We start from the raw sequence: 144,179 nt of genomic DNA, 5'->3' as shown, positions 1-144,179 counted from the left end.
GAATGGTTGCAGCCCAACAAGATAATTGTCATCCTTAAGTGCTTGCTTTGCATTCCTTATAGGAGAGGTTTTCTTCACTGTAAATTCACGGTCATAAAATACCCTGAAGTGCATTATGTTGTTAGATTCTGTCCAAAATTTTTTGTTTGTGTTACTTTTGGTTATTTTCTGTTGAGCTTGGCAAAGTATCCCATTCCAAAAATGCACTGATAAACGTATACTATATGTCCAGTGGTAATAAATGACCAAATATATATCCTTTTTTTCATAATTTTCCACACGTATTAAATATTTGAATACAGTCAAAGCCCAAGTGCATCTGAAATATTGGACCACTAAGCAGCTAATGAAAAGAAAGTATTATAGTTTAAAATAGTGGAGTAAAGTGACATTTGTGAACGAACCGAATCTATTGAACAACTCACTTTTTTTTCTTTTTTTTTTTAACGTTGGTGGCATAGCATTGAGGAAAGCTGTAGCCCAAGCAGCTGACCCATGTTCGGTTAGCGCAAGGGTTGGTTTTTACAAAATTTCACAAATAAGTCAAGTATCGACTCAATATTTCAGAATAATTCAAAGTCAAGTAGCCCACCAACAGAATATAGTCTGAATGATTCTGATCCAAATTTTACCCCGTCATTCCTCCCAGTGATTAATTCCTAGATGAAATGAGTTACCCCCCAGGTCAGCATCTTGAAAATAAATAAATATCAAAATGAGCCATTCTTTTGAACAGCTCTTTAAAATTAGTGGATAAATAAGATCTGGCTCCCTTCAAAGAGCCGTAAAAACCATCGCTACTGTATAGACCTATCACGCCACGAGTAATGGTTGAGATATTCATGTATAAACAGGCATTTCTTATGAATGCTATTACTTCTTGCTATTCCTCATACAAAGAAATACTGTTTTAGCTGACATTATTTGTCTGTACTATGTGTAGGTTTTTATGACTAGGCTTATAAAGCGTAAATAATGACCTTCCAGTGTGGTGGTGTGTTTTTGTGTTTAAATCCAGCACAGATGTACCATGAATGCATCTAACCTGCTCCACCTCCAAAGAAATAATCCCCAAAATAAACGCCCACCAATCAAACAGTCAAACAAACACATGGCCCTTAACAATAGATGCTTTATATGTGAAATTAAAAAGAGGAAGTGGATTAAGGCATTCACGTAAAAAAACAAAAACCCGAACAAACAGCCCATCAAATGCTGTGTCCGTTCAGATTACCTGCTGCTCCATAAGCACATCTGGTCTCCTATCGATTTGATTTCTAATTAAATTTGAAGGTGGGGATCTGCACCACTATGTGCGGATAAGTCTCTCAACACCTGGCCAATATCAAGTGGCACAGAACCTGAGACAAAGCCAAGCAAGCCGAGGAAACACTATATCCCTTTCTTTTAATCATCGGCGGAGATGTGACACACCTCTGCCTCAATTTTACGGGCCTGCTTTGAAAACGCTACCTAATCATCCATAATACATGGCGGTAATGCTTCCTTTTGAGAACGAATGGGAAAACTAGGCCACAGAAGCCTCAACCCATGCTACTGTCTCTCAGAATTTAAAGCTAGTCAAATCTTACATTTAAAAAACAGAACACACCTCTGTCTCTGCCACAGAATAAATTTTATAGTAAAACTAAGTGACTTCCGATTCCCCTCTAAGTCACTATTTGCCTTTCATTCGCACTTCCCTGCTATTTCCCCAAGGCCGTAGTGCTCTCTTTCACACCCATAAAATATTGATCTTTAAATATTTATCCTGCAAACATACACAAGACCTGACCTGTATTCCCCGCGTATGTGAAATATTCACCTTTTTCTAAATAATTGATGGCAGCATCTGCGTCTCGGTACCTTTGTGAACCTTTCATCTGGGGCCTCAGCCAGGCTGTTCGAGCCATGTTTTTATTGGAAGGATCGCGCCTCGGAGCGCCGGCGATTTCTCAGCGGCGACAAAGCAGTGAAAATGTTTTAATTGGGCCCTTGACTGAGAGGCTCGTGGGAGGGTTGGGGTGGTGGTGAAAGTCGGAGTTGAACTATCAGAGACAGAGCATGCTGACCCTCCGTGATGTTGATGGGTTCATTTTTTTTGGCAGGTTAGGCATCATGATAATGGGATGCGACTGATTCCGTAGATGGCGGTGTTGGTGGGAGGTCTGTGCCGGCTTGTGACCCCTGCCCCCATTAGAAGTCATATTGATCCGCTGGCAGCTCTTGTGGCTAGTTAAGACATGGTAACACACACACGCACACACACACACACACATTCCCCTCCAGCTCAACAATCACAACAAAGGTCACAGGAGCAGCAAATCCTAGTAAAGCTGGAAGCCGGAGGACCCGCATGACACCTGCGTCTGTTCTCTTCCTCATGAAGCGGTGCAGTAACAGCGGAATGCAATGGTATTTTGTGTATTATTAATGTGTGCCTTTGCACTGGAAAAGTGTGCTTGAGAAGACAGTTCACATTGTTATGTTGCTAAAACACTGACTGCTGCAATGTTGTTGGTTCAAAAGCATTCTTTAAAAGTCTAAAAATTTCAAAAAGGAAAATACCCAAAACTGAGCATGACACATTAATATGAGCATATATTAAAATCCAGAGCCAGGTTCGTTTCTAATGCCATTACTTCAAGTTTCTTTCCACACAGTCAACCCCTCTGACTGATACTATTGATGTGATGTTCGCGAATGAAGCGACTCTAAGCGCCGATTCTTTGTAGCGAACAAGAAGAGCCGACTCCTGTGGCAGAGCCACTGCAGGGGGCAATTTCACTGTTGGTAACGTGAAAGGGATGGGATAGAGCAAATACTCAACGGGAGTGGGCGGGAGCGGGACGGAGCCGGAGATTAAATTAAAAAATGACCCTGCAATGCGGTGAGTGCGCCCAACTTTAGACAACCACATAGGGAGCGGGACGGGATTTGGGAGTCTTTCTCTCTGGATTTTGAGGGACAGGATTTGTTTGGGGGGGGGGGGGCAGTCACGTGATCGGGATATGATGGGAGTATTTTTGTGGGCTCGGGATGGGATGGGAGCGACAACTGACTCCCGTGTCACCCTCTAGATGGAATGAATGAATCAATAATGGACACTGCTAGCGATGAGATGGACAAGTTTTTGACGGGCTCCCACGCAAAGCAAACCTGTTACACTGAACATAATTACACAGTAAAGTTTACTTTTATTTGTTCAAAAAAGGTTGAGGTTTGTATTAATTACAATGTGTGAAATAAACTACAATGGAGTCTGAAAACAAAATATTTTTTTGGGGGGGAAGATTTTCTTATGTACCAAAGGGGGGCCAAGCAGAGAAGGTTTGGGAACCACTGATCTAAAGTGTCATAATGATAAGATTTCATTCGATTTGTTTGCTGTGGTTTTTGCAATTCTCCGTTCAGTTGTTCATTTAAAGGTTTGATGAAACAATAGTAACTGTGTTAAAATAGAACGTTCGGAGAGAAACTAAATGAAGAGTCGTTTAGCTCCTCTAAGGGAGCCGAGCCAAAAGAAACGGATCTCTGAAAAGAGCCACACATCTCATCACTCACTGATACATACCTGTATTGTTCATCACTGTCACTATGATGCTTATTCTTTTTGTTTGATGCAAAACGTGCCATTATAGTTGAGTATTACTGAAAATTGCTTTACCATGCCATATGGATGAAGCCATTTTATTAAATAAAGCATTTATTAATCATAACCTTTTTGAAGTCCCATGGGCTGTTTCCTGCCTTTTATTGTGAAAAACTGGTAGGGAGTGTTATGTTTCATTTATAGACTAATACAACTAAAACACTATACACATACAACAATAAATAACAAACAATCAAATATCTTCTAATTAATTTTGACCTGGCTGTTTTGACTTTGAGCAGCTTCTTTTAAGGTCAAGTGAAGTCTCCCACTCTGACTTGGGTTACATGCGTATTACAGTTTATTTATAGCCCCTCTTAGACGCACTCAAGTGTAGACGAGGAATATATTCCATTATAAGTCCTGGTGCTCAGCTGCATACTGCTTCCCTATTATGTGCCCTCATGTGTGCCTGTACACCTCACTTTATTAACGTAGGAGACAGTTAATGGATATACAAGTTGATAGCAGGACAACTGCGGACGCCATCAGCTCCCTGAAATTCAGATCCAAACCGGCCCATGCATTGCCAAGAGACCCGATTCCCTCTGATGAGGAGCCACAGCTTATTCCAGCCTGCAGTGTGTTCAGACCTGGCACTAAACACATGTCTCCTGATCCGATTTCAGTTTCGCACTCACTGTGTGTAAACAAACCCCACCCGCATCTGGAGTGCAGTAGAACATTACAACAGTTTCTGTCTCTAATGGATCTCTACCACTGCTCCAGACCCGAGAACAGTGCTGCGTGGATGACAGATTAATCCAAAACCTTACATACAAATAAAACAAGTAAGAAATAAAACCAAGACAAAACTAAAGAACTCGAAGAAACACTGGGGTTACAAGCTGAGGAGGACAGAGGAAACACACAGGTAGGATAACAGCTTGTAGGACTGAAGTTACTCACAAGAACACGGAAGGACTACAGTGAACAGGAGTTATGTATGAAAACACGGGAAGGATAACAGATGTTGCGACAGGGAACAAAGGGAAAGGCAGGGCTATATATAAACACAAGTGGGCCGGAGGGGTGACGAGACATAGGGGAAACTAATGAAAATCAAAAGGGGCAAACATAGGAAGGAACACAAGACGACACCAAGGAATCACTTTACAAAATAAAACAGGAAACAGGGTCACATGAAAAATACATCTCAGAAGCTGTAAGCTAAAGAGGAATTACCATTTTTTACAACCTGGACCTTATTTCTGGCATAAAATACGATCGTTTACTCACCCATATAACTTTGGTGTCATTTTGAGTCTTTTGGATGACAATATTTACATCCGTGTATATCCATATAGTGGGAGTGAATGGGGCACCGAAACACTGTCTCTAAATAACGCATCATCTGCCGCAAAACTCATAGATTTCACCAATATTTTGCTGTGACATGCTAACGCTATTCCCCGTTGGGTCCGGAGTTACCTGTTATCTATTCGCGGACGTGCTGCGGTTTGTTGTTCTTTGGCCAGCTGTTCCTTTCTCTGCCTCCGCATCTTCTTTTCAGCGAGCTCCTCATCCGTATACTCTGGCTCAAAACGGTAAGGACGTCCATCATAAACAAAGTCGTCGTCCACAACCTCAGAATTGGAAAAATATTCAGCCATGTTGCAAAAAACTAGCAGTGGCAAATTACAGGTAGACAAGCTGTGCGGGGTGCGAGTTTTGCAGCAGATAATGTGTTATATAGAGCGTTTCGGTGCCCCAGTCACTCCCACTATATGGATATACACGGATGTAAATATTGTCCGAACCACTCCAAATGAGGCCAAAGTTATATGGGTGAGTAAACAATCGTATTTAATGCCAGAAATAAGGTCCAGGTTGTAAAAAATGGTAGTTCACTTTAAGTCTATGGTCAGTTTTCCATACATTCCTGACATGTTTACATTGGAACGAATGATGAAGCTACAGCTCTATAACATGTCAAAACTACTGAACACATACTTTGTTAAGGGCTAAATACTTGCAATCATGCATTAATAATCCCACACCTCTCTAGTGCCTGCTCACTTCCTGCTTGTTCCACCCACACCCGACGTGTGAAAAACATTTTAACGGTGATGATCTTTAAGGCTGCATTTTTAATTAAGTCTGTCAACCAATTTTTTTATTAATTTTTTTTTTAACACAAAAAGTCATTTCGCACCTTTTTTTTTTAATGCTCAGGAGAATATTCTCATCATTTTACAGCTGTTCATTTTGATATGATCGTACATAGGGAACAGTGCCCTTGCAGTGCACTTACATTGGGCTTAGAGAGCAAGGCGGTTCTGATGCAGTTTATATCAAAATTTACAATCATAACACAAAGCTCACAATGTGTAGAGCACAATATTCATATAAGCTAAAAATGGGATCAAAACAATTTGATATTTGTTCTCAGAACTCTACATTTAGCTTACAGGCCACCTGAAGCCACATATTTAATGCAATGTATCGGAAATCACTGACTCACACTCCCTCAATCTGCCAGAAGCCAAAGAACATTCGTGACATTTATCAAGATAGATGTCTTAAATTAGCAAAACTCACCTCTTTTCCACATGTGCATAGCTGAAAAGCCTGAGAATCTCTCTTTTTGTCGATCCTGGCGACCTCCCATTTCCCCCATTTTCATGACACATTTAGCCTTTGCAAGGTTGCAAGGTGTTGAGATCTCGGCAGGCACATTGTATACAGGTCACCAGTCTGTCACAAGGGCGACAGACCACCATTCACACTCACATTCACACTTTCTGGTAATTCGAATGCTCCAGATCACTTAACCTGCAATTTATTTTTGCACTCAGAGCTGGTCGAGTGATGTGCCAAGGCAAAATCCACAGCATGGTTTGTACTTCATGTTGTTTTAGTGTTCTCTTATTGGCGCATGAAAATCTAATTTTATTTGAAACCAGTTTGTTGCTATTTTTGACTGTGCTGAATCTGACACATTCAGCCAACTGCCCTTGATCATTGTCAAGAAGCATGAGTTTATATGAGGACAATATTAGAAATATCACCAATGTTGATGTCCAACTTCATGTGTATTACCTTCCTAATGTTGTGTAGGTCTCCCTTGTGCCTCCAAAACGGTTCTGACTCATCAGAGAATGGACATTCTGAGGGTGTCCTATGGTGACTGGCAACAGAATGTTGTTAGTGGGGGCCACCCATATAACCTTGGTGTCATTTGGAGTTGTTCGGACGATATTTTGATCAGCGCATATCCATATAGTGGGAGTGACTGGGGCACCGAAACGCAGCCTTTAAATAACGCATTATCTGCCATGAAACTCACCAATATTTTGTTATGATATGCTAGTGCTATTCCCCGTTGAGTCCGGAGTTACCTGTTACCATCATCCGGGGTGTGTAGATTAACCTACTAACCTCTGACCTGGATGATGTCATCAGGCTCTTACCGCTTTGAGCCAGAGTATACAGATGAGGAGCTCGTTGAAAGGAGGATGCGGAGGCAGAGAGAGGAACAGCTGGCCAAAGAACAGGTAACTCCGGACTGAACGGGGAGTAGCAGTAGCGTATCATAACAAAATGTTGGTGAAATAAAAGAGTTTTGCGGAAGATAATGCGTTATTTAGAGGCTTCGTTTCGGTGCCCCAGTCACTCCCACTATATGGATATACGCAGATCTAAATATCGTCCGGACGACTCCAAATAACACCAAGGTTATATGGGTGAGTAAACAATCATATTATATGCCAGAAATAAGGTCCAGGTTGTACAAAAAGGTAATTCCCCTTTAATGTGGGTTATTAAAACTCCATTAGCAATAAGAGTAAATAAATGCATGCCACTTGTGAACTGACACTGGACATCAATTTATCACACAACCCTTTACAAAACTAGTCTGTTTTATGAAGTAGGCTTCCCCTCCAGAATCCCTTTGGTCTCATCGGTGTTAATCATCACAACTGGCTATGGGGAAGAGCTGAACAACACATCAGCTGTCACCGTCAGAGTTGGTGAAGTCAAGGACAGACACCAAGAGTCATTTAAATTAATGAGCGGCTGACACAAAGAGAGGTGCCCGGCTCTGACAGTTACCACATCTGACACCTCCGCGCGTGCACTAGGGTGTGGGGGCTCGACGGTGAGGTCGAACCGGACTTGGCAGAGTTCTCGGGTAACGAGGCAAAGGCTCGGCCTCCCTCGGCGGTTTAGAGGGAGGCCGTCCGAAAGAAAGGTCACGAGGAGATGATGGGAAAAAGATGAAATGGAGAAGGGCTCTTTAGCGGGAAGTGACAAGAAATAAGAAATGTGGACGAGGAGGAGGAGGTCACACTCCCCACCACCTCCACCCTTTTATCCATTCTTCCATCTCTCACACACAAACACACACACCTTCACTCCACTCGCCTTCGACAATTGCCAATTATCAGATATGCTGACTTGGTTCGGTTCGCTTAAAGCTGTCAGTCTCTGCAGATGGATAGTTAACTGGTCCATTTCTCCAACACTGTCAGCCCTGTAGGTAGAAGAGAACACTCTTTCAGCTGTCTTTTTATCCCTTTTACATTTCTATTGCATTCAGATTGCACCACTCTTTACCCTAAACCCTGTTACGTATGCATCAAATCTCTTTGAAACAGAATCCTGAATGAGCTTAACTGATCACACAAACTGACTTAAATACCAAAGTACTGAGCAAACAGCATGCCTCCATTCTTGCACATTTATTCCTAGAGCATTATCAGAATCCATAAAAAGTACGTACTGGATACGCATTATTCTGTTAGTTAGAGGCAACTGGTCATTTCTGGTGTGTGATTGATAACTCTAATCTTATCCATAAAAAAGACCTCCAAGGTAGAAAAAGTTAAAGATTGTCTGCTGTTAACAAGAAAGAACTGTATTATCTTCTACACTCCAATAAAAAGCTGAAACACTCGAGTGCAAATCACTTGCTCCAGAATAGTGTTATGAAGCAGCAAACTGGTAGCGATAATTAGAGAGCGGGGGGAAAAAAAACAGCTAGCACGTCTGAGATGGAACACTCTTGATTCCTCTGTGTGTCCTTTGAAGAGATTAATACCAGGTCATGGCTTAGCCGAACATGAAAGCATCAGGCAGCACCTGCAACGCTGCAATATCAGCTTCTAAACATTGCTAATCCAAACTGATAGCAGACACAGATTCTAAAACTGTAGCATCCGTATAATAACAGCGAACAGCGATGAGGAGGAGGTGTGCTCCTTGTGTTTGATTATCACCTGTATTAAATGTGTGGAAAATGTGAAATGGCACAGTAGCTGTGATTTGATCTGGTTGTGCATATGCCAGGATTAGTAGTGGTGACTCCGTAACCTTCCTACCTAGAAAATGCCACACTGAGACACTGAAAAGGGACAAAATTGTTGGTACCCTTCCGTTAAAGAAAGAAAAACCCAAGATGGTCACTAAAATAATTTAAAACCGACAAAAGTACAGGTGCTGGTCATATAATTAGAATATCATCAAAAAGTTGATTTATGTCAGTAATTCCATTCAAAAAGTGAAACTTGTATATTATATTTATTCATTACACACATACTGATATATTTCAAATGTTGATGTCTTTTAATTTTGATGATTATAACTGACAACTAATCAAAATCCCAAATTCAGTATCTCAGAAACTTAGAATATTACTTAAGACCAATACAAAAAAAGGATTTTTAGAAATGTTGGCCAACTGAAAAGTATGAGCATGCACAGCACTCAATACTTAGTTGGGGCTCCTTTTGCCTGAATTACTGCAGCAATGCGGCGTGGCATGGAGTCGATCAGTCTGTGGCACTGCCCAGGTGTTATGAGAGCCCAGGTTGCCCTGATAGTGGCCTTCAGCTCTTCTGCATTGTTGGGTCTGGCGTATCGCATCTTCCTCTTCACAATACCCCATAGATTTTCTATAGGGTCAAGGTCAGGCGAGTTTGCTGGCCAATTAAGAACAGGGATACCATGGTCCTTAAACCAGGTACTGGTAGCTTTGGCACTGTGTGCAGGTGCCAAGTCCTGTTGGAAAATGAAATCTGCATCTCCATAAAGTTGGTCGGCAGCAGGAAGCATGAAGTGCTCTAAAACGTCCTGGTAGACGGCTGCGTTGACCTTGGACCTCAGAAAACAAAGTGGACCAACACCAGCAGATGACATGGCACCCCAAACCATCATTGACTGTGGATACTTTACACTGGACTTCAAGCAACGTGAATTCTGTGCCTCTCCTCTCTTCCTCCCGACTCTGGGACCTTGGTTTCCAAAGGAAATGCAAAATTTACGTTCATCAGAGAACATAACTTTTGGACTACTCAGGCTGAACAGCCAGCCTCTTTAGCAATGACCTTTTGTGTCTTGCCCTCCTTGTGCAAGGTGTCAGTGGTCGTCTTTTGGACAACGGTCAAGTCAGCAGTCTTCCCCATGATTGCGTAGCCTACAGAACTAGACTGAGAGACCATTTAAAGGCCTTTGCAGGTGTTTTGAGTTAATTAGCTGATTAGAGTGTGGCACCAGGTGTCTTCAATATTGAACCTTTTCACAATATTCAAATTTTCTGAGATACTGAATTTGGGGTTTTCATTAGTTGTCAGTTATAATCAGCAAAATTAAAAGAAATAAACACTTGGAATATATCAGTCTGTGTGAAATGAATGTATATATTATACAAGTTTCACTTTTTGAATGGGATTACTGAAATAAATCAAGTTTTTCATGATATTCTAATTATATGACCAGCACCTGTATTAATAAATAATTTTTTTTTAAAAATGAACTAATGAAAATCAGACATTGGCTTTGAATTATGGTTCAACAGAACCACTGCATGTTTCAGCTCTATTTATAGATGTTCAATAGGATTGAGATCAGGGCACTTGGAAGGCCACTTCAGAATAGTACAGTGTTTTGTTCTCAGTCATTCATGGGTGTTTTTAGCCGTATGTTTTGGGTCATTATCTGGTTGGAGGACCCATGACATACGACTGAGGCCAAGGTTTCTGACACTGGGTAGCGCATTTCACCAGACGCAGCAAAGCAGCCCCAAAACCGAGCCTCCTCCATGTTTAACAGTAGGTACAATGTTCTTTTCTTTGTATGCTTCATTTTCTGAGAACATGATGCTGATGTGACTTGCCAAAAAGCTCCAGTTTTGCCTCATCTGTCCAAAGGACATTTTCCCAGAAACTTTGTGGCTTGTCAATGTGTATTTTGGCAAATTTAACACGCTTGTCTATCATTTTGTTCTCAATCTCCCGAGGCAACTCTCTCCTTAGCTTTCTGTGGCCCATGTACAGTGCAGTACCAAACAGCACAGTGACTACTCTTCACCCTTTAAATAGGCAGACTGACTGATTACAAGTTTGAAGACACTTGTGATGCTAATTACAGGACACACCTAGTTAAGACTGGGATTCACAGTCAAAAAAAAACCAAAAAAAACAGATAAACAGATCACAAGCAGTAAGAAGACTGTAGGAACGTTAGACACCGAGGTACAAAACAAACTGGCGCAGAGAGGAGGAATAACACACACTAAATACACAAGAGAGGGGACTGATAACGAGGCACAGGTGCAACCAATGAGGGCGGGGCAGACAATCAAAACTGGCGGGAAAACACAGGCAGGAAGTGAAGCGGTGTGAAACGAGAGGAGAGGTAGGTTTTCACAATAAAACAGGAAACATGGCACATGAAAGAAAAATTAGACATGACCTTATGAGGAATGACGAGATGTCTCACACCTTAGTTTAGCATGTCCATGGCGTATGGTCAAACTATTTTCAATCTTTTCTAGAGGTACCTTCATTTTTGTCCAGGCCAGTTTCATTACCCTCCAAGTTCACTCCTTACATAAAGCAGCTAACATGTGTTTATTTTTGATAATAATGATAATAATAAGATATTGCAAGAGCCATGTCAAAACAGTAAAACAAAATCTGAATCCTGTGCAAAATATTCAGTAAATAATTCAGTGTTATGTACTATATGTAACTGTCTCCCGAAGCATAGACTGTATGTAAATATGGACTACGCGTCCTCACTTCCTTGCATTAGCCAAGCTGTTTCCTCTGGGGATACATATGCCGCCATCTTGGGAGTTTGGAGCCAGAGTCTGCGCAATGCTGCCCGAGAGCGGAGCGATTCAGAGCTGCCTTATCGATGAACTCTGCAGAGACTACAGCCCAGAAACACAGTTTGTGCCTAATTTTTCCACACAGTTTAATATGCACACAGAAAAAGCTGCGTTGCTAAGCAACAGAGCTGAAAAGCTACAACAGACGGTAAGTTTGTTGTCCTCACCTGTCTGAATGTCCGTCTCGAAGCGGTCTTCTCTGGTCTCTTGTCAGTATACTTAAAGAACTTTAACTTTCTTAAAGTAATCGCTATAAAAATAACTGTCCAGCTTATGGAAACAATGTTCATGTAGCAGGTTAGGTTCCTTGGAGTGACATTTGAGGATTAACATGTCATACAGAAAGCAGGTAGGTAACTTATGGTTTGTTGCGGTGGACTACTGTGAATTTTAATTGCAAATGAACAGCCGACATAAAAAAAGAGACAGAAGTCAAACTGGACATGCACTTTTGAGGCTTACTTGATTCAGACTGAGAATGATGAGTCACTCTTAAAATATTAAAGAACTTGCTTCTGTTGAGGATTCAACAATGTTTGCCGAATAAATAGAGCTAGAAGTCCGGGTGATTAAAGATTTTTTAATACCTCTGGGTTTATTGAATGCCAAACAGACAACGTGTAATTTGTGAACCACCAAAAGCTGATTCTATTAAAAGGTTAGGTGTCTCAGAATGTCTGAGAATGCTTGCACCCTGGCGCTTTTGACTATACTGTACCGTCCCCCGGAACCTTGTTTGATTGCAATCAGGTCAGCTTGTGGGGCAGTAATGGGGGTAGGTCAGGTTCAAAATTGAGGTATTTGTGCAAAATAGGTCAGCAAGGGGTTTGCCAGACAGGGTCAGTGCAGGACACCTTTAGTCTCTGAGGGAACTGTGCTATAGCAGGTTAATGAAGTTACTTAAAGTGCTGGAATTGCGTAGAAGAATAAAAATAAACTTTATGGTGTGATAAGTGCAATACATTATTTGCTGTAAAACCATTAACTTTTACAGAATCACCGGCCCTGTCCCTTTTTGGCTCTCAGCAGGTTTCCAGAAAGTTTCCAGGCGCTCCCTGAACCACTCTTTCACAATCTCAGCCCCATGAATCCTGGCATTGTCATCTTGGAATATGCCCGTGAACATCAGGGAAGAACAAATCCATTGATGGAATAACCTGGTCATTCAGTATATTCAGGTAGTCAGCTGACCTCATTCTTTGGGCACATAATGTTGCTGAACCTAGACATGAGCAACTGCAGCAACCCCAGATCATAGCACTGCCCCCACAGGATTGTACAGTAGGAACTAGGCATGATGGGTGCATCACTTCATCTGCCTCTCTTCTTACTCTGATGCCCCCATCACTCGAGAACAGGGTAAATCTGGACTCATCAGACCACATGACCTCCTTCCATTGCTCCAGAGTCCAATCCTAATGCTCCCTAGCAATTTTTTTCTCCAGTTAGCCTCACTGATTAGTGGTTTTCTTAAGGCTACACAGCTGTTCAGTCCCAATCCCTTGAGTTCCCTTCACATTGTACGTGTGGAAATGCTCTTACTTTCACTATTGAACATAGCCCTGAGTTCTACTGTTGTTTTTCTTTGATTTGATTTCACAAAATGTTTAAGTGATCGCCAATCACAATCAGGATTTCTTTCCGACCACATTTCTTCCTCAAAGACGATGGTTCCCCACTATCCTTCCAGTTTCTAATAATGCGTTGGACAGTTCTTAACCCAATTTTAGTAGTTTCTGCGATCTCCTTAGATGTTTTCTCTGCTTGATGATGCCAATGATTTGACCCTTCTCAAAACATCTCCAACATCTTTTCCACGACCACGGGATGTGTCTTTAGACATGGCTGTTTAAGAAATGAGAAACTGCTCATTGCATCAGTTGGAGTTAAATAACTTGTTGCCAGCTGAAACATAATCACCCATGCAGTAATTATCCAATAGGAGGCCTATCGTACCTCTTTGCTTAGATAAATCCAGGTGGCGACTTTTTTTTTTTGGCCAGGCAGTATATATTGATACACCCTATCATGGAAATTTGTCACATGGACCATCTATTAAGTAATTCTAATGCCAAGATAAATTAAGCTATCTCTAACTATTTTGAATGGTGTTTGAACTGGAGGATTTAGTCTTTCAGAATGCTTGAGGACAAGAATAGCTGATTTAGATTCAATAATTTTGTAACCGGAAAGCTTACTAAAAGAGGTAATGGTATTAAACAAGTGATGTAGTGACTGTTCTAAGTGGGATATAAATTACAATATCATCCACGAACAAGCCTATTTTGTTGTCAGTCTCATTTATTTTAATGCCGGTAATATTCTGATTACTCCAAAGGGCAATAGCCAAGGGCTCAATTGCCATCTCAAACAGAAGAGGTTAAAGGGGACAGCCTTGGCGCGTGTCTCTTGAGAGCTTAAAGGGTTTGGATATAATATCATTAGTTAATACTGATGCAACCGAGTTATCATACGAAACGTTAATCCAGTTAGAAAAATAATTACCAAAGCCAAAATGTGCAAGTGCTTCGTGGACATAAAGATGCTCAACTCGATCAAACGCTTTCTCTGCGTCCAACGAGAGCACTGCTGTATCTGGATGTTCTGTCTTGGCATTAAATAATATTGAGAACCCTGCGGACACAGTGGAAAGCTTGACGTCCCCTAACAAATCCATTTTGGTCTGGATCAGAAAGAGAAGGCAAGTATCTTTCAAGCCTTCCTGCCAATATTTTAGCAATTATTTTAGCGTCAGAATTAATCAATGAAATCGGTCGATAGGAATCACATTTTGTTGTTGATTTTTCAGGCTTCAGTAGCAGAATTCTAAGTGCGTTACGCAAGGATGATTGAAGTTTGCCGTAATTAAAGCTGTCTACAAACGTATCTAACAGTGGTGAAAATAGCTTGTTCTTAAAAATTGTATAGACGTCAATAGGTAGCCCATCCGGGCCAGGGGACCTTTCATTTTGTCTTTCGATTGCTTCAGAGATTTCAGCTCATCTGATAGGGGAATCTAAATCAAAACAACTGATCAAAAAAATGTTGAAGAGCTTCATTAGTAACTAACCACTCTGATGAGTATAGCTGTGTGTAATATGATTCAAAAAGTGTATTAATTATTTGAGGGTCTGATGTTTTATCTCTATTATCAGTCACAATCTCTGTGATAATTTGATCATTTTGTTGTGTTTTTAAGCGCCATGCAAGTAATTTCCCTGCCTTCTCTCCTCGATCATAATAGGTCTGCTTCAGTCTAATTACGCCCGCCAGGGCTTTATTGGTAGATAACCTATTATACTTTGCTTTTAGAATTGCTCATTTCCGTTGTTTTTCTCTACTGTTATCACCAGTTATTTCCAATTCAAGTTCCTTTATATCCCTTTCCAGCTCCAATGTCTCTGAATATTGTTTAGTTGATTTATTTCTTGTTTATCCCATCATTTGACCCCTGATTAAAGCTTTGAAAGCCTGCCATCTTATTGAGGCAGATGTTTCTGTTGCGTTCAACTGAAAATAGTCATCAAAGTTTTGCCCGACGTAGTCAAGGAATCTGGGATTTTGTAACCACTGTGGCTTTAGTCGCCAAAGGGTATTTATTTGACAGCAGTTGTAGCTGAGTAATGAATCAGAAGTAAAGCATGGTCAGAAATGAGAATACTCTTGTACAGTATATACAACCACTAACATGAATGACAAGAGTATTTTCTACTCTCCAAATATCAATTAGGTTAAGGTCCTGCATAAACTGGTGGATTATTTTTCCAAGTCTTGGTTTATTAACGAGGTTTGTATAATAATGAATCTGCCTGCTATATCCAAAACTGTCTTTTGTATACAAAGAGGAACAAACTTATGAACAAGCACTGCAATTCCCCTGGCATGTGATGAAAAAGAGCATGTGATTGCTTGACCTGGCCATCTTTTCTTTGAACGGCCTGTTTCACTAGAAAGCTGGTGTGTTTCTTGTAAGAAAACTAATTTTGGATGATATCGCTTGAGCCTATTCATGACTTGCTTTACTTTAATTTCCCTCTAACACTCCAGGAGACTATCTGAAGGTCTAAATTCTTATCTATTTATTAATACTGTGATTATGGCATGGCCCTGTTGATAACATTTTGCCTTTCCTGTGAAGAAAATGCACCTTTCAGTTCAACAAAAAGAACATTAAAACATTTTCTTTATACTTTCTTTTCTTTATATATATCTCTATTTTACCAAATTGTAGAAGGCATTTTTGTCCGCATATTGTTAAGATAATGTAAGATTGTATTTTGCACATTTTAATTACAGTTACTCTTTTGTATTTAAAATGGTTCTGCTTTTACTGTTTTGTACTTTATTCTCAGTCAGCTCCCACACATTGCACATTTTAAGATAATGTAAGGTTGTATTTTTTTTTTTATTTTTTTTTTACATATTTTGTTGATAGTATAACTTCAAAGCAATTTGCACTTTTTCACATTTTTCTGCCATTTGTTGTGTATACCTTTAATACGGTTAGTGAACCTCTTCCTTATTTGCACAGATTGTTCCATTTGTTGCACATTTATGTTCTATGTATGGGTAATTTTTGTGTTGATTTATTTGCCACATTCAATAAAAATTCAATAATGGTCCAACTCTTAGTAGGCTACTTTCAATACCTGGTTATTAACATTCTGCCGAATGGGCCTACTTGCTGACACGTGAAATATAACTAAAGACATGGCAGGGGAAAATAGTATCTGCTTTATTATGTCTCGAGTGAATGTACTGGAAACACTTTCTTTCGCAATCGGGCCATTTTGGGTCAAGTGACTCGCACAACCTGACTCATATCAGTGAGTGACTCAGAATGATCCGAATCCCTTGAAAGATCCATGTTTTACACTACTAGTTTTGGCGGGACAAGGGTCTTTATAGAAACATGGGGATCCCCGAAAAAGGAACACAGGGAACACAGACTAATTGAGGTTCCGCCTGAGGAGGAGTAGCTTGCAATCATCAGGTATGTAAACAAACAAAAAAAAACATTTTGTGTAATTATATAATCGTATGCATAACCTTTGTTACACTAGCATCGTCGTCGTCATCACCACCCGTTGCTGTTTTAATCTGGTTGGCTGTTTTCTTCCTTGGCATTTTTCTTCACAGCATGAACAAGAAGCGATTGTTGAACTAAATTAGTCGGTTGAGGGTCGATTTGGCAAAATGGAAGTGCAAAATAGAGCACACAGTATCGGAGCTCAAAAACCTGCCGCCTCTCAGGTGGACGCCATAACGAGAGATATTTAAGGTATATTTATTCATTTTGAGTTACCTAACTGCATTTATCAAAATTATTCTGATACATCTGAAAGTTAAGAAAAACATCTCTTATAGCTAAGAGTGGGTTGAGATGCATTTTATAATTAAGTGTCCAACTTCCCACAGCCTGTTGTGTCTGAAGTACATATCATTGTGAAAGTTGTTTATGTAAATTCAAACCCAAAATCCACACACTGCTGAAGTCTCAGAAAACCAGCTTCTTTGTTACTCTGTAAGAAACACTTTACTAACTCGCAGCAGGTCTCGGGTCAAGTAGTGTGCAGATTGCAAATAGCTGAGAAGCAGCAATATAGTTTGTGCTGAGTCTTATGTAGACATTTAAACTTTTCTACACTTTTTATCAATTCTCCGCAAGGTATCTGACGAATGGTCCGTGACATTACTTCTACTCTGGCCAGAGAACAGTAAATGGAAATGACCTAAACAGCAGAGTAAACTTTTTCTTTTCACCCTGTTTAAACATCCACTCTCAGGATGCTCTCACACTTTTAAACACCATGAATCTGTTATGCTGAATACGTCATATTATCATCTGTCGAGAACTTTCTTAATTTAAAGAAACATTCCCTGATTTTATCATAGAGCCCAAAATATACTCCTTCAGCTTATTGCAGCTACCAAATACATTGTGGATTAAATGTCGTGTACGCTTCTATTTATCTATTGTCTATTGTCCTTTACAGTTAAAATGACATATTTACCCACTCTTTCACACAAAGTCATCCACCACTGGTGCTCTGGCAGCAAATCTGGGTCCTCAAGGAACTGCTAACCCTTGGGTTAACGACTAACTAGTCTACTAAGCCACAACCAAGTATGAACAGAACCTATAGCTTACTATGTTACAAACATTACATCCAATTTTTTTTTTCAAAAACTGAAGTGTGGAAGTACACGTTGAGGTGTTACAGAGAGTGTGCACTGTAAGCAGTGACTTATGGCCTGTTCATACCTTGCATTAAGATGCGATCTCGGCGATCCGATCACTAGTGACCGGGTACATTTAGGTTTAGGTACGTGTGTTCAGACCTTGCACTAAAACACACATCTCCAAAAGTGTCTCCAGATCTGATCTCAGTTTCATGCTCTGTATGCAAATAACCCCAGATATCATCTGGAGTGCAGTAGAGTATTATAACAGCGGTTGTCTCTAATAGATCTCCACCGCTGCTGCAGAACCGAGAACAGCGGTGTTTTATGTGTGTGCATTATGACTTTGGCTCACACGTTAAGTTATTATTTACTGATCTCTACCCTGACGTTAGTTAGACCTGTTCGAAACTCGGGTAATAACTCCAACTCTGGAAGTTTCCATATGCATTCCTTTTCAGATAATTTGTAGTAGTTGTTGTGTGGTTTTTCTGAACAGGCCCTTTGTAGCTAGCTGTTCCAACCTACACAGCTAGCTTACCCTAAGAACCTGTTAAGGTAAGCTAGCTGTTCCAACCTACCTACACAGCAAGCTGTTCCAACCTACACAGCAAGCTGTTCCAACCTACACAGCTAGCTTACCCTAAGAACCTGTTAGGGTAAGCTAGCTGTTCCAACCTACACAGCTAGCTGTTCCAACCTACACAGCAAGCTTACCCTAAGAACCTGTTAGGGTAAGCTAGCTGTTCCAACCTACACAGCTAGCTGTTCCAACCTACACAGCTAGCTTACCCTAAGAACCTGTTAGGGTAAGCTAGCTGTTCCAACCTACACAGCTAGCTGTTCCAACCTACACAGCAAGCTGTTCCAACCTACACAGCAAGCAGTTCCAACCTACACAGCTAGCTTACCCTAAGAACCTGTTAGGGTAAGCTAGCTGTTCCAACCTACACAGCTCGCTGTTCCAACCTACACAGCAAGCTGTTCCAACCTACACAGCAAGCTTACCCTAACAACCTGTTAGCTGATTGCTAGCTCTAGATTGACAATAGCATCTTTCATCAAACTCTTGAAAAAAGTTGCTTTTAAGATTAAACCAATCTCTCAGCAGCAAGCTAGCAAGACATTTGGAGATTTGTTGGCATAATGGTGTGCTAAAATGAGTCCTAACATCATGCATTTGCTAAAAGACTGGTAATGTGTTTACTGCTGAACATAGTGGCTGAGCAGTTACTCCAGCACCAACACCAGGCTGTTTAGCTGTCAAGTTCTTTAATGGAATTAGTTTGGATATAAAAGGCATTAGCTTGAGTCATCGGCAGACTTTGGCACCTGCTGGAGATTTAACAGTGTTTGAATCCTTGCAGGTCCTGCAGCGATGCCCGTGTGTGTGTATAAATGACTGTATAGGAGAAATAACACCACGGTTCATCTGCCACTTCTTTTAATCAAGCACCTCAGTTGTTGTCAGGGCAACCGGCAGAATCTGCATGCAAACCACTGCACTACAATGCACTACTTGCACATGGAAACTGAAACAAAACACAAAGAGGCAGAGATGGACTACTGACATGGCAACACTCTCCTCAAATGTTGTTTGCCGTCGAGTAGATTATATTAGCCATCTGTTGCTGCCTGGCATTTTGACAGTGCCTCTCGACGAAGAGGCTTCTCGTATAAACCTGACACGGTCATGTCACCTGGACCAATGGAGAGAAATGAGAATTAAAGAGATTATTTTGAGAGATCAATCACGCGACGTGTCGCTGTTTTCACTCAGCTCCCTCTTTAAAAGGCTGCTCCGCGTCACTCGGAGATCCCTCATTCTGTTTGCGCATGATGGATGCGAAGGAACTGATCAAACAACAGATGCCGCTGAATGTTAATTGTGTTTGGTGCACTGATTGTGACACCACACTGTTCTAATCGCTGTTCACGGCAACAGAAACGGAAAAACATTGACAATACCACCCAGATCACACTTATTTATGTCTCCTAATCCCAGACCCTGTAATTACCTACCCACATATTAAATATTAATATTCTGCATATGTGGCAAAGGCTATTTGAGGTCATCGAGGGAGGATGACAGGTGGGGTAATTGTGGCGACTGTGCTTCTGACAGCTCTTCCTGAACGGCCGCGTTATGACTCCCACTGTAGGCTTATTATTCCTGCCGGGTGAATACACATCCCTCTCCGCCGGCGTCCCAGCGAGACTAATTTACCACTGCATCATTTACAAGCCCGTCTCCCCCAAGACGCCGCAGCAGCCGGCTCTAACCAGCTTATGGCGTAGGCGTCTGCGTCCTCCGTCGCCGAGCGCCTGCCGGATTGGTGATTGATTGGCGGATCAATTGGTTATGATTCATGCGTTTGCCTGCTGTGTTTCAGGCCCAGTGTCTGCGACGGCTGGCAGCTCATTTGTTAGCATTACAGCCTGTATCAGGTAAATTCACTTTGCATTTTAAATGGCCAACAGTTGGCAACTTGTACAAGTGTGTTCGGTGGTCACATGTTATACCATCAAATATAGCGTTGGCGTGCTGCTGCTGTCAAATGGAATTGGACATTAAAATAACCCAACCCTTTGGAAATGATGTAAATTGTGATCTTTTCTAACATAATTAGTGGCACTTGGGATGCATTTGAACAGCTTCGCATACAATAACTTTGAAACACGTCCAGCTTTAGTGTATTGCAATATGCCAAGTGTATTCATTGGATCTGTGCCTTGTGAATAGCAAGCAACATACGGCAGACGAAACATGTGCTTTTCTCAGGAAACACTTTCCCATTGTAGCATAAGGAGTAATGACTGCCCCAGTATCCTTAAGATGTCTACGGATTTAGTCATGGCTGCCCTGTCCTTTTCTGCATGTCATACCCATGTCTTTCCTCCTCATTTACTCTCCTCAGCTAAAGGCGTAATAGTACAACACAAAAAGTAATGACTGATCCGGGTCACGTTGGAGCGATCTTTACCGAACCCCCAAAAAAGTTCACGAGGGTTTCAGAATTTGAGAAGCAGTCATCCGTCTCGAGTTGGAGCAAATGGCGAGTTGGTGAGAAAACCCTCCTAAGGGAGAGCTGCTCGGTGGCAAGAGCAGAAACGGAGTTATCAACAAGCCAACAATCACAGAAAAACTAAAGAGCGGTCTGCCGCGCGCTGCCAGGAAGGTGATCTGGCTACGAGTGGAAGAAAGACCAGGGTTCTTAAGCCGTGAGGTGATGAGCTGATGAAACACAGGTGTCCCTGCCGGCAGTTTCTGGAAAGGGCGGGTTTTACCTAAATTGATCGCTGACGCAATCACACAGTGAAGGAGAGAGCAAAGAAAACAAGGCCGGAGCGCAACTCAAAAAGGTTTTAGTCTCGTTTTAGTCGACGAAAACTCAAAAAGGTTGTAGTCAAGTTTTAGTCAATTTTAGTTAAAAGAAAAAAAAAGAAAGTATTTTCACCAATAATTACAATAATAAAGGAATGGTTTTAGACGGACAAGTTTTCCACCCAACAGCAAATACTTTCTGATCTGCTATAAGGATTATGCATTACGCACAGATAAAGTGGTAACGGTGGAATCGATGTTCATTACTCCAAAAAAGACAAGAACAAAAACATTCTTACTTTGGCAACTGTGGCTTTATTTCTTGGAATTTGCTGAAGTGCAAAGACATGCCCAAAAATGGATGATGAACACATACGCTCAACTTGACCTCGCCTGCCAGTGCAATTAAGATGCAGATTTGTAAAAACGAACGTCATACAACCCCAGTCCATCTTTAACTTGTGCAAAGTACATTCATTCTTTATTTCTAAAATGAAATAAATAAAAATTCCTGAGGTGCAGTGAGGTAAGTTGTACACACACATAAGCTAATGAATTGATGTTAGCGCAACTAAACTAACTTTAGCCTGGGTTAGCAGCACAACCAAGCTAGTTTTAGCCTGAATATGCATTCTGTTTTTCTTTCTCCTGGATTATATTGAAAGTATGTCCATACATCATCTCGTCGTTTCCGACCACCAAGGCCCTTGCCGCTGCCACCAAGGTCCATCATTTAGTGTGACTGTGACGGCAGAAAAGTCATGCATTTTGAACGTCCGACAGACCACCCACTAACATTTTCGTCAAGTCTCGTCTCGTCAACGACATCTCACACACGTCTAGTCATGTTTTAGTCGTCAAAGAGCCATGTTTAGCTCGTCACTGTCTCGTTATTGTCATGAAAAAAAGGGGCGTCAACGAAATAATTACGTCATCGTCAACGAAAACAACACTGGAGCTGTCATTGCATATTATTCACCTACTGTCTCAGATCATTTCCATGTGGTTGTACCTTTAAGAGAATCATCTTTTTGGCTACTATAGACTCGTATCTGAAGACTGATTAATGCTGTCAAATAGGGCCTGTTCAGACCTTGCATTAAGATCTAATCTGGGCTATTGACCAGTTTATGACAATAAACCCCATTTTCTGAATGAATGAGGCAACCCCTGTTGAGTATAGGGGGTCTTTAATGCGAACCAGAACGTATTGCGTTCATACTACCTAAAGAACGCAGACACATGCAGACACATGTGACCCAGACCACCACCAAATGTAGTCAGAGATGAGATCTCTCAAATCCAGGTCGGATCTTAATCCAAAGTCTGAAGAGGCCCATAGTCTGCACTATGCTTTACTATTAGTGGGGGCGCAACTCTGCTCTGCTCTCAACGTGGAAACACAGATAAGAGCGCAGACAAAGATAATGAAATAAAGCGGGTCGAGAGGTGTGAGCGGCTGGACTTACAGTACATTAGCTGCTGTGGATGGGATTGTTGCAGACAGTGAAAATGCCAGGGCCGCTCGCGCGTCTCTCTGTGGGCCATTGACTCTGACAGCCTCAGTGCCCTGATATCTGACCTTTCGAGTCCTCTGCATCACCTTCTTTTTAATTGTCGGAGTGAACTTTGAGCGGATTCATTATTCCTCCCCCTCAGCCATTTGGAGCAGCACAGCCTCTCGTATAACATCACATGTTAGCCTGTTTATTTTTATTTTTTCAGTTATCCCCCATAAAATATTCCTCTGCAGGCTATTTTCCGTTCATGTCTGAGTTCTGGGACATGAGTCAGCACTACTATTGTTTATTATCTTAAACACCCCCAAATGCTGACCAAAACTACCTAAAATGAGACAAACCAACTGCTTCTCCATCCACTAACATGGAGGGGGCGGAGCTTATGACCTATACTGCAGCCAGCCACCAGGGGGAGCTCTACTTGCTTTGGCTTCACTTTTGAGTAGCTGTTCTGTCGTCCATCTTTAAACAGTCTATGCTAGAGACCTACAAAGTGTGAGACCATTGAATTTTTTTTTCCTCGTGGGCACAAGCACCACCCTTGCCATGTAAGACTGAACTGCAATTTTTGTTTTTTTTTAAGATTTATTTTTATTAACAGAAGCTTTCACAGGATGTTTGGCTAACATATACAGTTCCTTACACTGAGATAAGGCACATTTTACAGAAGAAACATACATAAATGTATAAACTTAAAGACACACCACACAAGGATGAATGGTGTTTGAATATCAAATATTACATTAACTTTTCCCACCCCATCCCACACTCTCCGCCCACGTATGGCTCTCAATTTCCTTTCATTTACATACCTAGAGTCTATGTACATAATTTATACGTACACCCATCTGTACACATTTGTATGTATATAAATCAACACTCTACTCGCAAGAAATACACTAATGAGGGAGTTATACAAGAAGAACTTACAGAGGGCTAATTTGAAGCCGGTCTAGGAAAGCACCACGGTCAACTAAGTCTAGAGAAGGCAGAATGTCTATGAAGGGGCTCCAGATTTTCCCAAAGGATGCATGCTTCCCTCTAACATTACATAATATCTTTTCAGGTGTGCAGTAGGACACAAGTTTTTTAACGTATAGGGTGAAAGGTATTTATTTTGGCACCGACCCCTGTGGAATTATATGACTAATTTGTGTACATGGAGGAATTTCTGTTGAAGACCCAGTGGGTCCACCCTAGCAGTGCAAGTTTAGGCAAGTCAATTTTCTTGTGGAAATGAAAGATTATCACAGGCGCTGCTTCTGAGCTATTGATTTCTCTAAATTCTAACTGGAAATCTTCAAATAAATCATTCCTGCGTTTGAATTGTAACCTTTTTTTGCATTTGCCTCACATCCTTAAGTCAGCAGTTTAGAAAATGCCATTTGTATTTAAGCTGGTTGCTGTTCTTTTTCACCATATACATCCCCCTTCAGTCGTTTCTATTTGTTCGGGCCCCTTTATGCTTATATCGCCCCAGTGGGCATTTTGGAGTGCGGCACTGAGCAGGTTTGCTTTGCCCTGTAAATGGAGCATCAAGGTCATTGTTAGCTGGGGGAAATGTGTGCTAATATACCGTTTGTAGCTGGAGCGGTGGTTGTGATGCAGACAGTTGTTCTACAATGATCTCACCTTGTAAAGCCAAGCAGCTGAGGGAATTTGCTGTTGTCTTTCGTTGCAAATAATTTCCACGTTTCACACAGAAAGGAAAAATTCACACTTTGCGCCTTCCCTTCTTCTTGAAATAACATTTTTTAAAATCAATAAATAGCATCAGTTTGACACCGACACACTCACATGCGGCCATTTTTCAGAGTTGTTAAGGGTGCACTGACACTCATGTTTCAGTTCACTTACTTTCAGATCAAGGGGAAAAAAATATAGTGTTGCAGCTTTCCATTTTGTGTCAACACATTTTTGCAAAAAAGCCAAAAGGCATAAACATGAAGTGACTAGACTGTGGAGTAACTCACTGATTGGAAAGATTTTGTGATACTAAATCATACCTTATCATCAGGAAAGCAGCATATTCCTTGGACCCGCAGTAGGTCACGCAGCATTTTAATACCTACATGTTTATTGACGTTCTATGTTGTTACAAAGAGCTTGTGGAGAAAACATTGGTGATAATTGAAATATTTGGAGACTGCAAATTCACTAAAACCATGAATTCATTGATTCGGGTTTATTGGTAAACAGGTTGAGAGAGAAATGGGTGGAGGGATGAGAACAGTTGAAGGGGAAGGGTATGGGATGAAAGAGGGGTCGAGGGGGTGGGATGAAAAGGAGTCAGCGGATGGGATGAAGAGGGTTGAAAAGGGGGCGAGTGGATGGGATGAAAAGGGGTAGAGGGGATGGGATGAAGGGGGCAGAATGTGAAGACTGATGACAGTAGAGGAGCCCAGAGATTGAGTTCTCTAGGGTTTGGATACTTTTATAGGTAAGCGCGGGAAATAGAAAGATATGGGGCTTGGTCTAGTTCCTGAACTTAAGTTATAGTAACTTAATTTAAACATGTTATGAATGAAAGCCCAGGTCTAAAGCAGAACAACCAAATGATTGTTAAGGGTCACCTGAGTCATCCCTAAATATAAGTTTCAACAAAAGGAAGGTCTTATGTCTAATCTTAAAAGTTGTCTGCCTAACTGAAGGTTCACATTCTACTTTTAGAAAATCAAGGAATGCCAAGTAAGCCTGCACTTTTAGGGTGAAGCGTTCAGTTAAGCTAATAGGGTACTATAAGGTCTTTAAGATATGGTGGAACTTCCGTCATTCAGGGCTTTGTACACTGAGAGAAGGATTTTAAATAATAGTCTTCTGTATTTAAATCGGCGCAAATATGGGAGAAGTATCATAATCTCTTTGCAGGGTCCTGTCAGTACTCTTGCTGCAGATTTTTGGATCAACTGGAGGCTTGTCAGACAGTTTTTGGGGCAATCCTGATAATACGGAATTACAAAAGACCAGCTGTGACAAATTCATGGGCTAGTGTGTCAATGAAACAATACAATATGGGACAAAATCGCAAAATTGAATGAAGGGAGTTATAAAGACTTGTTTTCTAATAGTTAAAGGACATATCCTGGTCAGCCCAATGGCACACACAGTAAATAAAGGGCTGTAACAGCTCCCAGGAGATTCTATAAGGTCCCCATTCACAACACGTGACCGTGTTCTGCACTGTCCACTGCACGTGGCACCACAAAGCTTTCCAATCCCATCTCACTAGGAGACCACATTACCAAATGCCAAGTCTAAATAGTTCACAATTAATTCAATAATATTACTTAACCTATTTTATAAAACTGTCCCTATTAGTTCTTTTCATTTTCATTTAGAGAAGCATGCACTGAATGATAATTTAAAATCTTTATGAAGATATGGAACACGCAAATCCAGTTCAGCTCAGCCATACAAACTGCTGTGGAATCATTGAGGCATGTAAATAATACACCAGAATAAACTAGTTTCTTGTTGAAGTTCTCTTAATTATTTAAGATCCCAAAATAGTTTGGTCTCTGAGCTTCAGTCTCATTTTCTGATTTGCTTCTGTTGTGTGGCTCCTCGTTGAATAGGAAAAAAGTATTCTAGCAGATAATCTTTAATGAATGCGGCTCTGTTTTTCAGCTTCTACGGACAGTTTAATGATGACAGCGATATGACTTACACTGGGCAAAGTGACACTGGCCCCCACATCAAAATTTGATAGCTATTGCCCTCATCCTTCACCTGAAATATTGTTGGAATATGATCAGCCAGCTTTACAGGCTGATAATAAGACAGTGCCAATGAGTACACAATTTGCATAATAATGCACAAGTAAAATAAAGAAATAAATAAATAAAACCTATAAAATATGTAGAAGTACAATCAAATCTTGATACGAATAATAATAAAAATAAAATCAAGCTAAATAAACTCAACTCAGTCAACACAATTACATGAAAAAAAAAATCCAATACACTATAAAAAAGCATCACTTCCCTACCAGACTATGTAATCACTTGACCAAATTAGAGATGTGACGTTCGCAAACAAACCGAGTCTATTGATCGGCTCTTTAACACAAATCGATGGAAACCGAGTGGCTGGCAACTCAAAAAGATAAAATGAGCCAAAGAAAACACAGCAGAAGCTAGATGCACATTTATGATGTCAAAAAAAAACGGTAAGGCGAAGTGCAACTTTTGCCAGAATCAATATTTCAGAAGAATTAAAACTCAGATATCCCACCAATAGAATATATATTTATGGGAGAATATATCAAATAATTCAAAATATCCTATTGTTCCTCCCAGTGATTATTTCCTGGATAAAACAAGTTATAAACAGACTAGCTTCTTTAAAATAAAAAAAATAAATAAATAAAAAACATCTTTTGAACGGCTCTTTAAAAGGAACGGATCCACAAGATCCATCTCCCTTCAAAGAGCCGTAAATTCCATCTCTAGCTCAAATGGGCTGACTCGCGCTCATTTAGTAAGGAAAAAACAATGGGCCCGGGATTCCAGGCACTTGCCCATGGCTCGTATAGAGTCCCCTGCCATGCTAAAAAAAACTGCAATGATAGTACTTGGCTCTAAAAAGATGAGAAAAAACAAGACTCTCCCAGGAGACCCAATATCCTTCCCATGAGTTTGGGCTGCTTGCTGGAGCTAAGATCTTTAAGACAGAAGATCTGGCCAGCAAGGTCAGTTAAATTTTCAACAGGTTAGCCTTAATTGTCTTGTTTTTGGTTTGCTAAGAGCTTTGAGGTGGTGTACCATTCAGATCTGACACCACATAACAATATTTGTGTCATCTGTCATAATGTCTCTTAATGCCAACTGGGCCTTTGCCTGGCCAAATCAAGCTGAGGCCGAGCACTTGGAAGAAACTGAATTTTAGAAGAGTCTCTGTTGCCGTGCTCCAAAAATTCTTTTGAGAAACTCAACAGCAATGCCTCTAACCAGAAATGACCCCAGTGAATATATTTTACGTTTACCTTACTACACCTGCAAGCTGTATTGCTGCACAGAAGAAAGCATTCAAGCTAATGGCTAAACAGCTTCTTAGCATTTACATAACACTCTAACAGTGTCTCACACCAGGGTTAGACTCTGCAATGAAATCTCCTTCAGCCACAGAGTCTCGGATAAGTCAGGGGAAATTAACATTTTCCTTGAGAGACCCAGATGTCATACTCGTCCCTATCCTTGCCTCCGGTTGGTGATAACAATGGGCGCAAGTCTTGGAGGACACATTTAGAGCAGCAGCCAAAGGTTGGAGTCATATTCATTGTTTGTTCTGAGGAAGACAAGAATTGTCGTCCCTAGGGGAGGTTTGTCTTACTATTCTGAGCTAAAAGAACCAAGACTGGTGTTAAAGATAGAATTCCCAAGGATTCTATCTGGGAAGTAATCCTGTTTTTGGATGTTTAACCTAGTTGTTGCTTAGCTTTAAACGTGGTGGTTCTAGGGATGCGTCTTTACCTGGGGTCACTTTCTATTTTTAGAAAACCATGTCTAAAGATAGGTGCTTATGCCCACGGGGAAAATAAATTCAATGGTCTCACATTTTGTAGGTCTCTAGCATAGGCTGTCTAAAGATGGATGACAGAACACCTACTCAAAAGTAAAGCCAAAGCAATTAGAGCTCCCCCTGGTGGATGGCTGAAGTACAGGTCATAAGCTCCACCCCCTCCATGTTAGAAGATCGGACTTGGGCCAAACTAAAATACTAGCACACATAAAAATATATATATATTTTTTTTCAAAGATGGTTTGTCATTTTAGGTAGTTAATATGCTATATAATCAGGATTGATTTTAAGGTTCTCAGGATTGATTTTAAGGTTCTCTTACTTGTTTTTAAGTGTCTTAACAGTCTTGGGCCTTCTTATTTATCTGACTTACTTTTACCATATCAACCCTCGCGGACCCTGAGGTCCTCCGGCACTGGCCTTTTAATCATACCTAAAGTTAGATCCAAAACACACGGGGAGGCGGCTTTTAGTTATTATGGTCCCCGATTGTGGAACAGCCTGCCGGAGAACCTCAGGGCCTCAGAGACTGTTGACGTTTTTAAAAAGAGGCTCAAGACCCACCTTTTCAATCAGGCTTTTAATTGACTTTCTAAATTATTATCTTCCTCCTTTTAATCAGACTTTTACATTTTAACTATATGCTTTAGCTACATGTTTTTATCTATATTGTACGTTTTTATCCCATTTTACAGTTTTAGTTTTAGTCCCTCAGTTTTTAGCAATTTTTAGCTTTTAGTAGTTTTTATCAGACTTTTTTGTCATTTTCTTTTCCATTTTAATTTTTAATTATATGTTACAAATACATGTTTTAATTTTATGAGCTGAAAAGCATTTTTATCTACATTGGTCATTTTGTCCTATTTTACAGTTTTAGTCCTTGGCTTTTAACCCCAGTGTTTCCTCATGGGGGCCGACCACACTGGGAGTTGCTGCTGGTCTACTCACGGGGGTGCTGTCCTATGGGCGGCTCTGGCCCTGGTGGCTGGAGGGCTTTGCACCTTGGTGTGGGGCCTCCTGTCGACCCGGGTCGGGGCTGTCTCTCTATGGCAGTGCTCCCTGTAGAAGTGGGCTGGAGGCCCTCTTGGTGTGGTTGGGCCCCAAAGGTGGCTCTTTCCTTGCTCCAGGTCTCGGTGTCTAGCCATGTCTCTCTTGTGCGGGGTGTGTGTGGGGTGTGTGTGTGGGTGTGTGTGTGTATGTGTGTTGGGGGTGGGGTGTGTGTGTGTGGGGGGGGGGGGTATGTGTGTGTCTCATGTCTCTGTGTTCTTATGGGGTGGGAGGGTTGGATTTTTTGTTCTGTTTTTGCTGTTTTTAGCCTCTGTGAGGCACTTTGTATTGCTTTTAATAGGTATGAAAAGTGCCATATAAATAAACTTGATTTGATTTGATTTGATTTAGAAACAGGGTGTGACTTCATGATGACGACAAGTTGCCATGTCAACCGCGCCGTAAAACGCTTATTACTGTGAGAATAGGGAAAAACTAATGAATAAATACAGTGCATAATCCAACATTACTTTGTAACTGGTGGAGGCAGGCGGAAGTGTGGGTGAGTCATCGATAACATGGCGCAAGATTAGAGTAACTAATGTCAGTGTGACCAATTTAAGGAAGTGGGGTTTGCATCGTCCATATTTATATACAGTCTAGGGTCTCTAGAAACACTGTGGCTTGTGGCTGTTGTTTACTTTTGTGTGTCACTCTTCTGATTGCTCAGTGTCCAGGAGTTGACAAATCCATAAGCATGTTTGTGTTTTTACCCGCAATGCACGAGCTTTCTGAGTCGCACCGATGGGTGAGCTGCAGATAGGACAAATAAAAAAAAGGCTGTGTATGGGAATCGAGACATTCGGCGAACTCTCAGTATGCTGATCATGCTGGTGCGGTTACATGCACAGATGTTTTTTTAATGACCTCAATTCTTTTGTGCTGTCAGAATGGGGGGGGGAAAAAAAACGGCATTATTAGTCTAGAAAAGACAGTCGTGGTTTTCCTCGCAATGGCATTTTAATCTAACGTTGTCTTGTATGTTTTAATTTATGTCTTCTACAGCTGTCACCATCTTTGCGTTTCCATGGTTATGGGTAAAGGCAGTTCTTGTTGTCAAGCACAGGGCCCGTACGATTGTGCTACCGCACACATTAAACAGGCTGTCTTAGATACATTCAGATATCATTTCTCCGGCTATTTGAACGTAGCTGTCGTCTTTCCTGCTTTCAGCTACTTATTCTGTCTAGTGGTTATTCGTTCTGCCATTGTGCAAAAACATTTTAAAGCAGGAAGCTCCCTCTCTCTCTAGCCGAAACAGCGAGAGACAAAGCACAAAGGTGAAACAATAAAGCGTACATCTGTCGGCAGTAAATGCGTGTCGAAGTTGGTGCGTTCGTCTTATGGATGCTTGCCCGCAGCTATATTGTTAAGGCAACGGTACGAGGGTATGTTTGGATTCATGCCTGCTTCTTCTTCGAAGGGTCTGCGTTGGTGTAGAGCACACTATGGTTACATGAGCAGATGAATGGAGGCTGAATGGATTAAAAGGTGCAAAATGCACAATGTAGTTCTATTGCTGATTCTCTGATCCATGCAATATAATAGTGATACAATAACATCCATGATATTGTTAGGTATAAATATATACATATGCTCTTGTATCATTCCATCTCTAAATATAATACACGCTGCTTTGTGTTCATTACCTGTCCTATGCGTCGTAATCTGGAAATCCGTGTGATCTCTTCCATATCTTACCACAGAGCTGTTTTTCTTCCTCCCTGACACGTGAGCAACACTTTGTCCTGCTTTTACGTGGCACTGATTAGATCCAGAGGCTTCCTGGGGACTCGGCAACTGCGTGGTGATTTGATCAAATCCACATCTGCTCGCAAACAAATGCATGGAAAAAATTGTCCTCTTTAAAAGTATATTTGCTGCCTTAGAAACGTCACCAAGCAGCTTCTATTCCGGTTTCTCAGTATGATCTCAAAGATGTCCGCCTAGAAAAAAATGTTAAAATGTGGCCGAAAATAACCACCTGACTAATATGCTGTTGTTTGTTTACCTGCTGCCAAAAGGAATCACCTCTGACACACAATCAGTGTATTTAATTTAAATTGAAAGCTGCAGTTTCAGCTCATCCCCGAACACCCTGTGACAAAATAATGGTTTGAGCCTCCACAAATCACTGACAAGGGCCCGTATCACAGCCCTTGCAGTTCTGGACATACTCCAACCTCGTCATCTGACCATTACAGTTTGACCCATGACCATATTGCTTCGATTTTTACACCTGGTTCTGAAAAAAAAAACCCTACTGTTCTTTATCTATGGTCTCGTTCAGACTAGATATGGGATTTATGACTCTTTGAAGGGAGCAGGATCTTGTAGGTCTAGTCCTTTCAAAGAGGCGTACAAAAGACTGGCTTATTTTACTACTTTTACATACTGCTGTTGTTTAGGCCAGGTTCCTGATGTCTTCATGGTGCTTGGTAGCTTTGGTTAGCTGCTGAGCGGGCCATACAAGCCAGCAGCGTTAGGTTAGCTTATATTTCACAAGGTTCGAATTATCCTCTGCTGCTCTGTGGGCCTACAAGCCACCAGCATTTACTTAGTTTATTTAGATTGTAGGTTAAGCTAGCCAGCAGCATTTGGTTAGCTTATATCTCACAAGGTTTGAGTTAGCGTCTGCTGCTGAGCGGGACATACAAGCCAGCAGCATTTACTTAGTTCATTTGGATTGTAGGTTAAGCGTCATATCATACAACTATAGGTTTGTTAGGGGTTCTCAGTTGGACAGGGCCTCTAAATGTGTTTTGCCTGGGATTTTGGCACAAGGGATTGTAACATCTAATCCTGTGTATTAATGAATGAAGGTAATATTTGATTATTCAGGGGATAAATTATTTAATCCTGTGATTGTTTAAGATGAGTCTATCTATATCTAAAATACAGATTCTAGATAGACAGATGAGAAATTCAGTAAACACCTTCACGCTGACAAGGAATCGAACCCAGGTCCATTGCTATGCTCGCCACTATACCATCCCTGTCACCGACACCATCTCGAAAGCAAAGTAGGAGCTTCTGCGTGAATCAGTGTAAATACAACAAAGAAAGAAAAAGAAAAAGAAAGAACAGCTCGCAACTGCAATTTGGTTCCCATGGTTCCCTTTAAAGAGCCTGTCAATAGATTCGGTTCGTTCACGAACATCACATCTCTAGTTCAGACCTTGCATTAACAGACCTTATCAGACGTGGGCAATCTGATCACAGGCGGTCAGCTTTAAGTACCTGTGTTCACACCAGGCAATAAAACTCCGGATTTGTCCCTAGTCACCACTTGAGATCCAATCGCAGTTTTGTGCTCAGTATGCAAATAAACACCGACATCATTTGGCCCGGTCAAATTATAACAGCTGCTGTGTGCGTCATGGCTTGGGGCGATGGCAAACGGAATAACCGTAACAGTAAGATCATTCCACTTGTTTGTTGTAACGGCCTAGACAAGTCCATTATATCCACACAAAAATGCCAGATTCCGATAACACCTTAACAGAATAGCAGTTTCTGGAGAACTTGCCATATATTTTTGTGATTTTTAGTTCAAAAGACCAAGGCAATTAGCAATTTAAAAGGAGAAATCTTTCAAAACAAAACAAGTAGTGCAGAAAACCTGACAAAATATTTATTAGAACTCTATAAAATGTCCAGTCCTGTGATTCAGGACATAATATGAGACTAAGATTCCTCATGAGACGACCCTTTTTTTGTACATTGTACATTTTGTACAGAGTCCAGTATGTTTGTGCAGCAGCCATATTTACAGGACTACATCTGTGTCTGCAGTAAAAGGACAGGAAGAGATGAGAGACATCTGCAATCCAGCGATATTAAAACGACCTGCAAAGGGAGGAAGGCCATGATTAAATTTGTTAGTCTGAGACAGACTCTTTACATTTCGCGAGTAACCCAATTTCGGCTGTGTCTGCCGGGGCCGGGGAAAATACTGCTCCCCGCACTGCTGCCATCCAGACCAGCCGCCATAAATCATCCGTGCTGCTTCATCCGGCGACGGTGCAGCAGGGCAAAATATCATCCGGCACTGACCTCCACGTCCTACATACTACGGTTTCCATCAGAGGGAGAACCCAGTCCCTCCTATGTTCACTGCACAGTCCAACACCATGAAATATGAAGACCTGGAGCTGTATAACAGTATATGTAATAATCTTTACCGTTTCCCAGCTGGCATTTGATGAACAGCAATGTAGAGGCAGTAAAGATGAACAGGGATTTTAAAGGGGAGCATCATGTTTACAACATAATGTTCAAATGTGTGCGATTTTCATTCAAATTAGAGTGATCCATCAGCAAATCCCCTTTAGTTGAGTATATTATCTGCTTGAGGACCTTGGTGTCACGGTGGGACATTAACTACATGTCACCATGCCCTTATCCCAACAGAGACAGCTCTTAGAGGGTGAACCCTATATGAAATACAACAACGGCCCCAAGTTGTAACCCTTTCCTGAGCTATGGACTCTAAAAAGCTTTTTCTCTGGCTACACTAGTGTGAGTGGAAAAAATATGGACTTAATGGGAGTTCAGAGGACACAGGTGTTATATAATGCAGAGTGGCTGGGGATGGTGGTGGATGCAGGACATAGGATGCAAAAGAACTAATTTTAGACTGAGTATATGTGAAGGGATAGACGTAGTAGCTCTACAAGGGCTACTGAAGTGCTTTTACCAACATTTTTTTTATTAGTTTATATTGGTAATTGGCTAATTGTTCTATTGTTGCGTAAACAGCATTTGTATTGTCTTTTACTGAATGCCTTAATATGTGTCTACATTGTGACAGAGACACAATAAAAAGGATATATTCCTTTAAACCTTCACGGTCATCTGGGACAAAGCATAATGTGCTTTAAGAATAAATCTGCCACGCAGCCTGGATAGCCATGGTTTAAAAAAAAACAACAACAAAAAAAGCTGTAATTTCTAGCATAAAGAAGACGTAATTGTGATAACCCGAGACATTAAAGAAAGTGCACTCCAGCTGTCACTTTGCGTTAAGACCGCGCAGATTTCTCTTTGTGCAACGCTCAAGTATAACTGCCACCTCGCTGTTCCGTGAGCAACTATGTTTACGTCATGGCCATTTAACCTTTTGTGTTGAAGGAAAAATGCTCTCATATAGCACAATGGAGTTAATTGTTCCATTTCCCTTGTTGCTTTTAGTTCCTCGCTTGGGCGAGCGTGAAATGGAGTGGCCACAGCGATCAAACAAACTGGACTTTGGCCGATCAAACTTGCTCTGTCATGACACGGCCTCAGACTGTCTGCTTCTCAACATTTAGTTTTGTACTACAGTCTACAAAAGGTTAGCTAGCTTAATGTGATTTACACCAACCAGGCGTAACATTATGACCACTGACAGGAGAAGTAAATAACATTGATCATCTTGGGACAATGCAATGTTCTTCTGGAAAACTTCTGGACCTGGCACCTTAGACATGTAGCACCTACCTAGACCAGACCAGACCAGACACCCCCGCCCTATATCTGTGACACTCCTTGATGGCAGCAGGATGTAGCCTGACACGGGCACATACACAAAAACAGTTTAGGAACAACTCAAAAAAACAGGTCTGGCCTCCAAATTCCAGAGATCCCGAACTGATCAAGTACCTCAGGACACTCTCAGAAGGCCCATGTCCATTATCTGATGAGTCAGAACTGTTTTGGACATACAAGTTCGACACAATATTAGGCGTAGAACTGCACATATAGAGTTATGGGACATATTTTTGAGAGTCTGAGATAACTTGACTTTTATTCTGTGAATGATCTCAGTTCCAAATGCCCCTGTCTTTCCCATAGCACCACTTGTTGGATCCTCCCTGTCCTCGAATTGAGATAACCTTGGTGACACCCTTAGGACATCATCGGAGACCACACCATTAACCGAGAGATCAGGGAAGCCTAAAGTGAATCGTTTTCATAGATTTGAAATGCAAATTAACAAAAGGAAAAGAAGTATTTCTGAAATTAGATTTACAAACTTATCATGTATACACTATGTGTATTGTGTCCCTGTCTCCTGAAGCTCTGTGTGAAGTATGTCTTTCTTGCTTCTCCCGTTGTATTAATAACATCTCTTGTGAGTTCCTCCTTCCTTCTACTTCTGCCTAAATTGCACCTTATTTCTATGTGTAGCTTAACCTCTTCCTAGTGGTTCATTACATAGAACTCAGCGGGGGCATTGAGCTGTTTTTGGGTTGGAGACTTGCAACTACCTCCAAAATAATGTGGTCTGCAACAGTCCATAACCTGTGCTTTCTGTGGTGCAGCGTAATTATACAGTGTAACATTTCACCAAGATGGCATTTACTGTGTTAACCTAATGGATGTTGGCTTCCATGGAGGAAAGAGTTTGTTCACTTGAAATCATTCATTTCTCCCCGGGACACACTGTGAATGATGTGTTGTTGCCGTGATTGAAAATCTACAAGAGGGATAAATGTAAATGTACTGTATTTGGATAGTGGTTTGTGGGCCAACCTGTGACCGAGGAAGGTTTGAATAGACTGAACACAATGACGTGCATGGGAGAAATTGTTTATGTTCAGATTCCCATGAAACAATTTAACTTAGATATACTGTCAACTATGTTGAAGTAGTGTCTCCTTCATTTTCTTCTAGTAGCACATTTAACATGAATTCCCCTTGATTCCCTTACTCAAAAACCAGGTGAAAACACCAAAGGCACCAAAAAAATCGACCAAACACATAATTTCTAACATTGATATCGCCACAACTGCTTTGGTTAGACAATTACATGCTCAACAATAATGGCAGACAGATTCTGAACCAATTCAAACGTGTCTACCCTCTGGAAAATGGGTCGTGAAGTTGGACGAGATCCACCGTACAACGGCTTAGCAAATGGCAGTACATCTGCTCGGCAGTCACACGGCCATATTAAGCGGCATATTTACACAACATCCCTCCCCGAACCGATCTCGTTCATGCCTTCCTTCTTTACCAGTTCGAATTATTGACTGTAGCCATTTTCAGTGGATTGGCGCCAGTTTGTTGTTGTGGCGAGACTATGGCAGGGGTGAAAAGAACTGCTTCCACCAGATGCTCCCATCTGACAACATAGGTCCACCTAGGATGACTAAGGTCCTGCGGGCTGCTGCATTAAACATGAAGCCCATAATGGAACCGAAGTGCAATTTTAGAGCATCAAATTGCAAACAACATTTCTCTTTCCCTTTTAAGAACAACTGAGTGGAAAGAAAATGGGTAGGTCAGGCTGTATGTACCTTTAGAAAAAAAATATCCTTTTTACACCGGCCCCACTAATCTCCCAGTACTTTCCTGGTAACCATGACACTGTCATATTACTTAAATACAATTCCTGCAGGATCATTTGTAAATTAGCCATTTCTGATGCTCTGGCTCAATATCGCTTTCCCTGGACTCGACACATACTGATTCAGTGTCCATGGCTCTTATGCTGTTTTTTTTTTTGACTTAAGGAACACTTTTCTGTCTACCTTTGGCCATAGTATCGATGTCCTATCAGTATCATCTTCGACTTTATAAAGTTATATCATTAATAAAGGGTGTTTTAAACCAGGAGTTCAGGATCTAGGCCACTACCGTCATGGCCCCTCACCTATACGTCACCTATACGTCCAACCTTGTATCCTAAAACACTAAATGCTAAATGTGTACACTATTAAGTTGCTTCTGAAAGACACTCAATGGGTCCCTTGATGCGGGCCATGTTCAGCCTTAGCCTCAGCCTAAAAATAATTCAGGTCTGACTTAGACACAAGGTCTAACTTAGACACAACAAACAGCTGGCCCTTTGTTTGGCAAGAAACATTTCCCAACCCTGATCCCAATTAATGATCCATGATGAAGTATGTATTTTACCCAAATTACAATATTTCTCCAGTCATTTCTACCTGACCCTATTCAAGTTGTTTATTTTATTTCCAAACGAAACATTAACTATGTCTGTCTTGCTCTTAGAGCAGAAAATAACTTGCTGTAACCAAAAAGACGGATGGCAGTTAAGTGGCGAGGAACCAAGGTCAACCCTTGGTGACTGGCTGCAGTATAGGTCAGAAGCTCCACCTCCTCCATGTTAGTGGATGGGATTTGGGCCAAACGACACTGAACAAAAATATAAACGCAACACTTTTGTTTTTGCTCCCGTTTTTCACGAGGTGAACTCAAAGCTCTAAAACATTTTCTATATACACAAAATAACCATTTCTCTCAAATGCTGTTCACAAATCTGTGTAAATCTGTGATAGTGAGCACTTCTCCTTTGCCAAGATAATCCATCCCACCTCACAGGTGTGGCATATCAAGATGCTGATTAGACAGCATGACAACAATGGCCACAATAAAAGGGCACTCTGAAACGTGCTGTTTTGTTTTATTGGGGGCATCTGGGAGGGTCAGAAAACCAGTCAGTATCTCGTGTGACCACCATTTGCCTCCTTCGCATAGAGTTGATCAGGTTGTTGATTGTGGCCTGTGGAATGTTGGTCCACTCCTCTTCAAAGACTGTGCGAAGTTGCTGGATATTGGCAGGAACTGGAACGTCGTATACGCCGATCCAGAGCATCCGAAACATGCTCAATGGGTGACATGTCCGGTGAGTATGCTGGCCATGCAAGAACTGGGATGTTTTCAGCTTCCAGGAATCGTGTACAGATCCTTGCAACACGGGGCCGTGCATTATCACGCTGCAACATGAGGCGATGGTCGTGGATGAATGGCACAACAATGGGCCTCAGGATCTCGTCATGGTATCTCTGTGCATTCACAATGCCATCAATAAAATGCACGCTCCCTCAACACTTGCGACATCTGTGGCATTGTGCTGTGTGATAAAACTGAACATTTCAGAGTGGCCTTTTATTGTGGCCAGCCTAAGGCACACCTGTGCAATAATCATGCTGTCTAATCAGCATCTTGATATGCCACACCTGTGAGGTGGGATGGATTATCTCGGCAAAGGAGAAGTGCTCACTATCACAGATTTACACAGATAATTTTTTTTTTCTAGGACAGTTTCTTTCATTTTAGGTAGTTAATATAATGCCGATGCATGTCCTAGTGTCAAATTTTCTGATAAGTTTTGTTTTAGTTAGTTATTTTATGCTATAGAAACATGATGTGATCTCATGATGACCGGTCAATAAAGCACTCCCATGGGAACGTGAGAAATGTAAAAATAAAAAAAATTAAATAAAATTTAAAAAATAAGTACAGTGTATAATCCAACATTTCCTTGTAACTGGTGAAGGTAGAGTCTGGCGGAAGTGTGGTCGGGTCATTGATATCGCGGCTCCAAACTCCCGTATCCCCGGGAAAATAGCGTCAGTTTGGCCAATGCAAGGAAGCAGAGACACGTTGTCCATATTTGTACAGTCTACAGCTGTAACCAACCGACTCTCACTTCACAGACGTCTATTACAAACATGGCACTTTTCATGTTATTTGGACAACCACTGGTATGGAGCAAGCTTAATTCAGTCGGGCTCTCTTAGGATTATTTGGCTTTTGTGGGCCATCTTGCAAAGCCGGTAATGAGCTGGCTCTGGTAACTCTTTGTGTTTATCGTTGCTATAAGCATGTTCATATGAAATATTCATGATGTGATTGTTAATTAAATCCAATGCTGCATAATTCATGAATGAAGCTCTTACTGTAACATGAGATGCCAATAGCTGTGGGTATGTATTGTATATGTTGTGTTCCTCTAAGCTCCATTTGGACTGAATTGACATATGAGAACAACAAAATCTGGTTTATAGAAATTTTTTTTTAATATTTGTGATTGTTAATTAAATCCAATGCTGCATAATTCATGAATGAAGCTCTTACTATAACATGAGATGCCAATAACTGTGGGTATGTATTGTATATGTTGTGTTCCTCTAAGCTCCATTTGGACTGAACTGACATATGAGAACAACAAAATTTGGTTTATAGAATTTTTTATTTTTTTTTTAATATTTGTGATTGTTAATTAAATCCAATGCTGCATAATTCATGAATGAAGCTCTTACTACAACATGAGATGCCAATAACTGTGGGTATGTATTGTATATGTTGTGTTCCTCTAAGCTACATTTGGACTGAATTAACATATGAGAACAACAAAATTTGATTTATAGAATTTGTTTTTGAATATTTGTGATTGTTAATTCAATCCAATGCTGCATAATTCATGAATGAAGCTCTTACTATAACATGAGATGCCAATAACTGTGGGTATGTATTGTATATGTTGTGTTCCTCTGAGCTCCATTTGGACTGAATTAACATATGAAAACAACAAAATTTGATTTATCGAAAATTTTGTAAAAATTTTTTGGACTTATCGTTAATCAAATGATTGACTGTAAAGATTTTTTAATTGATTGGTGGCCGTTTGATATTTGTGTGGTGATGTTCGTGCAGGCCAGCTGCCTCCCCCAGATGCCCCCCATCAGACAACACAGTTCCACCTAGGATTACTAAGGTCCCGCCGGCTACCACGTTACACACAGATGAAGCCCTTAATGGAACGGAAGTCCAATTTTAGAGCAGCAGACTGCAAACAACATTTCTCTTTCCCTTTTAAGTACAGCTGAGTGGAAAGTAGGTAGGTCAGGCTTCATGTACCTTTAGAAAAAAAAATAAATCCTATTTACACCTGTCTTCAAAATGAACACATTAAGTAATCTTCCCAGAACTGTAACATTATCTTAGTGCTAACATAAATTATGTTTTACAGTCATCTGGCTGGCCAGTAGTGTTACCATGGAGATGGTAGAGGTGGTAGAGGTGTTTTTTTGAGATAAACTATGAGTAATCTGCCTATGCTTTGTGGCTGATGGGTGCTATCTACGTGACGTATACTGTAAATAACCGTATAAACAATACAGTGAGTGTAGGAGGAAATGTGGGATCAACGGGGGCTCGGAGCTCATTTTTAGTCCCGGACCCCCTACTACGTTAATCCGGCCCTGTATAAATGATTACATATTTACAAATCTCTGGATACGGCAAATAACCTGCTATCGTGAGGCTTTATGGAAGAAGAAATCGTAATATCCCAGAGACTTACGGTATTAAAAAGGAGCCACGCGAACAAACGCTTGATTCATTAATACCGCACAGCCAATTTTAGAAATTGTGTGGAGGCGCATGCCGTGGCAGGGGATTTTGAATCCCACGATCCTTTGAAGCCACCACCTCCAAGTCACTCATTTACATGGACGACAAGAAGCCCTGTAGAAAATTCCGCAGGTGCCGCACTCTGGAACTGATGAGAAAACTATTAGGAAGGCCGACTGTGAGTCGAGGACAATATTTTCCAAAGCAAAAGATGCTGCGAGGGATTTCTCCAGGCCATTGCTGATACCTTGGTTCCTCGCCACTTAACTGCATATATATTGACTCTGAAGATTTCATATTCATCTATTAAGGCGCCAGCTACCCAGGGAGGGAAATGCAATCAACTGGCTTTGCTGCCGAGGTATTTACCTGCATTTTAATTCATGTTCGGGGAGGGGGGGGGGGACACAGTAGAGGTTTTCACTGCGGCTGGTCACGGTGGGGTTTTGTGCAGCGTTCGCAGCAACCACAAACGCCTCACCTTTCTTTTCCCGTCCCCCCCGAACCAAACGCACACACATAATCTTCATCTCTGCCCAGTCCTATTTGGTGCACTACCTCGTCACCGTGGCGATCGATACGCCTCGGTAATGGCTGCCTGGAGAGCAGCTTGCTTGAATGACAGTTCTGGGACCGCGGTTGAGTGATGGAGCGCTGTTGCTAGCTTAATTAACTTCCAGTCGAGTCTCCAGTATTCGCATTCGACACCGCGGCTACCCTCTACCGCGCTTCACCCGGCATCACTCCTCCTCTCCACCGGCACCTCCAACCCATTAGCCTAAGCATAAACAATGTGCCAATTAAAAGGCTGCCTGCACGTCGACGCTGCTTTGTTTGCACACAAAATAAATATTCACGTGGTCCATAAGGCTTGTTTGCTTTATCATATGTCACGGATCAAACAATTTCGCTAATGAAAGAAAGTTCTCTTATGTAAATCATTTTCACACATCAGCCTTTACTCATTGGGAACTTTACAAGTGTCAGCGGCGACCGAATGGAGACATCCATTCCACATCAGCGAATGCAGATTACTATTAAAGATTTCAATTTTCCCCCTGTCACTTCGGTTTTAAGTCAAGGGCTAATTTGCTTGCCTCGTTGCAAAGAGGATCGATAGATTGAACGGCCTAGAACGAAGGTGAGGCAGTGGCAGGGGATGGGAAGGGTGATTTCGAGACAGTTTTACCGAGTACAGGATGCCGGAGATGAGGGGATTGCGGGTGTCAGGGGAGGACTTGTAGCAGTGGCAGGAGCACTCTTTGCTATTCAGCTCAGAAGTGCATCTTGTTTTCCCTTACAGGGCGCAACAGCAATTCACAAAAGGCCCGAAACAGTCGGAGAATACAGCTTAGCTGGCAGAGCCCGGACTGTTTGCAGATGCAGTTCAGTGTTTCAAAAGTTTCCAGCGGCTAGATTGCCACTATTGATCGAGTCTAACTCAATAAGCACAATACGGCTGCATCACACCGCGGAGTGAATATACAGGGCCTATTCTGAAAATGAGGGTTCTCATTGGATCATTGTGTTCTAGGGAAGAAACATAAAATTGGACAATAAATCAAAAATGGCTACGGGTAAATTACATCTAATTTACACTAAGACTGTTTCACCCTGAGTGAGATCCCACACATGGCATTATACTGTGTACCATAAATCTTATCAAACAATATAGCTGGTTTGATCATACACAGACCGTTTCAGTTCTAGCACACTATATATTGCTAACGTCTAATTTCAATACAAATACAATACAATTTGTCTCAAGGTGCTTTACAATATCCAGTCTGAAACTTGGCCTGAAACCCCCAGAGCAAGTCTGAAGGCGACGGTGGCAAGGAAAAACTCCCTTTTAACAGGAAGAAACCTTGAGCAGAACCCAGCTCACATGGAGGCACCCATCTGCCTAAGGCCAGCCGGGTAGAGACAAAAAAAGAGGGCAGAGAACAACAGGAAAATGAGATAAGAGACACATGAAAGTTAACATGCTATACAGTAATAGCAAAGAATTGTAGTAGACTTTTCTACAGTAGACATGACTAGTAGTAGATAAGAAGTTAGAGGACAAGAGCTCGGCGCCAGAGAAAAGAAAGTGGAGGACAGGAGCTTGGTGCGAGGGTAGAGAGTAGAGGACGTGTGCTCAATGCAGCGTCCCCCAACAGCCTAGGCCTATAGCAGCATAACTAAGGGATGGTTTAGTCCAGCCCGAACTATAAGCTTGATCAAACAGGAAAGTCTTAAGCCTGACCTTAAAAGTAGAGAGGGTGTCTGCCTCCCGAACCCAAACTGGGAGCTGGTTCCACAGGAGAGGAGCCTGATAGCTGAAGGCTCTACCTCCAATTCTACTTTTTGAAATTCTAGGAACCACAAGTAGGCCTGCACTTTCAGATTGAAGTGATCTGTTGGGATGTTATGGTACAATGAGTTCTTTAAGATATGATGGAGCTAGGTCTTTAAGGACCTTGTATGTAAGGACGAGGATTTTAAATTCTGTTCTAGATTTTAAAGGGAGCCAGTGAAGAGAAGCTAAAACTGGAGTAATATGATCTCTCTTCTAAGTCCCGTCAATGCTCTTGCCGTGACATTTTTAAAGATTTGGAGGTGAAAAATGTGACAATATCAATTCATAGTGGCCAACAAAAATAAGTGAACACCAGTCAAACGAGCATTGACAATAAACTCAACAACAAATTCAAATTCAGCAGCACCAGTGTTTCCTCAACCATATAGGGACATTACCTGTCCTATGGAACAGGTGTGTAGCCTACATTGTTATTTTATTAAACAAACTAAATACCCTTAAGTTATTTACCTTATTTACACGAGGGCATGTCATTTCTTTCTCTACACGACCACGCGGTTACAATTCTCCTCCTCGTGACGCTCGTGGCGGAGTTCCCCCCCCCCCCCATGCGCGGACACACAGGCACGTTGAGACGTTGACATGCGCGCGCAAACACAGGTGAGCGCACTCCCACCAATAGTCTGATAAAATATGTACGTAGGCACGTCAACCCTCTGAAAATGAACGTAGAATGAAGTGAGAAAAAACATGTCCCGATGTTTAGTTCAGCGTGCAGTTCAAATAATTGTTCAGTTGTTATATTGAGTGTAGTTGTGAAAAAACACACACGAAAACCTTAAGCGTTTGTGCCGGCCCATCGGCATCATTAACCCCGCCCCCTACCCAAACCCCACCCCCTCTCCCAAGCCCCGCCTCTTCAAAGACGCATACCTGGGGCACTAATTACATCAACTACACGATCATATCACACTTGCCACAATGCAGCTCTCACTTTCTCTCCATTTTCAGTAGAGATACTGTTTTAAATCAACAATTAATAGCCGTTACTTCTACTGTGACACTTTTGTTAAGGTAGTGTAAGAGAAGCCTGAATTATTGGAGGCCATTCAGCAGCCATTAAATTGTAAGCAGACTAACATCTAGAGGAGATGGCGGCTTATATTGCTTTTCTTCGAATCAAAAACCAAGTGGATACATAACGTGGTGCCGTTTCTTTTTATGGGCTGGTTGAACCTGGTAGTTTCTTATTTAACCGCTGGTCCATTCATATATAATTACTCAATTATGGGTTATCCCGGAATTATAGTCCTTAGCAGTAATGTGAGATAATTATGGGTTTAGGATGGCGTAATCTAAGAGGTCACGTGTTAAAAAGGAATCCCAGCGTGTTCCTATCTTACAACTTTTATTAGCTACAGTGTGATTATCACCACACTTCCATGTGCTCCTTATGCGCACACAGATTAAATGCATTGCAATTCAGAGTAGATGGTAATAAAGAGGAGTGTTTGGATCAATAATAAAAATAACGTTAAGCTTATGCTGAGGGAAAATATATGTGAAACAGTATTTGTACATACATTTTGAACAGGGGCGTAGCACCAAATTCTGGGCCCTGTGCACTCTTAATGTCAGTGGGCCCCTATCCATGCCAGTGCACGAAGCACGTGAGCAAAAAAAAAATAAATAAAAATGGGGCATTTATTTATAAATAAACAAGCATAAATATGGTTTTAAGCTAAAATCAGATCAGATTATATTGACTGACGTGCTTCCCCTCATTCTGCCTTATCTCTTTTTCTTTCTGCTCTTTCTTTTTCTGGTACCCCGATTTGTGTTTTTTGGACGGCATGATGACAGCTAGCCTCCAAGTCATTCAATCTGGGCTCACTGACGTGCTTGTCGTCGGCCGCTGTCTATGGGCGGACTAAACCATTTTGCGACTCCAAGAGGGGGCCCCCAGAATGTCCAACATGTTGGGAGGGCTGTGAGACAAAGTTCATTCTCACAGTTGATGTTTTCAACATATTTGAAATACATTATGACACCAATTAATTGGGGGGCCCAATTCATTAAAAAAATAAATAAATAAATAAAAAAATCAGGATTTTCATGGGCCCTCTCCCCACTCGGGCCCTGGGTAGTCAGGTCCTCTTTTCCCCCCTTTACCACGCCCATGATTTTGAATTTAGTTAACAATCTCACATTTTTGCAATCAATACCTCTGTATGGTCTTATTCCATTTTGGTGGATTTACATTAGAATCCAACCCAAAAGGAGAGAGTTGATTGCTGTAAGATATTTCATGTGAAACTGAATTTGACGCAGCAGAGTTTAACTGACCATAGCTTCACAATGATCTAAAGGAAGGCAAAGTAGAACTGACTGGAAATAATTTGCAAATGTGTTAACAGTATGTCCATTAAAAAGACAACAGAGAGCGGAAAAGCGCCGAGTATGAAGCCATAATAAAAACTGACATTTTAAATGGATTATTCTATTAACTGTATTGCCAAAGTGATATGCACTGACATCGAATCACATTTGTACACACAACACACCAATTAAAGCTCCCGCGTTTCTTTTTTTCTCTTTTTTTTTTTTTTAGAAAATACTGTGGTATTTTATTAAAAAATGTTGCAGAAAAAGTTTATACAGGTGTCCAGCCAGAAATATGTCTATTATCACTTAAGGCAAAACCGCAAACAAATAAGACAAACTAAGGACTTTAAAACTCTACATTAAAACCCTTGTTATCTTGACTGGTTTAGGGACCAAATGGCAAGAATATATATTTTATAGAATTTACAAATGTAGCTTAAAATCTTCTAGATGTACTTCCATTTTTTTTAATAGGATGCAAAACGGAAAAAGAGTTAATGGTTACTTGTGTTGTAATTTTATAATAATTAATATCATTAATATTTACACTCATTCACTTGCTTTTGTAACCCAAAATATCACAAGCCTGGCACAATACTTTACATATTGCTAGCATATGACAATTTGAAATATCTAACATATATTTCTTTACAAACATATCCAACTAATATTAATACAAAAAAATTCACTGCCTTTTTTTTTATTATTTCTAAATAATACATTGCTGGTCACATTGTAAGCTCAGGCAGTGCTGAGATTGCAAGACAGAAAAAGCCCACAAAGAAAACTATCGGGAAGCATAACAGGATGACAGCAGCTGATGGGATCCAGATAGTCCTCATTCTCAGACAGGAGACGTGTCTGAAAACGCAGAGTAAAGCTCTTCCTGGACATGCAGTGTCTGAAGAGTGGACACGAAGCGATGCACGAGACAGTATGCGGTGGCCTGCGGACGCACGGTGCGCACTTCTCCGAGGACGGGGGGGTTTGCATTTTGGTCTTTTTGTGGGAAAACGGATGAAACGCGGGTTTGTCGTCGGCAAAAAGAATGAAGGGCCGGATATATTTACACACACCTTAACGGAAAGCACGCGCTGAACAAAAAAAATCTCAGCGGAACAAAAAAAAATACAGTAATAGAAGAAGCTCTTTTAGTGTCATTTTTCTTTTTTTTTTAAAACTTGTTAAATTTTCACGCACAATTATATACTTTTTTTTTTTTTATAAAGTTTTCATAAATACATTTCAGGCTGGGGTGTAGAATTCTGTGCCCAAGTCAGGTGTTGGATGAATGAAGGATCATGAGAAGATGAACTTCCATTGTTGCTTTTCAACAACTGTTAAATATCTTCCTATTGTGTATTTAGACACAAAAGCCTCCACAAAGACTTCTTTGTCCAACAGAGAAGCTGTTCACTTTGTAACAATACTGTCAAACAGTCATCCACTGGTTGTCTTTTCTTTTGGTAAATCTCCTCGAAATCCTTCCACAAAGCTTTGTTCCAAAAAGAGTTATTACTATAGTAACATTCACTTTTATGAGAGTTTATGATCAATTTATACTGTATATACTTTTCAAGAAGGCATGGTAGCAAAATAACATCTGCTGGAGTCTGTGCTTCACACAGTTAATCACTTATATTTGCCTTTGTCTAGGTAGTGGCAGATCCGGGGGAATCTGGCGCCATCCTGTCCCAGGTAAGCTATACCCGGGTCGTGGAGTGGCCGTGGGGTAAGTTGGTACTGTTCTGGCTGCCACCAAAAGTATTGAAGTTGTGCAGAGGCTGCATGCCAGCCAGTGAGTTGGGGATCATGGTGATTGTGCTGGGCGTCATCAGGGGTATGTCGTCGGGCGACCGGCGTAAGGTAAGAGTGTAGTCGGGAGGGCAGGTGAGCCGCAGCGTGTCGTGCGTCTGCAGCGCCTCGCACTCGTGGTGGTGCTCGTGCTCCAGCTGCTGCTGCTTCATCTGCAGCGACATCAGCTCCTCGCTCTGCAGGTGGGCCACGTCGTTGGCGGTGGATGGCGCGTTGGCCGGGGCGGAGTTGCGCTGCGGGGTGGGGACGCGTCGGTTCGACTCGTGCCGCCGCTTGTCCTTCTTGTAGTATAAGGCAGCGAAGGCGAGGATGTTCAGGAAGAGCAGCGACGCTCCCACGGCGATGGTGACGCTGAGCTCCGTAGAGTAGTCCCGCTTGGTCTCAATCACTACAGACGACTCGTCGGTTAAGTCGCCGCTCTTACGCTGGTCGGTGGTCTGTTTGGTGTTGGCAGGTGGGACCCCTGGGTGACGCGTGGTGGACGGCCAGCTGTTTTTACCCGGGAATCGTTTGGTGTAAGGGTAGGGAGTGGTGTCCTGCGGTGGTATCTTGGTGGTGGTGGACACATATTGAAAAAACTCATTTATGTTGTGAAGGTGCGGAACTAGCTCCAGCCAGAATGCGACCTTGGTAGCTCGGTAGTGGTCTCGGACTCGAGGTTTGAGGCCAATGTGAAGGTAGAGCTGGTCCTTGGGGTTGTACTTGGTCCAAGCTACCTCCTCAAACCGGTTGGGCTTTGTGTGGATGAATTTTGTATCCTGTGGAACTGGTTGGTTTGGATCCCTGATGGAAGAAAATAGAAAAGAGAGAAGAAAAAGTTTTAAGAAAATAACAGGAAGCATGCTAAATATTGTATTCCCATTCATCACCATTTAAACCATAATGCCTACATTAAGAAGTAGTTTTTTCTTTATGTGACACTGTAAATTGCCTTTTCCTTCAAATCATTTTAGCACAATTCAACAATGTAACTGTCCATTAAGTTCACTTAGCACTAATTTGTGACACTTCCAGATGAGCCATTACTCAAAAACGTCAAAGCCTTTCATCTGTTCTTCTGCTCCGTCTGCTCAAAGCTAATGTGTTTCGGGGTGACTCAGGATTTGAACGCATGGGCTGACAAAAATGTTCTGTGCCCTTTATACGCCAATAACACATTACCAGGTTCACATTTTCTTAATATTCAGTGTTACTCTGTATGCTGCTTGTAGTTTGGAAAACCGTTGGTGACTTTGTGGCAGCGATTTCATTAACTTTGGAGGGGGGAGACAGCAACCTTGGAGCTGACACACTGGAGTGTCTGCATGTCTGAGTGTGGGTTTGATCGGTATATCTCAGTACTCAATAGGAAGGACTTATCTTGAAATATGCAATAAATCTAGGTGGTTGGGTGCCACCGAAGAACACTAATGTACTCGAAATGGCATTGCGCGTGCTTGCACATGTGTATGACTGGAAATATCCTGCGTGATTACACAGATGTTCAGATACAGATGCACTTTGTGAATGAAAAAACATTCAGAGAAGCATGAAAGACGAAGATGTTTCTATGATATGACAAGTTGTTTCTATGACAAGAGATCTTGACAAGCACTCATATACCATAAAGTGGTGAGAGAACTGATCTTAAACCCAGTGAATGTTTGTCAGAAAGGTCTCTCAGTTTCCTTATTATTTTATTTTTTTTCATTCTGTCCTGTTATATAAAATGTCTAGCCCACAGTGATCTCAAGCAGTGGATACAATTCTACGCAATGCATCTCAACTTTCATACGGTCCAGGAACCACCTGCAGCCTGTAACCGTCAACTGGGAGTGTGTAGAGGTGGTTCAGACCTATAAGTACCTAGGTCTACAGCTGGATCACAAACTGAACTGGTCGGCTAACCTACAAAAAAAAGGTCAGAGCCGTCTCTATTTCCCCAGGAGGCTAAGGTTGTTTAATATCTGCCGGAAGCAGCTGGACATGTTCCACCAGACTATCGTTGCCAGTGCCCTCTTCTTCGCGGTGGTGTGCTGGGGGAGGCAGCACTAAGAAGAAGGGCATTTCGTGGCTGGACAAACTGATACAGAAGGCAAGCTCTGTGGTAGGGGCAGAGCTGGAGTCCCTGACATCGGTGGAAGATGCAAGGACCTTGAGCAAAATCCGGACCATTATGGTCCAGCACCCTCTACACAACATTCATATGTGATGTCCATCTTGTGACAATTCAATGTTCTGCTGGGAAACTTTTGGACATGGCATTCATGTGGATGTTACTTAGACATGTACCACCCACCGAGACCAGATCAGGCACCCCCACCCCATAGCAATGGCACCAGCAGGATGCAGCCCCTCCAAAGTCCATAGATCCCAAACTGATCAAGTGTATGTGGCAAGCACAAGCCCTATCCACAGAGGCCCCTCCCCTCCCTCAACTTATAGGACCCAAAGGCAGCCAACAAACAACATTCTGTTGCCTGACACCATAGGATGCCCTCAGAAGGCCCATGTCCATTATCTGATGAGTCACAACGGTTTGGAGGCACAAGGGAGACCTACACAGTGTTAGGCATTGGCTGAAAAAACCTTCTCCCTAAAAGTCTTAGCTTTTAATTGTAACCCTTGGGTGCATGGTATATACATTATGGTAGTCTCTAAATGTGGTTCATGTTGGACTTCAGAACTTCCATGAGGTGGATTATCTGTTTTAGTTGTCTTAATTATCACAGAAACCCAGTTGTAATTAATTTGTACATTCAGAATACACTGCGAACAGGAGATAGCAACACATAGCTTGGCCTATTTTCCACACTGAAAACAAACTGTCTTGTCTCAAACTATGGCACACACCATCAGCCTCAGACAATTTCACAGTTGCAGACAGAAGCATTCATTTTTAAATGGCTCTTGCTGTTACAGTGCTTCACATAGCAATGTGAAATCAGATCCAATGCATTTCCTAGTAGTGCAATGCAAAGAAGGACAAGGCATTTTTTTTAACTGATCACTTAATCCAGATGTGACGTTTGCTTATAGGGCCTGTTGTGTGTAAGCTAACTAAACCGATCATATGTCTCTCTTTTGAACTGTGCACTTCATCACGCTCAACAATGAAATGTAGCCGTGAGTGTTTAGTCAAAACCTCCTTTGTAATTAAGAGAAATCCTATCTTGTAATTATGTGACACTAATTCATAATTATTAGATAACTCTGGCATTTTTTTTTCTCTTTTGCGATTGTAGTCCTTCTCCAAATTTCCATCAATTTGATTAACAGCTAGAACGCTTATCACACAAGTGAAGAGGTTACAAGTACAGTAATTAAGTGTACAATTACTTTCAGTCTTTTAAACTGTGCATCTAGCAGTGACAACGTTTCATAGGAAGCAAATGTAGAAGCTTTGAGAGGGTTTGCGTGGCAGGCTGGCACTCCGTATCAACACAAAAGGCGAGCCACGTATCAGGGAACACTGTGAGCCAAACCATTGGCTCTTTTTTTGGGATAATCATTCAGAGGGCAGAACTGCTGCATCCCTCATCGAGTCAGAGAAATCAGCTGAGTAAAGACTCCTGCAGTTTCATAGTGTCGACTGCTGAACTCTACAGAGTCTATTTGGCTGGTGTTGTTAGTTGGAAAGGATCTTAACCAGGCATAAAACGGGAGCTCGTCCAAGCAGTAGAGGTCTTTTGGGAGACAAAGCTGACCCAAGAGTTCTGAAACAAAGTAATCACAGTTTTTGGAAGGTTGTTCCGCCGATTTCGCAGAGCAAAGGAGGGGAGGAGAGGGAAATAAATCTGCAAACACAACAACAGACATCCACACACATCCCATCTGCTTGAGCCTCCTTGTAAGAGGTTTTTTTTTATTTCGCCTGTTTTCAAATTACTTCATTGGATTTGTTGCTGGCTTTGTTCTACAAGTCTACAACTGTGTGCCAATGCTCCATCTTTTCCATGTACTTTTATACTGTTCCCATTCCATAATATAATATGAAAATAACAGAATATGTATTATACATTGAACAATTTTAAGTAGCAACCTTTTGCTTTCATGACACCTTTGCACACTCTTGACATTCTCTCAGTCAGCTTCCTGAGGTAGTCACCTGGAATGGTTTTTCAACTATCTTGAAGGAGTTCGAAGTGGTATTGAGTACTGGAGGTGTGTTTGGGATCATTGTCCTGTTGAAAAACCAATCATGGTCCCACTGAGTGGAGACCAGATGGGAAGCCATGTCGCTGCAGAGTGCTGTGGTAGCCAGAGAGCTGTGGTAGTTAAAGGGGAATTACCGTTTTTTTACAACCTGGACCTTATTTCTGGCATAAAATACAATCGTTTACTCATCTATATAAATTTGGTGTCATTTGGAGTCGTTCGGAAGATATTTAGATCCAGCTGAGCGCCATGTATATCCATATAGTGGGAGTGACTGGGGCACCGAAATGCAGCCTCTAAATAACGCATTATCTGCCGTGGAACTAGTTCATTTCACCAATATTTTGTTATGATACACTAGTGCTATTCCCCGTTGAGTCCGGAGTTACCTGTCATCATCATCTGGGGTCTGTAGATTGACCTACTAACTTCTGACCTGGATGATGTCATCTCTGAGCGCCGTGCGCACCAGTGACGGTCGACTTGTTTACCTGTAATGTGCTACTACTATTTTTTTGCAACATGGCTGAATATTTTTCCAATTCTCAACAGGGAATAGCACTAGCATAGCGAAATGAACGGGTTTCGCGGCAGATAATGCGTTATTTAGAGGCTGCGTTTCGGTGCCCCAGTCACTCCCACTATATGGATATACGCTGGATCTAAAATATCTTCTGAACGACTCCAAATGACACCAAGGTTATATGGGTGAATAAACGATCGTATTTTATGGCAGAAATAAGGTTCAGGTTGTAAAAAACGGTAATTCCCCTTTAAGTTTGCCTTGAATTTTGACTACATAACCAACAGTGTGTTTTGCGGCCGAAACCATTCTCTTCCTTTTGTTGTCTTTTCTCTGTAGAGACCTCTTTACAGCAATTGGCCCACAAAGGACTGATTTGTGCAGTGCACCTTGAACATGTTAAGATGTTTCTGCAACTAGATGTCTGTGAAGCATTTATGAGGGCTCTAATCTGAGGTGATGTTTGTGGTTTCTGAGTCGGGTAAATCTAATGAACTTGAACAGAGGTAAGTCTTGGTCGTACTTTCCATGGGCGGCCCTAATGAGAGCCAGTTTCATCATAGCATGCAATGGTTTTTGTGACGTCACTTGAGGATTGATTGACTGACCTTCATGTCTTAAAGTATCGATGGACTCATTTCTCTTAGCTAAGTAATTCTTGTCGAACAGCAGTTGAATAGGACTACGCACTGTAGAGGACGTTGTACCAACCTTACCTCTGCACAACACAATTGATGGTGTCAAACACATAGAGAAGGCAAGGAGTGCCACAAATTCACTCTTGACAAGACACACCTGTTAATTGAAAACCATTCCAAGTCACTACCTCATGAAGCTTACAACATTTTGTCGCTAAACACCACAGGACACTCTCAGAAGACCCATGTCCAGTTCTGATGAGTCATAACTGTTTTGGACGCACAAGGGAGACCTACACAGTATTAAGATGGTGGCTATAATGCTACGCCTCGTTGTTGTATTTGATCTCATACATAGCACAAACCAACCATAAATAAATATGTGACCCCTGATCTCTGATTTTCATGACTACATTCACAGATTAAATACTTTAATTAATCCATCATACTCTAATAGTGTATTTAGGTAATACGGATTCAGAAAGAGTAGTTGTAAAGGGTAGGCTCCACCTGTGCCAGGGGCTAACTGGTCCTCACATTAAAACATTTGGACACAGTGACACTGCTAAGTCTGCCCTCCAACTGGTGGCCACATATGGAACCTTATGGAACATAAGGCATTGCTAACATGTGGTAGAGTCTCATTTAAGGAAAGGCATCCCAGCCAACCAACATATGCTGGAACAATATGCCACTCCTCTGCCATAGAATCGGCTGAGGGAAAAGAAAAAAGAAAAAGAAGACAATGCTTGAGGCCATCAACGCTCAGTGAACTGCAAAATGCACGTTTTGCTTGCATATGTTCCCATCAAGCATGCAGTCTGTTGATAATAACAGTCATTCTTGCCACAGGTTGAATTGCTAAATCTGCACCCCTCTCAGTCTGGCAGGTGAAGGAAACTACTGAAAATTCCCAGTCGCAGTGTGTCACCAGAGCGAATCAACAGATGCTTTTATGTACTTGGAAGAGCTGCAGTGTATTCTGTGTTAATGTCGCCTGCGCTGTGTAATAACTGCTTTGAATGTCTATGAACAAAGCGATGCACTTTTTCCATCTTTTTTTTGTTCACACGCTTTATATCACAACTTCTTTTCATTTTTAAGCAGTAGTTCAGTCAACAGACAAGAGAACTATACTGAAGGACCGTCACAAACATTTTGTCTGATCAATAATTCAAAGAATTTAAATGTATTAAATTTACAATAAGAGAGAAAATTAATATTAATACACACATTTATTATTGATAAGTGATGAAAAACCATTCATCACAAACCATTCATCAAAACTGAACTAATTGTGAAGTTAGTTTAAAGAAGGCGTGTCTGCTCTTTTGGCTCGGCTCCCTTTGAAGAGTTGACTCTTACGGCTCCCAAATGGCTCTTCATTTAGTTTCACTGGGAGGCTTCTATTTTATCCTACTTTAGTGATTAACCCTAACCCTGCCTACATGGATTCTCAGCAGAGCTGAGCAGGATGATGATCTCCGACGAGAGTCGGCTCTTCTCGTTCACAAAAGATGCGGCTCGTTCGCGAATGACACATAAAGAATACTCCTATTTTTAGTATACAGAGAGAATGGTAAGAAAAGGGTGGCATGTGGCAGGTTTAATCATCAGTAAAGGAGTGACTTTACTTCTGGGATATAAGGTCTAGTAACTTCTCATCCTGGCCTCAACTATTCTCACTTGAGACTAATTTTTTTCTGAATAGGCTCTCGCATAGTGGCTCATCGCAGCTCATCAGCAGCCACACAGAAAGCTGCACCGGAAGGTGAATAAGCTGCAAGTAACCAATCATGGGGCAGGGCCCGTCTCCTACTTTGTTAAGTCCTAAATGTAAGTCTGTCAACATTTTATGGTAACTATAAATTAAATTGATGGCCGCAATTTGATGAACACGAATCCTAAGCCGGTGTAAAATGAAGCGCTTCCTAAAATTACCAAATTATTATTAGCAGAAACAAATGTCAAAGTAACTCAGTTATTCCTTAAGTAGATCACATCAATACCCATGCTCATTTGGGACACTGAAAAGAGGAAACTGAATCATGAGCGTCTTGAGCTCAATGAGGATTCTTAGTCGGTGTTTTTCCATCCATATTACACACCTTATCAGTTATCCTTGTTCTATTTCTATTTCTTGTACATTTGTACATATGCAAATATTGTATTATTATTATTTTTATTGCTAATACTAATGGATTTTATTTATTTTATGTCTCACCCCTTTTTGTCTTTTTACTAGTGGTAAGTTGTTGTTTTTTTTTGGAAGCCAACAGCTTTTGGAACTATACATTAGGTTGCAGGACAGCTCAGGATGTGCAATGAAAGCGGGAGATGAGAATGACTGAGAAGAAGGAATAAACTGCCTTTGAGAAACGCTTGCGCCACAAACAAAGAGAGATGATGGTCGGTGCTGAAGAGTAATCACAGAAGCTGTTGGGCCTGTAAGGAGAGGAGTAAATCGACGAATTGAACGAGAGGAAATAAAAGAAATGTGTGCTCTGAAACAAGGTCGGGACAAGGTTGTCGCCAGCAACAAGACAGAAATGATGCCAGAAACAATCTGGCATTCACAAATGCTCATTCAGATCAGCCAACAGGACAGCAAGAGTGAGAAGGAGTGGAGGCTATGTTGGTTCTCTGCATGAAAAGCTGGCCAAAAGGTGTTTAAGAAAACAAAAAAAAACTATAGATTTTGACAATACCTTCGGAATGCAAGGTTCTGTATCTGTATGTATAAATGATAACGGCAATATCAGGGAAATGGGATGAGAAGGAGCCCCCTATTTTAGAGAAATGACTGCAAATGATGTTCGTACATCTTAACCGTCCGATGCTTTTGGGCGGGAAAAGTCTCAAAACATCAATCCGTCATGATTCATGGAGAGACTTTCCCGGCGATAAATCCGCTCTCCGTCAGTGCTTTATTGTAAGCACACTGAAAAATGCAGCGAGAGAAATAAAAAAGGCTCTTCCTAAAATGCCTTAAAGGCAACCAATCTCACACTGATCAGGCACCGACTGGATGGGAGCCAAATAGAAAGCGGGGGAGTGAATGTCACAGCCTATGAAGCCGATCAAGACTTTATTTATTCACCTTTAAGTGAAATTTCGGTATGACTGGGCTGCAAACACCCTGATACCTAATCTCAAGGTGTATGAACCAAAAACGTGATCCAAACATAAACAGCAGGCAAATCCTTTCATCTAATCCAACCTTGCTGCAGGCCCGCGGGAGGATTTGACTTGTTTTATTAACCTCCATTTGATCCCTTTGCCTCACAAGCTAATCATAAAAAATCTAATCACAGCAAACACTTCTGTTGATACACCACCCCGAATATATCTTTCTGTATCAGACGCTTACTTGTATATTAAAGGTAAAGTGAATGGCAATAACGAGCTAAAACAAATACCCCAAGGCAGTTTCATTGTCTTTTTTTTTTTTTTTCTTTTCTTTACAGGCTTGACAAACTGTGCCGCTGACATTACCACTGAAAGCATCTTTATAATTTATTCTGGGAATAATGTGTGACAATGTACCATAAATGTAGAAAAAAGAATCCGGATCTGACATGTGTGAACTATGTATGTTCTCGACAATGTGGGTTTAATTTGGGTCTGATTTCTTCCTACGTGCCAAAGACTTGCACGTTTGGCTGCTTGCTAGTTCTAAATTGACCTTGCAGTCCAAACTACAAGCACAGTGTTGCTAGTGTGGAGTCAGTAGCATAGTGATGTGTCATTCGCGAACGAGCTGACTTTTGTGTTATTTGCACTCCTTCAGGAGATAATTAGATCAGCGTGTGTCCATTCAGCGGGAGTGACTGGGGCATTGAGACGCAGCCTCTAAGTATCACATTATCTCCTGCGAAACTCGTTCATTTCGCCAATATTTTGTTACGACACGCTATTGCTATTCCCCGTTGAGTCTGGAGTTACCTGTTATCATCATCCGGAGTCTGTAGATTGACCTACAGACCCTGGATGATGTCTTCTGACCTGGACGATGTCATCTCTGAGCGGCACGCGCACCCACGATGGTTGGCTCGTTTACCTGTAATTTGCTACTCGACGGGGAATACCACTAGCGTAACATAACAAAATATTGGCGAAATGAACGAGTTTCGCGGCTGCGTCTCGATGCCCAAGTCACTCCCGCTAAATTGATATACACTAATCTAATTATCTCCTGAAGGAGTGCAAACGACACAAAAGTTATATATAGGTGAGTAAACGATTGTATTTTATGCTAGAAATAAGGTCCAGATTGTAAAAAACAGTAGTTCCCCTTTAAGAACCATTTCGGCTCCCTTAGAAGAGCCGAGCCAAAAGAGCCGATTCTTTGAAAAGAGCCTGATTTCCCATTACTACTGAAACAGCTGTCTGAAACCACATTTCATCATGACTTCAGATTTAACTTTAAATGATTATTGATCAATGATTATGTACGGATACAAGATAGAATTATGATACGCGTAGGACTGAACATTTCCTTCCTCGACCATGCCTCGATGCTAATGATACCATCTGGATTATGAATGAGAATCTCTTGATTTTTCCTCCAAATGTCAACTGAATGTCAAGAACAACGGGGAAAACAAAACCTAATTCATCCAAGTTCTCATGTTTCTGTCCACTTCTATTATGCAAATATTGGAAGTTGGTTTAAATATGTCCAGATATGTACTATACAACAGGTTTATGAACCTATAGTATTTCAATTATTTCCAGTTCTTAATGTTGTTCCTCCGCTATCTTTATTGTTGATACTTATGCTTGTGAAATATGGTTTCGCCCTTTGTCTTTTGTTTTCTGTGATGGTTTCATTTTATGGTTATTTATTTCCTCAGTTTTAGGAGGAGTGTTGCAATTTCTGTGATTTTATGGATGAATAAAATGGCCCTTGAACCAACTGTCTCAAATACCAAAGACACAAAACCTCAACGAGTCAAAGTCTGAAATTTGATTTGATTTTTATGCAGCTAATGAAAGTTTACTTTCAACAGATTCTTTCTCTGTATATTTTTGATGACTCTCAGAGGAAAGTGTGTGATTTTTATAAGCAAAAAGAAGAAGTTACCTCATGTACCCAACTAATGCATCCTTATATGAGTAATGCCATAAAGGTTAAAGGCTTAAATACAAAGTTAAGTACCAAGGAAAAGAGCACTTACCCTGTTTTAGCGAAGTTAGTCCAGTAGGTCATGACTACAGCGCTCAGCATCACGTCATTCTTGGAGAAATTGCAATTGAAGAGATCTGTGGGACCAATCATAGGGATTCCAAAAACATACGGTACTTCGTCGCCATGGGCCGAGTCAGCCCAGCTAGGCTTCATGTCGCTCTGACAGTGGTGATAGAACGCGTAGAAATAGGTGGGTGAGCCATACTGAGCGTGGAGGTCAGCTGTGGCCACAGCTGGCGCCACCCACTGGTGGTCGGTGAACAGAGCCACCAGCGTCTTGCGCCGGGTCTCCGGGTTCTCCTTGTCGGCCCAGTCGGTGTACATGAATTTGATGGTCTCGCGCAGCGTGTCCTTGCCCTCCGGGTAGCCATAGAGGTGGTCCACGAAGTCTGACACGGCAAAGTCAAAATCATTGGCGGACACGCCGTCCTCGCTGTCCACAATGCCGTCCACGAACTTAAATCCCTCACCCTGATTGACCCCCAGCATGATGTCGTAGTTCAGGAACTCTCCTTGCTCCATGAGAATCTGGGGGTCGTCCGGGATCACGTCACCATCGATCACAGGCCCGAAGGCGATGTGGTACTTTGCGGGCGTGATGTACTGCTCAATCAGCTCCTTGTAGTTCTTCTTCTGCAGACACTCCACCAGGTCGATGGTGTCCAACATGTTGCATCCCACCTTCTCGGCAAGGGCTCGCGTGTACTTGGCAGGCTGGTAGTTGACCGCCCAGCTGGACAGTGCAGTGCCACTCTGGATGATGGCTTTCTGGAACAGATCTGAAATGGGAGCTGGTATTAGTGAACACACACCGAAAGTGTACGCAAACTATACGACGAGTTTTATTTTAATTACAAGTTAAGATATTTAATGTGCTAAAGCCAACTCCTTAATTAGCAATCAAGCCTGGAAAATAATGTTGGCACTGTCATTTTCCCCCTGGTGACTGACTGAGGCTCTTGTGTTATGACTAAGCAGCTGTTTGAAAAATGTAACTGTCTGTTAAATGCGATGACAAGAGTTCAAAATGAAAATAATTTAGGATGCCGCGTGACAAACAATCTAGAATAGATGTATTTGTATAGATGTATTTGATGAAATGAACATATAAGCGATAAGAAAACATTTTTTAAACGCTGAAGCAGTTTGCTTCTGCTCCTTCAACGCTGGCACCATCAGCTACTTAAAAGGGGTTCACTGCCAAAGCTGATTGCAGCATACACCAATCTGGCATAACATAACGACCACCTTCCTAACATTGTGTAGGTCTCCCTTGTGCCTCCAAAACGGTTCTGAATCATCAGAGAATGAACGTGGGCCTTCTGAGGGTGTAATGTGGTGTCTGGCAACAGAATGTTGTTAGTCGGGGCCTTTGGGTTCTATGGGTTAAGGGAAGGGGACTCTGTGGATCAGGTTTGTTCCAGTGCATCCCACGGATACTTGATCAGTTTGGGATCTAGGGAATTTGGAGCTCAGGTCAACACCTTGAGCTGTTCATCCCCTAAGCCCTGCATCCTGCTGGGGAAGGCTGCTGCCATCAAGGAGTGTCATTGCTATGGGTTGGGGGTGCCTGGTCTGGTCTAGGTGGGTGGTACATGTCTAAGTAAAATCCACACAAATGCCAGGTCCAAAAGTTTCCCAGCAGCAATTTGCATTGTCACAAGATGGTCAATGTTATTTACTTCTCCTGTCAGTGGTTTTAAATGTTGTGGGTGATCGGTGTATGCATTTGCTTTAAGATGCATCTATTCTGTATCACATACAGGAAGTGAAATTGGTATCAGTAGCAGCTTTAAGCGAATTGCAGCAAATAAATGCTGCTGTACATAAAACAGTATTAATGTGGGCACGTTCGCCATATAACAAAAACATCTTCGTGGTGTGATTAAGGCCGGTTCAGATACAATACATCAGACCAGCGCATTCCCACTGATAAATAATTCACTCTACAAATATCATTGAGAGAATCTCAGTTAAAAGAATGAGAATTCCAGGAAGCACTCCCTCTCCATTCCGCATAAACCCACTGCAAGGCAAATAAAAGGATTATCCTGAATACTGACTTTATGTCTTTGTGTCCCTAATGAATGAATGACAAAGCACAACATACACTATATTTGTTGTTTGTATCAACGGCACCTTAGGCTGTTTCCGCATCCCGGAATATGGTTAGAACAGCCTCATTGACTGCCAATCAGGAAGTAGGCCACGAAACCCAAGGAACTCTTGGAGTTGTGTGTATTTTTCAGAGGGTTCTATTTATACTCGTGCAAATTTCGGTGACTCAACCGGGACGAGTTGAAAAGTATGTTTCGAGCACAGAGCAGACGTTTCCCAGAAGGCCTGGTTAGCAGCGTATAAGCCTTTACTGCTGCCGCTGCAAGTCAGATATGAAGTATCTCAACTCAGGTTAACATTAGGTGAAGGTAAAAAATGGCTAAATGGTTTTATGAGCTTGTACAGTACTGCTGCTGTTCCTATGGCAGCTTTACAGTACAATATTCCTAGAGTGTCAATGCAGCCTCTATTGGTGACCTTTTACTGCATGTGTAAAAAGAACCAATGACTTCAAAACTACAAGAGAAGAGCAAATAAAGGCTAATGCAAACTTTCTTTCTGACTGCCTGTAAAGACAAGCAAATGGATTTGTGCCTGCTACACAAAAATGCAAATTTTGTGAAAATGGTGAACTGTGAAAAGCCTGCATTTGACCCAAAAACGGAGGGAAGTTGTCTGGGAACTGAGTACTTGAGATCAATCATAGGCTTCTTTTGGGGGATGGGTCACACAATTACCTTCACCACTTAAGTTGCATAAAAACAAATCATTTCTGAACGCTAAGGGGGTCTGACAGACACACAACACAACTTAATCTTAAGCTTAAGCTTATCTCTTTAAATGTCCATTTATAATGCGTGCAAATAAAGATGGAAATACAATATAATAATGTAGAATCTGTTCTAAATCATTCCTTCCTCTCCAATGCAGCTGGCCACAACCAAATATGATGCCAAGTAAGCTGATGAAATGCAACAAAGCACGCTATCTGAATAACTAATGCTGCATAAATAATTTAGCGCATGTCATTCAGTGACCCGCAGATCTCTCTGTATAATTTAAAGCCTATCCTATTCAAAACTGCAAGAAGAAGTGCATAAAGCACTGATTAGAATTAAAGATCGAAATGCATTCTTTTTTCGTTAAGGTACTTTAGTTCATGTTGCTTCTGAGGTGGTGTTATCTTTTTTTGGCTTCTCGTCTCGTCTGCGTTTGTGATTTTGGCCAAATCAAATAGTTACAACTTTGTATTATGAGGTAAAAATGATTGCTTTTCTTTTTTCCCACAAAAACGATTAAAATAAGTATAAGTTCACATTTGTTGCATACAACTACTGGGCTGAGCAGTGCTGTGATATGTGAATCCAGGTATTCACTCTAGTGCGGGGGTGTCAAACATAAGGCCCATGGCACAAAAACGGCCCGCCAGAGAGTCCAATGAGGCCATTAACTGCAGTTTATCAATAAAATTGGCACCTAATCCTAATATGTCCACTAAGGGTCACAATTTTTAAGGTATATAAAATATACAAGAGTATATATAAAAATATGCAAAGTTTGTATAAAAGATATATGAAAAGTATACATAAAAAGGTATACAAGTATATATATATATATGAAGATATGTGGTGATATGTATAATATTGTGTACAATAATCAGTTTAAAGTCAGTATATTAGTATATATATATGACACTATAGTAGATATATAATACCAAGATATTTTATTATAATTATAGGTTATTAAACGATATTAAATATATACTACTATATGAAAATATAAGGATATACAGCAGCAGCATGTAGTACCAGAGCAACCACAGGCCAGTTGCGTTATCATAAGCAGTTGCGCTAGAAGATGGCATCAGTGTGCTGACATTGCACTTACTTTTCTTTAAAATTTTTTAGTTGCGCATAATTTTTTTTGTAAAAGCATAGTTCATTACATGTAAACATTTTCGTAATGTACCTCTTTGCACTAAAACAATGGGAAAAATATGGAGCTGTTGTTACTTATAGGTCATTGTGTTAATATGTTACGGGCCACTCGAGATCAAATGGATGGATGTGGCACCCGTGACCTAAAATGAGTTTAACCCCCTGCTCTAGTCGCAAGAGCCCTAAGTAATGACACATGAAAAGAGCCTTTGCTTATAGGTGAGACTAGTTGTTCAAAGTGTCAAAATACCCATAAGAATGATTTATCATTGAAAACTTAATTAATATTAAGTTTAACACTTTTCAATTCAAACCAATAGCAATCTGTAGTCCACCCATCAGAAATATCTTGCAAAATATATGTTTTATCACAGTTTCTCTAATACATCTGCAAGAGATTCGCCTTTCGGCTGTGAATTTCTTCTTTGCAAGTTGAACACAAATGACTAAATATGTGAGTCAGGTCAGACTCAAGCTTCCCTTTCCGCTGGACTGTGATGTGAAGTCCACGCTACATCAAAGTGTGATCGCAGATGGACATATATGGCAGGAATGACAAAATGATTAAAAGAGCTTTGCGTGCAAGCGCATTTTGCTGTGGCTGTGCACGCACAGAGAACACATACCTTCTGAGTAATGCGAGAGGGTGAGCAGGCTGACGCACGATGCTCCGGCGCCAGAACCAAAAATGGTCACTCTCTTTGGGTCTCCTTTGAAGGCCTGGATGTTTTCTTTGATCCACCTGAGAGCCTGAATTTGATCCAGCAGGCCGTAGTTGCCTTTGGCTGCCTGGTCTCCCGTGCTTAAAAACCCTGAATGGATGAAAATACACCAGAGAAAGAAAAAAAAAAAGGCATTTTACTTCTGAAGAGTGTTTGGCCTTGATTTAGGGTTGGGTCAGGGTTCGACATATATATCAGTCCATTTTTTTTTCTGTTTTCTCAAGGTCTAAAATCTCCTTAACACGTGTTCTTTAAAGGGGAACTACTGTTTTTTTACAACCTGGACCTTATTTCTGATCGTTTACTCACCCATATAACTTTAGTGTCATTTCTTGTAATTCGGACGATATTTAGATCCGCATGAAACCTGTTTTAGGTCAGTTAGGAGTACTAAAATTATTTCTATTTGCTAAATGCCACAATAATGAGAGAGAGAATTTCTTAGAGAATTTTTTATTACTTTCTTCAAAGTCAGAAGTTTACATACATTTCCTTAGTATTTCCTTAGTATATAGTCTGATTTAACTTCAGACAGTGAAGAAAAAAGGTTTATGTGTCTTAACACAGTGTATGTAAACATCTGGTTTCAACTGTATATCTATATAGTGGGAGTGACTGGGGCACCGAAACGCAGCCTCTAAATAGCGCATTATCTGCTGCGAAACTCGCTCATTTTACCAATGAAATAGTTGCTCAGAGATGACATCATCCAGGTCAGAAGACATCATCCGGATGATGATGACAGGTAACTCCAGACTCAAAGGATAATAGCACTAGCATATGATAGCAAAATATTGGTGAAATGAACGAGTTTCGCGGCAGATAATGCGTAATTTAGAGGCTGCATTTCGGTGCCCCAGTCACTCCCACTATATGGATATACGTGGATCTAAATATCTCCCGATTGACTACAAATGACACAGAAGTTATATGGGTGAGTAAACGATTGTATTTTATGACAGAAATAAGGTCCAGGTTGTAAAAAACAGTAGTTCCCATTTCTTTAAGTTAGAGGTCTGTAATGTGGATTAAACCCCAGCTGAAATTAGCCTAAATAAATACAGAAATGGCCAGATGAGTTGGATAAAACGAAAAAAATACAATGTGTGAGGCATTTTTTAAAAACTTGGTCTTTTGGAAAATCCAACAGAGTGGTCGGAGTTCTGAGAGACCAACTTTCTTGTCTATTCATCCGAACAAGCCGTAAATTCACAATTTATGCAATTTAGCCTATGAAACAGAAGAATGGATTATTAAATTCACTCTTAACCCTTGTAAATCCATGCAAATCAATCAATGAGTCATAAAATCCATTAAATTAAACAGCTCATGAGGAAAAAACAAAAAGACAGTCGCCTTTACTTAAGGAGAGAGCATTAGTGCACCCAAAATTTCAATACTGGGGTTTCAAACCTTCAGCTGAGGTTTAGCAAATACTCTTTGGAGTTTTAAACATAGCACAGAGACATGGCAGAAAAAAAAGAGGAAAAAAAACTACTTAACAGTCAGAGGAACAATTTAACGGTTCAGAGGAACAAGTTGCTCAGACAGTTGTCACAACCAATGTGAAAATATAGTCAGATGCTTTGCTTGTGTGCCCATTGGACTTTGGCATGCTTGCACACATTTTACACAGATTACATCAGTGGAACCCAAAATTTGAGCCAACTTCTGGACATCGGAGCTTAGTCCCTAAACTGGCAACATTGGCTGATAACGGTTCGTAATGTCCACTCCACACTTATGGACTCAAATGTTGGAGATCCATCGAGATTCATAGCATGGCATGCAGGAGTAGTTTAGGAATAACTCCAACCTGGCTTCCCTAGATCCCAAACGGATCAAGTATCTGTGGGATGCACTGGAACAAGCCTGAGCCACAGAGGCCCCTCCCCACAACCCATAGGACCCCAAGTCCTGCACAACGCATTCCACAGGACACCCTCAGAAGGCCCATGTCCATTCTCTGATAAGTCAGAACTGTTTTGGAGGCTTGTTGCTTACACAAAGGTTGTATTAAAGTGCAGAGACAATGTAAACATGCTTGCAAATTATAGGTTCTTCAAAGGCACAAAATGTTCCATTACATTTGTTCATCACAATAAATATGCAAATATATTCTGTCCTTCTTCTCATCCTATAGCCTTCCTTCTCTTTCAGATACCCCAAGCCTCACAAATAGTCGACTTAGCTTTGAATTTCACCCATGGCTCCAGGACTGGTTTCACAGTAGACATCCCTTCAAGTCGAGTGCCAGCCCAACCAGCCTGGCAGCGAGCGCCACATCCAAAACTTGTTGACAAATTAGCAAATGCGCCTAAACCCATTAAGTGGCTTTCTAAATGTTGCCACTGGGGGAACTGCCGGCGCATCCTTGCCAGGTCTGGAAAGTCGGCGGCCAAGACTGGCAGCGACAGCCTGTCCCTGCAAGCTGACCACGACCGCGGCAGTGTAAATGACAAATGGGATGAGGACCGCTGGGTAAGAAAGGATAAAAAAAAGAGGAGAGGTAGCCTGTGGCGCCTTGATAGAGAGCAGATCCGGTTTGTCATGCTGAGGTGGAGAGGATGATAGAGAGGGGATATAGGGCAGGGGTGGGGGAGGATTACAAGGCCTCTGGCAGTCTCATACACCCCGTAGGATGACCACAGGCCCTGGCGCTGCTCTCCCCTCTCCACTCCACCTTTACCCTTCTCCCCCCTTTCAGTCTCTCTCATTTCTCTTTCACCCTTCACCACAAAGGAGCTAAAGAGAGAAACATGCCTACCAGGCGCTCCCCGGGATGTGTGAAGATTAGTCAAAGCTTCATTTCAAATATCCCCCAAAATAGACTGCATACGTAACTGCCTGGTACCTAGAGATACATCATGAAAAGGTAACAGAACCATACATATTTGGTGAATATATCTGTGCAAATAGAACTGAATAGGAACAGTATTAGTAATAGTATACTCTAGATGAAAGAGATTTGCCAAAATCTCTCCAAACGTAGGATGTATTATTAATCTCGCCAGCCTTTCAGAAGGAAAGAATAAAGCAGCTAATTCCAGTGTGATGTTCGCTAAGCATGAAAAACAGTATGTCTTTGCTTTTGGCTATAAATTTCTTCTCTGCAGTTAAACCGTGCAAGTAGCATGATTTTAATATTTCAGGACCTATAGCTGACTGCCAGACATTTAAGCCATCCACAAGCTGTAATGCCAAATAACATACACACTTGTAGATCTGTTGATTGCCCAAAAGCTTAATATATTGTCTGTCGCCTTGCCTTGCATATTAATTCTTACCTAGATGTACAGATTTTAGACCTCTACAGTGGAACCATTTCATGCTTTAACCACTATAAACAAAAACATGGACAGATGGCAGGTGGTTAGAATCACAAAATAAAATACCTTAAAATCAAATATATATAATAGCTTATTAAATCAATATCTAATAGTGATGGGATGGATTAGCTACATTTTTCAGTTTATACCTACAACGTGGCTCTGGATAGGTCAAGTAAATTAAGGCATGGGCGACATGTGGTTAAGTCAAACTAATATGTCAATTTTTGGCCACAGTGTTTATAACCCACATTCAAAAAAATGTGGGGTCAAGTCATGCTGGGCAGTCACATTGTGACTCGTCAAGAGTTGTGATGTTCGTAAACGAACTGAATCAAGTGACCGGCTCTTTAAAATTAACGATGGGAACCAAGTCGCAGTTGCGAGCTGTTCGCAAACTTCTTTATCAAATTTCATAGACGTAGATAGACTCAAATATCCCACCAAGAGAATATGTATTGGTGGCTCTTTGAAAGGAATGGACCCACAAGATCTGACTCCCTTCAAAGAGCCATAAATCCCATCTCTAGACTGGTGATCTCATAGTGGTTCTCAAATACCCTGTACCCCAGTCCATTTCATCCTCATTTCTACATAGAACAAGCACAAATTACAGTGGAATGTTCTCCACTTCAAACTAAAAATAACCATTCAAAAACCTACGCGGCCATGTTTTCAAATCATGTAGAAACAGCATTAAGTTAGTGATAATCATAGTTTCTTTGATACTTTGTGCATACAGATAGGAAGTTATATATAAAAGATTACAGCAGTTTATATCACAAATTATGGTTCAGTGGTATATACAGTGCACAAAAATGTGATGATACTTGGCAGTATTGATGCTCTTGAACATCTGAAAATCCTCCTTGATAAATAAGCAATTAGCCTCTGCTATGAAACTGGTATGGCTTGAAAAGGATGGAAGAACTTGGAAGAACATTGATGAATCTGAAGCCGTGGAAACAACAGGAAGTCCTTGTTTACTTGCTGAGTTGGAGAGAGGAATGGATGATGCTGGTGGCTATTCATTCCACCGATAAGCTCGCAATTTAAAAAGAATGACAGTATTTTAAATGTAAGAAGGGAAATGAGTTAAATGTTGCTTAAGGTTAAGCTGACTGCAAATCCAGTGGGCACATTTACCTCTGCTGTCTCTATCAAAGAGCCACTAGTGAGATTAGAGAAAGAAAGCCAGAGAAAAGCTGACAAAGAGAAGAAAAAAACTAATAAATGTAATAAACCACAATTCAGAGTGAACTTTAAGAAGAAAATGCTGTCTAGTATTTCAAATTGATTCCGGATACAAATTTTAAGAAAGCATGCCAGCAGAATGGAGACTTTACAGTCATGGCTTTCATGATGGGATAGAACAAATATTGACAATGGGGGTTAGCAGTCCTTTCTTTTATGGAAATCCCCCAAAAATGAACAGCTCCTTCACGGAAAGAAGGTTTCGGGTTCAAATTCAGGCCAACTGTGGCCTTTCTGTGTGGAGTTTGCATGTTCTCCCTGTGTCTGTGGGTTCTCTTTCAGTACTCTGGCTTGCAAACGTGCAAAGTAAGACCATTTGAACTCTTAAAGGGGAATTACCGTTTTTTACAACCTGGACCTTATTTCTGGCATAAAATACGATTGTTTACTCACCAATATAACTTTGGTGTCATTTGGAGTCATTCGGAAGATATTTACATCCAGCAGAATGCCGCGTATATCCATATAGTGGGAGTGACTGGGGCACCGAAACGCAGCCTCTAAGTAACTGATTATCTGCCGTGAAACTCGTTCATTTCACCAATATTTTGTTACGATACGCTTGTACTATTTCCCATTGAGTCCGGAGTTACCTGTTGTCTATTCGCAGACGTGCAGCCATTTGTTGTTCTTTAGCCAGCTGTTCCTCTCTCTGCCTCCACATCCTCCTTTCAATGAGCTCCTCATCAAAACGGTAAGGAATTCCATCGTAAACAAAGTCATCGTCTACAACCTTAGAATCGGAAAAATATTCAGCCATGTTGCAAAAGACTAGCAGTAGCAAATTACAGGTAAACAAGCAGTAGGTCAATCTACAGACCCCGGATGATGATAACAGCTAACTCCGGACTCAACGGGGAATAGCATTATATTGGTGAAATTAACGAGTTTCGCGGCAGATAATGCATTTCGGTGCCCCAGTCACTCCCACTATATGGATATACGCGGCGCTCCACTGGATCTAAATATCTTTCGAACGACACCAAGGTTATATGGGTGAGGAAATGACTGTATTTTATGCCAGAAATAAGGTCCAGGTTGTAAAAAACGGTAATTCCCCTTTAAAGGCGTAAAGAATGGTATCATCTGCATATCGATTGATTTCGGGTTTCTCTTATGTTTGACTGCAGTTTTCCCTGCTGTTTGTGATTGGGTTAATTCAAAAAATAAAATACATTTTTCTTCAAAACAAGAAATTTCAAGTACAATACTGTACACTCCATCCCACAGGATTTAGTTTATGAGCAAAAAGTACATCTTTTTATTAAAACTTTGTTATAGACTTAGACAGACTTTATTAATCCGTAAATTCCTTGGTCACAGTTGCACATAAAACAAAATAAAAAAAACAACAACTTGAAAACCACTAGATAGTTAAACAGAGAGAGAGAGAGAATATAAAATAGAACAATATAAGATTTGCATGTGTATTTTTTTGGCATACAGTTTTGAATTAAAATGAGAATATGTATCATTTCAGCCAATAAAATGTATGTCTGAAGTGAACTGATTAAAAACATAATGTACGTGATATAGATTTGGGGTAATAGAGACTTTTTCTTCCTTGTTGTTTTTTCCAGATAAGGTATGTGCCATGCTGTCGGGGATACTGTGATCTCACACTGAGCCCATAGAAAGCCCTTCGCTGTCAGCAGCTCTCCCTGCTCTGGGGGTAAACCATTAATCCCTACCCTATTTGTATTAATGCTGCCGTGACGTGCTGGGAGCTTAATATAGGTCAGTCATGATAAAGCACTGAGTGGAACACAACCACAAGGTTCAAACAGAACTGAGTCAGGATGTATAATGAGCAACCTCACTAATTGATTTTTAGTTTTTGTAAGCAAAGCAGTGACTGAAAATGCATCCTTTATCTAGCAAAACATGTCTAAAAGCAGGCCAATAGTATAACTTTAAGTATTTGGACAGACTAGTGCTCAGATTTAACAAGATGACAGCATGTTGGCATTTTTGAGACACAATACATTTCCACCTCACAAAGGAAATATTTTTCAGAGGCATATATGAGCACCGACTCTCAGTTCCATTGCAGCTGCTGATCTGACTTAATCTGCAAGGAACATCTGAGTTGAAATTTAAAATGTATTTTTTTTACCAGGTCCCGAAAATACCATCAGCCTTATCAAAATGCCACAGCGTGTTATTGTACACTGTTTAATGTTAAAAAGTGGCAGCATCAGATGACAGCGAGAGCGGCGCGAGTGGCACAAATGACAGAGAGTGAAATGGCACAGCAGTTATGTGGACAGACGGTGGCCTGGCAGAATGCCGAGTGCTTCGGCTTTGAGCGCAAAATCTCCACATGCCAGGGTCGCCATATGAGCCCGTTCATTTGTTTAATTTCATTATAACGCTCGCGCTGGAAACGAGAAAAAAATCTGTTCATGTGTTTTCATGCCGCGGGAAATAAAACCAGATGTGTATTTTAGTGCCCGTGCAAAGACTGCAACAGGTTTGCATCGTCCATTTAGAAATCCTTTCACAACACGTTTCCAGTGTAAACAATAGGAAACAAATTCCCCAGAATAATTGGCCATTTTTGACTACTTTTGGTTTTACCTTTATATTTCATCTTAAAAACTGTTTACCTTGCCCTGTTTGGTGTCAGCACAACCTCACTTGCGTGACTTTACATAACTTTTCCTTCTTCCTTAGCAACCATTGCCATATAATTTTCTGATTGAGCCTGCTAGCTCTCGCCGCTTGTCAGCGTTTCTGCACTAAACGCACACCAAACATGACAATATGTAGGAAAAAGCATGCCATAAATGATAAGCATAAGTCCAGTTTTACTTTACTTTTCACTGGCCTATCAACACAATTTAAAAACTAGTATATAGTTTGAAGTTAGCACTATCCACACAAGTTGAAACGGAGAATCGGTGAGACTGCGTCTTGCTGCTACGTCATCTTAAACTGGTCATGTGATTTGGATGCGCCGGCGCGTCCGTCAACTCCAGAGAGTTAAGATCCAATCTAGGAGAACCGATCACTTAAAAGACAAGTGTGAACACCCCATGGATGCATTGAGATCGCATTTGTAAGATCCAAGTTTTTGATCCACATTTGATGGTGGTCTGGGTCGCATGTGTCCACATGCCTTTGGTAGTGTGAACGCAATGAGTCATGAGTTGCATTAAAGACTGGCTATACTCAACAGGGGTGCTCCTACTTTGGGTAGGTTGGGCAGCTATTATCTTAGTTCAGCCTTTGGAATTGTGCTTAATGGCAAAAAGTGTACTACAAGAACATGTGAAACAAATTATATGAAATGCATACAGGACTGGGAATTGGAATTAGCAGATACCTTAAAGGAGTTATCAGATTCAACATTGAAAGAAATGGCATTGGGATTGATGCATGTGAATCTCCATTAGCATCCCCATTAGCCACATCTGCAAATCTTTGCTACTTTACACTTAATGTGTCATAGACAGAGAAACGGAAGAAATTACGAGGAGGTACTGGATTCAAAGTCATCTGATCAAACCACAGCAATGTCTGACAAATGACTCTCTCACCCACAAACATCAGTCAGTGGTTTCACTGATCAGTCTTGCTTTTGGTGTCCAACTTCGGCAAATGGATTCTTGCAATCAAAAAAATGAATACAAGAAAAACTGGAGAATGATGTGCAAGTTTATCACTAGTGACAGGGAGAACAATGATAATTTCAGCATCCCTTCAACAGATGGACTACTTCAGACACTTACACTTGGCAGGAAGAATCACACATGCACTGATTCATGTGTTTTTGACACTTGGCTAAAATGCATCTCAAACCACCTTCCATTTTTTTGGGTTTTTGATCGATCTCCGCTGTCTCTCGCGACTGCATTCACACTCCGACGGACACAAGGCACCGAGAAGTATTTCACCGTCTGAGGCAACGCTCCATAGAAATGTTGTGCAAATTTTCGTCAGACTCTGAGAAAATGAAATCCCGTTCGCGTCCATGACCATTACATTGACTGATTGGACTGACTGAAACGGATTCAGTAGGATAAACACGTGGTGGATTCCCTGTTGCTCCACAAACATCGGAATTTTGAGAGGTAGCTTCAGTGGATATTTGAGATAAATCTACTTTTCCACCTCAGATTCCAGACAGTTTAATAATCTGTCCATACTTTTTCTATCATTTTAATGTAGCAGAGAGAAAAACAAACTTGAGCTCCTTCATCATCCTATCGAGAGAAGCAAAACACTCACAGTTAAATACTATTACTGTCATGTTGCTAATAGTATTTAAATCACAAGGCTCACAGATCAACATTAATTATGAACAGGGAGTGATGGGAGGGGTATGGTTTGGGATAAGCTCAGCAAGGTCAGCTGCCATAGCCACATTCAACCCTCCTGAATGTCAGATATGAATTTTCCCCAGTGGCAAGCCCGATCGGGTTTGAGCGCAACCACCGGGGGAGAGGGAAACTCGGGAGAAGATAATCAAAGTCTGTCAATTTTTGCTACGGCAGAGGTCTGCAGTTAGCAAGAAGCGTTGAAGACCACATACGGGGCATGCCTGGTGTTATACATAACCTCCCCTGACTGACAGTACAGCTGTGAAACAAACACACCACTGCTGTCAGAACGCGTCAAGCCACACCGGCGCATCTGGGGGGGGGGGGGGGGGGTCACGTCTTGTGGACGATTTTGGATGACAGCCGAGCAATGACTCACGCTCAGAATGACATTATGATAATAACTGAAAAACACACAACTTTTTTTTCAGTTGAAGATTAGATGTGGTTGCCTAGGCTACATCACGTCTTCACAAACTAGACATATGTGAGGGTATAATAAAGGACAATATATGTCATTTCTTTTCCTATATTTATTAATGTGGGGGGAAATGCATTTCCACAGCTGTGGCAAGTACCAAGAATCCATTAAGACCAGCTAGCGGAAAAACAGTCCTGCCTTGAATAAAGTCATCCATCATGTTCCAACAACACATGCTCTTCAGTTTTGTCATGCTGTGACTTCATTACGCAGCTGATTGCGGTTTTGATGGCAGTATTTTAACTTTATCCATTACCGTGGCAGTGAGGAGAGAAAACAAAGCTGACTGCATGAGAAAACACACAGTGAGCTCTGCTCGAGCTCTGTGTGATCAATAGGAATGCAGTGGCTTCAAGCTCCTAAGTTATGCTGGGAAATAGTGATGTGTCGTTCCCGAACGAGCCGTCTCTAAGACACGATTCTTGGTAACGAACGAGAAGAGCCAATTTCCATCGGGGAGAGCCGAAGCTTCAGCCGTTCCATGCAGGCAGAGTTAGGACTTCATTTGGATTCACGCCCCAAATCACATGCGAGGACAGACTAGGATCATACCAAAACTATGGACATGGCTCCAAAGACAGCAAGTGTAGTGGTACAGGCCAGGTACATAGAGTGCGACAGAGAGATGGGGCATCAGGTATTTCTGAACGTCAACATGGCCTAAAGACTTGTGTCATAAGTCAAGGTTTAAATGAAGAGCCTTTTGGAAGCCGTTTGAGAGCCATAAGAGACGACTCTTCTAAGGGAGCCGAGCCAAAAGTGTCGAATCTTTGAAAAGAGTCCGATCTCCTTTAACTACTGGGAACGGTAGTTATGTGAAGTACATTCATTAATCTTAATATAAAAATGCTAAACAAACTGGTATTTGATAAATAGTAAATAAAGAACTCATGGACGCAGCATTAGCTTAGTAAATGTCAATTTTTATGTTGCTTTGATCTAATCACAGACATGCCTCTTCTGTAAAGATGATGCCCTTTTACCTGCTATAATCTAAAATGACATTTATTAAAGACTAAAGGCTAAGGCTACAGTAAAACTACTACGCTGAATAAGCAAAACCATAACATATTTTTAATATGTTTCCAACAACAGTAAAACCACTGACAGGTGGAGTTAATAACATTGACCATCTTGTGTCAATGCAATGTTCTTCTGGAAAAGTTTTGGACCTTGCATTTGTGTGGATATTACAAAAGACATGTACCACCTAGACCAGACCAGGCACCCAAAATGATGAAGTATCTGTGGGATGCACTGGAACAAGCCTGATCCAATCCACAGAGGCCCCTCCTCTCAAAAACACACCGCAGGGCACCCTCAGAAGGCCCATGTCCATTCTCTAATGAGTCCAAACAGTTTGGGAGGCACAAGGGAGACCTACACAATATTATCAAGCATAATGTTATGCTTGAACGGTGTATACATTAATTACAGGGCACGCTATAATAGACTGAAACGCTGAGTGGAGAAGAAAGCTCTGAGAGCAGCTGGAATTGACACATCAACACAGCTCCTCCATTCTGCGAATTCCTCTCTCTTAATAGTTAATACAATGCCAGACAAACACAGATGTTGCCCGGCTTAATTACAATGTGTTTGGGGACATTTTTTCGAAGCAGGTAAACATTGTACATCTGTTATCTGGATTTTTACCCCCTTGTTTTTTCACTGAGAAAGCTTTTGATTAGATGGAACTTCTATGCCAGTGATAACGAGGCACAAGTCGTCTTCTTGGTGTTTACTTTGACAGTGAGATGCTGTGAAACAGTCTGTTTCACAGCGTGAAAGGCAACTACACAGACCTCATCTGTAGATTTAGCATGAAGCCACGTATGTGTTATGTGTCTGTGCACTGGCAATGAGACAGTATCATAATCCGAACGTGCTTGAGGGCTACTTTTACATCAGAGTGCTTTCAGCTGTTTCAGATCACACACAGATCTTAAGATTGTTTGGTGACATACAGAACGTCAAATATACCTGTTCCTTATGTGCACATGACTGATATTATGTACAAATAAAGACTTGCACCCTGATAAATTTTGAGGACACACAAAAGGTCTTTTTTTTTTCAAATGGGCAAAATGTTGTGTAGTGGGTTATGCATTGGTTTATTTTTGGGCCATAACCTAAAGCTGAGAATATTTAGGCACGTGCATGTCAAAACTGACATCACACGTAAAGATGGGATTTATGGCTCTTTGAAGGGAGCCGTATCTTGCGGATCCGTTCCTTTCAAAGAGCTGTTCAATAGACTCACTCATTTTGATATTTATTTAAAGATGCCAGCCTCAGGGTAACTTATTTTATCCTGTGCACTGTGATGGGGTAGGATTTGGTTCAGAGTCACTCAAACTTAGACATCCCACCAATACATATTATCTTGGCAGGATCTGAGTCTATCTATATTTAAAATATAGATTCTTGATAGACAGAGGCAAAAAGATCGGCTCGCAACGGCGACTCGGTTCCCATTGTTCATTTTTAAGAAAAAGTCAATAGATTCGGTTCGGTCATGAACATCACAACTATAATGACATGCACCTTACATTCAACTCTCCCCTCTTTATTTTAAGATAACCATGGCTCAACTCCTCCTGGATCTCTGTGTTAGATTTAGATAGATTAAATTGATATTGATTTCCTTATCTAACTCCGGTAAGATGACAAACAAATCCACTGTGTACTTTTTAAAATTGAAATTTGACAGGCAAAGAGAAGTCGGATTTTTCAGAGTGTACCTTGACGGCAGTTTGATAGCAGGTGTAAATACTGGGACTGTTTTAGTTTTTAATGCGTCCAGATCTCTGAGCGCCTCCGGAGGTGGCTTGGATAAGATCTTAACTAAGATTCAGTAGCAAGTAGTAGTTGGTTTTGATGCTTTTGTGTGTGTGTGTGAGATTGCAATCTGATCACCAGGGAGAGGAGACAATGCAGGTGGTGAAATGGTTTCTGTGCCTGGCCTCTCTGAAATATTCTCCAGGAGCTAAATGTGGTTGACGCAAAGAGAAATGAAGCTTAATAGAAATCAGCATTTACGCATTTAAAACTAAAATTACTTGTGCCATGGTTCTGCTCTTCTCCTTTTAGCAAAATCCCTCCCGACTTACATGGAGTGAAAAAGTCACAGACATACAAGAGAAAATGGGAGTGTGTGTGCGCCAGGGAGATATTCTGCTGCAGTGAGCCCCCTCTCATCTGTGGAAAAGTGTGATTGGTTACGCATCCATTCAGCCGGGGTGCTACCCCAGTCATCCACCGGCGTATGTTCATTAAATTCTGCAGAGCTAATTAGAATCTATTTGACATCCGTGGGGAGACATTTGCACAGCTTGCAGAACTGCACAAACAATTCACGGGCACAAGCAGCCGTGCACACTGCAGGCATTTAAAAAGGGGGGGAAAGACGCCGTTACAGAAAGCAAGGTACGGTAAGTAAATAAAGCAAGTGACTCGACTCAACTTGAAATGTCTCATTAGCTGTGGCTGTGCATGTAATGAAAGCAATTTTGGCTATTACTCCTCCTTAAACAATAAAAGCAGGCCTGACAGCTAGTATTTGTCATTGTCCATTTGGATTCTCTGACTACTGACTCACCCTTTCACTCTTCATAGCTATACATTTTCAAGCCTGATTTAATGCAAAAGTCATCTCACGCCATCCCTGATTTGGAAATGGAAATATTCAGCAACATTAAATTCTGTTACAATTACAACTTAAAGCCTGTTGGGGGAAAAAAAAAATGCTATGAGCCCTTTAGACCCTTGTTAATTTTGTTAATCACGAATCATAGTTTAAAACAGGTAAACAAGGCTCCTAACGAAGCAATACTCAGTGGAGTCTCTCACATTTAGCTCGGCAAAAATTCCAAAACAAATCTGCAATTAATCTAATTGCCGCAAAACTAGCTGACGTGCAACAAAAGTGCCGCGTCCTTTGGGGCTTCTGTGGGTTAGCGGGCCCTAGGGAGAGCTGCCCACTTGGCCTGGTTGCCAATGTAGCACTCCTAATAACAACTCTCAAAATCCCCCAAATAGTGTTTAAAATTAGACAGAGCAACAAAAGTAAATAATAAGGACATTTTAGGATTTATGGTTGCTGTTGCGTAAAATGCAGCGACATACACTGTAGTTGCCTAATAAAACAAAGGAGGTATCTGACTGTAAATAAAGATGGACGACAGAATAGCTCCTCAAAAGTGAAGCCAAAGCGAGTAGAGCTCCCCTTGATGGCTGGCTGCAGTATTGGTGCAGTAGCTGGTGGAGGTAGAGCAGAGCGCAGCATTGATCAGACTATTGTTATTTTTGTATATATTTTTCAAAATTTTTGTTTTTTCGGTAACTTTTCCCTGTCGAAGTTGTCACTGTTTTTTCTGTATATATATTTTGTTGCCAAATTCCATGCTACTGTGACATGGAAATTTCCCATACGTGGGATTAATAAACATGTCTTAACTTATCTTATCTTATCTTAATCAAACAAAAATGGGAGTGAATCTGGTGGAAGTGTGGGTGTAGAGTCTTGCTTCAAACTCGCAAGATGGTGCCGCCCATATCCCCTAGAAACCAGTGTCAGTTTGGCTGACGCAAGGGAGTGGGATGGCATCCTCCATATTTATATACAGTCTATGGACTAAACACCATGAGGGTGAATGGCAGGATCAGTAATCAGATAATCTTGTGTTCTTTCCTCCAATGTCAAAAGTCAAATTGAAAAAAATACTGATTTCTACAAAAACATCTAAATGGTAAAAGTTTTTTTTCTTTCATTTTTCTTTTATCTTTGGGTTTATTGGGGGGGTTGGTGTGTTAACTGGGCAGTGATTTGCTTGGTCTGTCGGTGGTTTGCTTCTTTGAAGCCACTTCCAGTGTTCTGTGACGTAAAGGTGACTGTAAATGCCCGTGGTTAAAGGTGTTTAGATTCTACATTTAAGAAAAGATAACCATGCGGCACGGTATCATGTGGTTATTTGGGCATTCAGATGCGACATGCTATTTGCAGCAGCTACTTCTATGGTGAACAGTCGAGGTGGGCGTGATGCCGCTTCTGAATTTTGCAAAGAACCCCAGGGTATTCAAGACCAACTCTGCTTCTTATAATTATGACTTAGCATGGCTCGTCCCCTAAGCTGATGCAGAGAAAAGCAATCGGATAGTTCTAGAAACAATCAGAGCCATTTCACTCCCGGTGGAGTGATTCCAGACCAGCTTCCTGCCACAAAACATTTGCGGCCAAGGAATCTCAACTGGCTTCCCGGCTAATACAATCAGTGTATCTCCATGTAAAGGAAATTTAATGAAAATACTATTATTACACTATACCGGAATATAGAAATGTACTAATTTATTCTTATGAATTTAAAAAAAACAGCTTTATTTGTTCCTGCAGGGCAGTTGTAGAGGATCCATTTGATTCATCCAGACTCCAAGCATTAAGCATAAACAAGGTCAAATACAATACATAAAATCATTAACAATAGACATTTTCAAATGGATTTGAGCAGCTGTACTTCGAGTGAATAATAATATGCTCATAATACAAATGGTACTAATAAAAAAAAATGTGATAGTGATATTGACAGTGGAGTGAGGTTGAATGTAGTCTGAAGACGTGCACAGCCACAGGAACAGCTTTTCTAATTATGAAAGACTTCCAGGATGTATCATATAATTTAATATTCTCCGTTTTTTGTTCAATAGTGAATTCAAAGCGCTGCACATTTACTTTACGTACCTTAGAAATCTAATATCCTTTTAGCAACCACGTATGTTCGCACCACAGGCTCGACATACATTATTCTGTTTCCATTCCAGTAAAACCGTGGGAACGTAGAATTTTTAGTTGGACGTCTTACTTTAATTAAATTGAGGTTCTCAATCCACTGCTGATCCCTGCACCCTCTGGTGAATCCGTCACTCATGTGAGGTTTTCCACACAGAACATATTCCCTGCTGAGCTACACGAATTCCCTCTTTCACTGAAACGAGTAATCCTTCTTCTTACTGCCACTTGTTTGCTTCCACGAAAGCTGCCACTGGATGGTAAACGGCATTAGTATTACTTCCTTGGCCGTCGTCCCCCGCTTATGTCATCGCAATTGCGTGGCTTTCCGAAGAAACTGACCCCCTGCTGCCATTCCATTTTGTCATATCTGTGTTGTGAAATTGCCTAACAATGCAACAAGACAACAAGGTGATTCACGTGAGATCAAAGGCTTATCACTAATGCACCAGATGGACAGGAAAGAGATCTATGTGTGGTCAGAAACAACGGTCATTTAAAAGGGTTGCACAGTTTTATTACTCGTACATCTTAGTGATGGGAAGTCCATCACTTTTCAAAGATTCGTCTCTTTTGGCTCGGCTCCCTTATAAGAGCTGGCTCTTACGGCTCCCAAATGGCAGTTAAGAATGGCTTCTGTGTTGGTAAGGAATTTTCCATTCACCGTTTTCATGAAAGCCTTATATTTGTGCATTTATTGTTACAAATAAACACACGCAGATACTATTGTTTAGCATTATAATCAAACCTTCAAATGAACAACTGAACACAGAACCAAAACAAACAAACCAATTCAAAGAAGGACAAAGTCGTAACACCTTAGATGAAAGTCTTTAGTGCAGGCTGGCATTCACAAATACCACCTGCCCTTCTTTCACATAATGGTATGATCCTAGTCTGTTCTCGCATTTGATTGACTGCATTGTGTGCCATACACATAAAGTCACGCTCATGCCTGCATGGATTCGCAGGAGTGGCTGAAGGTTTGGCTCCTTCCAACGGGAGTCGGATCCTCTCGTTCGCTACAAAGAACTGGCTAATAGAGCCGACTCATTTGTGAACGTCACATCAACGATAATGGAATGTGCTGAAGTACCTCAACGGGCCCTTTTCCAATCCAGCAAGGATGGCGTATAAACCATTCGCAGTTTAAAAGCAAGCCCAAACCTGGCTGAAGCACCTTGAAAAACAAACCACAAACTTGTTTCATTACATGCCAGCACCGAGTGCAGTAGCAAGGTCCCGAGGCGTGGCTCTCCCTGAGTGTTTGTCACTTCATAAATGTCAGCAGAGATGTCGGACTCCGACCATGTGTCAGCCCGAGTCAGGGCTCCCTTATTTTCTCCTCTCCTTAACTTTCATCTGTCACGGCAAGCCTGGGGCAGGGCTCCTTCAGCTCCGACACCCACACCATCAAAGACTCATCTTTGTGGGACCTCCACGTGACGGTAGACTGACGGGCCCAACGTAGAATCACTGACAAATCTCTGACTCAACGGGCAGTGAGGATGAATCAAATGGGCTACCACGTGTCTGCCTGGTACTGGTAGAAAAAAAAAAAAAAAAGGTCTACAGCATGTTTGTTCCCCTCCAAAATATTCTCTCTTTTCCCTGCCTTTGCTCCTCATAACACCCACCCATGCTCACCCTCCTTCCGTCATGCAGCTGAGTTGAGTGGGGATGTCAGTCCCCTCTTAGTTTTCCAAATTGCTCACGAAAACCTAGCCAGCCATGGCAGATTTGGATCCAGCGGAGGACGGAATGAGGACACAAGGAGAGGAATATGCTTCAGAAATGAAACATGCAGATGCTTTCGTGCGCGGCGGCCCGCGGGAAAGTCGCTTCGTTACAGCAGCGAATAAAAGCCGACCTTTAGGGTACCAGTCGAAGGACAAGTAGGCGATTTCCAATTATTTGATTATTCCTGCGTTGATTTATGTGGGCATTTTTTATGTATAAAAGAGCCGCCACTTTGATCAGGATTAAAGTGAATTAATAGCAGAAATGAGAATTCAGATCAAAGTCAGAACAGCACTTGGAGCAATAACGAAGTACAGGACTGATTTGGACTTTTTCTCTTTAAAAAGCTAGATACTTAAACATATATTACGTCTGGCATGAAATAGAATCTTTTCAATAGTAAGTGAAGTTAAATACTTTTTTCTCTCTTTTGTCGTTTTCTTTTTATGTCAACTATCTTCAAAGTGGTGTTGATCTTTTAACTTTAAGAGAAAATCTGAATACGTCTTGCACGACAATATTCTTCTTACGCGGAGACACGAGGTGCGGTTTTGGAGAAATAGCACACAGCTAAGAAGAAAATTGGTGAGAATTCTGAGGCTGCCGCAGCCCACAGTGGATCTGGCAGCGAGGCTTAACAAGCTCTCTGCTCTGACCCCGGCGCCGCCTGGCCCCGTCCTCGGACTCCTCTGCCAGCCCGTACGCTGTGCACATTGCAAAAGGGAGTATGATGTGTGACAGAGCTGTCACAGGTATCAAGCCTGTGTGCGGCAAATCCACCGACTGTGGCGAGGAGCGTGGGGAGGACAGGCAGGACGGAGCAAGTAATGGGTGGGGGGTTGGGCGGGGGGGACTGGAGGGTAGAGGAGAAGGGATGTGGGGATCTCCATCAGAGTGACAGCTTGTCCAGGTGGGGGACAGCTGCATGACAGTGATGGAAGGAGTGTGTGTGTGTGTGGTGGTGGTGGGGCTTTAGCACACACTGTCATCATGTCACGTTACTGCTCTTCTTTGCAGCCTTGCAGACTCTCTATACTGCTTAAAACCCAGAAGCGTTTGCAGGTTTGTGCGGTGAAAGCAGATAATAAGTGTGTATACATACTGTACTGTATTGCAGAGCGTGGGACTATCCAAACACTGCGCTACAGCACTGAACAGTGGACACACATCGCTGCTCGGGCTAGATCTGGGTCACAAGGCATTAAATCCCCTTGTTCATCAGCTGCCCTCACACACACACACACACGAGGGATCCACATACACCGCGACCCACTACCGTCACCTCGCCACATACCATCTGTCCTCCAAAAAGCCTCGCTATCAGACGCATCAGGGTCTAACTGGTCAACCTCCAACAGAGCTGCCAGATGCACGTGAACCAGTCGGCTGACAATGCCCACATTGCTACTAACAACTATACAGCCAGGGAAGAGTTTACTGTTGCTCTGAGACTACATGTGTGAATCTGCAGCAAGAGCTATTTCTCTCGTGTTTACAATTAAGATTTAAATACGTTTCTATATAAATTATACATCGAACATTATGCTGTCTTAAAAGTTATGAGTTTTCTGTTATTTTAAGTTTCACTAGAGTATATCGTTTTACAGACATGTTCAGATAATTGTTTCACACAATTCAGTAAGTCCGTAAACAGCACTTACTATTCATTTAATATTGATTACAGTAAGTCAGTTGCCATTAGAGTTGTGAGGACTGATTCCCGGTCAGCGCAAAGGTGTTTACCGAATTTCTCACGTAATATATAAGGCATCTGTCTATCTATAATCTGCATTTTAGATATAGACTCAGATATCCCATCAAGAGAAAATAAATTGGTAGTAAGTTTAAATATTTTTTCAAGAATCTATGAATATCAAAATGAGCCAGTCTTTTGAACGGCTCTTCCGTTCAAAAAAACACAAGATCTTTTGAACATTGTAGATTCACAAGATCCGGCTCCCTTCAAATAGCCATAAATCCCATCTCTTATTGCCATTCTTGGTCAGATTATTGCAGGTTACGTGGGAACAGGCAATGAATTGTCCACAGAGACCAACTATGTTCACTTGCTCTTATGTTGATTCTCACTTTAGAAGAAATCAAGCAAGGGAGAAAACTGACTTCCACCACAAAGACAGACATTCTGCTCAACCAAGCATAAGTCTGCCTTTCTTGAGTTACGTTGGTGCGCAGAGCTGTTACAACACCACCTGAACTGGATCAGCCAAATCCAATCGCAGTCACTGAGGCATCAAGTGCCAACAGCTGTATGCGGAGGAGGAAGGGAAGGAAAAAATTTTACATAATATACAATGATGTGATTACACGTATTTTCTCTGAGGCCTACTGGCTGCTTTTGTAATTATCACACATGAGTGCGGTGAAGTGTGTTGGTGTGTCAGGTGAACTCCTCTGGGTGCAAAAGACAGGACAAGACATCATTCATCTTAAGCAGTGGATCTTAGTCCTTAGGGATAAAGCCAGGTACTGTGGGACACCAGGTTACAGGCTATTTTTAATGTCAACATTTCCAACTAACTTCAGGATGAAGTGAAACCATTCAGACTTAAAATGCCGACATATTACATTCTATTCTGTTTTGCCACATCTTGCCATTTTCAGGGCAACGTCATGCCAGGCTACAAGGGCTCTGGACCATAGATATGCATTTTAATAATGTCAACAAAGCAGTAATGAGAGGTGCGGCTCTTTTTGAAGATTCGTCTCTTTTGTCTCGGCTCCCTCTGAAGAGCCGGCTCTTACAGCTCCCAAGTGCCTCTTTATATAGTCACTTATTTTTATGTATTTCTTGTTACAAAAAAACTGATTTTAATTAAACCTTTAAATGAACAACTAAACACAGAACTAAATCAAACAAATCAAATAAACAAAGGCCAAAGTCTGAATACAATGACACTTTAGATGAAAGTCTTTAGTGCAGGCTGACATTCAGAAACACCACCTGCCCTTTGATCCTAGTCTGGCCTTGCATGTGATTGGTGTGTCCATAAAAATAAAGTCCCCACCCTGCCTGCGTTAATTCTCAGAAGCGATGAGCAGTAGGAAGATTCGGCTCTCCCCAGCGGGAATTGTCTCTTTGAGCCGGCTCATTCGCCAAACACACATCACTATAATGTCTACTCAGAAGCAACATTTTTCCAAGCCAACACAAGAAGTCACATGAGCTCCATTAACAAAACTAAGACCATCTTCTCATTTATACTGAATTTTTGGGGTTTAAAAGGTAAGAGAACAAGACCAAATTATCCTAAGGCGTTTAGTTCCTTCTGACACATCCCTGTCTCACAGAAATTGTCTTCACACATTTACCACCATTTACACGCAGGTGCAACATTATCACCAGATGAATTAAATCAAGAGGCAACATTGCTTTCAAATGAAATGCCGCCTTCATGAGGTTGCTTACCAACATAGCTTCAATCCATAGAAGTACATCCATATATTTTTACTGTTCTCTCCATGAGCAGTAAACATACTAGACCTGACCAAAAGGGCTCAAAATTCCTGTTGGGGACTGAGGAAAAAAATAAAAATCTGTTCATGGTTTCAATAGATTACTGTGTTTACTGCTCAGACCACCTGCGTGGAGGCAGATCATGCCCTGCTAATCCCTGTATACTTCAAGCACAGCTGGCACGTAGGGAAGACACCAGGATTTAATGATAACTACTGTGTAGCTGCAGACACTACAAAGCAATCTGGTTGACTTCCTTTTTTTTGAAAGGCAGGGGCAATAGCCATGCTGTCAGTGTGCAGGGAACTAGTCAGGAACATGGCTGTTTTCACTGAGAGGGAAATTCATAATTTAAGACGGAGAGATGGATTGCAGAAAAACATCAAAACTCAACTGTTCAACTGAATGTGACGATGTCTAGTTAGCCTGCTGTTAACTGAACGGGTCATCTTGAACATCATTAATCGCCTTCGCTGAGAGATTTGCTAGGATTTGTTTTTAAATGAATGGATCAATATAATTCGGCTCATTCCGTCTTGCCCATCTGGACACTGCAGTTTTACTCCATTCTTTAGGAGACAATGATTGAGCAGAAGTGCTCAAGCTATGTCTGGGGTACACTGGTGTGGACAGCACGTTTCAAGTCCAGCCACAAATTATGCATTGGATTGCGGCCTGGGCTTTGTTGTCCTTAAACCATGTCTGCGTAGCTTTTCCTGAATGCTTCAAAAGACTGTCTTGTCGGCCAATAAATCTTCTCCCAATTGACAGCCACAGTTGCCGTATGCAGAGTTTCTCTTATCTTGGCTCCTGAAGCTTTTAACTTCAGAGTAGACATAGGTCCATCCCCCTGACTTGTTCGATACAATCTGTTATTTGTCTTCATATTTGTTATTTGTACCTCCCAAAGACACTTAAGTGTCTTTATACAACAGCCACTTGAGACAATCACTGCACTCACTTTTTTCCTCTTTGGAAATTCTTATCAAAAAAATATGTTGACCCTGATTCAGTTTAACTTGGGTTGTTGCATATATGTTTTTTTTCGCACCAGTGACAGACATATCGGCGTGATGCCGTCTTGTGTGTGTTAGCATGTTTGAAGTGTTTCCACAGACATACCACACCTCCGCGAAACATCATCGGCAGACTACACGTCAATTTTTAAAAATTTTTTTTTTTTTTCAAGAATGGTGTCTGTGAGTTTAGGTAGTTAATATAATGCTGATATGTTAACGTGTCCATTTTTCTGCTAAGTTTTGTTTTATTTAGTTATTTGACGCTATAGAAAAAGGATGTGACATCACGATGATTGACAGTCGCCATTGAAAACCACTCTGTGAAGCAGTCCAGTAGGACCATAACAGTATAAATTCTAAGTACCAAGATGGCACCGTTTCCCATACGTGGGATTAATAAACATATCTGATCTTATCTTATCTTATCTTTTAATGGGCAAACCTTGAGTCTAGAGCAAGTCTTTTGCATTTGTTGGTAATGCAGGTATTGTATTAGATAAGTAATCAGATGTGAGTTGTTTTGGGAGGTCACAGCTAAATTGAAAAAATAGTGTGTCTCACTGGCAGGTGGTTTGACTGTAGTGAAAAAAAAATCCAAAATATATAGTAATGTTGAACAAATTACATTGCTTGCTGATGCATTAACATTGCGGTGCACGTAGAAAAATGTACGCGTTAAAATGACCTAATATTCATGCACATTTGTTAGAATTCAGATGGGTTAATTAGAAGAAAAGAAGCAGCTGCTGCCGCCTCCACGCTTGTGTCTTCTGAACATCAAAGCACCATTGCCTGCTTGGTGGTCGGCCATCTCACTCTTCTCCGTCTCTGCCCTCAAGTTGTTGAGCGATATTACTCTTTAATCAGCTTTGCATCTGGGGAACACCGTGCCCCGCAGATATTATGCAAATGTACCCACTCCTTGTTTGGTGGAGGCTTGATGCATGCTGGTGGTCTAGTGGTCCGCTCCTCCGCGGTCGGCATCGGAACACTCCACCGTTACGTAAGGTGGGATTTCTGTACAGCTGAGCCATGGCAGCCGTGCTCTTTCAGGAGTCTCACAGGAGAAAAAAAAAAAAAAACTTTCAAACCTGAACTGGGTACTGGCAAGAGTCTAGCTTTATGTGTGGGCTTCCAGATGGATGGAGCTCGAAAGTGATCTTTTCTTTTGGCTCATGAGATATCTGAGGGTGTGCACCTGGGTCACTGAATGTATTACTTCTTTTCCAATATAGTCTTGGTGACTGGTAGCTGTGGCCTTTAATGGTAGATCCAGCAGAACATGGGAATTATTTAACCTTGGCTATTAACATGTATATAAAGTATCTGCCAGTAATTAAGTGCTTTAAAAGTATCTCATATATATATATATGTTTAACGCTGTTTAACATTTTAATGAACAATTGAACTCAGAACCAAAGCAAACTAATCAAATAAATAAAGGCCAAAGTCTTAACACAATGACACTTTAAATATAAGTCTTTAGTGCAGGTTGGCATTCAGAAATAACCTGCCCTGTCCTTGCGTGTGATTGGTCGCATAGTGTGTCCATAAAAATAAAGTCCCGACCCTGTCTGCATTGATTCTTAATAGAGCTGAGCAGTAGGTCTCCCCCCGACCGGGAAATGGCTCTTCTCGTTAGCGGCAAAGAATCGTCTCTTTGAGCCGGCTCGTCCGTGAACGACACATCTCTGTAATGCCCGCTCAGAAACAAAAATCCAAGTGTAAAACCACATCATATTAATTATGCTGGGCTGAATGATTGTGAAAACTAATTACAAACAAGCTGGTATATTAGAAGGCATGGACATTGAAGGCTGATTGTTATCTGTAATATAGCAGTAATTGGAGTTAATGGCCCGATTTGTCTGCAAGTACTGTATTTTTTCAGCGGAGAACAAAAGCTTGGACCACCAGTCTGTTAAAATGTAATACAATATGTTCATAGTTCTACATTTTGAAATTTTCAGTCCAAAAACTAATTCCAAGCCCTTTCCAATGAGCCCTTTTTGTGCTTAATTAAACAACTCAGCATTCCTTTTTTAAATCCTTCTTGGTTTTAAACTGTCTGTCTTCCGTGCATCTTCAACATTTACCTGAGTTTTACTCTGGTCATGGAGCTGGAACAGCTAGAATGACCAGAGTAATAATGTGTATCTCTTTGCCGAGATGAAGACGAGGATTTACTTAACAGAATTCATTTGCATTTTTGTCAGTTGATGAGTGGGAGAATCTTTATAAACTTTCTGATATACTTCATCCCCTGCTGCATATTCTCTGTTTGGCATATATAACTTTCTTTGTGTAAATAAATCATACATTCAAATGCATAATCTGCTCTGACTTTGCCAATGTGTGGGTTTCTACCTGAAGAATAGCAAACATTGGCTTTCATAGAAGTAAAAATATGCCTTCGGAATACAGCTGTCTCGTCTGTGATGTTGGTATTGTCACAGCTTCAGTTGCAGAACACACCAATATGGCACATTTTCCCACACTGCCGATATAAAGAGCGAGTTAAAGAAACAAAGAGCTGTGGGAAAAGAGCTTTCTATTCCAGTGAATGAAAGCAGCAGAAAAGTTACAGACAAATTAAAATTGAAACTACCACACCTCAAATGAATTAGATCTTTCTGCTGTGACAGTTAGGAGGTAAAGCTAAGACATAAATCTGAACTTTTCCGATTTTTCTTTTTTCTGGTCTCCAAAAAAAAATGCTGACAAAATCGGCAAAAGCCTGTAACATGCCTCACTTTGAAAATTAAAATTGAATTTGAACAACAAAGATTTGAATGGTGTCTGCGATGTGTCGTATGTGACCGAGCCGACTCTAAGAGACGATTCTTTGTAGCAAACGTGAAGAGACAATTCCCGTCGGGGAGAGCTGAAGCTTCAGCGAGTCTTGCTAATCCATGCAGGCAGGGGAGGGACTTTATTATGATGCGGCAAATCACATCTGAAGACAGACTAGGATCATACCATTGTGTTAAAAAAAATGAAGGGGGGCTTTGATTAAAATGTTAACAATAGTAACAAGGAGCCATAAGAGCAGGCTCTTTTAAGGGAGCCAAGCCAAAATAGTTGCATCTTTGAAAAGAGCCAGACTTCCCATCACTAACACATAGCCTGTAATATACTCTATATATAATATACTTTGTAAAAACTAGCCTCTGGACTACTATAGGATCCCATTCATTTGAAAATGAGACAAAATCCACAGTTTCAGATCTCAGCACTTATGATACATAAGGAAGACCGCAGAAAAAATAATTAGAAAAACGACAGCAGATGTCCACAGTGAGGGAGATGGCTATAATGCTATTTCCAAGTATTTTGGAACAAGCATCTAGAACAGCTGTACACTGCATCATTGTACTTTACAAAGGGGCACAGTCTGGTAGAAACAAACCTGGAAGTGATCTCATAAATGGAGGGCCCCTGTGTGTGTGTGAAGATGACTGTTGCTAGATCAGCCTCATCCAGACCTGATGCTTTAGGGAGATTGTTCATAATGGCGGGCATCAAGGTCAACGTCCGCCACAGCTCACACAGCAGTGGTCTTCAACCCTAAACGCAGTTCCTACGCTTCGACATTGGGACACTTGGGGATTTTGTTCCATTGGGCAAAGTGAGCTTGTTTTTGGATTAATGTTTTGCCACTTTTGAAAGGTACTGTGAATAAATTTTGCTTTCACTGTAGGGTCTTCCAGCAAGACACCTACCCTTCCAGGCTGACCTAAAACTTTTTGAAAGACACCAAAATGATGATCCAGGATTGGCTCTCTTAAAGGCTCCATTTGAGAAGATATGGCAGGAACCCAAGGTTAAGGTCCATTCTCTATAAGCAAGTAATTTTGATGAGTCGAAACATTTTGCCCATCTGTTAATGCAGTTAATCTGGTTAAGAATTACAGCAAGAGGTTGCTTTAAATTGTCAGGTTATAATTTCAAAAGCCGAATATTTTGGCCATGTCTAGTTTCTTAGGTTTTCACCTAGAGTTGTGACATTTGCAAACAAACTAAATCTATTGGCCGGCTCCTGGACCAGGGTTTGATTCTCGGTGTTTACTGAATTTCTGGATTAAATAAAACATTTTTCAATCTAGAATATATATTTTAGATATAGATAGACTCAGATATCCAAGAGAATATGTATTGGTGCGAACAGCTCCTTTAAAGGAACGGATCCACAAGATCCGGCTCCTTTCAAAGAGCCGTAAATATCATCTCTATTTTCAACTCAATGAGTTAGTAAAAACACTGAGATTATGTCTTTATTCTTTCGGAGGTAATTACATATTTTGCATCTTTGACCTTGTGCCCTTGGCCAATATGCTGACTATTTGGGTCCAGATGGAAAAGTCTTCTATTTGTAGCATAGTGGACTGTCAGTGTAGAACAACACTTTTAGCTCTAGGGCTGTGGCACCAGCTGTGGCACACGTTCTGAAGCATTTACAACAACAAACTCTTTAACAGCATAGACAACACCAGCCTTACTTTGACATCACATAACTGATTAGGTAAGAAACCAAAAAAAAAAAAAACGGGCCTAGGAATATGGGAATATAAGCTATATCACTGCCATTTTTCATTTAATAAGTACGGTGTATGCGCAGTTCACTTGCTGATCAAATTATAAGAAGACATGCCCATCCTCATCTCTTTCCGTTCTATTGCTCTCATTTCCACACCTCTTCCACCCTAATCCAGGATATGACAGCCCACAGATAGAGACCTTCAGTAATATCCTGTGACGGCAGCTTTTGCCTTTCAGCCAGAGAAAGGAAGCGCTGTCTTTGATGTACTAAGTGTCTGCGGGAGCTGAATGAAGGTACTGCTCTTTAGCCATTAGAGCGAGTGTGGGGAGCGACCGCGTTTTTAAACCTAGCAATGACAGTTGTGTAGCCACGGATGCCTTCGAGTTGTCTGGGACCAAGCTGCTGAGTCATTCATCTCCCTTTAGGTCCGTTAACTGTCTTATGCTACCACCTCAGGTGTTCTTCACATTCAGATCAGTGACGTCTTAAACTGTGCAGATGTACATTTTCTTGGAAAATGAAGTAAATTAACTAATTTGACATATCAACTGTCAAAAGAAACATTCCTTGTAGAGTTGCCTGCAACTACCAATGAGCATCCCTGGGTACTGGTGATTATTTTAGGCTTGTTTTACACAGCAATACAAGGCACTTACTCATAGTGTGCTGGTTACAGCTCATTCAAAATAGCTGTCCCATTATTTCAAAAAATTACATACCGGCACCTCTATGAAATGTTTCATTGTAAGCCCATTATTGATTTATATGTTGCCAGATATAGGCCATGCTAATGTCCAATGAGTGACTGTGACTCCAATTCCAGTGAGGGCACCAGCTTTGAAACTCCACAATAATAAGTGAACACTCTGACACCCGCCTATGTGAGATTAAAAGCTGAGGCGACCATCTTCGCTGTCAGTATTCTCCACTTAGCCATCGCTGATTGAGATGTTTTTGGGGATATTTTTTTGTGTTTTGTTTTGTCTCGTCCATTTGGATGAGCCATTTTCTGGTCCCCGTCATTATCCTCCGGACCTGCTGTGCTGCTTTTTTCGATTCAGGCGAAATGAGCCTGCTATCTCGCCAAACCGTAATTGCAGAAAATTTTATTTGCAGCATGCAATTATCTTGACTATATTTGGCTTGTAATTGCATTTACTCATAGCAAAGTATATCACACTCATCTAACACATTTCTCTGAGAAAACTGGATAGAGGGCGCGGGGGTGCTGCAGTCGTCATCTGTCATGAGGGGGGCAGAGAGAGTGAGAACAACACAGCCTTGGATCATAGAGATTTACTCGGCCACCAAGCAAAACATCATTTTGCTGTTGGCCATTTTATCAGCTGGTATTAGCTATGGCTCTATGCAGGTTGGGGGCGGCAGAGACATCCATCCCCTCCCAGGAAAAAAAAACATCCCTGCAGTGAATCTGCTCCATTCCGTGGCTGATGGTCTATACGGAGTGCAGCTCCCAAAGCTAATAACATTGAAATTACAATGTTTCCTCAGCCAACAATGGCTCCTGCGAGCAACGCTTTATTGCAAACCGACATTTTCCCACACCTCACAGATATTTCAGAGTTGGACGAGAATACCAACATCAACATGGATATCAACATAGCCCACGTTTTGTTTGGAATCCCAATGAGGGTTGAACAAAGGGCTGTGACAACGCTGACCTTTAAAAGCCAGGTTTTGTTAGAAACCGCAGAGGCTAGGCTTATACAGTATGAGAAACTTTCTAGCATTTTATAAAATTAAACTGAGGGACGTAACTGATCTCTAACAGTAACAGTTCCTCTGCAAAGCAAAGGGGGATAGTGGCTTAAGTGAGGTGCAATGTCAAAGGAATACTTTGACATTGGGGGAAATTAGCTTACTTATAGGGTCTGTTCAGACCTTGCATTTGGAGTTGTGATGTTCGTGAACGAACCGAATCTATTGAACAGCTCTTTAAAATGAACGATGAGAACTGGGTCGCAGTTTTTTTGCTGTGTTTCAGAAAAAGAAAACCCAGCAGCACGTTTTGGATGCGTGTTTGTGATGTAAACGGTAAAGCAAAGTGTATTATCTGTCAGAATATCCCAAGCAGGTTTGATTCCTGAATTTACCAAGCGATAAATACAGTATTTATCTATGTATCTATTTATTCATTCATTCTTTCATTTCCATCTGCTTATCTGAGGTTGGGTCGCAGTGGCAACAGGTTAAGTAAGGAACTCCAGACATCCCTCTCCCCGGCAACAAATTCCAGTTCTTCCTGGGGAATCCCGAGGTATTCCGAACCACCTCAGCTGGCCCCTTTCGATGAAGTAGTGACTCTACTCCAAGCTCCCTAACCTCATCAAGTCAGGTAGCCCACCAATAGAATATAGATGGGCTATATAATACTGAATGATTCTGATCAAAATCTTACCCTATCATTCCGCCCAGTAATTAATTCCTGAATAAAAAGAGGTAGACCCAGGCTAGCATCCGGAAAATAAATAAATATTAGAATGAGCCAGTCTTTTGAACAGCTCTTTAAAAGGAATCGATTTGCAAGATTTGCCTCACGCTTAAGAGCCATAAATCGATCTGGGCGATCGGATCTCTCGAATGCGATCTCTGGGGGTATTCACACCTGTCTTTTTCCTTGATGTATGAGGAGCCATGTTTGGTCGGAGGGGAAGGGGGGGGGCATTTGCAATGCAATTTTGAGTATTTATGTATCGGACCTGATATAACTGATGGTGCCAGATATGATTGATCTTAGTACAGTATCGTGTACAGTGGTACCAAACCAGAGAACCAACTTGGCAGTGCCTGTGTGGGGCAATAATTACAAAAAAAAAACAACACAAACAGATGTTATGATTCTCCAATTCAGACTATTAATTGGTCTGGTTTGAGACCGTGGAGACGTGCCTACCCATGTTCTGAATCAATCTCTGTCCTTAGGGGTTAGAAGCACTAATGAAATGGGAGCCAGTGGACACTGCTGATAAGGCAGGACCATGACAGTGGCGCACATTGTCAAATACACACACAGAGCAACATTTGTCATGTAAATGACTGTTATGCCAAAGCGACAGATGACTCTGCTCGCCCTCCTCCCACCGCCCTCATCATGTGTGTTGGCCCGAACGACAAAAACATGTTTTGCGGGGGATTTTTATTTATTTTTTTCTATTCCTTTCTTCTCCTTGCAGCAGGAGCAGAGCTGCAGCTGTGACCCCTCTGCCTTTCTGTGTCACGTCAGAAGACATCACCTCATCCTCTGACTCACAACTCAAGTTGGATATCTGCCGCTGACCGTTGTCGCGAGACGGTCATGGCGACGGCGCATTCCCATCTGTCTCCTCGCATGCTGTCGTCACCGCACAACCAGGAGAGGGGGAGGAATTTTGGAGCGGTGATTACTTCCTCCCAGGCATGACAGTCCTTGCATAGATAGAGGAGTCATTACGGAGGGAGAAGAAGAGGCTGCTGGGAGGTTGAGTATCTGCCCTCTGGCTATTAGAGAGGCTGCTAATATAGTTTTATAGAACAGAACAATATCGGATGGAACAAAGGAACAAATGTTGCTGGGTTTGAAGCTTGCCAGAAAAATGTTGGTTTTCTGGCCCATAGCTGAATTAAAGGATTCAGTGAGCACACGAGCGATGACCTCTGCTCCGAGATGTAGCCAAGGTTTGTTACAGTTTTAATTTAAACAGAAGCTTACTGGATGGTGATACCTGTGCAGTGGGTTGAGCAGAGCTGTTTTTTCTGCTGCCCACGGCTGGTAAGAAGAATGAAATTGTGACTCATAAAGCTAAATATATCTTATTAGGGTGCTTTAAACAAGGACACATAACTTCTTAAAGAGAATATAACATATTCCTTCTCCAACAGATTCATCCAGCTCCGCTCCCACAGGGAACGCTATAGGACTTCATTCATACCATTCTCAGTCCAGTTGTGCAACAACTCACCTTTCTGTAACAGATAACTCAAAATTCCAAGACAGGCTATGTAGCTATTAAATTTATTCTACCTAAACTGTGAAAATTTCTCTGTATTTTTGTAATTATTGCTGAACAAGAACCTTCCAGAGCCAACAGACGTGTCAACAGGGTTTGTGTAATTACCCCCGCTGCCAAAAAGGGGGCAACCAAAGTTCTGCACTGCAGCGTTTAATAAGTTACAGTAATTTCCCTGTCACTGGCTTGTAGCAAACGGACAGCAAAGCAGCTAGCAAAACGTCTCCATCAGGCGGCCATCAGTCACCTCGCTTCTAGTCACAATGGGCGGGGGGGGTGTTGCGAGGGAAGAAAATGGACAGTGCCATGTGCCTGTTACAGATCTCGGTGGAGAGTAAGGAAACTCAACGTCACTCTGGCCTATGTGGCAGCGTCCTTAAGACAGATGGCTCTCCGTGCTATCCAACAGACCTCATCCTGGCACCTCTAGCACCGGCGTGGAAGCATATTTTGTGATGCAGCATGGGTTCCCGTGCATGTTCTCTGTCTCCTCAATACTTAATAATCTATGTTCCGTAACAGGCTGCACATGAAAGGCTGTAATTAAACCTTTACTTACCTTTTAGCCAGTTGTGGACCTATTTTTATCAAGATTATTACAAAAATTGTAAAAAGAAAAAAAGCTGTTGAAAATCAATTGTGAATAATTGAGCAAGAATGAATTGTTGTAAGAACATTAGTGAGGTTTTAGACTAGCTCATAGCACAGAAACAGAAGTTCTTGGAGTCGCATTCCCAAAAGCCCGGATGACTTTCTAATTCTAAATTCAGACAAAACTTAAGACATATAGACTGTATATAAAGATGGACGGTCGAACAGTGAAGCTAAAGCAAGTAGAGCTCCCCCGGTGGCTGGCTGCAGTATAGGTCATAAGCTCCACCTCCTCTATGTTAGTGGATCTGACTTGGGCCAAACTAAAACACCAAAGTACATGTCAAATATATATATACTGTATATATATATATATATTTTTTTTTTTTCAAGGACGGATTCTCTCATTTTAGGTAGTTAATATAATACTGATGATGAATGTTCAAGAGTTTTTCTGATAAGTTTCATTTTAGTTATTTGATGCTATCGAAACAGGATGTGACATCATGATCACTACCAGTTGCCGTGTCAACCACTCTGTAAAGTGGTCCCATTGGACCATGAGAGTTGGAAAAAATAAGTAAATAACTAAGTACAATGTATGATCCAACATTTCTTGGAAGTGGGGATGTGTCGTCCATATTTATATACGGCCTATGGTTTGACCAATGCAAGGAAGTGGGCATGTGTTGTCCATATTTATATACGGTCTATGGTTTGACCAATGCAAGGAAGTGGGGATGTGTTGTCCATATTTATATACAGTCTGTGGTTTGACCAATGCAAGGAAGTGGGGATGTGTTGTCCATATTTATATAGAGTCTGTGGTTTGACCAATGCAAGGAAGTGGGGATGTGTTGTCCATATTTATATACAGTCTATGGTCTTAAGACAATAAAATAAGATTTTAAATAACAATTTAAAAAAAAAAAAAACATTGCAAGTACACATATGCTGATATGGATGCCTTGCATGCTTTCAATATATGTTTTTGAATTAAAACATTTGGGCTAATAACAAAGCTCTGTAAGAAAACTGTGATTTCCAGACCAGACCTCTCAAACACTTCCAGCGTCTATTAAAGCTTTATTTTACTAATTTCTAAGAAGTATCCTGGAAAGAGCTGTTTAACTTGGCACTTAATATAGAGACAAGTGAGACAGTGCACAATTGGTTCTCTTCCAATTAATTGCTAGTATAACACAGAAAGTCTTTAAGTCGGTGCACAACGGGCCATCTGTTCAAGCATGCAATGTTACAAAGAGGCAGAGTAGTTTTTTTTTATTATTTCTTTTCTGTAATTACTGTTTTATGCAACAAAGCTCTAAGAGTTTTTCCAGAAAATGAATTAGGCGGTTTATTTATAAAGATTTGGAGTCATTTAAAAACAATTGGAATGAATTTGATCAAAAAGTGAACCGTGCTACTGCACAATCTTACATTCAGGGTTGATTATCCTGATTACATCGTCGTCACTGTGATTTTAACTGGCTGTAGCTTCTGATACCGTAGATCCTGACACCAGCACAGGCTGTATGTTAATGGGATCATGACATAAACCCATTTATAATTTACAGTGATACAAAAAAAATAGCATACAAACAGCATCCTGACATTTATATAGCAAAAAGGTAATGTGACTGCAGTGTTTACTTTATATTCAGCAGAAGATCATGTCAGGAATGAGTCTGTTAAAGGATTTGTGATGGGTCCCTATCTGAATCATTCTTTAGGGCCAAAGGGGGGCTCCAAATGTCACAGAGCCACAACCTGCTCCGGGTTTGTCATAATTAGGTGTACACATGAATAAAATCATAATACCACACTTATCAGATAATCAAAAGTGGTACTTTAAAAGATTGTTCATTTGCTTCTCACTAAAAGCTAGTAGAGTACTTAACAGGCCATACCACAGTGATCTCTAAAACCCTGTGACACAGCTCTCAATCAGATTCATTCCATCAGCAAGCAGCTACCTGAAAAGCACATTCCAGCTCACCCTTACTTTCCCTACAGCCGGAGCATCACTATTTTGAATCATCGACTATTGCCGTCTTCAAATGGAACTCGTGAGCTTTTACAGCAACGTGAGACCATGAGACCACTGAAAATATCAGCAATTTATTCAGACATATCACAAACTTATGAAGAAATCTTTGCCCGTTCATGTGGAGTTTTAACATGAACATGACTGGTAAACACGACTGCATTTCAAGACAGCAAGGGGCTGCATCTCACAAGTTGCTTTAACTTTGGCTTTATTGTCTTGACTAGAATGTGTTATTCACGGCAAAGCTTTGGATCAAAACTGCAGAACCAAACATGGAGCGCCGCGATGTTGATGCCCTTGCACACAGATTTGTGTGTGTGCAAGCTAGAGGGGTTGTCTCTTAGATACAAGTAAGAGGAGCTTCAGAGAATAAAGGTCAAGACATTTGCTAAAGCGATATTACAGCATTAATATCATATTGCATGTTATCCAGAAATGCAGTATTTCTTTTCAAACTAAATACAGGATTTTAGTGAACAAATGAGTGAAACATCTTCTGAATGAGCTGTTTTCATGAGCTGAGTTCCTGGAGAAAACATATACAGAGGCTAATGCTAGGTTAGCAGAGAGAATGGTTCTGTTCACACAACCAGGGTTTGGACTACATTTATTGATGAGCGTCTGTCGGCTCTATCACCCTGGAATTGTATTTGAGCCTAAAAATAAGATCTGTAACCATGGTTACTGTACTCGAAATTAGAATAAAACAAAAATAAAATAACTAACATTCTGGCTAAAAAAAAAAAAAAACTAAAACAAAATCAACATCCGTTTCCTCAAAGGTCAAAACAAGCAAATCCTTTCCAAATTGTTTTCCAAATGATTTTTTAATGACAAACATAATTACAGCCTGCCTAATATGTACTTTTATTTGAGAGAATCTGTTTTATGACATTCAGACATTGCAGTGAGGTCATTTTGTCTGTGTTTTGTGCAAAAAATAAAAAGCACTTTGAGATTAACGAAAGGTTTAAGGCTTTTGATTTAACCTGCGATAACCACTCGGAGGTAGAGGAAATGTTACGAAACATGATATGGTTAATAGTTGCAGAGTTCCACATCTGTTCAATTGGAGACACGCGAGCGTCCAGCGTGATGAATGGTCTGGTTTCGTCTCTAAAGAAAAATACAAATAATTGACTGTTTGTCTGCTGGTTAGTCCTGGCAGGTAGTACCCAGAAGGTTTATCTGAATGCAATGATGATGAGAGGCAGGGAAACTAAAAAAAACTAACAAAAAAAAAAAAACTAAAAGACAAAATGGAATTTAAAAAAGGCTAAAAGCTAAAAGCCTAAAAGCTAAAAGCCTAAAAGACTTTGTGTTGTTGATCTGCTAGCATATGATCAGGAAACATCTTTCCTGATCATATGCAAGTTGATCATATGAAGTTGTATGAAGTTGTACAAACCTACTAAATGGCCTACTTCATGATAACGTCGCAGTGGTTAGCTGAAGGCAAACACCACAGAGCAGAATAGGAGGCTACCGTTATCAACATGTCATCTTGCTGTGTTGTGGCATGCCAGAATTGGAGAAGTACGGTTAATTTCATTAGCCTCTTAAGCCATTAGACAGTGTAATAGCCTCCATTGGCATATCCATTAACTTCTATAACTACCACATATATGAAGTTAACTTTATGGTCGACAAATAGGAGATGTAGGTTAACATGCTAGTGCAGTTAGCAGTTAAGGGGGAACTACTGTTTTTTACAACCTGGACCTTATTTCTGGCATAAAATACCATCGTTTACTCACCCATATAACTGTTATGTAATTTGTAGTCAGTCAGGAGATATTTAGATTTGCGTATATCCATATAATGGAAGTGAATGGGGCACCGAAACGCAGCCTCTAAATAACGCATTATCTGCCGCGAAACTCATTAATTTCACCAATATTTTGTTATTGTACGCTAGTGCTATTCCCCATTGAGTCCGGAGTTACCTGTTATCATCATCTGGGGTCTGTAGATTGACCTGCAGACCCCGGATGATGTCTTCTGACCTGGATATTGGTCAGAAGACTTCCCTTTAAAGAGTAGCTGTTGGTTGCAGGGCGGGTTTTATTGTGTGTATTGTGTTCTTTCATTAATGGTAATTAGTATTGGCTGTGCATTTCCTAAATGACAAGCTAATGCCAGAATGACTGGTGTGAAGAATAATTCGTTGTTAAGCCTCTATTTTCAAACCGCGAAAGACAATACTCTAGCAAGGCTACTAAGATTCTAGCTATCAAAGATTTCTAGATATGTAAAACACGAATGAACACATAAAGCGAGTAACATCCGCTGTCCATTTCTCACAGTGGATTCAAATTAGAAAGGATAGTAGAAAGAAACTGTTTTACAGCCAGTATGAGTGAAGTGAATGAAGGACTACAGAACCAGATAACTCTTTTGATGTACAATGGCAGTGTACAGAGATGTGACAAAGTTGTAGTTCACGGCTGAACACACAATTGAAACTAATGAAACATTAGTCATAATTAACGCTGTGATGAAATGATAAGTAGCAACCGACCAATCCTCTGACCCTTGCCCCATAATGATATATGGCGTTTCATGAGGTTGAAGTTTAACAGATTCTACACACTCTTCCGTAGTGTGTAGTATCCACTCTTGCTGGATACAGTATTACAGTTATACCGGAGCGATGCGAGCAAAGGGAAACAGTGTAAGTGATACAGCCAAAGACAGCTGTCCGCCATGGATGTGCGAGGTTAAAGTGGTGAAGGCTGATGAGTGTCCGATACTACTGAAAGCTACTCAGCCTGCAGAGCTCGCTGCCCCTTCACACGGAGGCGTCTGCCTCAGCCCAGCATCACTCTGTTCACACGTCCGACGCCGGGCAGTGTCACATGTTAGCGCCTTCCCGCACGGCATCAGCTGGAAATATCGTTTGGAATCATTTGAACTGCAACACCCAGACATGTGAGGTGAAGGGACTGCTGGGTTTACGGACATTTAGCAAGTCATCCTCACGCTGTCATATGTAACAAAAAAAACAAAAAAACAAGAACTGTTGTTCCTTCTGATTGGAAGCATTGAATTGAATCAACCTACTTGGGAAATTAGGTAAACGTGAATGGCAAATGATTACCGTAACTTCTTGCTAAAGAAGTGGACATATTCTTCTCCTCTGCCAAGGTCCCAGACCTTAGCCTAGCAGTTCAATTAATTTCCATTGCTGGCTCACAGCAAGGTATAACCTGAACTTGGTAGTTTGGCTGATCACGACTGTCCCTGAAATCTCTTGCCCCTCACACCTAAGCTAACAATAAAAGAAATGGCTCAACACATGTGCTGGCAGAGACAATCAACCAGTCCCACTCATGTTCACACCTGTGGCCAATTTAGAATCAACACAAACCCAACATGAACCACATAAAGGCCTAAGTCCAGCATGTTTGCAAGAGGAAGTGTTAGGACCCATGAGCACGAGTAGTAAAGTTTTAACAGTCACTGTCTCTGTTGTATTGTAGCTCGAACCATGGAAGCTTCCATTAGTGATGTGTAATTTGAAGAGAGCCGATTCTTTGTAACAAACAAGAAGAGCCGACTCCCGTCAGTGAGAGTCAGATCTTCAGCCGCTCAGGTAGGGGTAGTCATTTATTTTGTGGCCAATCACATGCGAGGACAGACTAGGGTCAAACCATTACGTGAAAGAGGGAAGCAGCGCAGCACCTCCAAAGACAGAGTGTAGTGGTACAGGCCAGGTGCGCACAGTGAAGACATGAACTGAAAGTGGATATCCAAACATCTGGTATTTCTAAATGCCAACTTGTACTAAAGACTTTTATCTAAAGTGTTATAGTATATATAATATAATATATAATATATATAATAGAAGGCTTCGAGTGAATCTAAATAAAGAACCATTTGGGAGCCGGAAGAGCCGGCTCTTCTAAGGAAGCCTAGCCAAAAGAGACGGTTCTTTGAAAAAACATGCACCTCCCATCACTAGCTTCCATACACAAGGTCACACAAGGTCTGAACGGGGCCGAGACCGTCACACAGCAGGTTCACATCTAGCATATTGTTACTGTGAAGCAAAAGCGCAAACTACTACACCCCGTTTCATCTAACATTTCAATTTAACATTTAATGATAGCATTCCTGCAGTTCTCTTCAACATAATAGATGCCTATTATCTATTTGCTTAAGATAAATCCTGGTGGCGACTTTTTTATTGGCCAGGCAGTTCTGACAACCCTCTATATTGCAGCATGGACGACTTCCTTCAGAGATAGATATGACACATGCATCTAATAAGAGCTCAATGCGTGCAACTACTGTATGTCAATTATGGGAGATGGAACAGTCTTTTCTGCCAGAGCCGCAAACACATTGTAATTTGGGGATGGGTGAGTTTTACAGCTGAATAAGATCTCCATTTCGACGTTGCCAGTCTGGTTTCCCTTTTCTTTCTTTAGTCTTCCTCTTCTACTTGCCTTCATCTGTTGTCTTTACCTGTATCCTCATCTGCATTCTCTTCCTCTGTGTCTCTCTACTCATCTCTCTTTTATTTTTTTTTCCATCTCCGCAGTGCACACTTTTCCAGAACACCTTTTCCCCCTGGCTCTCAGGCAACTAAATATAGTGACTGGTGCAGACAGCTCGGCCTTATAACAAATGGTAAGCAGAGCACAGCACAGCACAGCACAGCACAGCACAGCACAACAGAGCAGAGCTGTGGCGGAGGGTAACATGTGCACAAGTCTGTATTGTGGCTTTTACTTCAACTGACAATGAACCACATGCAAACGGCAGAGAAACCACATAGTGGGCACAACCAATTCAAATATGCAAACAATAGAGATGAACAAAAATATAGATCTGTCACCAGGATAAATGCTATATATATAGTAACTGTATTAACAAGGCTAGTACAGATCCACGGTCAGTCCCTGCAGGGTCTGTACCTGGAATACAATAATATGTCCCGTGATGACGCTGTAAAAACATCCTTGAGTGGTAATGTCTCTTACGCAGCATGTGTTGTGATGCTTCATCTACCCACGAGGATGGTGTAGCCTAAATGGTTTACTGCCATCAGGCTGCTTTGGTAAGAAATAACCATGTGTTCAGCAATCATCTGTGCGGCTCATCTGTTGCTAGCAAGGCATGCTGCGGGGAAACTACAATTTCTGTTGTCACAGAGTGCGTGTGTGGGTAAGTACAGCATGTCAGGACAAGCTGGCAATGTATTTGTTTATTTTTTAATCCAACATATCCAGATGCATCAAAAATAAATACCCTAAACCATTCTCGTTTTAAAAGATAGTGTTGTGACATTCGCGAACGAACTGAATCTATTGAATGACTCTTTAAAAGGAACGATCAGAACCGAGTTGCAGCTGCGAGCTTTAGTTCAATCTGTGGTTAACGCATAGGTCTTTACCAAATGTCCTACACGATAAATAAAGTATCTATCTAGAATCCATATTTCACAATGATAAAAAAATCAGATAGCCCATCAATAGAATATATTTAGAAGATTAGTTTGAACGATTCTGATCCAAATATTACACTATCATTCCTCCTAGTGATTAATTCCCGGGTATAATAAGCTAACCGTAGGCTGGCAAGTATTATGTGCACCAAATACATAAGCAGAGGTAAATAATAAAGAATTTGTTTTCAACTAAGAATAATGCAGGATTTTTAAGTTTACAGTGTTATTCACCAACACTGCCTTCTATCTTTACAGGTAAGTGTACTCAAACACATTATTAGCATTTCAGCGTACCTTTTGTCCAGACAGAATGGGCAACCAATTTCACAGGCATTGTTTCCTCAGATAGACACACTTAGTTGCCGAACCATAGCGCTCGCGTCCCATTCCACATCAGATTTCAACACAGACGAGCGCCACAACACTGAGGGGATTGTGGAAATACAATGTTTTGAAGACAAAGAAAGTGAACCGGCCCAGAACCTTGGATTACAGAACACACCATCAAAACAATTTCAAGAAAGGTGTTGGCCCATTGCTGGAAGGTCAGCGAATGTGGCGGTTGGTATCTCAGTGTGACCAGCCCTTAGAATACGTCTCTGCGGCCAATCGCATGCGAAGACAGACTAGGATCATACCATTGTGATTTGTTTGCTGTGGGTCTATGTTCAGTTGTCCATTTAAAGCTTTGTTTGGAAAATGTTCAACAAAAGTAAAAAATAGAAGGTTCAGAGTGAAATTAAATGAAGAGCCATTTGAGAGTCGAAAGAGCCGGCTCGTCTAAGGGAGCCGAGTCAAAAGAGACGATTCTTTGAAAAGAGTCAGGCTGCCCATCACTAGAATGAATAGACGTGTTCACAACGAAATCTAGAAGCGCCCCAGGAGAAGGGCTGCAGCTCAAAACATTGTGGCAGCTGAGTGGTTGTAGACGTATGGGTGCACAAGTATATAAAGACAAACACCAAACAGCATAGGATATGAAGAGATTTACTACATTTTACAAGTTCTGTTTAAAAAAGTACAGTGACAACTGTAAAGTGGTTCGTCATGCATACATAGACTGTTTGGGTGACTTATTGCACATATGAGTTTGATCTGTATTATTGAAAGTTACTTGACCAGAGTTAACAGTTGTATATCACATAACTAGTCCCTGGCAGCACTTCCAAAATAAGAGGCTGTAGATTTATCAACACATATGTCCTGCTGCCTTCGGCTTTCCTACAGGGACTTAATAAAATAAAAGACAAACCTTTCATGCTGTATTAAGCAGATACGATCAACTCGCATGGTGAGAATCATTTATACCAATTTATAAATCAATGCAAACTGACTGACATCCCTGCTCCAAATACAACCAACATTCATTAGTTTAATGTGAATTTTAACACATGTGCAGGGTGGAATCAATCTGGGAAAATGGGTGGAACAAGAGGACAATAAGCTGTACCTCAATGGACAACTTGAAAAGTGGAACGATAGGGCCCTAAGACAGGAAGTACGGCTAACCAAAAGACATGGTTCAGTATCTTTTCATAATAAATCAAGAAACACAAACTCCATTCCAAAAAATTCAAAATTCACTAAATAAGGAAACACAGAAGAATACAGACATCATGCCATCATGCTAATTGCTAAAGTAGCTATAGACTGACAGTAACAGACATATGTACTTCTGATCAGTCTATTGTGAGTAATTTTTCTGCAAATGACCATACCAAACTGCTGGAAAGCTTCTTACGCCACCATAGAAAATAAAATTGGGCTTTAGTCCTTCTTACTGCCAACGACATTCACTAGTTTGGCCTATAAATCCAATCACCGCAACCCATGTCTTCTCAAGAGTTGACATCATTATTATAGTGGATAATCTGACTTTCCCAGCCAACATTGTGGCTTTGAGTGCACAAAGGCAAATCAGGTCATGCTAGTAGAACCATAGAAGCACAAGAGGGACAAGGTCAGGTGGGTGGATGATGAATAAATTGTGAGATAAACATTGAGCTGTTTATTTCCCGTTTCCTAACAAGAGCCACTCTTTGTTGTTGTTGTTTTGTAGCCATGACTACAGCCACGCTATAGCTTTTACTTTAATCATGACAGGAACTATATCTTCAAAAATAATTTTTGAGGTTTGTTCACTGCTAGTGAGTGTTCATTGATTGATCAGGCATAACATTATGACCTTTTGACCTGGCATTCATGTGGATGTTACTTAGACATGTACCAACCACCTAGACCAGACCAGGCACCCCCACCCCATAGCAATGACACTCCTTGATGGCAGCAGCCATCCCCAGCAGGATGCCGCTTGACAAAAACGGTTGATGACCTGTTGATGACCTGGCCTCCAAATTCCCTAGATCCTAAACTGATCAAGTATCTGCGGGATGCATTGGAAGAGGCCTGATCCATAGAGGGCCCTCCCCTCCCACTAACAACATTCTGTTGTCAAACACCACAGGACACCCTCAGAAGGCCCATGTCCATTCTGTGATGAACTGTTTTGGAGGCACAAGGAAGACCTAGAATATATAAGGCAGGTGGTCATAATGTTACACCTGATTGTTTTTTTTTTGGCATTTTCTCCATGTTGCCAAAGTGTATGTAGACCACCTTGAAGAGAAAACCAGGTTCACAGGTTTGTTTCATGGTAAATTAGAGATTACCGACAGAATCCGGCAAAACAGACTTTCCGATAACCAAGGGAAGTGCTTTTTCGGCTCGTCTGGTGCAATTTGAACAGAAAACGGGAAACGGCAGAAAGTGGTTACAGCCATGTTCTATCGAGAAGGATTTCAATATAGAGTGGCTGAAATTTCAAAAACCCTTCTCCTCAAACCATTTGATTCTATCGGCCTCCGCTCAAATTTTCTTGGGGCGCCAGACATTCAGAACCCGAACCTTTATGTCAAGGGCAAGATAAAGTATCCCTGTGTGAGCTGCTTTCATCTTACAAAGGCGAACAAAATAAGATGCCCGGGACTGTGGTACAGATACCAGCTCAGATCACAACGGATCTATTTTCCCCGGCACAGACTTTTTTTGCCGCTGCACGATGTTTGATGCTGTTGAGTGATTAAAGTAATTGAAAAGGGTTCAGATGTAAGAGTCTTTGCTTCATTTACATGTACTTATCTTGCGCTGCGAGGGTCATTTAAGGCTGCACTGGAATACAACAATTTGAAATAAAGAGGAAAATGCAAACTACCTCCTACACTGTCATTAGAGGCTGATTGGCACTAGGAAAACAAAGCCCGTGATAGCTGGAGGCGGAACGCCCAACAAACCATGCAGGCAATCAAGGGAAAGAATAGTGCATCAAATACATAAAAGTGTAAATGTGACCAGTGCAGATGTATTAACCTATGCGATTTCTTTCAATATATATTTTCAAAGCCACAGCCATATCCAACACTAGAAATCAATTGTAAAATGCAGACAATGTGTAATTCCATTTTAATTAAGCGCTTCAAAGATTCAAGAAAATGCAATCAAAAAGAGCTTAAGATGGTTTTGACTGTCCACCTCCCTGCATGTAATCCCGCACAGCAATGCAAATGCTGCGTTGTCCTCAGAAAAAAAAGTTAGAGTCAATCAAAAAAAAGCAGAACTAACATTCTGACACAATCAGTAATCAGTAACTAATGCCAGGGAACTCACCCAAGACTCCAAGCCGGTAGTTGATTGTGATGACGATAACGTTCCCGTAGCTGGCCAGGATGCTGCCGTCAATCATATTGCCAGTTCCCTCCATGTAAGAGCCACCATGAATGTAAACCATGACTGGCTTTAACCCGTTCTCATCGTGGATATCTGTAGAAGAAAATTAGAATGGCGTCAATTTCACCCAGATATAATAAAAAAAAACCTTAGACAGGACGTGGCTGGTAGGACGTGGCAGTCGAAAATATAGTAGTGTAGTTGTTATTTTGGTGCCGTTCTTGTCAAAAAAAGGAACCATTACAAATGAAGTACTTTTATGATTCACATGTTTATTCACGATCTAAAATTAAAGCAACTCCGCACATCTTCCGGAAGCTCTAGTGTAGAACATGCAGCCGAAGACTGCAAAATTAAACAGGTGAGCTATTGCCGTGATTAGCAAGATGATGGTATGAAAACGCAACATGCTTGCCAGCAAACAACCCCCTTTTATCGTCCAAAGACTCTACCTCCAACCTGAAAAACCATCTTTAAGTAAGTTCTTTTTTCTTAATTAGTCATTAATTAATTAGTCATTAACTATTTTTTTAAATAGTTGTAGGTAGCTACATGTGTAGTTGGCGGTCTCGTACGTGCTGATTTGCTACAGCTTTTGATGTGCTAGCTAACGTTAGCTGAACTTAGCTCATGTGGGTTGAACAGGGTTCAGTTGCTGCATTCCTACGCTTATAAAATGAAATTCAATGTGGAAGTAAGCCAAGTCTTCAGAATAGGTTACCCAGATTGAGTAATGTGATGGAATACATTACAAATTACATTTTAGGGCATGGATTCTGTAACTGAATACATTAAGTATCTGTGTATAAAGCAGTGTTGGGAAGCTAGCGATACGTAGTTTGAGCTCCTACCAACTATTCCAATTCAGCAACTTGTGTGAAGGTAAGGTTAGGTATAAGAAGATAAACTTCTCAATTCTTGTAGGGGAAGCAACAACAAAACAAAGAATCAAACAGATTCACTCACACAGTACATTAGAAAAAGTAATCCAAATGCAAAAACAACTGCCCCCAGAGTCCTAGGCCATCAAGGCCATCTGTTCAGTCAAAGCTTGAGATAAACAAACAAGGCCTTACGGCATCTCTTTTTAATCTTAGGGCCTTGAATTCCAATGTCACAGTCTTTATTCCTGAACATTTGACTCCATTTTTTATTTTTTTGTTGACGAGGAACAGGGGAACGGGGGATGGCATCAGCGGGGAACAGTTAGCAAACTGATGAATGGTATTTGAGAAACAAAATGAACAAATCACCCCGAACCATGGGATACTCCAATAAGGACCATTCTCCACAATGACTTCTTGTGTCCTGTTGATATGTAACCCAGATACAAATCAATAATTCATTAAAGATCTTTTGAATTAGCGGGCTTTAATAGAAACCTTGGCAACACACCGGGATAATATCCAGAGCAGAAAAATGAAAAGTCCTAGCTATGGTTCTTCCAGTGGTTGTAACCATAAGCAAATACACAGACGAATGTCATTTTTGTACTAGTTGAATTATAAAGTATAACACATTTTTACACTTATAACTACTGTATGTATTTCTCAAAGATCTTTCACTGCTGTCTAGAACAGTGTAAAGAACAGTTACACGCTGGAATGAATCTTGGTCACACAGAAAACATGAAGGTCATTCTTGACGTTGTAATCAACAAGCAAACGGAAATTAATTTGACCTTCTTTTTTTTTTTTTTTTTTGCTCTTTTAATTTAACACTGGTCATTTTTACAGTACAGCACAGAGGAAAGGTTGCCGGTGTTAGAGATATATGATCTGACATTCTCCAGGAGATCCTGATGAGAATTTCACGGCTTTAACCCTGTAATCTCTGCATCTGTCTCTCCCGCCTCCTCCATTTGTTCTTTGTGTAATGAGCAGGGCACATGGGAATTAGGAATGAATACCTTGTTTATGAAGCTCTCCAGTTGTGATTAAATGGAGTGATTAGAACATGCGTAGGTGGTGATTATAAATGAAAAGCGGGTCCTTTGCAGGAAAGAAGATGGAAGGGGATGTAAACAGGCGAGATTCACAATAAATCAGCCGTACGTATCTTCATCATCTGGGACCATCGGTTGACATGCTGTTAGTGGGCATATTTTTTTTCCACATCAGTGCCGTCTTCACACTTGCAGCCCTGCACGTGCTACAATCCCGAAAGTTTCAGTTGCCCGGAATCAACAGCCGAACGAACCCATTATCCCCAGCCCTGCTGACCATGCTGCTTGGGAAGTCTCTCAAATGTCATTTGGGATTAAAGTGTCTGCTGAGGAAAGGTTTGAATTGAGAGGGGAGGTAGCCAGCTCGTGTGCTGGTAGTGTGAGAGAATCCAAGTCATAAAATTGAGCATAAAATAGCAGCCTTTATGTACTGCAAAAAACAAAAACAAGCCTTTATTCGAACAAGCTTATATCGGAGGCAGAGTACTATTGATTAGAAGTCTCCCATTTAGTACAACAAAGGAGTCATCTCATACCATTCTAAAATGAGTAAAAATAGGCTCACACCTGCATTATTTGCTGTTCAGATTCTTCAAGCCGCTACGGATCATACTTGTTCCCGTCTGTCCCGACACTCAACCTTCTCCAAAATCAGTTGGCGTCGATTATCTTGTGCGGTATTCTTGTCAGAGAAGGAAACACGATAATCAACGCCAACTGATTATCGGAGAAGGAAACACGATAATCGACGCCAACTGATTATCGGAGAAGAAAACACGATAATTGACGGTAGCTAATTTTGGGGACAATCAGTTGGCGTCGATTATCGCGTTTCCTTCTCCGACACGCTAAGCGACGCCAACTGATTGTCGGAGAAGGAAACGCAATAATCGGCGATCATCAGTTGGCGTCGATTATCGTGTTTCCTTCTCCAACAAGCATACCCCACACGAAGATGTTCCCCCACATTTATCTGCCAACAAAAACCTGACTCCTTTCAGAGTGGTTCAGGTCCTGTTTTTCTCACAGCCAATGCTCTATGACTATGAGAACCACCACGTAAATCTTCTTTTTTTAGTATTTTTTAGTATTACGTACTTCGTTTTCATTCATCCATAGCCTCTATTTTGCTATCACTGTCCATGTTACCACGGGGAAACAAAGGCAAAGGCTCTTTTTTCATTTCCAGCCTTTTTAAGTGTACAGTCTTTGTTTGAGCTTATTTGAACACCAGCTACTATTATACTTTGAGTATTTAAAGAACTTCGGTCTCTCCTGTGTGCCTGATTTAAAGAGGATGACCGGTCCCTACACTGGTTTCTCTCTTCACTGTAGCAAGAACGGTGTGCGACTAGAAAGCTGGCTGTTCTATATACTACGCTGCACCTCAGTAGGCTTGGCAAAAAGCAACTCGGCCGCGGAGGAGGGTTTTATTCTCCTCCTACGCAACAGAAAACAGCGAGCCAAAGGAGTCGAAAGCAACCCGCTGTGTTATTAATCTTTGCCACGCTCTGAGTGGGTGCCTCGGGTTTGCTAATGCCTCAGCATCTATTTCACAACTTCTCACCCGTAACCTAGCTGGAGTGTGGGGGTTGCGGGTGTGCCTGGGGGGGGGAGACCTGCGGTCAATGTCCACGACGACACTGGACAGATTCTACATATACATATATAAAGGCCTGTTAATTAAAGGGGGAGTGCTGATGTCAATAAGTTCCTGTTTGTCATTCAGTTCCACATTAGCAGCAGAGGCCCGGTGGAACAGTGTGTGTGGTGGAAACAACCTTGAAGAGGCAGATGCACATAAAACAAGAGCGCTGCCATTAAGTTGTCATAGGCTGTAACTGATGACCATCTGATGGTCGCTGCAGGCCTCTGTGGGCTCAGACAAAACTATTCGCCGGCTCTCCATCAAACAAACAGGCAAATTGACTGTTACTACCCATCTCTTTTGGTGTGGAGTCAGACCATCGCAGCGAGGGGAGGGAGTCCACTCAGGCCCCTTTGATCCAACAGAGAGAACCCTGCAGAATTAAAGCCATTTAGAGACGGTGGTCTTGAGGCACTGTGTCCCAATCCTGTCAGTGTGAAGTACACTTAAAACTAAAGAAATCAAACTGCTTCAAGTGTTCTTCTCTTTCTCTCTCTATTACTATCCATGGGTTTCTCGTTCTTTGTACTCTCTCGGGCCTGTGGAGCTGCCTGGGTGACTGTGCAGCGAGTTTGTCTCGGGCATTCATCACTGCCACCCAGGCCAGGGGGTAATATATTCTTCCACTAGCTGCATGCGTTACACACATTACTCATCTTTACATGAGTATGGGGGTTGGGGGAGGGAGGGGATGTTTGGTCTATGTGAATTTTCCATTGCTTTCAGCATTTTATACTGTTAGGACAAATACAAATGACTATTAAATATATATATATTATATATAAAGTAGAGTTCACGAACGAACTGAATCTATTGACCGGCTCTTTAAAATGAACGATGGGATTTGAGTTGCAGTTGTGAGCCATTCTTCTTTTTCTTTCTTTTTTTTTTTTTAAATTTGGCTTATTTTGTTTCACACAGCTGTGCACAGAATCTACTATTTTGCTTCTCCACTGAGTGAGGCTGGATGTTCCTCACCTAAATCTTGAAGTTGCTAGTGGAGTTGTGAGGCTTGAAAACGAACTATATCTATTTACCGGCTCTTTAAAACAAACAATAGGAACAACAGTGGACCCGTGTTTGGTTCCTGGTCAGCGCAAAAGTGTTTATAGTTTAGATATCGATGACAGACTCAGATATCCCACCAAGAGAATGCCAGTCTTTTGAACGGCTCTTTGAAAGGAACGGATCCACAAAATCCGGCTCGTTTCAAAGAGCCATAAATCCCATCTCTAATATAAAGTGCATCCCCATTACTGCTTCTTGTTCAATACAGTTCTTCTGACATCGAAAACACAGCTAGCATCCTGTATCCAAAGTCAGAGAATCATTTTTTGGCCCAAACACAAACCTGTCAATAACTGCAACTATACTGTATTTTGTCAAAAATATAAATATATATAGAAATCTAGTGCCAATGTGCAACAAATATCTGCTTGTCTAGTTGTGTCTCACACACAAAGAGACAATTCATTGACTGTTCTTGAATCATAAAGACACTCAGATACACTACACCCATACTAAGCAGTGTATTATTTACAAGATAAAGCTATTCCCGATGCCTCCACCTGTCTCACATGCACCTTCTCTTTATCACCACCTTTCTCATGAACCTACACAGGCTAATAACTTGATTAAAAATGACTTTATTTATTTTTAAGGTTACATATGTAACCCTGGTTCCATGAGACTTCGCTACGCCCATTTTTGTGGTCCTACCAGTTTAACACTTGGAAAACAGTAAATGATAAACAAGTGTGTTGTAATCTGTTCGATTATTCGAATTGAGCCGTTGTATTAAATAATTAATAATTATTCCTCCAGTCATCTTTTTCCTCCACATACATTGTCATTTATCTGAATTTCATGCGGGAATATGTACAATATATTCAATCTAATAACGACTGTATTTATGCAGCTCCTTTCCATTCTCTTTAATGCACCGCTCTTTCTACAGTGTCCATTTTCATGAGTGCAAAGTAATTACGGTAAAATAATGGAAAAATCACAGAAAAAGTATTCAAGTACTTGTGTAATACTTGCTCTTGGGACGTAATTGAATAATTACAATTGAGGTGTTTGATTCAAGCTGTTCACTTAATGCACTCCAGACAAAAGCTCATGTCAAAGTAAAAAGAAAACTTCCAGAAGAAGTAAGGCTGGAGAGTACAGCAAGGTCTGAGAGGTTGTCTGCAGTGCTGCGAGGTTTCTCTGCAGCAGCCGCTGAGGTATAGGTGGAACCACAGGGGAGCTACAGGAGTAATTCATTGCCACTGCAGATGTTCAAACAGTCAGAGTGCATCGATTCTGCCTGCTTTCCTGAAAACACCGGCAAGCCAAGGTAGAGCCCGAAGACGCTCTTTATCCAGACCTTTCACTATAAAACAATCTTTTCTCAGAGTGTTCAAGTGTTGGTCTTTTGCCTGGTGTTTCAAGATAGCCAGTATCTCTGAAAAGGAGCAAATCACGTCTCTGTAGAAATACCCCTGCTCGCATAATCAAAGTATTTGGGTTTCCTCTTGCAATTCCAAGGTGGATGTTGTTGTTTTTTTCTGCAGCTGCAGTGGGCAGATGGTGTTTTTTTTTTTCATCTATTTTAACAACACAGTACCATCTCCCGGTGATTTGGCCCTTCTAATTTAAGGTAAACTATGCTTCATCTGTTAGGCGCAAATCCAATATATGTTGGTGTTTCATAACCAGTGTGATGTAACCCCAGAGGAAATTCAAGCTTTTTTCCTGATCTTTATACGTAGCTCAGAAGCCAACCTACACCCTTGGGCGGAACTGTTTTTTTTTTTTCTTACATGTAACCTCATTCACATCATTAGGGATATCTTCTAAAGTATACACAACAATGGAGGATTTGCTTTACCATATTAACAACACGACTTTTAGATTAACAAGTTAATTACTTGAATGAATTGGCATACTGTATATCACAACAATGCACATGATCATTTAGAATCCGCTTTGTTTATCTGTCTATTTTTTAATCTATTTAACCAATCAACATGAACTAAATTTATAAAATTAACAGTGAAATAATTTAAGCATAAAGTACTCCACATGTGCTACAAATGAAAACAGTGAGTTAAACCCACTAAAGTTGATCAGCTACAGTGAGTGCAAGGCTCCCTTAATATTTGACCAGGTTACCAGTATCCCTTACCAGTATCTTGCATACGATTCTCAGTCCAGCTGTACAACAACTCACCTTTCTGTAACAGATAAATCCATGTTAGTCATGTTAATGGACACTATTGCACCTTACTATCATTCCTATGTATATAATATATATTCTTCCGTCTCTATCTCTTGTACATTTGTCCATATGCTAATATGCTAATTTGTACATTTTTGTTTATATTATTTATTTTATTTCACTAGATTTTATTTACTTAGTTTTATTTTATTTTATTTTTATTTTATCTGTGGTTCTTAAGAGTGTTTTTTTTGTTTGGTTGTTTTTTTTTTATGTGCAACTCTGCTACTGTGACCAAGCAATTTCCCTTGTGGATGAACACATTTTATCTAAGTCTAAGTCTAAGTCATCCCTAAGTTGGCCTAGCCATGATTTAGCAATTAGTTTTAATGAATATTAATATTGGAAATACACCAGGCAACTTTCCTTAACAACATTCAAATAACTGTGAGCCACTCACCAAAATTTCAAAGCCTATTGGCATAGATTGCTAGATCAGACCCAAAAACGCAATTCTGTAAAAGCCAGCACGAGAGATGGGCTCGCAACTGCGACTCAGTTCACATCATTCGTTTTAAAGAGCCGGTTAATAGATTCTGTTCTGAACATCACAACTCTAGCCAAGACCCTCACTTTGCAAGATAGATTTTTGGAGAAACAAATTTTTGCCATCAGATAGAAATTCGTTGGTGTGAAATGCTACAGATCGATAAGTCATTATCTATGGATCTCTTGCTGCAAAATATTTCTTGCAAGGTGATTGCATCTTTTTTTTTTTTTTCGATTCTATAGCATTTCATACCAGGATTTTATGTCTGATAGAATTTACATGCTGTAACAGCAACGGGCAACTCAGTTCATTCAATTCGGGAACATGGACCACTGATGAATTAGTTCATTGTGTGGTATTGAAATTAACTGCTGGTTGCAAGCCTTTACTTTGGCAATCACATCTCCTATTTGGTCACCTCCTGCAATAGTAACATTATTCCAGGGTAAAGACTTCATAAATCTCCCTACAGTAAAGTTTCTGAGTCCTCTTTTCTTTGGTGGAGGATATCCGACCATTTTTCTTTCAGCCCAAATAATGAAAATGCATGATGGTTAGGTTGACTGTCAACTCTTTCCTCGAGAGAAACACATTGTCATGTTGAAGAAATGTCCGGATAACAAGTGTCTGGACAACGAAAGCTGTACTTTGCATGTACGTACAACTGTGGGGTGGACAGAGTCCCCACATGGTAAAATCACTGCAGCCCACACCTTCACCTTCTTAGCTTCATTTGCGGTCAACCACACGTAAAACTCAAGTTTAGTGTTAACTGGAGTGCACACATTAACACTGTGAGGTTATAAGTCAGTTTCAATGCATTGTTTGACGTGTCAACCTTCATTTCTTTGGTTTTGAATTACCTGGTTATGTTGCTCTTCCTGGTGAGCTCACTGGGCTGTACCATGTGCTGGCATAGCATGGGGGGGATTTAAGTGTAGCCAGGTTTTCTTTGTAGTTAGTGTGTCTAACACTTTGTGTTTGAGGGACGTGTCTTATTTGGTTTGAGGAAACCAGTACTTAAGCTCCTCCTGTGTCATTGTATTGGGTCGGTCTGTTCAGTTTGGACATAGTTTTGTTATTGTAAGGTTGTGTATGGCTATGTTTTGTTGAACTCTTTTATACAACATTGTACAGCTGCTCCATAAAAAATAAAATGAATCATAAAAATATTCTAACAATTGGTGTGTCTCCAAACTGTGGTTTGTCCTGTTTAGTTTAAATTATTCCAGTCAAATGTAGTAACGGAGCAAGAACGGGTTCATTCGGAAAGCAGCAAGATCATGATGAAAAAGGTTATCTGGTCTGATGAAACAAAACTTGAATTCCAAATGCTATTTCCATACTAATACCATCCCCACGTTAAAGAACCCAGAACCCAATACTCTGAGAAGAAGTACCATGATGACGCTGGCGAGGAAAAACTCCCTAGAATGAACCCTAAGCAGAACCCAGCTCTTACAGAGAAACCAATTAGCCGCAGGCCAGTCATGTGAAGTCAGATAAAGCAGATAAACTCATACATGCATCAGAATGTGTATATTTTCATTCATCTTTCACTCAACATGACAGTGACCTGAAGCATACGATCACGAGGATGCTTGAGTGGTTTTAGGATGAGTCTCCGACTGAACTTGGGGGACCGGCAACGTTCAAACAGAACATCTAAAAAGAACATGGAAGTTTACAGATGTTTTCCATCTAATCTGACAGCGCTGAAGGACCTCCAGGAAGGTTTCATTTTAAATGAAAAAGAGATGGGCTTTGAAGCTCTTTGAAGGGAGCCAGATCTTGTGGATCCATTCCTTTGAAAAAGTTGTTCAAGACTGGCTCATTCTGACATTTATTTATTTATAAGATGTCAGCCTGTGCGTAACTAATTTTATCTAGGAAATAATCACTTGGAGGAATTATAAAGTAAGATCTGGATCAAAATCACTCAAATTTAGATATCCCACCAATATATATTCTATTGGTGGGCTACCTGAGTTTGAATAACTTTGCCCACAGCAACTTTGAGAAATTCAAAAGTCTTTGCATTGACTGGGAATGGAACCCCAGTCAAAAGTTGGCATCTATGCTCACTGTCATACCACCAACTTTTTGCCGTCACAAATGTGCTTAAAGATGCTGCTGTGTTTTCTTTAGCTTACTTTGTGTTTTTGAGTCGCCAACAAGTCACTTCAAATGAAGCATGTCCTCCGGCTTCTCGACACCACTGCATACTGAGACACTCACGAGTGAAACGAGTCTCCCAATTGCGACTCAGTTCACATCGTTCGTTTTAAAGAGCCGGGTCAATAGATTCAGTTCGTTCGTGAACGTCACAACATGATTCTAACTCATGGTCTGATGGGAAGAGGTCTGAGTACTTTATGAAGCAGTTGTATAGTCAAGTAAGCAAAAGTGTGTCTCATATGTGTATGACTTATCGACAACATTTCAATAAATCTAACGAGGTGCCCATACCATGTATTTTAAAACATTTTGTTCTCATAAGATATTTAGAATTTCATCTATTCATCTATGCAGATCAATTCCAATTTCCGATAAAAGTTCTGTTGTCAAACTAAATAAATATCACAATATTAAATTATTATTTAAGTATTTAGCATATACAATATTGAAATTAAACTGTTTAAAACTGATTTTGTGTTAAAAGTGTTACTATTGACAGTCTCTGCAGAAATAACACTGAAATAAAGAATGGAAGAATTTATTAAAATTTTAATAAAAAATTTAATTGGATTTTTCTAAATGTATCCCATAGTAAGACTGCATTTGTTAAATGTGTCCTGGGGCATAATAATTACATTTGGACTTCCTTGGTAAGATAATTTAGAAATCAAATAAAACATTTTTAAAAAAACGCATAGACAAAAACTAGTTTTAAAGGCCGGCTCCTAGTGCCTGGCTAATGCTAACTCATACGGAAGAACGAAAGGCGAGCATTGTGTCTAATATCACTCTCTAGAGCAACATCCGTTAAAAAAACAACAACAACTGCCCATGATAACGTGATTCAGAAATGTCACTGCTTTTTCTGGCACTTGTGTGTCTCGCCCAGAAAACAAATGGTGCCCTTTAACTGAAACGTCTCCTATGGCTTTCTTCTTCACCTCCAGTCACAAGACAGTCCCCACAGATTACCCAAACACGGTAAAGAAAAAAAGCCGCGCTATTAGGTTATCATCACGCAGAGGGAGGTGTTAATAGAAAAGTCGGGGGGAGGGGTGCGGCGGTGGGCAGACATTTTCTCATGGGTTAGCGCTCACGCTTCATCGAGCAGTAGAGGGAAACAAATGTAAAAAGGGAAAGATATATATATACATATATATCGTTTTAAAACTTAAATTCATAAGAGGAGGCAAAAGGGATTGCTATCACCACATCCCTGTATAGAGGTTAGGTTTATGCCTCAGGACACATCCACTGGAATAAACGTCTCTGATTTAGAAGAGAAAATAGGGTTAATCACAAAACTAAAACGCTGAAATTAGTGTGTTGAGTTGCACTTTAATTGGAACAAAAAAGGGGGGAGGTACTTGCCAGACAAATACAACCTGCAAAAGTTAGGCCACATGACCAGTACACCTTGTTAAACATTGGCAAGTAGGGGAAGATTTCATTGTATGGTCAAAACTGCTGTTTTATCTGTTTTGTAGAGAATACGCCATATTCCTCCCTTCCATCATCCGCCTACACATTCTGCCCCCTTCATGTCTTCCCTTCGTCCCTTTTTCATCCCATCCCCCGACCCCATTTCATCCCACACCCTTGACCCGTTTTCATCCCATACCCTTCAACCCTTCTCATTCCTCCATCCATTTCTCTCACTACCTGTCTACCAAAACGTATTTGCATCACTTAAGGCGTGGTCTTTGTTAGTGAAACAAAAGTCATTAAAGATGTCAGAAGACAAAGTATGCTGGACTGAGACATTTGTCTTTATCCTTATGGTTTGGTGGCTATCGCTGAGATGGTAGAAGAGGGAGCTTTGATCCCCCCATGGACCACAGGCTTGTTTGAATGCGCATGTGCTTGTGTGAACGTATAGGTAGACGTGTCATTGTGACTGCAAAGCTCTTTGAATACCAACAGGTAGAAATGCCCTGTATGAAAACAAGACCATTTACTTTACAGAAATTACAGAAAGTTACATTTGTTGACCACTTTTCCAATTCTTTATACAGCAACTGTTTGTAGCTAGGATACTAAAAGACACTGTGCCATGCGAACGTTGTTTGTGAGCAAAACTTTAATAAAGGTTAACCAATAACAATTGCCTTTATGTTGGCTCCATTGGTCAAATGATTGTCTCCTTGCAGTTCACAGCTGTCTGTCAAGGTTCTCCCAGAAAATAGAAGCGAGGAGAAAAAAAAAATGATGTGTCAGGTGTTTATTATGTCGGTCAAAAAATTGAGTGTCACCTTTATTGTTGAAATCTGCGCCATGCCTTTTTGTGTTGGCCCCTGGTGTTTGGGGAGAAAAGTAGGATAAGGGGAGACGTTTAAAAAGAAAACATGTGGGGAAAAAAATCTTTTTCACCAAAAAGCGGAAAGACAAAATATGTCCAACAGTGTTTGCTGTGTGAGGAAAAAAATAAGCGAACGGGTTGTGGTGTGATTATGTAGGTTTGAGGGATAACAAGCACAATAACAGTTCTATCAGCAGATGTATTGGTCGTAATAGGCTTATGTTTGTTTGGAACGTTGGAGTCACCATGTAGTTGTATTCTGATGATCCTGCAAAGACAGTTCTTGAGCTAAACATGGCTGCTGTTCATAGTTCATAGGTCATACCCCATTTTCAATTTGTACTACGGTGTTCCTTTCATTCAGATTTTATGCTTTTTTTTAACCAGCTAGCCTGGCTCAGTCCAGAGGTAATAAAACCTATTGACTAATGCCACCAAAGCTCATAGATCAACACATTTGATCTGCTTTGTTTAACGAGTACTATTTAAAAAATGCATTTATCCAATCTATGATTTTAAAGTCTGATTTTTAAAGAACTGATGAAAGACTACAAACAAAACAAAGGTAAGTAACATATCGAAAGCAAGGCCATAAAACCTTGTTCCACAAGCTGAAAAGCTAGTTCATCTCCACTGCTAGCTGTGAGAGAATAGAAAAATCAATCGCAACAATAAAAGCACTGAATTCACAGAAACTTCCAGAGGATGTGGCAGAACGGTCAATAACATCCACTCTGCTTCCCACAATTACTTTTTGTTGAAAAACTGAATTGTAAAAGTGCTGCCTGTATGCTAGGGACAAGGCTGTAGCTGTGATGTGTTTAGCTTAGCTTAGCATAAAGACTGGAAGCAAAGGGCAAACTTTCAAAAACATAGCAACTAATATGTCTAATTTTGTGTCATTAAAATGCCGTATTGTCTCATGTAAATTATTACATGGCTTTGGTAGGAGTAAGATTAGCTTTTTCTTGACAATTAACTGTGCATCCATCCACTCAGTATTCCAGTGCAGCGCCTACAGCATCATCCTGCATTATACTTTTGAAATTCTGGATTTGTAGCTTGAACAGAACATTAATGTTATATTAAATATTGGCTTCAAGTGAAGACTCAGCTTTATTTTAAGGGGTTGAACTGAAATATCATTCACACCAATCAGGCATAACATTATGACCACCTGCCTAATATTGGACAGGTCTCCCTTGTGCCTCTAACACAGCTCTAACTCATCCGAGAATGGACATGGGCCTTCTGAGGGTGTCCTGTGGTGTCTGGCAACATAATGTTTGTAGTGGTGGCCTTTGGGTCCTATGGGTTGAGGGGAGGGGCCTCTGTGGATCAGGCTTGTTCCAGTGCATCACACAGATACTCGATGAGTTTGGGATCTAGAAGATTTGTTTCAGCAACTTGATATCAAGGTTGGCACTGATGCCTCACAGCAAGAAGGTTCTGTTTTTGAATCCAGACCAGTTTGCATGTTCTTCCTGTGTCCCTGTACTATGCTTGTTGGGTTCATTGGTGATTCTAAATTCATGTGCACAGGACAAGCGGTTACAGAAGATCAATGAAGGAATGAATGAAAATTGATATCAAGAGACTTAGTGGGCAGACTATTTGACTTCTTTAACTTCAAAAGCCTCTAGATTGCTTTGGTCGTATGTTTGGGGCCATTGCTCATCTGTAATGTTGATGCTTAGTCCAGCTCTGTCTTCGGTCACATCATCACTAAAGACCAGTGACCCAGTGCCATTGCAAGCCATGCATTGCCCATGCCATCACACTGCCTCCGCTGTATTTGACAGATCTGTCCAAAGAATGGCTTTTTAGATGTTTTTTTTTTAAAGCTAATGAACAAAGGAGTGAATAGTTTGCACCTATGAACCCTCTGCTCTCCTCGTCAAGTCTAGACGTTATCTTCAGTCATCGACCACTGTTGTTTTTTGAGGATGCCTGGGCCTTTTCATATAGCTTTCCTTTTTTTTTTTTTTTGTTGCTGCTGTCAGGCATGTAACAAACTGTATCCTTATCTTACTGCTTTCTCTTTGATTGATTTGTTTTACTTTTGAGAGCTCCCCGCTGTGAAGGCAGTTTCCGAACAGCTTCCAAATGCAGACGCCTCACTTGGAATCAGCTTCAGACCATTTTAACTGCCGGACTGATTGGATTGATGCGGGAATCCACGGATATCGGTGAAATAGCTTCTGAGTCAGGCATACAATTATCTTTAGCTGCTTAAAAAAAAGAGGATGGTACATATTAAGGAGCTGTGATTCCTAAAACTTGGATTTTTGGTAAATTAAAGCACATATACCGATCAGGTATAACATTATGACCACTGACAGGAGAAGTAAATAGTATTTACCATCTTGTGACAATTCAATGTTCTTCTAGGAAACTGTTGGACCTCGCATTCGTGTGGATGTTACCTGTTGTTTCAGGTCGTTTCAGGTCACTTGCCCTTCCCTCATGTGTCACCTGTCTGACTGTCTTCCCTGATCTCTGATTGTCCCGGCCTGGCAACTTAGACATGTAACCCCCACCTCGACCAGACCAGGCAATGAAACTCCTTGATGGCAGCAGCAATCCACAAACACACAAAAAACAGTATAGGAACAACTCAAAAAATACGGAAAACAGCACAAGGCGTTGACCTGGCCTCCAAATTCACTAGATCCCAAACAAGTATCTGTGGGATGATCCACAGAGACGCCTCCCCTCAACCCACAGGACCCAAAGGCCCCCACGAAAAACAATCTGGTCCCAGATACCACAGGACACCCCCAGAAGGCCCATGTCTAGTATCTGATTACTGTTTTGGAGGCACAAAGGAGCCCTATCCAATAACAGGCAGGTGGTCATGCCTGATCGATGTATTCTGAACTTATTCAACATCTCATATTCTTTAAATGATTGTGACTTGGATACATTTTGGTGATCAGCTGCCCAGTTTGAACATCTCATGCTCGGGTAAAGCACATTTACAGATATGGGATTTTATTTTAGATTTCTACTCACAGACGAAAAGTTCTTTTTCCCTCAGATAGGTCAATGTTGTATGAGTTATGAAACAGTAAGCAGCAGTAAGCTTGGGGAAAATAACCTTTTTAATACTACACTTTTTCTAAACCATGCTTCCATGTCTTGAAAATGGGAAAGAAATAACGCACATTGTTACTGAAGGTGCGGCCTTCACTGACATGGAACGAAGGAGATTTAATACAAATGAAAGGTTTTGCTAAAAAGCTGAGGTCTATTATCCATGCTGTGGTAACAGTCCTTGACTTCGTACCATGTTCAGAATGTACAGTATGCGCACGTCCCTGTTCTCCCACCTCAACTATGTGCGACGTATCATTCACTGATCAGCAAATAGCGGAGAAAGGGTCTCGAAAGGCCCGTAATGTGGCAGCATGGCTGGGGTGGTGGAGTGTTTGCACATTAAAGCCGCTCACTGATAGAGCAAGCTGCACAAACACAGACTAGTGCCATGTAGCGTAGCCCGCCCGAGCGTGAACGTCCACATCTGCTCAGGCTGGTCACACACAAACACACACAGATGTACGCATACCAAACACGCAAGCCTCAGTAACTCAGAATACATACATACGCACACCACAATACTAGATTAACTTTATTGATAGTTTATGATACTAAAGGCCGTAAAAAGTAATATATAATTCCTGCACCTGGGTCATGGTACAGGAACCTCCGGTATGAGTTACTCAACACTAGGGAAAAGGGGTCACACAAATAAACACAATCTTGAAGAAAAACAAGTGAAAATGTGCTCAAGTTATTTCCACGTCGACCTCTTGCGTTCAACATGTGACATTCTGTATTTTTCCACTTGAAGACTACCTTGAAGAACATCTGATGGCAGCCAAGTGCCGCGAGTCACCAGATCAGAGACTCCAAATGTCACTGTTGTTTTATCCGTCACCTTTGATGCAACACCGAGCAGTCTGAGAGAAGGGGAGTATACGACACGGATACAGCCTCTCTGTCTCCCTGCTATGTTATGACCCAGCCTGAGGTGATTTCCTTCCCTCTGTCATAACCCCCTGCCTTTCAGAAGCACTTTGAGCACATTAGTTCTGAAGAGAGGGCCAGAAGACAACAGCCCTGGCGGTAAAAATGTTGCCTTTAACAATAGCAATCGCGGTAAGTAAAGTACTCATAAGAGTCAATTTTTCAAGAGATGTGAGCATTCGCCCCCCGTGATAAAAGGCAGAGTGTGGTTGCATGGCAGGATGTTAGTATTTTGTCAGCGACATCTTCCGTTATTCATTGACTTTGGTTCTGTTTAGAGCTGTGAAGTTCATGAACGAACTGAATCTATTGACCGGCTCTTTAAAACGAATGAACTGTGAGCTGTTCTTTGTTTTGTTTTTTTTGCTGCTTTACACACAGATATACACAGAAACTTCTGGAGATGGTATAGTAGATATCAGCACATTTTTGCCGACCTTTGTGATCGAACCCAGGTCTACTGCTATGCTAAGTGTAGCTGTCTATCTAGAATCTAGATTCCGATATACCGAATATGTATTGGTGGGATGTCTATGTTTGAATGACTGTGATCCAGATCTTACCCATCACAGTGCTGATTTCAAGGATAAAATAACTTACCCCCTGGCTGGCATCTTAAAAATAAATAAATAATATGGCTCTTTGAAAGGAATTGATCCACAAGATCTGGCTCCCTTCAAAGAGCCATGAATCCCATTTCTATTCCTGTTATCTTGGAAGTATCACAATCTGTATTTGCTTTGCTGCCCATATACAGTGAGTACGTAAATTATATTGCAGATTTGCTAAAGACTTGCTAAAATCATTTAAGCTAATTTTTTTTCCCTCATCAATGTACACACAGCACCCCATATTGACAGAAACACACAGAAATGTAGATATTTTTGCAAATTCATTACAGAACAAAATCTGAAATATCACATGGTCTCAAGTATTCACACCCTTGGCTTGGTACTGAGTAGAAGCACCCTTTTGAGCAAATACACTGTAGCCATGAGTCATCTTGGGAATGATGCAACACGTTTTTCACACCTGGATTTGGGGATCCTCTGCTATTAATCCTTGCAAATCCTCTCTAGTTCTGTCGGGTGGGATGGTGAACGCTGATGGAGAGCCATTTCAAGCTGGACCTTATTTCTGGCACAAAATACGATCGTTAACTCATCCATATAAGTTTTGGTGTCATTTGGAGTCGTTCAGACAATATTTAGAGCCGCGTATATCCATATAGTGGGAGTGACTGGGGCACCGAAACCCAGCCTCTAAATAACGCATTATCTGCCGCGAAACTCGTTCATTTCACCAATATTTTGTTATGATACGCTAGTGCTATTCCCCCTTCCAAAGCCACTCCTTCGTTATTATAGCTATGTGCTTAGGGTCATTGTCTTGTTGGAAGGTTCGGCCTAATCTGAGGTCCTGAGCACCCTTTTAAAAAGGTTTTCGTCCAGGATAACTCTGTAACCAACTGCAACCAGTCGTCCTGTCCCTGCAGCTGAAAAACACCCCCATGGCATGATGCTGCCACCACCATGCTTCACTGTCAGGATTGTATTGGGCAGGTGATGAGCAGTGCCTGGTTTTCTCCACACATACCACTTAGAATTGAGGCCAAAAAATGCCATCTTGGTCTCATCAGACCAGAGAATCTTATTTCTCATAGTCTGGGAGTCCTTCGTGTGTTTTTGGCCAAACTCTGTGCAGGCTTTCATGTGTCTTGCACTGAGGAGAGGCCACTCTGCCATAAAGCCCCGACTGGTGAAGGGCTGCAGCAGTGGTTGACTTTCTAGAACTTTCTCCCATCTCCCCACTGCATCTCTGGAGCTCAGTCACAGTGTTCTTTGGGTTCCGATTGCTCAGTTTGGCCGGACGGCCAGCTCTAGGAAGAGTTCTGGTTGCCCCAAACGTCTTCCGTTTAAGGCTTATGGACGCCTCTGTGCTCGTAGGAACCATAAGTGCAGCAGAAATGCTTTGTGACCTTGGCCAGATTTGTGCCTTGCCACAATTCTGTCTCTGAGCTCTTCGGGCAGTTCCTTCGACCTCATGATTCTCATTTGCTCTGACATACACTGTGAGCTGTAAGTGTCTTATATGGACTGGTGTGTGCCTTTCCTAATCAAGTCCAGTTCAACTCCAATGAAGGTATAGAACCATCTCAAGGATGATCAGAAGAAATGGACAGCCCCTGTCACAGCAAAGCGTCTAAATACTTATGGCCATGCGATATTTCTGTGTTTTTCTGTCAAAATGAGGTGCTGCGTGTACACTGATGAGGAAAAAATGAACTTAAATGATTTCAGCAAATGGCTGCAATGTAAGAGTGAAAATTTTAAGGGGGTCTGAATAATTCCCGTACCCACTGTACTTACATTTTTGCTGACACGACATTTCCGAGTAAGTGAGTTTCGAAACAAACCAAACATTTAAATTAGGTGAAGTGAGTCAAACGCTGTTTTCTAACTGTGTGTACACAGCAGAAAGTAGTCACATAAAGATTGCTTTCTTCTGCACTTGATTAGTATTCTCAAGAAAATAACATTAAAAATTTACAAAGCTTTTCTTAATTGATTACATTTTTTTTGTAGCTGTCGCTGAATGTTGCACCAGTAGAGACCTTAGGCAACACCAAATGGAAGTGCTGACTTTACGCCCTAAACCATTTGTATGGCGCTGAGATGGAAGTTAAGAAAAACACAGTGGCTTAGATAATGCAGTCTCAGAGCTCTCTCTCTCTCTCTCTCTCTCTCTCTCTCTCTCTCTCTCTCTCTCTCTGTTTACCACATTTTATCTTCATGGAATAAAGTGCTGCAAAGAGTATTTTAATTCAAGGAACGGCTTGCTTCAGTGCGGCACAGAAAGCTGCAAAATGTCTTTTCGCTTTTGGAGCTCGGAATAAATCACGGCCGCTTCTGAAACATTAAGCACTTTGGTAGTGTCTGTGGAAGGGCGTACGAGGGGAACAAGCGGCTTTAACACTGCACTGGGTCTTGTATTTGAGACGAGGGTTTAGCAGTAAAACCGAACCAATGTGGGAGACTTCGACGCCTAAAAAATAGAGGTGACGAGGCCGCGGTATTGTCTCACTCTATGAGAAAGCCCCCTGAGGAAACATCTTCACTCTGATTAATTCACTACAGCTGCATGCCAGTATACTGCAGAGGCTGATAAAGCAGACACACTCCAAACTAGCCTCTTTTTCTTCCCTTCCACTTCTTCCATTTCCTCACAGCCTTCTCCTCCCTTTATGCACACACATGAAAAAGGCTCTCGGGCATTTCACCAGCGGACAGCGAGCATCTTGTCTACTCGGCCAATGAATTCAGCGAGAAATCTAAAAGGCCGTGACAGTACAGTTATTTGAGCGTGCTCGGCACAGGCCGCAGTGGATTTCCTCTTTCAGCTTCAAATCAGACGACAAAGAACAGGCGTCTCTTAATCTGTCAACGCACTCGAGGTGCAGTAAAACTATAAATCCCATCTTGATCCTCAGACGGCAGGATATTTTGACATTACACTGGATTTTTGAAAAGGCCAACTTGGGGGATATAAAGATGATGGACAGCAACGGGAGTTGTAAATGGGATAGACATGTCACTCCCCGCTGAGTTCAGACTGTAGAGACACATTATTATAACTCTTTTATCCATTGCTCCTCAGAGTTTTGTTTCATAAAAGAGTTGTGACATTCGCGAACGAACCGAATCTTTTGACCGGCCCTTTAAAACGAATGATGGGAACTCTTTTCTTTTTTTTTTTTTTTGGCGCAGAAGCGCCTGTTTTGCTATTCCACCGAGTGAGATGGTGCTGGTGACGGAGATGGTATAGTATGGTAGTGGATACAGGTTCTAGAATCTACATAATAGATATAGATAGACTCAGATATCTCACCAAGAGCACATGTACTGGTGAGGTGTCTAAGTCTGAATGATTCTGAATCAAATCTTACCCTATGACAGTGCTTTTTTCAAGGATAAAATAAGTTATCCCCAGGCTGGCATCTTAAAAATAAATAAATAAATATCAAATTAATATCAAAATGATCCAGTCTTTTGAACGGCTCTTTGAAAGGAACAGATCCACAAGATCCGGCTCCTTTCAAAGAGCCGTAAATTCCATCTCTACTGGTCTGATGAATACCTTTCAAAATAGTGTTGAGTATCCGTAAGCTTTTGGAAGTCTTTTTTCCCTTTCCTTCTGGCATGGACACAGCTGAAAGTCTCCTTTTCCAAAGGAGTGCACACATTTTCAAGCTTCATAAATAAATTTTTAAAAAATGCCAATTTTTGCAGTTACAGCAGTTGTGGTAACTATATACGATTTCCCTATTAGTCCTAAAACTCCAACTGGGACTCCCCTCCTTCCTCTGCTCCCTCTTCAGCCATGACTGCCGGCCTGTACTTGGTCCTAACACCTTCATCAAGTTTGCAGATGACACCACGGTGATAGGTCTCCTCAGTGACAATGATGGAGCACTTGGCCATGTGGCGTGCTGAAAATAACCTGCTCCTCAACACGAGCAAAAAAACCAAAGAGCTCATCCTGGACTTTAGGAAGAAGAACCTATCACGGTCCTCTAACACATCCAGCTTCGTGAGAAAGTCTCACCACCGCCTTTTCTTTCTGAGGACACTAACAATAAAACACCTCTATTAAGCCATCCTGGTGAACTTCTACTGCTGTGCTATTGAGAGCATCCTAACCAGCTGTAGAACAGCGCATAATGAGGTCCCCACTCCCTCCCATCGAAGACATCCACAGCAAAAGCTGACTGTGAAGAGCACTCAACACTGTCAAGGATGCCTCCCCCGCAGCACAAAAACTGTTTGCCCTCCTACCCTCAGTCCAAAGCCAGCAAGCACCGGAACAGCTTTTTCCCCACAGCTGTCTCACTACTGAACCCTACCCTGCTCTAACCCCCTCTATGCAGCTGAACCCCTCCGAACTTGTATCCTCCTCACACTACTGACACTTTACCGAAGTCCAATATAATCTAACAAAACATTAGTTTCTGTTTCCAAACCTTAAATGCTGTTTACTACTGCAACCATGATGTGAAAAGGCTGTTTTTTAAGTAAAGATATGAACAGAACAGAGACAAAAATAAATAACTACTTCTATGGATTTTGTAGTCAGGTGCTATTCCTCCCACAAACTGTATTAAACTTATAGGCTTCCCTGATTTATTGTGCTCGAGTACAATAACTATTTTTTCTGAGATCGAATCATTTCAGAAAAGCTCCCAACTGTGCACCGACAAAGGATTGCGAGATTATCCCTCTCCTGCACTTTTTAATCTACCATGTACTCAAGAGCTCAGACTAAATTTAGAGCGGAGCTGTCAAAGATCTCAGCCAGACACACATGTTAATGCGCTTCCCTATCCTGTCGGCGACTGTCCACTCTCTCCCGCGGCTTCCGAAAACAGCCTGCATGCCAGCCTTTCTCCATCTGACCCCCAAACCATTGCGGGTTATGTTCAACACACTGTGCCTTTCACGGAATACATACTGAGTCCTGTCCATTGCAGCTGCTGCCGCCGAAGCTGGATGGGTAAATTGCTTGGCTGGTACAAGTGTCACACCAACTCCAAGTCACAAGTGCTCACTCAAACAGGGGAGTGTGGAATAAAAGCCATTATAGGTGAGCTTTCCACCCGAGAGCGAAGCGGGACTTGACAATTTGAGTTGGCTTTTATTTTAATCTTGCATCACTCTTTGTTAACGGCGCTCTTATCAGTCATAGTACAAAGCTGTGTAGAGTGGAAGAACTCCAAGCAATTTGACAAGTGGCCCTGCATTTCCTCCCTTTTAGACAAACCATTGTTCACTGATGGCAAAAATCAAAGGATCTTTGAAGAGCTCCCAGGAAATCACTCCTCAAGGAAAATATTTATGGCACACTACTCGCGGAAATAAAAGAAAAGAAAAATGCGCTGCGAAAAAAAAAACATGAATGGGGTTGATAAGCTTCTGTGTTTTAGAATAAAGCTGCAGTCCAACTTAAATCAAAAATGAAAGGACATCAAAAGCATGTAAACATGGGAAGAATGCGAGTTGTTCAGTGTTTCTCTTAATCCCAATGGGTGTGCCGATGTACATGCTTGACTGGCAGCTAAATTAAACAGACGAACAAGAAAATGGAATATTAAAATCATTCTGTCAAATTAATGAACGAAAAGTGAAAAATGCAACTACATTTGAGTTGTTATCGGTTGATTATTCATTTGTGGGTCTATCGAAACAAAACCTAAAGGCATATGACATCATGGAGTACTCTGAGTCATCAAACTATGAATTACTATGGGGTCGCGGGATGAAAATCAATCTGATGGGATTCATACTCAATTCATGCTCACGGGCAAGGTGGTGCATGGACTCGTCACTGCTGTTTCACCAGAGAATGTTAAAATATATCGTATCATTAAAGGGGAATTACTGTTTTTTACAACTTGAACCTTATTTCTGGCATAAAATACGATTGTTTACTTATCCATATAACTTTGGTGTCTTTTGGAGTCGTTGGGAAGATATCTAGATCCAGCGGAGCGTCGCGTGTGTCCATATAGTGGGAGTGACTGGGGCACCGAAACGCAGCCTCTCAATAACGCATTATCTGCCGCGAAACTCATTCGTTTCACCAATATTTTGTTATGATACGCTAGTGCCGTTCCCCGTTGAGTCCGGAGTTGCCTGTTATCATCATCCGGGGTCTGTAGATTGACCAACTAACTTCTGACCTGGATGATGTCATCTCTGAGCGTCGCGTGCACCCTCGATGGTCGGCTTGTCTACCTGTAATTTGATACTGCTAGTTTTTTGCAGCATGGCTGAATATTTTTCTGATTCTGAGGTTGTGGACGACGACTTTGTTTATGATGGACGTCCTTACCGTTTTGAACCAGAGTATACGGATGAGGAGCTCATTGAAAGGAGGATGCGGAGGCAGAGAGAGGAACAGCTGGCCAAAGAGCAACAAACCGCTGCACATCCGCGAATAGACAACAGGTAATTACGGACTCAACGGGGAATAGCACTAGCAAATCATTACAAAATATTGGTGAAATTAACACGTTTCGCGGCAGATACTGCGTTATTTAGAGGCTGCGTTACGGTGCCCCAGTCACTCCCACTATATGGATATACGCGGTACTCTGCTGGATCTTCTTGAATATCTTCCAAACGACTCCAAATGACACCAAAGTTATATGGGTGAGTAAACAATCGTATTTTATGCCAGAAATAAGGTCCAGGTTGTAAAAAACAGTAATTCCCCTTTAATGTACAATAGAGTCTTGCCAGTTCACGTTTTAGTGAGCAGAAAACTACTGATAATCATGATATCAAATTTTAGCTTCAGGAAAATGCGTGTCATATAGCAAACAGTTTCTATTCCATGGACTATTGTATAATTTGAGGGCATGATATAGTGGAATAATTTAGACATAATAAAATGACTATAAATTTAGTGCATGTAACACTGTTCTGACCTTTATTGATTGCTATAGTTTTATTCAGACTTAGAATACAAAGAGGCGTTTATTTATAATTGTCCAAATTTTGTAAATTTTGTCTTATCATCCGTTTATATTACTCTTACTAGAGTTGTGACGTATGCGAACGAATCGCATTTACTGACATGCTCTTTAAAAAAGAATGATGGGAAGAGAGTCGCAGTTGTGAGCTGTTTTTTTTTTTTTTTTCTCCCCACACATAAGATCCTCATTTGCTACCCCACTGAGTAAGACAGAGAATGGGCACAAGGAGAAGAGCGCATCAGAGTACACTTGTGGTGCTCTGAGTTGTCCGCACTAGTGTGTGGCTCAGTACGCAGCAGTAAGTGGAAGGGCAAGGTTTTTTCTTTCTTAGAGTATCTACCGAGAATCAACTCCTTCAAACTCCGATATCACACCAATAATATATGTGTTGCTGGGATGTCTCACTGGTTTCGAAGGTTCTGATCCAAATCTTACCCTATCATTCCTCCCAGACATTATTTTTTGGGTAAAACAAGTTTAAGACTGGCATGTTAAAAATAAAGAAATATCAAAATGAGCCAGTCTTTTGAACAGCTCTTTGAAAGGAACAGATCCACAAGATCCATCCCCCTTCAAAGAGCTGCAAATCCCATCTCTAACTTTTACCAACATCGCAGCAGCTCCTGAAGCTCTCAGAAGTTTTCTTGTTTTTTTTATCTGCTCCATGTTTTTGTTGAATTCACCACTTCCTCCAGTTCTAGTTGTTGGTGAATTCCGTACAATGGTTACAGTTCCAAGCTTAACAGTAGTAACGCTTTTTGCCCAGGTTGACACACTACAACAAATACAAAAATACCCGTGAGCCAAAAGCTCAGACTTCAGACCGCTTTCAAAACTTCAAATAGTTTTGTTCTGAGCTGATATCAGGGCATTGCAGATTTTCTCTTTTTCTTTATACCGTCATCTTTTTACGGTCACAGCATGCAAGTGTTGTCTTGAGTGTAATAAATAAATAAAAATCTAATAATATCATAAAAGGGTTTGGTTTACACTGCAGTCCAGTTCAACTACATTTTCCTGCACCTGCCCCTTGTAGTGTGTTGGTAGGATAATACTCTAAATGTAGTGAACACACATGAAATATAATTTACCAGTCCAACCTCAAAGAAAGTGTAAGCAGGAAATGCATGCTTGAATCCCATCAATCATTCTTCAAAAGAAGTGAACGGGAGAAAATATTAATTTACTGGAAGTGTAATACTGTTCATAGTCTCTATTTATTTCCAGGTGCTTCCCTTTTAATAGTTTTTGACGTTTTGCATTAAAAGCTTAAAGCACATAAGCCATCCCGTTCCTGGTTGACTTCACAGGCACTATTAAATCAAGTGTTTCAGGAATGGTAACTTAGCCACGTGTGGGAAAAACAGCAGACACAATGCAACTGAAATAATGAAATCCATTTAAATGAATAACAAGAAGCATCAAAGTGATGAGTGTGGTGTCAGTCTGTGATTGTACTAATGGAGTTCGTGCTGCAGTGGAAATATACATGATACTCAATTCACTATGTGAGCCACCCCAGTTCGGGTATGTCCTTCACCCCACTGTTTTACTCTGCTGCTATTGGCAACTGGCATCTAGGATCATAATATTAAATGTATTCAAGGTGATTTTGTTATAGTGTATGCTGTAAAATTTAAGACAAGTAACAGTTAATTTAGAATTTGTGTGAGCGTACCAAGCCGTGGTTGTGCAACGACAGTGAGACTGTCATTAGAATAGTGCCTTGGCAGGCATACAACACACAGATATTATGGAAGAAGGACAAGACAGAAATGAGATAAAGCATAGTCAGGCGACCTACCGTCTTCTGTAGGGACATAGATGTTCAGGTAAAGGCAGTCCTCACTCTGCTCCTGCACATAGGTTACCACTGTATCCAAATTTGCAGTGAACCACACAGGGAGCATATCGTTGAGTAAAAAGCGGTCCTCTAAAAACTGAGGACAAACTGAAGCAAACTGAGTAGCATTCCTTATGCCCGGCCAGGACATCGGTGGCTCCGGGGGCTGGAACCTCCGCTCCCCCGTTGGGGCCAATGCATATGGAATTCCCAAATACTGCTCCACCGGTCCCAGTATCTCGTTGGGTAATGTAACCTTCACTCCTCGCAATTTCCCGTAATTGGTGGTGACGACAGGGTGCTGCTGGGCTTGAACAACAGCCACACATACGGACATAAGTCCCATCCACAGAAAAAATCTGGCCATGGAGCGAGACATCCATGAAGGGCCTCCGGGCACTGACATGCTCCTGGTGTGCTGAGCCTGGGCCTTTCAGGCCGTGGTTAAGATCCACCGTTGGGTCTTCGGTACCACCCCTGCAACCTCAAAAAGGTTGTTTCCTGCTTTTTCCTCAGGCTGCAAGCTGAGCAAAGGAGCCCAAGCTAAACAGAGAAGCTTTTTCAGAGCTCCCCATCTCAAGAGCCTGCATGGAGATGGTGGTTGCAGTGCAGCTCTTCCGTCCAGGAGAAAGCCTAGAATGCTCAGGTTACCCGGACTCCAGCTTCATGGGTTATCCTTAAAGAACAGAGAACAAAAAAAAGAACAGGGGTTATCTGCTATGGCATATTCACTAATTCTGTTGAACCATTTTTTATATTTACTAGAAGTACCTCAATAGTGTCAGCACAAAAATAGTGACAGATAATGTTGCTACTTCTTGCACCATTTCCAAGGTATTGATCCAACCAACAATATTGTCAAATAATCAAAGTCTGGATAGTTTTTAGCTGTCATAATGGGATGTCATAATAATGTCATACTGATTATTCTGTCAGTCTACCTCTCTGATTCAGCCTTAAACATCTTGACACAAACTGGACTGTTAAGGCATTGCGTACACACATTCATGCCATTCCCAAGACAAAGACCTTTTAATGGTGATCTTTGGGAAGCCCATTACTTTTCATCCAAGACAAGCCCACAGCCTTTTGTTATTTTGTGACATGTCTTGACAAGTATTGGGAGTGAGTGCCATTGTGGGTGCTTTTGTGGTTCCCAGACTTGAATGAATGCTGCAGTGATTGCTTGACTGTTCCACTGGATCTTCTAAATGTAATGGATTGCCATAAAATCTGTGAGACATTCAAGGGCAGTCAACCTAGGGTATAACATTAATCCGTATTGACTTTGGCATGACATGCATTAACAAACATTTACTCACTGGCTGCTAATGAACTTTCTTAAACCACACAGTCAGTAATGAACTTGCTCAAAAGTCACAGTTTCCTGTTAATTACTCAGTGTCATTCATAAGACGCCTTTGCAGAATGCATTCAGGTACAGTACATTTCAACAAATTATATGTATACTTTTGTTTTAAAAAGTGACAGTGCAAAGACATTCATGGCTTCCACATAATAGACTAGACTTGTGACGTTCGCGAACGAGCCGAATCTATCGCCCGGCTCTTTAAAACAAACAATGGGAACTGATGAGTCACAGCTGTGAGCCGTTCTTTTTTATTTGTTCGTTTGTTTTTTTGGCACAGATACGCACAGAAGCTCCTGCTTTGCTACTCTACTGAGTGAGACAGAGATGGTATAGTGGTGAGCATAGCAGTGGACCAGGGTTTGATTCCTGGTCAGCGTAAACATGTTTACTGAATTTCTCACGTGATAAATAAAGCATATCTCAATCTAGAATCTGTATTTTATCTATAGATAGACTCAGATATCCCACCAAGAGAGTATGGATTAGTGGGATGTCTCAAAAAGCGGAATGGGAAGGTTTTTTACCAGCTTTCCCGTGGGATAAATAAAGTATCGACCTAGAATCAATTATTCAAAGCAAGATATCACACCAGTAGAATATATATTGTTGGGATGTCTAAGTTTGAATGATCCTGATCCAGGTCTTACCCTATCAGAGTGCTTATTTCGAGGAGAAAAACTAAGCTACACCCAGACTGGCATCTTAAAAATAAATAAATATCAAAATGAGCCAGTCTTTTGAACAGCTCTTTGAAAGGAATGGATCCACAAGATTCGACTCCCTTCAAAGAGCCATACATCCCATCTTTATAACAGACTACAGTTAGTAGGTCTTCATTGATTTTCAATATTACTCTGTACAGACAACCAAATTTAAATGAATATTTTTGCTGGTTTGGGGAAAAAAAAGTCATTCAAATACTAGTGGAGGCTTGTGGAAGATTACGATTGGTTTAAATAAGACGATAACAATATGTTGACAGGCTTCTCGTTGAGAGGGTTTTGGCCGTGTGCATAAGAGATCTGCTCCGCGGACTTGGAGGTGTTCCACAGACATACAGTATGTGTCAAAACCAGATGGCAAGCAACTTCTTAATTCAATTTTCTGTTGGAGCTCTCGCCTCGTTCTGTTGCCCCAGGCCTTGACACATTTTTTCTAATATGTATTTTTCATATTTTAAGTGGTTTAGTTGAAAAAATAAATATCATGCCTGACTACTCCAATCCAAAAATGTTGATTAATTACGCTCTCAGTTAAATAGCTCCCCGTGCCACTGAAATTAGGCCAAATTAATTATTAAACCACATGCTGACCAGCTCTGACTCCTTTCTGATATCGAATATAAATGAAAGGACTGAATGAATAACTGAGTGCAATTTCGCTAATAGAGTCAAAGTACATGCCAATCTTTGCAAGTACGATTTTTGCACTAAACAGCTTTCCAATGAGGATTAGCGAAACGGAACAGGAAGGGGGAAGCTGTTACTGGCTCCAGCTGCAAGGATCTGTCATGTTGTCCTGTCTGCCTGGGAAAACATGAGCGGAGAGACCAGAAAACGTCTTTATGGGCGCTGCTGGAAATCCACCTTCAAACTGTGTCAGGTGTTAAGATAGCGGATGAGTTTACATTACCGTCACCGAAACAGCAGAAAAAGCCTTCTGCGTGTTAGGATGTGGCAGAAATGAAGCTGTCACAACATGGATGCAAGACAGTTTAATACCCATGTATTTTGCCTTGCCTTTGATAGTGCAGAGACTATAAGGTTTTTCAGTCCGTACTACAACATGACAATATTTGAAGGTTAAAGCTTTTTGATATTCATTGCCACAATTGAGGAATTTTACAGTTTACTTGGACTCAGTGTCGCAAACACTGTCCCTCTGCCGATACTCCCCATCAAATATACACTGATTAGTCATTTACATTGACCACCTTGTGACAATTCAATGTTCTGCTGGGAAACGTTTGGACCTGGCATTTGCGTGGATGTTACTTAGACATGTACCACCCACCTGGACCAGACCAGACACCCCCATAGCAATGACACTCCTTGATGGCAGCAGCCATCCCCAGCAGAATTCAGCCTGACACAGTGCGCAACAGTTTAGGAACAACTCAAAAAACATGAAGAACAGCACATGGTGTTGACCTGGCCTCCAAATTCACTAGATCCCAAACTGATCAATTATCTGTGGGATGATCCACAGAGGCCCCTCCCCCTCAACCCATAGGACCCAAAGCCCCCCACTAACAACATTCTGGCCCCAGACACCACAGGACACCCTCAGAAGGCCCATGTCCATTCTCTGATGAGTTGTTTTGGAGGCACAAGGGAGACCTACACAGTATTAAGGAAGGTGGTCATAATGTTATACCCGATCAGTGTATGTGCGATAGTCAAAGAATCGGTTACAAATATTTAAACCTAAAAGGTTTGCCATCTTCCTCCAACAGACCCATCTGAGAACTTAACAGCAGCGTTTCCATGGTAACAATCAATGACACCTGCTAACTACTGGCAAAAAAACTGAGGCAACGATGTGTCATGATTTCTGCTATGCCGACAATGGTTTAGCAACTAGAAGGGAAGGTGTTTTTCAAGACTGCAGTAAACAAGCCCTTAAGAGGAGAGAGAAATCATAAATGCCTGCTTCGTTTACTCTCAGCTCCTGAATTTTGTAGGAAAATGTCCTTGTAAGTGTCTTTAGGAGCTGTTTCTCTGGAGTGGAAAAGGGCAGCACAGGCTGCTGAGTGCTTTCAGTTTGAAAAGAGAATAACCCAGAAATCACTTTAAGTGGAAATACTTCAGAATTAAATAAACAAAATGTTGCGAGTTGTGGCCAGTGCCTTAGAGAGAGTCATATTACTTTCCATCAAACTACAAATGACTCAGGTTTTAGTGCTGGGGCATGTCATGGGTTCAGTTCATACTCCTGCACACAAACAGGCATAAAAAATTTATCCAGAAGTTCTCAGCTCTCCTCTAAGGTAGTCTTCTAAACTGATATAGTGAATACTGCTGATTTCTGGGACAGCTGCAAGGAGATCAGACTAGTGATGTTTGCGAACGAGCCGGCTCTAAGAGCCGAGTCTTTTTAGTAAATGAGACGAGTCGACTCCTTTCGGGGAGAGCCGAATCCTCAGCTCCGCTCTACTGAGAATTCATGCAGGCAGGGGCGGGGCTTTACTTTGATGGGCACACCATGCGTCCAATCACATGCAAGAACAGACACTGATCATTCCATTATGTGAAAGAAGCAAGGGTGTTACAGGCCTGTATGGATTTAAATGCAAACTGGACATCCAACCTGCGGCATCTGGTATTTCTGAATGCCAGCCTGCTCTAAAGACTTTTATTTAAGTGTCCTAGTGATAAGACTTGTATTTGATTTTGTTTGATTTGTTTGCTGTGGTTCTGTGATCAGTTGTTCATTTAAAGGTTTGATTAAAATATAAAATGTGACAATAGTAACTGTGTACTTGTTTGCGATTTCAAAAAAAAAATCTGTGAAAAATGAAAAATGACTTACCTGCACACTAACCATTCATAATTGCTGAATTAGACTAAAGCAGAAGGCTTCGAGTACTAAATACTAAATGAAGAGTCATTTGGGAGCCATTTTGGAGCTGTAAGAGCCGGTACTTCTCAGGGAATTGAGCCAAAAGAGCCGAATCTTTGAAAGGAGCTGGACCTCCCGTCACTAAATCAGACAGACCGGTAGACATTCAGTAGAAGGGACAATTGAAAGATACATCTTTGCCTGACCTTGTGCAAGAGGCAAATGAGATCCTTGCAGAAACTGGTGGTCTGTCACAATGTTGCTGTTTGCTACCAACAGTTTGCAATGTGAAGTACAATATAAAATGAAAAACAAATAGCACTATTGTGGGATATAAACTGGTGTTAGTGGATAGGGCTGCACATCTGAATAGAACTAACAAATTGTACTGTATATACATTTATTTTTGGAGTAGTATCTTGCTTGTGCTTGTTGGATATTATCCAGGTACTCACTCGCATTTTATGACAATCTTCCAAATGAATTTGAATTGACTTGTGTTCATAAATATCAGCAAAGGCTGTAAACAAGAGCCGTATCAAGATCAAATTCTGTAACACGATCATGGGCTGTCAGCGAGCTTCCATACAGACGCTGTGACGGAAACCCAGAGGACGTTTCACGGATCACATAGAAAATAAAAGTCCCCATCCCGTGAGTAAAGGTGCTTTGGATGTAAACTTCACTGCTTTAGGTTTTGAGTTGTTTTAACATGAAAAAAAGCGACCAACAATTTCTTTTAAAGGATACTCTGGGCTGTGGGCCTTTGGAACTGGTTAACTTGGTTATTAGATTACATCCTCACAGGGAGGAGTTGAAGAGTCCTAAGGAACAAACGATCTCCTCTACCTCTCCAGGCAGAAACAGCAGCCTGTCGCTGAATGTGCTCCTCTGCCTATTTATGGTGCTGTGCAGTGGGTGATGGACATCGGCCTTTTTATGCCATTTGTTGACAGTAAAAAAAAAAGCTGTTAAGGAAAACTATCTCCTGGTTGTGAAAATCCCAGGAAACTTGCAGTCTTCAGCTTACAATAAATTCGCATAAATACTGCCTCAACTCTGCGTTGTTATGGCCATGGGATACCAAACACAGGAACCCAAGAATAGAACCTAATAAATCTTCATTTTTACCCTCAGACTCCTACCTCTCTGCACTGATTACATTATACGTATTTGCATATTAATAAAAGAGATCTGATTTCTTTGGAACTGCTTTAACTTCTAAACGCTCTCATGTTAATACAACACAACACAATGAACACAATGTGCCCATTTATTCATTCAATTAAGTTATTATAACTTAAGTTCAGGAGCTAGACCATGTCCCATATCATTCTATTTCCTGCACGTACCTATAAAAGTGTGTCCTAACTCTCTCTATCTATCTCTCTCTATCTGTTTGTCTCAATTTTCAACCCTATCACCCTCCCCATCCCTCTTTTTTCTTGTCTTCCTCTTCCATCTTTCGTTACAGGAACCAGGAGACAAGCATCCAAAGCTGAGATATGCCCCCACCCTGAGTTTCCATCCCTGGGTACCTCAACTAGCAACCATCTACACATTCTGCCCCCTTTATTTGTCTGCCCTTCATCCCCTCTACAGCTTTTCATCCCATCCCCTTGACCCTTTTTCATCCCATCCCCTCAACCCCTTTTCACGCTTTTCTTCCCATCCTCCCCTCAACCCCTTTTCATCCCTTGCCCTCAACCCTTTTCACCCCATCCCCTCTGACCTCTTTTCATCCCTTGCCCTCGACCTTTTTCATCCCATCCCCTTGACCCTTTTTCATCCCGTCCCCTCAACCCCTTTTCACGCTTTTCTTCCCATCCTCCCCTCAACCCCTTTTCAACCCTTGCCCTCAACCCTTTTCATCCCATCCCCTCTGACCTCTTTTCATCCCTTGCCCTCGACCTTTTTCATCCCATCCCCTCAAACCCATTTTCATCCCATACCCTTTAGCCCTCCATCCATTTCTCTCACAACGTCTACCACTAAACTTATTTGCATCAATTAAGGCGTGATATTTGTTAGTCAAACAGCTTTATTTATGTTATTTCCTGCACTTGTTTGGTGTTTGACTACAACCACTCGTCCCTCTTTGCCCATTTAGGCATCCCAACAGTAAAAGTAGTGAATACGTCGAAATGAAATGAAATTGTCGCTCATTCTTAACTGAGGTCGCGTGCTCTATAATAAATTGGCACAGTGGACAGGATATGTAATAATGTGGCGTTTTATGACAAACTGTCCTTCAGACGGCCGGGGCTCGGTGCAGAGCTCGCTCTGTGGCTCTCCTTGGCAGAAACACACAGGAGATTGCGAACATTGTTCTCACTCTTAATGATTATATGAGATAAGGTCTCATGAATATCAATGAAGGCCCCCTCTGTCATTTGCATTTCAATCATTACAGAATGATCCTGTTGAAGGCACACTGTTCTCATAACTATAAAATGTCACAGACATTTTGAACCATTTTCGCAATTAACTACATACACTGCATATTGCAAATTATATATGTGTGTGTGTGTGTGTGTTTTCAATGTTTGTATATACAGTACCTTGCATAACATGGGTTATGATATCAGATTTACTAAATTCACTGCAAACTACCTTCAGTGCCAGACAACATTTAGATTACTGCATCTTTTTAGGTTTGCAGAATATATAAATGGGCCCTAAAAATAAGGCTTCTTTACTATTGAACTTGAAATGTTAGTTTAAGAAGCATCTCAAATGTCCCCTCATTCTTCTCTGACATATTAAACAAATATGACTGATACACTGCTGCACTGTATTTCCTTTCTAAATTGTCCTTCTCCTTCCTTTCCCATTGATTCTTTCAAACTAAAATGCAGTTTCTTTTTCCTCTAATGACAATATCATATTCAGTTTTACATTTTGTCCCAATCAATCACTTGTGACCCATTGTTTACAGCAAAGGTAGGGAACCTTTTTCCTGTCAGGTACTGTTCCAGTTTTTAGAACATCCTTCGAGGACTATATTGTATCTCACTACAAGTACTCTAATACATTTCCTACAACCATTCTTTTTTTCCCCTCACAGAAGATCGTGCAAACAGGGATGCAAAGTTCACTGAACGTCTCCTCAGACATTTAGCTCGCAGCCAAAAGAACATGCTCAAACAAATCCTCACATTTGGTACCGCAATGGATGACTTACAGAGACTAATGGCTAGCTGGGTGGTATTTGTTATGTCTGTGGTGTCTTTCCAGGCCGGAAAGAAAAACAGATCAGTATATTAGAGATCAGTAATCTTATCAGTGATAGATATCTGGGACAAACTGACAATTTGATTATGAGGGGTCAGCCTACGTATTAGCTTGTCACCGCAATAATCTTGTCTCTGTCAGAATGCAGTTTTATGACAAGTGTCTTTGTTCGCAACTCATCCTATTCAGCATGTTGTCTGAGCTGTATGATGAATAAATCCTATGCACACCCAGACAGGCATACAACTTGAAGGAACCACACATAAGAACCTAGCGCTCTAAGAAAAAAAAAAAGTAATGGCTAGATGCTTTTGTGAATGTTTGAACAGCCTCATGTTCCTCACCCAAACCCTATTGTTGCTGGTAGAGTTGTGATGTTCGCGAACGAACCGAATCCATTGACCGGCTCTTTGAAACGAACAATGGGAAAGTTTTTTTTTTTTTTTCCAGGCAGATGCTTTGCTACTCCACTGAGCGAGACGCATGTTGGCGATGGAGATGGTATAGTGGTGAGCATAGCAGCGGACCTGGCTTCAATTGCCGAATAAATAAACCATCTGTGTATCTAGAATCTATATTTTAGACAGACTCAGATACCATCAACACATATTCTCTTGGTGGGATGTTGAGGTCTGAATGATTCTGATCCAAATCTTTCCCAATCACAGAGGTTGTATTTTGAGGATAAAATAAGTTACCCCCAGGCTGGCATCTTAAAAATAAATAAATGTCAAAATAAGCCAGTCTTTTGAACGGCTCTTTGAAAGAAACTGATCCACAAGGTCCAGCTCCCTTCAAAGACCCATAAATCTCATCTCTAGTTACTAGGTCCATTCGAGAAATACGTTTATTTTATATGTTCGTATTTGTTTATTTTCCATCTGTCTGTGGCATAGAAATATCCGAGGAATGCTTCAGGGTTGTTTTTTTTAGATTAGCACACACCTAGAACAGTTTGAATTCTTGAAAGGCTTGGAGTTGCTGGAACTGCTACTTGTTCCCACACATGCAGTATATCATTACCCAAGCAGAGTATTTAAATGATGTACTTAAAACAAACATTACCCCAAATGTCAGGAAGAGACTGCCTTCCTGGAAGAATGCATAACTAATGACACACACTTTGTGTTTTTCCCTACACAGCAGCCCAAGTTCACTTCAGATCCGGCGTTTAATTTCTCTATTCTGAACAAAACTCCACGGTAACGTGTTTCCACAAGCGGCCTGCATCCCAACGTAGGCAAAAATGATTATAGGCGAGCCACTTGTCAGGGGGGTGTTTGTTGTTTTGATCTCAGAAGAGCTCAGACCTTCTCATTTTTTGTTCCCTTAACCCTTAAGAGTTTGTGCACACAGCTGACATTCAGGTACAAGACAAACGTAGGCCTCGAGTGAACTCTCATGGCATGCATATAAACAACCCATTGAAAAACAGAATTAAACAAGACTTTTTCTTAATGAAAAGGTGTATCATTGTTTAAAAGGTCTTCTCAGATTTATTTGCCACTTTCTTAATCTTTGCTGTACACAGGCATACAGTGTTGGCACAGCTCCTGCTGCGTCTACCTGTTAGCCATGTGTTTGTTTGAATATGGTTTAGACAGCACCCTGCTCAGCATCGTGACTGAACTGTCGGATGAATTTGTCGCGTGCCATATGATGGGGGGGGCGTGGAGTAGAAGTTACAACGTCACATTTGCTCCAGTCCGCCCTCACCAGCGATGATCCTCAGACACAAAAATTTTTTTTTTAATTTTTCTGAGAACCTGGGATATTATTTTGAACAAGGAGGAGAGGATTATGGAGTGATGCCATGCGCTGGTTGGACTTTCATTGCAACTGAACAAAAAAATCTTGCAGGACAATCACAGAGAAACATGATTGAAAGAGGTTGACTGTTGGATTGGACATCTTTTGTACACGTTTGGGTTTTTTTTTTCAACCAATAACATACACATTTCCAGATATTCATAGGTCCAAACTTCCTTAATCGCTGTCAAATGACAATTCAGTGAGAATTATGGTAATCTTTAAACATTGCGTTATGCAGATGACACCTGCCTTTACAATTTTTGGGATGGAGAAGGAGGGCCTCGCCTGCTGTACACCAGGAATGGGGCAAAGATCAGCTGATTAAGTGGATTCATTTCCTTTTAGAGTCATTTGATTAGCAATTGCTACCCTTAAGATGGCCAGTGCACACCTGAGCAGTTTTGAAATGCAAAATAGGCTGCACCTTAAGCAGCTCACTCTTCACCCAGACACACAAACACCTCAACGTCACACATTAGCAGATTCCATCTTCACGGGCACTTTTTGCACCAAGTTTTGCACCTACAACGCCACACACGCGGGCATTTGAAATTTGGAGCCGTGTCAAAGCACATACAAGGTCGCCAGCAGCCTGTTGGAGCTGCAAGCCCCGAGCAGAGCCAGCCTGAATGCCACCCAGGGTGAATACAAGCTGAAAATCACAGCATTAGCAGCGGTGTAGCCTGTAAAAATTTATGCCGGGTACAAACCTCTCTCAACCTTACACTACCCCCCCCCCCCCCCCCCACACACACACACACACACACACACCCCATGCTTATTTTCTCTTTCCCTGCAAAAATCCACATCCAGATATCCACACCACCATCTTGTGGCTGCTTGGATAGAAGATGCGCGCAGGGGGGGGGGGGGGAGATGCACCGATTCCGGTGCACATCGCAAGCAGAAGCTGCACGTTCAGACGTTGACGAGTTGTGGAAACAAACGTGTGTCACGCGTGTTTAAACGTTTTGGCGTCCGGAGGAAGATGCGCTGGAAGACGTGCAGTTCGATCACAAGTGCCTGCCTTGTCTTTTTCCGCCCCTGCTGTCGCATTAAAGTTGACCGAGCTGTTGCTTTGGCACGGAGTTTGGTTAAAGCCCCGTCTCAAGCATGCACGGGAATCAACAAAAATAAATAAATAAATAAATAAATAAAAACCACTGAAGCGCGCACGCAGTGAACTGCGTGATTTGTGATTGTGGCGCTTTGCGATCAGCAAATTCACTGCCGGCCTTGGCTGCTGCACTGTTTTCCCTCATTCATTCTTTCATCAACCTCCGCAAATAAACAAGACGCCTCAGATGAAGTCGGGTGAAAGTGCGCAAAAAACGAGCGTCCGCGAAAACCCCGTTCGGAATGTTTCCATCCCAATGTTTTTTTTTTCTTGTTGCAAAGAAATGACTGTTGCGACTCTGAATGAATTCCCTAGTGTGGATGATGCTCTGTTGCAAGAGAGAGAAGTCCGGACTAGCAGGCAGAGAAGGAGGAGAAGGAGGAGGAGGAGGAGGAAGAGGAGGAGGGGGGTCAGCGCCTGAAAACGCACAGAAATTCAGCCGCCTGTCTATAAATTTAGACAGTTTTTTTTTTGGTCCAGCTGTAAGGCTCAGCATCACATTCAGCCGGCAGCGCACTTACCTCAGCCCGTACCTCCACCGTCTGACTCTTAAATGTAAGTCCCGACTTCGGGCGAAATGCGCACCACATCAGAAAAAAAAAAAAAAGAAAAAGAAAAGAAAAAATACAATAAAGTCCACGTCCAGCCTGATGCTGCTGCTGCCACCGCCGCTGCTCCGCAAATCCAAAGTAAGACGCACGGCCCCGGTGTAGTGAAGAAAAAGCCCCAACTATACGTCCTGCACGCGCGTGTGTGGCGGAAGAGAATAGAAAGAGATGCGGCTTTTATCAGCGCAGAAGATGTTTCAATGACTCATTGCAGAGGCGCTGGAAAACGGTGCTGAATCTAATTGCGCTCATGGAGCGAGTGTATTGCGCGGACAAGATTAGTGATAGAGAAACCAGGTCTCTCTCTCTCTCTCTGTCTCTCTCTCTCTCCCTCTCTCTCTCTCTCTCTCTCTCTCTCTAGCTTGCCATTGGACTACACCGACTGAAATTTACTAAGCCTGCAGCCAATGGATTGCCGCATTCTCTCCATCACCCTTAACCAGCCGCTGTGTTGTGGCAGCTCTGGCATCGAGCATGGGTTACAGCACCAGTGACTCTTCAAACTGAGGTCTTGTGGCTCAGCAGGAAGAGCACACTTGCGCAATGCCTCAGAAACAGTTTCTTTTTTTCTTTTTCTCTTTTTTTTTTTTACAGTATCGCTAAAATAATGTCTTCTCTGTCAGGTCAAAATGTGACAGACAACTGGCAGCGTCAGATTGAGTCATGGAACATCGAGTATTCAGATCTATAAAATTGGCATAACATTTTTTAAAAAGACTGAAAAGTACGGAAGTAGAAAATTTGCGAACCCTGCCTGAAGGGCAAGCAGTACACTGTAAAACCCATTAAGTTATGGGAACGTATTTCTTCTCTTTAACTCCCAATAGTCATGACAAATTTTTGATGCTGAACAAAATTTTTTGAAGTTTTCAAAAGTGAAAGTAATCCGTGTGTTTTGTCCGTGTGGCCAGTGTTCATTTAACTCAAGTCTTCAAGTTTTGAGTTGTGATGGGGAGGAGGAAGGGTGATATGATATGAATACAAAGGTCTTTTTCAGATTTTTTTAATTAGACAGAGCTATTACTATAAAAGTAGGGCTGTTTTTGGTGGATAAAATTTGAATATCATATTCTCTAAATGGCCTTAATAAAATAAATGTTACCTTTCTGAACAAACAAGATGCAAGCTGAAACTGTATGAAGTTCAGGTAAACTTTAAAACTTGTCATTGAGAAGTAGAACTAATTAAAAAACCATAGTGCTTTCAACTTAAAATGGCAGTTCACTAACAAAGGCCACACTTTAATCGATGCAAATAAGTTTATTGGTGGACAGGCTGTGAGAAATGGATGGAGGAATGATAACGGTCGAAGGGGATGTGATGAAAAGGGGTTGAGGGGATGGGATAAGAAGTGTCTAGGGGATGGGATGAAAAGGGGTCTAATGGGATGGGATGAAAAGTGTCAGAGGGGACGGGATGAGAAGGGGTCGAGGGGATGGGATGAAAAGGGATCAAAAGGGTCAAGGGAATGGGATGAAAATGGGTCGAGGGGATGGGATGAAAAGGGATCAAAAGGGTCAAGGGGATGGGATGAAAATGGGTCGAGGGGATGGGATGAAAAGGGATCAAAAATGTCAAGGGGATGGGATGAAAATGGGTCGAGGGGATGGGATGAAAAGGGATCAAAAGGGTCAAGGGGATGGGATGAAAATGGGTCGAGGGGATGGGATGAAAAGGGATGAAAAGGGTCAGGGGGATGGGATAAACACGGGTCGAGGGGAAGACATGAAGCAGGAATGTGTAGACTGATGATGGTAGAGGAACCCAGGGAGTGAGAGTCATGTGGGGGCACATCTCAGGGTTGAGAACTGAGACGAACACAGAGAGAGAGAGAGGGTTAGGACACACTTTTATGGGTAAGCGGTGGAAATAGAATGATATGGGGCGTGGTCTAGTTATAATAACTTATTAAATATAGCTGTTAGTGTTTTTATGAGTTAAACAGGACTGAACAGTGGAGTCAGAGCCTGAGGATGAGACCGGCTGAGAGCTGCACAGAAGACAGGCCTCCCTTTGATATCATCATCATTTATTCCCCCTCCCCACATCACAACCCTCAGCAGTCGGGGGTATCCTCTGCGCCTCAGAAGTATATATCAGCATCAGTCAGCAGCTCGCCCCGGCTGACTGGGTGACTTTCATGAGACTGACGAGGGGACGGCGCTCCGGCGCGAGAGGAGCCAAATCAAATGTTCGGCTGGATTACAACTCCACCCGCAACCTGTGGCAGTGGGAAAATGACACACATGGCCTTCCTCCGACTCTGTTAAGAGCCATGCCGCATGATGGAACTGCCACTAGTAATTTCATCAACCTGACGACAGTCAATGTGAAGACTTGCAATAAGAGGTATGATTCTGCTCGTAATGTATCCCGGATAATTGGGGGGAAATGTAACATTTTGTATGTATAAACTAAATTATATCGTTTGAATAGTTTATTACATCTCTTTTTCATTTTGTTTTAGGTCTGGATAATTGGCCATGCATGCAGAATCATTTTACTGCCTCTACTGGCATTTAAAATCAAACAAATATTTAACGTTCTTTAATGATTAGAAAGATTTAGAGCTTCAAAAAATCTTAAACCACACACAGTTACTGTTGATTTGATATGCTGTACAGTTGTTCCAGAGGGAATAGAATCCACTGTTAAACCCCCCCCCCCCCCCCCCCCCCCCACTAGGCTGTAAACACGTTTATTGTTGCTGTAAAGTTGGGCATTGTAATATAGGGGTCCATGGTGCATAGCTTACCTTATATGGACAATCAAGGAACTGCAGTTTTTTTTTTTTCCAGCCCCACAAGTTGCCGCTTGGCAAACACATGCAATCTCTAAAGGTGGAGTCAGTGATTTTGGCAAGACAGTTTATATACACAGATCAGGCACAAGATTATGACCACCTTCCTAATATTGTGTAGTCCTCCCTTGTGCCTCTAAAACAGTTGATGTTGTTAGTTGTGGCCTTTGGGTCCTATGTGTTGAGGGGAGATCCCACAGATATTTATTGGAGTCCAGGTCAACACCTTGTGCTGTTCTTCATGTTTTTTGAGTTGTTCCTAAACCGTTTTTGCGTGTGTCCCTGTGTCAGGCTGCATCCTGCTGGGGATGGCTGCTGCCATCAAGGAGTGTCATTGCTATGGGGAGGGAGTGCCTGGTCCGGTCTATGTGGGTGGTACATGTCTAAGTAACAGCTACTGGTTTAGTAAAGTACGGAACCCCATTAGGTACATGGAGAAAAAAGCAAAAGA

General features: G+C 41.4%; 1 protein-coding gene across 2 annotated transcripts; it reads right to left on the bottom strand.

Annotated features, from left to right (window-relative positions):
• Positions 1-46,484: 46,484 nt before the first annotated feature.
• Positions 46,485-129,695, bottom strand: nlgn4xa (neuroligin 4 X-linked a). Of its 2 annotated transcripts, XM_084574006.1 has the most exons (6): positions 129,186-129,695; positions 115,757-115,813; positions 103,934-104,086; positions 62,124-62,309; positions 57,492-58,281; positions 46,485-47,796 (listed from the first exon to the last, which is right to left on the bottom strand). In XM_084574006.1, the coding sequence occupies exons 1-6, from the start codon at positions 129,628-129,630 to the stop codon at positions 46,902-46,904; spliced, it is 2,526 nt and encodes an 841-aa protein (XP_084430132.1). In that variant the 5' UTR covers positions 129,631-129,695; the 3' UTR covers positions 46,485-46,901. The 2 variants fall into 2 exon arrangements, with proteins under 2 accessions (XP_084430132.1, XP_084430131.1); XM_084574005.1 differs by lacking the exons at positions 115,757-115,813; positions 129,186-129,695 and having other exon boundaries at positions 57,492-58,293.
• Between the last annotated feature and the right edge of the window lie 14,484 nt (positions 129,696-144,179).

Source organism: Chelon labrosus (genome assembly GCF_963514085.1).
Source record: "Chelon labrosus genome assembly, chromosome: 24".
Lineage (NCBI taxonomy): Eukaryota > Metazoa > Chordata > Actinopteri > Mugiliformes > Mugilidae > Chelon > Chelon labrosus.
The sequence above is the reverse complement of the archived record's forward strand: the minus strand, read 5'-3'. Positions and strand labels throughout refer to the sequence as shown.

Excerpts from the sequence above, each read along its gene's own strand:
- nlgn4xa (XM_084574006.1), bottom strand. The coding sequence starts at position 129,630 with ATGTCAGTGCCCGGAGGCCCTTCATGGATGTCTCGCTCCATGGCCAGA. Across the intron at positions 115,814-129,185 it reads CTATGTCCCTACAGAAGACG|GGGCCAACACAAAAAGGCAT; the intron begins GTAGGTCGCCTG and ends CCCAAACACCAG. Across the intron at positions 58,282-62,123 it reads CCTCTCGCATTACTCAGAAG|ATCTGTTCCAGAAAGCCATC; the intron begins GTATGTGTTCTC and ends CTCCCATTTCAG.